The following is a 144,179-nucleotide window of genomic DNA, read 5'->3' as shown; positions in this document are numbered from 1 at the left end:
GCAATATTGAAAGATTATTCCCTGCCTTAATTTTTCTCTACATCCACAACATGCTCCACCCCAAATTGGAGAAATATTGATAACTGTAGTGAGCCTGAATTCCATTGACCTCTTTTTTAAAAAAAAAAAAATTATTTATTTATTTATTTGGTTGTGCTGGGTGTTAGTTGCAGCAGGTGGGCTCCTTAGTTGCAGCTCATCGGCTCCTTAGTTGCAGCACGTGTGCTCTTTAGTTGTGGTTTGCTGGTTCCTCAATTGTGGCATGCAAACTCTTAGTTACAGCATGCATGTGGGATCTAGTTCCCTGACCAGAGGTCGAACCTGGGCCCCCTGCATTGGGAGCATGGAGTCATTTCCACTGTGCCACCAGGGAAGTCCCTATTGACCTCTTAGGTTCAGACTTTTCCTCCACTTCATTCACTAGGACCTGCCTTCTTAAAACAATATTTGTTGTTATTTACTATCACTGTCAATGATATTGGCTTCTCCAGACTACTAGGGAAGCTTGCATTTTCCCAACTTCTCTATTTGTGACAGTTGTAGCACTAGAAGTTCATTTACCAAAGGGTAAGGAGTAGTAGAAAGCCCATGTTGGCCTTAAGGCAAAGCAGAACAGTCACATATTTTTGTGCTATTTTGCCCCGCACAAGGGTATCTGTCATAGGCGCCACTAAAGGCTGAAATATAGCCCAAGCTTGACTTTCCAAAACCTGTGGCCTGCAGGGCAAAGGCCAGAGGGATGCCTTACGTTCATTCACAGGAAGTTACATCATGTGCATTCCTGTATCAAATCTACCATTCTGGATTCCTTTGTCTATTTGCATTTGGTTCAAAACCAATGGTTAAAAGATGTCATTAATTAGTTAATTTTAAATCACACATCAGGCAGTAAAGCTAAGGGAAACTTAATTTTTAGTACCATATCATTATCTGAGATAATTTTTTTTATCTAAAATAATTGTGTCACAGTCTGTAAATATCTTTTCTCATGTTTAATCTTAGATATGCAAATTTGGCTATACTACTTAGTGATAAAAAAGATTATAGGATCTCTATGCTAGTCGTATGCATATGATAAACATATCTATGTTTATGTATACATTCACATGTGTTCTATTTTTAATGTTATACAGTCCTAGAAGGAAGACTGGTCTATTGTTTTATAAATAACTTTTGCCTCTTCTTAGAAAAGTAATAGTATCAGCTTAATGATGCATTGCTCTGTTTGAAACATATTTATGTTTTTGCATAAGAAAGGGCAAAATCTTGCAAATTAATCTGATTAAAAATGATGATAGGGCTTACCTGGTGGCGCAGTGGTTGACAGTCCGCCTGCCGATGCAGGGGACACAGGTTCGTGACCCGGTCCGGGAAGATCCCACATGCCGCGGAGCGGCTGGGCCCGTGAGCCATGGCCGCTGAGCCTGCGCGTCCGGAGCCTGTGCTCCGCAACGGGAGAGGCCACAACAGTGAGAGGCCTGTGTACCGCCAAAAAATAAATAAAAAGATAAATAAAAAATGATGATAACCTAAAACTTATTGTAAAATTTTATTATAATGAAATTCTCATGTTTTTGGATGCTATTTTTACTCATCAAGCGTTTAAAGTATTCAGTTCCCTCTGCAGAATGTTGTTTGGATAAGGGAAAACAGTAAAGTGAGGTTGAATGCCAGCTGTTTAATTAACACCACTCATCTAGCCTACTTCAAATAGCATAATACTCTCATAGAGGAAGGAATTTTCTGTCAGTATTTCATTTAAAATATACAGTAAATACTTCTAAATGATTTAATGACTCTGCATTGCAAATCAGTTAATACATAAAATGAACAGAGAATATGCTTATTTCCTAGTTGGTTTTACAAAAATAGTGTTAGGTCAAGAAAACAAGCTTGGGATATTGTAGGATAAATAAACACAATGTAAACAGGACCATATTCACATATTTGTCTATAAAACTGGTTATTTTGTTTTCTTTCTATATACAAAATCAGAATGTAATGTACTTGTCAATATAAAGCAAACCCATAAATATTTTCCAATTAAACTCTTCTTTACTGCCTTTGTCTGAGTTGTAGCTCCTCAACTTATTAGCCATGGCAGTTTGCAAAATTAATTCTCAGTTTCCTAATGTGTAAAATCTGCGTAATACTAGAGATTTATCTCCCTAGGGTGTTGGAGGGATTAACTGAGATAAGCCATGTAAAATGTTTTGCTTAGAGTTAGATACATTGAAAATGACCAGTAAGTGTTAACTATCATTATCATGATTATTTTTGAAAGCACTAGACATTTCTAATCACCTTATTTTATAAACTCCTATTTCTTGCTAAAAATTGAAAGGTGTAAGACATACCAAAATTATGGTCCAAATTGCCTTCTATCCTTGTTAGTGATAGTGGATACATTTGTAAGAGAGTACACTTATACAATTATTTTTAAAAATCAAATAAATTTTCCTTCTCTACTTGGACTACTCTTTAAGAGATGATTCAAAGCTTCTTGAATGTCTGTATTAACATTATATTTAATTAAGCCTTAAAAATAAGGCAGATTATATTACTTTTCTTCTAGGCTTGCTATACGTTATTTAAGATGTTGATATGTAGTATGGGAATATTTTTGTGGCAAATTTTTCATTTCCACAGATCATTTAGCCACATTAAGCTTTAGGACCAAAACCAAGAAAAGATATTAAGATTCTTAAATATTTTCAATATATTTAAATATCTATTTTGATTTAAATAGGTATAAACACAAACAATACCAAAGATTACAGGCAGATCATTAGACATATACTTCCCTGTTCATCTAATGTCCAAGCAAAAACAGCTGCAAAGGGCAACAATGACATATAATACAAAAGCTTAAACCAAAGAATGGCCTAGAGAAACCAAAATATCTGAATAAATAGTAAACCAGTTAAGTGCACTATTTTGCCCACAAAACCAATAAACTCCATATTTCATTCATTAAAAAAAAATTTAATTAATATGCTTAGTGTTTTTTCTACTATATGTTAGGAGATAAAGGAAGTTAAAAACGCTATTGGTTACTTAGAATGTGTCATGTATTATATTCAGCACTAGACACTAAATCATTGATTTCTCACATCAGTGTTAGATATTACACATGTATCTTATATAATACTCTCAACAAATGTGTGAGTTGCATTTTTAATTCTATAAAGAAAAATCAGAATCCTTCCCTTTAAAAACATACCCAAAGTGGCAAAAGTAGAAAGTATCTAGGAAAAAGCCTAGATAAAAACTCATGACTCTCAGATGCTAAAGCTTGGAGGCTTCCTTTTAATGAAATTCTTCTCCAATTGAAGTTCACTGCTCAGAAAGAGATTAATAATCTCCTTTTTAGATATGACCAAATATTTAAATGCTCTATGACATATACTGAATGTATCTCCTTTTATTTAGTGACTCTATTATTGTGCAGTCATACCATGAGGTTAGTCAAAAGGTGCCAGGGTCTTGGGGAAGTGATGAGGCTTAGTTATGACTGAGACATATGTGTAAAGGGCAAAATGGGAAGAGGAAGATTAGAGGGTGAATTCAGGAATAATTATCAATAATCTCCCTCATTTCTCCTGATCATATCATAATGAATAGGAATGTAATAGTTTGTACTCACTTAACCATCTAATCTTTATAATTTTCATGCAGAAAGTTGTGATTTTTGCATATGTACATAGTTCTAGATACCATTCCCCATGCATAAAATATTGCTTGTCTTTCTAATTCCACTGCAATATTATTTGTGCCCCTTGTGTCTTTATATATAAAAAGGATACATATTTTTCAGGTTTATAATTTAATCATGTTGTAATTATGCTTTAATGGAATTATGTGTGCATCCTGATTATTTTATACATGCATCCAGTCACTACTGTGAGCAGATCAAGGGCAGAGAATGCCTATTATAGTGTTGGTCACATAGTAGGAATGGTAAAAATAGATCTGATGAAAGGAAGAAAAAGTTAAGGGAAAGAAAATGAAGAAAAATGAAATAAAATGTAAACATTTAAGGTTTGATGGTTAAAAGGAATTCTAAATAAAAAATAGCAGTATTTCCAAACAAAAGAATTGCTTTCCTAGACTGTTAATAACTTTCAAAGATATTTATTTTTATGAACTATAGAACATTTAGAATATGTGTAATTATAACAAATAATTGAGGTAGTGTGTGATAAATAATTTCAGAAAGAATACAGAATACACACATTGTCAGTTTTGGCATCTCTAACACTGGAAACTAAAGTATGAAAAGGAAAACCATAAATTGGAATTTTTGTGGAATTCCTTTTTTAAACTACACTACAACATAGTTATGTTAAGGATTTTAATTATAAAGTAATTAAGTTTATAATACCATTATTTGAGAATTTATGATAATTAACAAATGAAAGACACTTCTGCAAAATTGTCTTAAAGCCTCACACCTGCCACCAAATGCAGTTTTAATCCAAATTTGAAAGTGTAATTAATGAAATGACAATGAGGTTTGTAAACTTGATGACAATTTTAATTTCAAACAAAAACACTGAATGTAAGAAACTATCAATGCTTTCTAAAGAGCATTTAATGCTTTCCAAGTATCTTAAAGGCAGCAATATATTTCCATTTTTCTCATGTGTCAGATATCAGAGAAAAAATAATTTAGTCTTCAGTGCTTATCTTCCCACTAAGAAAAATAAGGAAAAATAGTTCAAGTTACATTCATTGTAAGGTTTTCATATGATATTCTAGGAATTTAAACAATGTTATTCAAATATAAGTATGCAGAATCATATATATATGGAATTATTATGTATTTATATCTAAGGAATTTTGATGGGGGACACATTTTGAAAATCATTATAAATGAATATAGTTCAGGGTAAAATGTCATAATTGTACACTATAAAATTAGGTTTTATCAATATTGGCATATTTCTCAAGGACGTATACCTTGGAAATATTGCAGGTTCGTTTCCAGACCACCATGATAAGGCAAATATTGCAATAAAGAGAATCGTGAATTTTTTGGTTTCCTAGTGAATATAAAAGTTATGTTTACATTATACTCTAGTGTATTAAGTGTGCAGTAGCATTATGTCTAAAAATGTGCATAACTTAATTTAAAAACTTTATTGCAAAAAAAAAAAGCTAACCATCATCTGAGCCTTCAGTGAGTAATGGTAGCAACATCAAAGGTCACTGATCACAGATCACCATAACAAATATAATAATAATGAAAAAATTTGAAATATTGCAAGAATTTCCAGAATGTGACACTGAGTCAGGAAGTGAGCAAATGCTGTTAGAAAAATGATGCTGATAGACTTGCTTAACACAGGGTTGCCACTTTTAATTTGTAAAAACACAAACACTTTTAATTTGTAAAAACACACACACTTTTAATTTGTAAAAAAAAACACAATATTTGTGAAGCACAATAAAGTGAAGCACAATAAAATGAAATATGCCTGTAATTATTTTCTAGTTGAAGAGAGGGAACGGGTGATGGGAAGAGAGCCAATATAAAAGATGAGTACAGTTTCAATCCTGAAGGTATACTCTGTCATATCAGATTTAATAATCCTGCAATTTTAGGAGTTCTACTCCCCAGAAACAGGTTTCTACAAAAAGCAAGACACATATCTAATCAAAAATATCAATTGACCTTAGGGTTTATACCTTAGCTAATTTTTATCTATCTATAATTAGAATTACTCTTGTAATATCAATTCATACTACTTACAAAAGTATCTAGGATAGAAATATAGCTTTGCAGATAGCACTTTTCTGAATTGGAGATCTAGTATTTTTTATATTAATTGACATTTTCCAATTGCTCTAATTTGCTAAATTAATGGAATTGTAATATAGTTTTATATAGCTTTCAATTTATTTGAAGTAAACTTTTAATAACATATTCAGAAATTAGAAGCATAAAGTTCAGTTGAATTATTCATTTGTGTAGTTTTAATGTTTTTCCCCTAAAGCCCAACTTTCTCTACACTACCAAACAACACGCAATTTGTTTGTAATTATTTAAAACGAGATGTCCTCTATCTTAGTATATTGCCTACATCCCAATGTTGTCACAGTAGTTTCAGTATAGAGCTTTGATTTCATGTCATATCGACACTTGAGATAGCAAACAGCTATGCTCTACTAGAACAGAGGCATGAACATGAAAGTTAGTCGCATGCACAGCACACAATTAAAGTGAAAAATATATAGCAATAACTGTACTGCACAGAATAGAGAGTGGTATTGTGTTAGTCCACTATTTTATCATTTGAAGTGAGATTTTTACATTTGTTCCCTTAAAATATTTGAAATTCAATCCTACCTTGTATTTCTATAGACTGTAAGAACATGTAAGAAAATGTAGAAAATAATCCATAATAGTTCTTTTCAGATTTCTCAGAATTTCAGAATAAAAATAATATCCATATTTTCTCAATTTATTTCCTGTCATAGATTATGTTTTAATTGAACCCTGGCTAACCATAAATTCCTGCAAATATTTTCTATATGCCATGCACTTCTGTCCTAAGTGCTCTATATAATCCTTGCAACAGCTTGACAAGGTAAGTTTTGTTATTATCCTGAGTTTGAAGATAAGGGAATTCAGATACAGAGAGGTTAGATCACTTGTCAGCAACATACAGCCAATAAATGACAGAAACAAGTTTCAAACTCAGGCAGTCTAGGCCATGTTGTTATACTTCACCACACACTGTTTCTTTAGTTCCCATTTTTCCACATACAAGTATAGAAAGGAGTAAATCCAGATTTTGCGGAGGCCTGAAAATGATACAATTTTGGTGGGTCAACCTTAAGAAAAGGAATACAAAATTGTAAATATTATATTAGTTATGAAAATAAATATATAGTTAAAATGACAAAAGAAATCGCAGCAAATAAAGCTGAAAATGCCAAAAACATCACAAAATTCAGAATAACAATCTGTTTACTAATTAACTGCCTAATAGCCACCTAAGATGTATAACTTCACTATTTTTGATCACCTCTTTACAGGATAAAGATTTCATAATATCTTTAATATATAGATACTAGGAAGGTAATTCAGTATTACCACTAGCATTTTTTTTTAACATCTTTATTGGAGTATAATTGCTTTACAATGGTGTGTTAGTTTCTGCTTTATAACAAAGTGAATCAGTTATACATATACATATATCTCCATATCTCTCCCTTCTTGCATCTCCCTCCCTCCCACCCTCCCTATCCAACCCCTCTAGGTGGTCACAGAGCATCAAGCTGATCTCCCTGTGCTATGCAGCTGCTTCCCACTAGCTATCTATTTTACGTTTGGTAGCGTATATATGTCCATGCCACTTTCTCACTTCATCCGAGCTTACCCTTCGCCCTCCCCATATCCTCAAGTCCCTTCTCTAGTAGGTCTGTGTCTTTATTCCCGTCTTGCCCCTAGGTTCTTCATGACGATTTTTTTTTTTTTTTTAGATTCCATATATATGTGTTAGCATACGGTATTTGTTTTTCTCTTTCTGACTTACTTCACTCTGTAGGACAGACTCTAGGTCCATCCACCTCACTACAAATAACTCAATTTCATTTCTTTTTATGGCTGAGTAATATTCCATTGTATATATGTGCCACATCTTCTTTATTCATCTGTTGATGGACACTTAGGTTGCTTCCATGTCCTGGCTATTGTAAATAGAGCTGCAATGAACATTTTGGTACATGACTCTTTTTGAATTATGGTTTTCTCAGGGTATATGCCCAGTAGTGGGATTGCTGGGTCTTATGGTAGTTTTATTTTTAGTTTTTTAAGGAACCTCCATACTGTCCTTCATAGCGGCTGTATCAATTTACATTCTCACCAACAGTGCAAGAGGGTTCCCTTTTCTCCACACCCTCTCCAGCATTTATTGTTTGTAGATTTTTTGATGATGGCCATTCTGACTGGGGTACCACTAGCATTCTTGATTCAAAAAAATATTGTAGATAGTTTGTATCCATAAACATCCTACTTCACAGATACACACGCTTCGTAGTACTACTGCAGAATTTTACCTTACAGAGCAAAGAAATATGGTAAATTTAATGTTGTGATATTCTTTCCTCACTTTCTTCCATGCAGTTAAAAACAACCAACCAACCCCATTTTACTCTTTATTTTGACAATAAGTGAGCAAATATTGGTGAGTCAGGCCTTGCCTTCTACTGATACTCAATTACAGGTATCAAAGTTTGATTATTTTAGTAATTCTTTGCTGCATTATGCCATGAAATATTAGTCTTATTTATTATAGGAAAGAGAGTAATTAGTGCCTTTAAATTTAATCAGATTAGATTCCAGAAAACCCAGATTTGATTTAGAAAACTCCCGCTTAATATTCTGTTCCTATAGAACCAATTCTAGTACCAAAATCTTTATGAGAGGGTTCAATCAGAGAAACAGAACCAGTAGGATATATCTATACCTATATCAATTTTATATCAATATCTAATCTATATATGTATATATATGTGAATGCATATGTACACATCTGTCTCCTTCTCTCTATTATTTATCATATTATCTACCTATATGGGACATTTATTAGAATGAATTGGTTTACACAGTTGTGAAGATTGGCTCAGCAAGTCTGAAATCTGTACAGAAAGCTGTAAGGACTGGAAGATCAGGACAAGCTGGAACCCCACAGACATGGGATGAATTTATAATTTTCAGGCTGGAATTTCTTCTCACCTTAAGTGAATCTTAAACATTATGGAGTCAAGTATTGGTGATCTTCAAACTATATATTCTAATGAATACCTAGGATAAATTATTGTTAGAAGAATGCCACTTATTAGCACAATTTGCTTCATTGAACTGTGTCAGATTATCTTTACTGAATTATGTGTCTTTTATAATTGAAGTGCTTCTGTCACAGTGCCTAATTCCTTATCATTTACTTGTTTTGTTTTGGCCCTCCATTCCCACTGAGTGGCTATATGTAGAGAAAAACAAAACAAAGCAAAAACAAACAAAAATCTGTAGTGAAATTATGTGAAATCAACTAAAAAATTACTACTACTGGCTTGAATGATCAAATAATATTTTCAGTGGTATATATATTCATGATATACAATATATGGGAGAACCAAACATGGATAAATGTTGATTTATATATATATATATATATTTATTCATATATCGCAATACAAAATTTTGTTTGACTCTTAATGTCCTCCTTCAGAATTCTACTTTAATATACTCCCAATGTAAAAGTATAATTTTTTTTTTTTTTGGCGGTACGTGGGCCTCTCACTGCCGTGGCCTCTCCCGTTGCGGAGTACAGGCTCCAGACGTGCAGGCTCAGCGGCCATGGCTCACAGGCCCAGCCACTCCGCAGCATGTGGGATCTTCCCAGACCGGGGCATGAACCTGTGTCCCCTGCATCGGCAGGCAGACTCTCAACCACTGCGCCACCAGGGAAGCCCTAAAAGTATAATTTTTAACATGTTGAAATATAATTTCTTTACACTGAGCACAGGTTAAAAAAAAATTAACTCTGTGAGGAAATCAACATGATGGCAAAACTAGTCCAAAGGAAGATATGAGAAATTCACGTATTTTCAATAGAAAAAGAATGCTGGAATATGATTGTTAAATGAGAGAAAAAACTTAATTTTCTAAAGGATAATAAAGACATAATTGTTGGGTTATCAGTTCCACTTGACAAAAATCACTGAAACCTCATTCAACAAAAATTATTTGTATCTTGTCAGTTTTCAACAATTTAACATCTAACTTTAAAGAGTGGACCTGAATCAGTAGTAAATAATAAATTACACAATGTTATACTCCCTTGGAGAAAAAGATTACTCTTTGGCAAACTTGTTACACAACGCTCTAATAAAACCATATGTATTTGCCTTATTTTTAAAATGTTTTTTCTTAATATCAGACCATCGACAACCAGTGCCATTATATATATTTTTTCTGCATGGAGAGGACATACCTCCAAGATAATATCTATCTTAGCAGTGTCCATACCATTTTCTCTGCTCACCTTGTTATCAAATTTTAACAATAGATGCTATCAGTTACTGGAGATTTTATACTTGTGTAGCCAAAAGAAAAAAAAAAAAAGAACAGAATAAAAAAACTAGAACAAAATTATATGCTGATACACAGAGACTGAGTGTTATATGTATAGGTATACAATAAAATCTCATGAAAGAATTTATTGGCATAATGCAAGGAGATCCAGGTTCTGGAACACCCAGGATTGCAGATAAAAGAGAAAAGGCTTTATTTATAATCCATATTATTACATGACAGTCATAAGTTCTGTCCAGGTAATGTTTGGGATTGATTATATTAAACAAACAAAGAGAAATAAACTGCAGTGTCCTATTTCTTGATATTAAGCTTTTAATTGTAATTCCTGCTTATCTTTGGGGATGCAGGACTTTTAAAAATGTAAAAAATGTAAATTATGTCTTGACCTTGGTACCTGGCATGTTCCATGTCAGAGAGAGCTAGGCTAAACTAAGTTTTAAAATATCAGTTTGAATTTTTCAAGTGTTATCTCAATATGGTCTCTTGGAAACAAATGACTCTCCAAAACTGTGTCGTTCATATCAGGCACTGTTGCACACACTATTGGAGAATCTATTTGGGGCAGTGTTGTTTATAGAGTTGTCTATGACAATTTTTATAAAAGTGAGTGTGGCTTACCTTTTTCTTTTCTTTTTTTGTTGTTTACTTTTTATATACTCTTACATGATAGTTGCCTCTTCTGCTTATACTTAAGGATACTTTTTTAAAAAGGAAATAGTGTAATCATGAACAATAGTAAATTCTAAGCTATTACTCAAATGGAAAAAATGCTACAGGTAAAATAAAGGTGCATTGATGATTATTGAATTCAGCAGGAAACATCATTCTATTACCAAAATTTCTTTGAGATTTGTGAAACTGGTTTATTTGACCAAAGTATGTTGCCAAAATCTTGGCTCTTTGTGTACGGATGCCGAACAGAAATATGGAGACAAAGTTATGCAGGAGAAAGAGTGGCTTTATTTCTTTGTGAGGCAAAGAGGGAACACAGTTTGCTAGTGCCTTAAGAACTGTGCCTCCTCCCTGGGGGATAGGGAGAGGTTATATAGTCAGGACTTTTGGTCAGAGGTATGTGATAAGGATCAAGGCAGTAACAGTCTTGCATTCTTCTTTCTTCTGCAAAGTTTCAAAAGGGTGGAGTTGCTGACAAGATTAGGGTGTGTGCAGGGTTTCAGGTTGTTGGGTTTCCTAATCTTGATGAGCTTCTCTGGTCCCTTTAATCTTGCCTCAGGTGATTTCATGGCTGCTCCTCCCTTGATTAGCAACTGTTTGAATCTGCCCTTTGTGACTCAGGGAAGGTCATGGAGGCTGGAGTCTTCCCTAAAGAAACAGGCGACAAAAAGGCCTCTGTGCCCAGGAGCCCCACAGGGCCCTGCTTGGCATCAAGTATGCTTGAAGGTTAACAGTTTTTAGCAAAAGATCACGTTTGAGTGGGACTATTTCATATTTGGAAAGTATTTTCAATATTTGAATAATGACTGTGAACTATTAAATTGGAGAACAAGCCAGTGTTTGATTAATACAATTTGAGTGGGCTTGATGCTATACCTATGTACTAATGCAACTATGCAGGGATTTGCCTAATGGTGAAAAGGACTATTTCAGGCAACATAGAGCAGGTTTCCAGCCAAGTTTGCTATTCCCCTTGGGTGTCTCCCTCTCTCTCTTTCTCTCCTTCTCTTTCTCTCTCATTTTCTCTCTCTCTCATTTTCTCTATTTCTCTGTCTCTGACTCTGTTTCTGTCTCTACAAATGATTTTTATAATGAGAGTCAAAGTGTAAACTACATAACTAGCAAAGATCAGACAGCTTTGTCTATAGTTCATGGACAGAGCCTGTCACATTCCTCTTAGCTTTCACAATTGTAAAATGAAATTATTCGTTTCCTTATTTGTAAAGACTTTCCAGTATTCCCATTTTTCTAAAGCTTTAATGAATTGGTGTTTCTCTCACACACTAAAACCTAGGTTAAAACAAAACACCCTCTGTCCCTGTCTGCCTTATCTTTAGTTCTGGGAATTCCAATTGAGATATTAAAGCCTGGTACAATAGGATTACTGGCAATCAGAAGAATAGATGGTTTATAAGGCAGAAAAGCAGATAAATAGTAAATTATTTTCTAAAAAAGTGAAAGATGAAGAATAAGAAAAGAGTAAAATAAAGTAATAAAAAGTTGGAGAGAACAAAAGTGAAGTCATGGTATGAAGTGATTGTAACGTATAAATCATTATTTCAAGATTCTCTTCGTGAGATAAAATATTGAAACACTTTTTTAAATACAAGAAGAGAATAGAGGACTAGGCAAGGAGCCATCTAGAAGTTCCAAAGGCCAAACCCACTCTCAAAGTTAAAATTTTCATAGTTATATGGCTGTTTACCAAAAGGGAGAACAGCACTGTTTCCAGGCACCTCACTGGCAACTGTACCCTAATTAATATTGTTATATTTATATAAAAAAATATGAAACAATTTAATTTTGTCACATACAGCATAGGGTCTATTTAGAACCAGATGTTGCAAGATCCCCTTAATAGAAAAATATAACTACAGGTTAACAGTTTAATATAAAACCTTACTGAAAGAGATAATAAATATACTTATTTAAATATATTTGAGGGAAGTATAACATATATATTGAAGTATAAAAATCATTAGTTTTCAAATAATTATAACAAATTGAACAGATGTGTAACTGTGTCCTATATTAAGAATAAAATATATCTAGCATTCCCAATGTATGTCCCTTCTAATCACTACTCCCAACTTCTTCAAAGGTTATGGATATATGGATATACATTATGCTTGCTAATAATATCCATATAATATTGCCTGTATTTGAATATGAATGGAACCATAGGATATGTATGTTTTTGTATGTCTTTTTGCTCCAATATTCTTATGTGTGTTTTTAATATTATACACTGAAATTACATATAGCAGCAGTTCTTTCATTTTTCTTCCAAATAGTATTCTTTTATGTAAATATACCACAATGGATTTATCCATTTTATTAATGTGCATTTATGTTGTTTCCAGGTTTTGTTAGTACAAATATAACAGCTACATATATTTTAATGCAAGTTTTTTTTTTCACAGAAATGCACATATTTATTGGGATTACTGGGTCAGTTTCTATATATGGATATGATCAGATTTAGTAGCGCCAAACATTTTACAAATTGGTGTACTAATTTATAGACCTTCCAATTTTTCCAAATTCTCATCAATAATTAGTATTGTCTGTATTTTATATGAACTATCTGGTGACTGTGTAATGTCATTTCATGGTGGTTTTAAATTACTTATTTCTTTTTCCTGATAACTAATAAGGTTGAATACTTGGTTAGTGCTTTCAAACCTTGAGCATCCACTTTTGGGGAGAATTCAGAATCTTTTGACAGTTTTTAAAAATTGGTAACCAATCTTAATTTTATTTTTCCAATTTTTTTATTTTAAAATTTTTATTGGAGTATAGTTTTTTTTAATTCTTTAATTTTTAAATTTTTATTGGAGCAAAGTTGATTTACAATGTTATGTTAGTATCAGGTGTACAGCAAAGTGAATCAGTTATACACATATATATACTCAATTTTTTTTTTTTAATTCTTTTCTTATATAGGCCATCACAGAGTATTGAGTAGAGTTCCCTGTGCTACAGAGCAGGTTCTTATTAGTTATCTATTTTAGATATAGTAGTGTGAATATGTCAGTCCCAATCTCCCAATTTATTCCTCCTATCCCATCCCCTGGTAACCATAAGTTTGTTTTATACATCTGTGACTCTACATCTGTTTTGTAAACAAGTTCATTTGTACCCGTTTTTTTCAGATTCTGCATATAAGTGATATCATATGATATTTGTCTTCCTGTGTCTGACATACTTCACTCAGTATAACAATCTCTAGGTTCATCCATGTTACTGGAAATGGCATCATTTTGTTCTTTTTTATGGCTGAGTTATATTCCATTGCATATATGTACCACATCTTCTTTATCCATTCCTCTGTTGATGAACATTTAGGTTGCTTCCATGTCTCAGCTATTGTAAATAGTGCAGCAGTGAATACTGGGGTGCATGTATCTTTTCCATTTATGGTTGTCTCCAGATATATGTCAGGAGTGGGATTGCTGGATCATATGGTAGTTCTATTTTTAGTTTTTTAAGGAACCTCCATACTGTTCTCCACAGTGGCTGTATCAATTTACATTCCCACCAACAGTGCAAGAGAGTTCCATTTACTCCACACCCTCTCCAGCCTGTATTGTTTGTAGATTTTTTGATGATGGCCATTCTGATTGGTGTGAGGTGATACCTCATTGTAGTTTTTATTTGCATTTCTCTAATAATTAGTGATGTTGAGCATCTTTTCATATGCTTTTTGGCCATCTGTATGTCTTCTTTGGAGAAATGTCTATTTACATCTTCCACCCATTTTTTGATTGGGTTGTTTTTGTTATTAATTATTTTTTTTATATTGAGCTGTATGAGCTGTTTGTATATTTTGGAGATTACTCCCTTGTCAGTTGCTTCGTTTGCAAATATTTTCTCCCATTCTGAGGGTTGTCTTTTCATCTTGTTTATGGTTTCCTTTGCTGTTCAGAAGCTTTTAAGTTTAATTAGGTCCCATTTGTTTATTTTTGTTCTTATTTTCATTATTCTAGGAGGTGGATCAAAAAAGATCTTGCTGCCATTTATGTCAAAGAGTGTTCGGACTATGTCTTCCTCTAAGAGTTTTATAGTGTCTGGCCTTACAGTTAGGTCTTTAATTCATTTTGAGTTTATTTTTGTGTATGGTGTTAGGGAGTGTTCTAATTTCATTCTTTTACATGTAGCTGTCTAGTTTTCTCAGCACAATTTATCAAAGAGACTGTCTTTTCTCCATTGTATATTCTTGCCTCCTTTGTCATAGATTAGGTGACCATAGGTGTGGAGATTTATCTCTGGGCTTTCTATCCTGTTCCATTGATCTATATTTCTGTTTTTGTGCCAGTACCATACTGTTTTGATGAGTGTAGCTTTGTAGTCTGAAGTCAAGGAGCCTGATTCCTTCATCTCTGTTTTTCTTTCTCAAGATTCCTTTGGTTATTTGGGGTCTTATGTGTTTCCATACAAATTGTGAAATTTTTTGTACTAGTTCTGTGAAAAATGCCATTGGTAGGCTGATAGAGATTGCACTGAATGTATAGATTGCTTTGGGTAGTATAGCCATTTTGACAATATTGATTCTTCCATTCCAAGAATGTGGTATATCTTTCCATCTCTTTGTGTTATCTTTGATTTCTTTCATCAGTATCTTTTTTTTTCTTTAACTTATTTAGTAAGGTCTCAAACTTTTCTTTTTTATAATATTCATTTATTTAGCCTGCATTGGGTTTATGATGCTGCCTGCAGGCTTTCCCTAGTTGCAGTGAACAGGGACTACTCTTCATTGCAGTGTCCTGGCTTCTCACTGCAGAGGCTTCTCTTATTGCAGAGCATGGGCTCTAGGCGCATGGGCTTCAGTAGTTGTGGCACACTGGCTCAGTAGTTGTGGCTTGTGGGCTCTAGAGCACAGGTTCAGTGGTTGTTGTGCATGGGCTTAGTTGCTCTGCGGCATGTGGGATCTTCCCAGACCAGGGCTTGAAAGCATGTCGCCTGCATTGGCAGGTGGATTTTTAACCATCTTTCATCAGTACCTTATAGTTTTCTAAGTATAGTTTTTTTGCCTCCTTAGGTAGGTTATTCCTACGTATTTTTTTCTTTTTGTTGGCAATGGTAAATGATATTGTTTCCTTAATTTCTCCTCTGATCTATCATTGTTGGTGTATAGGAATGCAAGAGATTTCTTTGTATTAATTTTGTATACTGCAACTTTACCAAATTCATGATGAGCACTAGTAATTTTCTGGTAGCATCTTTAGGGTTTTCTATGTATAGTGTCATGCCATATGTAAACAGTGACAGTTTTACTTCTCCTTTTCCAATTTGAATTCCTTTTATTTCTTTAGAATTTCTTTGTATATATTCAGGATAAGAGTCCACTGTTGAATGTATTATATGGAAAAAGTCCTTTACCACTCTGTCCTTGCCTTTTCACTCTCTTGGGATATGTGTCAATGAATAGACCTTCCCAATTTTGATGTAGTCAGTCCAAGTTATCAATTTCTTATTTGAATTATCTGTTCTTTTAAAAGAAATTATTTTCAAGGTTGGATGATATTCTCTAGTTATCTTACCTATGTTTTATTGTCTTATTTTTCACTTACATCTTCAATTGATTTATGTTTATAGAATAAAAAAAGGATAAGATTGGTATTTTCTTTCTCATGTACCCATATTTATCCATATATGAACCTTTATATCCAGCACCAATTTTTTTTAACACCTTTATTGGAGTATAATTGCTTTAAAATATTGTGTTAGTTTCTGCTGTATAAAAAAGTGAATCAGCTATAGGTAAACATATATCACCATATCCACTCCCTCTTGCATATCTCTCCCACCCTCCCTATCCCACCCCTCTAGGAGGTCACAGGGCATCAAGCTGATCTCCATGTGCTATGTGGCTGCTTTCCACTAGTTATCTATTTTACATTTCGTAGTGTATATATGTCAATGCTACTTTCTCACTTCGTCACAGCTTACCCTTCCCCCTCCCCGGGTCCTCAAGTTTATTCTCTACGTCTGCATCTTTATTCCTGTCCTGCCCCTAGGTTCTTCAGAACCTTTTTTTTTTTTTTTTAGATTCCATATATATGTGTTAGCATATGGTATTTGTTTTTCTCTTTCTGACTTACTTCACTCTGTATGAAAGACTCTAGGTCCATCCACCTCACTACAAATAACTCAATTTCATTTCTTTTTATGGCTGAGTAATATTCCATTGTATATATTTGTCACATCTTCTTTATCCATTCATCTGTTGATGGACACTTAGGTTGCTTCCATGTCCTGGCTATTGTAAATAGAGCTGCAATGAACATTGTGGTACATGACACTTTTTTTTTTTTTTTTTTTTTTTGGTGATACGCTGGCCTCTCACTGGTGTGGCCTTTCCTGTTGCAGAGCACAGCCTCCAAACGCGCAGGCTCAGCGGCCATGGCTCACGGGCCCAGCTGCTCCGCGGTATGTGGGATCTTCCCGGACCGGGGCACGAACCCGTGTCCCCTGCATCGGCATGCGGACTCTCAACCACTGCACCACCAGGGAAGCCCCATGACTCTTTTTTAATTATGGTTTTCTTAGGGTATATGCCCAGTAGTGGGATTGCTGGGTCATATGGTAGTTATATTTTTAGTTTTTTAAGGAACCTCCATACTGTTCTCCATAGTGGTTGTATCAATTTACATTCCCACCAACAGTGCAAGAGGTTCCCCTTTCTCCACATCCTCTCCAGAATTTATTGTTTGTAAATTTTTTGATGATGGCCATTCTGACTGGTGTGAGGTGATACCTCATGTAGTTTTGATTTGCATTTCTCTAATGATTAGTGATGTTGAGCATCCTTTTATGTGTTTGTTGGCCATCTGTATATCTTCTTTGGAGAAAAGTCTATTTAGGTCCTCTGCCCATTTTGGGGTTGGATTGTTTGATTTTCTGATATTGAGCTGCATTAGCTGCTTGTATATTTTGGAGATTAAACCTTGTCATTTGCTTCGTTTGCAAATATTTTCTCTCATTCTGAGGGTTGTCTTTTCATCTTCTTTATGGGTTCCTTTGCTGAGTAAAAGATTTTGAGCTTCATTAGGTCCCATTTATTTATTTTTGTTTTTATTTCCATTTCTGTAGGAGGTGGGTCAAAAAGGATTTGCTGTGATTTATGTCATAGAGTGTTCTGCCTATGTTTTCCTCTAAGAGTTTTACACTGTGTGGCCTTACATTTAGGTCTTTAATCCATTTTGAGTTTATTTTTGTGTATGGTGTTAGGAAGTGTTCTAATTTCTGTTACATGTAGCTGTCCAGTTTTCCTAGCACCACTATTGAAGAGGCTGTCTTTTCTCCATTGAATATGCTTGCCTCCTTTATCAAAAATAAGGTGACCATATGTGCTTGGGTTGATCTCTGGGCTTTGTATCCTGTTCCATTGATCTGTGTTTCTGTTTTTGTGCCAGTACCATACTGTCTTTATTACTATAGCTTTGTAGTATAGTCTGAAGTCAGGGAGCCTGATTCCTTCAGCTCCATTTTTCTTTCTCAAGGTTGCTTTGGCTGGGCTTCCCTGGTGGCGCAGTGGTTAAGAGTCCGCCTGCCAATGCAGGGGACACGGGTTTGTGCCCCGGTCTGGGAAGATCCCACATGCCACTGAGCAGCTGGTCCCGTGAGCCATGGCTACTGAGCCTGTGCATCTGGAGCCTGTGCTCCACAATGGGAGAGACCACAACAGTGAGGGGCCCACATACCACCAAAAAAAAACAAAAAAACAAAAACGATTGCTTTGGCTATTCGGGATCCTTTGTGTTTCCATACAAATTGTGAAGTTGTTTGTTCTAGTTCTGTGAAAAATGCCGTTGGTAGTTTGATAGGGATTGCACTGAATCTGTAGATTGCTTTGGGTAGTATGGTGATTTTCACAAAGTTGATTCTTCCAATCCAAGAACATGGTATATCTCTATATCCGTTTGTATCATCTTTAATTTCTTTCATTAGTGTCTTACAGTTTTCTGCATACAGGTCTTTTGTCTCCTTAGGTAGGTTTATTCCTAGGTATTTTATTCTTTTTGTTGCAATGGTAAATGGGAGTGTTTCCTTAATTGCTCTATCAGATTTTTCATCATTAGTGTATAGGAAGGCAAGAGATTTCTGTGCACTTATTTTATATCCTGCTACGTTAACAAATTCATTGATTAGATCTAGTAGTTTTCTGGTAATGTCTTTAAGATTCTCTGTGTATAGTATCATGTCATCTGTAATCAGTGACAGCTTTACTACTTCTTTTCCTATTTGGATTCCTTTTATTTCCTTTTCTTCTCTAATTGCTATGTCTAAAACTTCAATAACTATGTTGAAAAATAGTGGTGAGAGTAGACAACCTTGTCTTGTTCTTGATCTTGGAGGAAATGGTTTCAGCTTTTCACCATTGAGAACAATGTTGGCTGTGGGTTTGTTATATATGGCCTTTACTATGTTGAGGTAAGGTCCTTCTATGCCTACTTTCTGGAGGGTTTTTATCATAAGTGGTGTTGAATTTTGTCAAAAGGTTTCTCTGCATCTATTGAGATGATCATATGTTTTTTCTCCTTCAGTTTGTTAATATGGTGAATCACATTGATTGATTTGCATATATTGAAGAATCCTTGCATTCCTGGGATAAACCCCACCTCATCATCGTGTATGATCCTTTTAATGTGCTGTTGGATTCTGTGTGGTAGTATTTTGTTGAGGATTTTTCCATCTATGTTCATTAGTGATATTGGCCTGTAGTTTGCTTTTTTTGTGACATCTTTGTCTGGTTTTGGAATCAGGGTGATGGTGGCCTTGTAGAATGAGTTTGGGAGTGTTCCTCCCTCTGCTATCTTTTGGAAGAGTTTGAGAAGGATAGGGGTTAGCTCTTCTCTAAATGATAGAATTCATCTGTGAAGGCATCTGCTCCAGGCCTTTGTTTTATTGGAAGATTTTTAATCACAGTTTCAATCTCAGCGCTTCTGATTGGTCTGTTTATATTTTCTATTTCTTCCTGGTTCAGTCTCAGAAGGTTGTAGTTTGGTAAGAATTTGTCCATTTCTTCCAGGTTGTCAATTGTTTTGTCATATAGTTGCTTGTAGTAATCTCTCATGATCCTTTGTATTTCTGTACTGTCAGTTACTTCTCCTTTTTCATTTCTAATTCTATTGATTTGAGTCTTCTCCCTTTTTTTCTTGATGAGTCATGTTAATGGCTTATCAATTTTGTTTATCTTCTCAAAGAACCAGCTTTTATTTTTATTGATCTTTGCTATTGTTTTCTTCATTTCTTTTTCATTTATTTCTGATCTGATCTTTATGATTTCTTTCCTTCTGTTAACTTTGGTGTGTTTTTTTTTTGTTATTCTTCTTCTAATTGCTTTAGGTCTAAGGTTATGTTGTTTATTTGATATTTTTCTTGTTTCTTGAGGTAGGATTGTATTGGTATCAACTTCCTTCTTAGGTCTGCTTTTGCTGCATCCCACAGGTTTTGGGCCGTCATGTCTTCATTGTCATTTGTTTCTAGATTATTTTTTATTTCCTCTGATTTCTTCAGTGACCTCTTGGTTATTTAGTAGCATATTGTTTAGCTGGTTGGTTTTTACGTTTCTCTTTCATCTGCTTATTTCTCTGTCTTCTCATTTTGCTTAACTTACTGTGTTTGGCGTCTCTTTTTCACAGGCTGCAGGTTCGTAGCTCTTGTTGTTTTTGGTGTCTGTCCCCAGTGGGTAAGGTTGGTTCAGTGGGTTGTGTAGGGTTCCTGTTGGAAGGGGCTTGTGCCTGTGTTCTGGTGGATGAGGGTGGATCTTGTCTTTTTCCTGGGCGTGACCACATCTAATGATGTGTTTTAGGGTGTCTGTGAACTTAGCATGATTCTAGGCAGCCTGTCTGCTAATGGGTAGGTTTGTGTTCCTGTCTTGTTAGTTGTTTGGCATGGGGTGTCCAGCACTGCAGCTTGCTGGAGTGGAGCTGTGTCTTTGCATTGAGATGGAGATCTCTGGGAGAGCTCTTGCTGATTGATATTACACGGGGCCGGGAGGTGTTGGGTGGTCCAATGTCCTGAACTCGGCTCTCCCACCTCTGAGGCCCAGGCCTGACACCTGGCTGGATCACCAAGATCCTGTCAGCCACACAGCTCAGAAGAAAAGAGAGAAAAAAAAGTAAGAAAGAAAAAATAAATAAGTAAAATGAAATAAATTTTTTAAAAATATATTATTAAAATTAAAAAGTAATGGAAAAAAAGAAGAGAGCAGCAAATCTAATAAACAAATCCACCAATGACAACAAGTGCTGAAAACTAAGATAAACATATAAATCAGAAACTAGTCAGTCACATACAGCAAACCCCAAGTCTATTTTTGCTCCCCAAACCCACTGCCTCAATTTTGGGATGATTCATTGTCTATTCCAGTATTCCACAGATGCTGGGTACATCAAGTTTATTGTGGAGATTTAATCCACTGCTTCTGAGGCTGCTGGGAGAAATTTCCCTTTCTCTTCTTTGTTCGCACAGCTCCTGGGGTTCAGATTTTGATTTGGCCCCACTTCTGCATGTAGGTCGCCCTCTGGCATCTGTTCTTCACCCAGACAGGATGGGGTTAATGGAGCGGCTGATTATGGGACTCTGGCTCACTCAGGCTGAGTGGAGGGAGCTGAATGCGGGGCGAGCCTGCAGTGGCAGAGGCCATCATGACACAGCAGTAGCCTGAGGCGCGCCATGTGTTCTCCTGGGGAAGTTGTCCCTGGATCACAGGACCCTGGCTCTGGCGGGCTGCACAGGCTCCTGGGAGGGGAGGTGTGGATAGTGACCTGTGCTTGCACACAGGTTTCTTGGTGGCTGCAGCAGCAGCGTTAGCATTTCATGCCATCTCTGGTGTCCGCACTGATAGCCGCAGCTCACGCTCATCTCTGAAGCTCATTTAGGCAGTGTTCTGAATCTCCTCTCCTCACGCACCCCGAAACAATGGTCTCTTGACTCTTAGGCAGTTCCAGACTTTTTCCCAGAGTCTTTCCTGGCTAGCTGTGGTGCACTAGCCCCCTTCAGGCTGTATTCATGCAACCAACCCCAGTCCTCTCCCTCGGATCTGACCTCCGAAGCCTGAGCCTCAGTTCCCAGCCCCCACCCTCCCCAGCAAGTGAGCAGACAAGCCTCTGAGGCTGGTGAGTGCTGGTTGGCACCGATCCTCTGTGTGGGAATCTCTCTGCTTTACCCTCTGTACCCTGTTGCTGCACTCTCCTCCGTGGCTCCAAAACTTCCCCCTCTGCCCACCCTAGTGTGTGGAAACTTTTCCTCCCTCACAGCTCTCTCCCAGAGGTGCAGATCCCTTCCCTATTCTTTTGTCTCAGTTTTTTCTTTGGCTCTACCCTGGTACGTGGGGAGTTTCTTGCTCTTTGGGAAGTCTTAGGTCTTCTGCCAGCGTTCAGTAGGTGTTCTGTAGGAGCTATTCCACATGTAGATGTATTTTTGATGTATTTGTGGGGAGGAAGGTGATCTCTATGTCTTACTCCTCCACCAACTTGAAGGTCCTTTCAAACTTGCTGTTTTAAATGTATTGGAAAAATAAATAGCACCACCTCTCTTTCACAATTGTTTGGCAAGAACTAGTTGCATGGCTATACATATATAACAACTACAAGGAAGAATTTTAAATATAGTTTAGCCACAGCCTTTGCTACATACATATTATTGGAGAAGAATAGTATGGGCTGTGAAGAATAGCTAAGAGTCTCAGTTACTTCACATAGAATGTGTCCAGTTGTACGTAGGAATTCAATTCTACTTGAATTTTCATCCTGTGATCTTCTTTATACAAATGGATGAAAAATAAAGAAATTGTGTATGAATTACTTGTCACAGTGTGTCTTCTCGTGGAGGCACCTCCAACCAGTGTCTTTTCTATCAAAGATTTTTAAGTTAGTATGTATTTATAGAATTTAGAAGTTAATTATGTTCCCATAAAGATGGAAACATTTTAATCAGACATTTGAGACATCCATGGCCTTTTAATTAACCATATTTTAAGGTACTTTAATAAAACAAAATATGTTAACTGGAAATTTATCAGCAATAGTGATAATTTTATTTCAACAGTTGAGATACATTGTTTCAAATAATAATTGGCTTTATTTTAATACTCATATTTAATTCAAGATAGCTTCAGTGAGTTTGATGGGAGAGGGATAATGGCTGACTAATAAAAATATGAGAAAAAAAATATGGCTTATGATTAGTGACCCCTCATAGGTGGTATAAACTTAATTTTATATTAAAGTCACAACACTTGATTTTGCCAAAACTCCACTGTATGTGCTGACATTTGAACACTTCCCACCCTGAGTTACATTGGTTATATCTTTACCAGAATATCTAATCTTACACCTGTATCATTTCTAGCTGTCATCCAGTGTATACACTCATTTTTGGATATGGGCAAGAAAATAGTCCCAATATTCTCATTTTATTTCAGCTCAATGTCTAGCATCTGCTCAGTTCTTTCCCACAGATCTGTCTTCCCAAAGACCATAATTAGTCTTGGTATGGGCACTCCTTAGCTCAAGCAGTGGGGATTTGGAAGGAATTTACCCATGTGGGCTGCGATGTCTACAGACATTTATGTGAGATCCGTATGAGGCAAAGCAGAGACTCAGTATGGGCCAGGGTTAGGAAATGGTTCTTCCTTCCCTGCTTCCATGAAAAAAGAGGAGTCTAATAAATAAATAAATCTAACAAACTGTTAAATAGAATATGAGGTACAATTATCAAGGTACAAAAATAGAACATATTTTATTTAACAATTTATTTGCTATACTTATAACATTTATATATTTGGCCATATGATATATGAATCTATTTCTGTGGTCTTGTCCAAGTTCCTGCAAACGTTAGGATTAGAACTGCCTTTTACATATTTTTTTCACAATGGAAGAAACTTAATTTCTTTTGTTGAAGGAGCATTTCTTGTATCTGTACTCCTCTGTGAAATTATTTCTCCTAAAGTATTGCCTTTTGTTTCTCACCACCATATTCTTTCCAGTCAGTACCTCAGATAGCTACCATTCCCTCAGATACTTGTCACTGTTGGCGGTAGAAAACAGAGCTCTGATATCAGCCTCCAACCCAACCTTGCCTCATCATCTTCCTTAAGCACAGAGCCCCACCACTAAATTCTTCTTACATAGAATTTCTGGAGCTGCTACTGATGGAGGCAGACCTTTTTTCTCTACATTTTTTGTATTATACTATAGCTTAGTCCAGGTATTGCTCTTAAACTTGTATAATTGTTATCTGCATAGTTATTTTAACCCATTCTCTTTCTTTTTTTTTTTTTCCTGAATCTTCTAAACTGTATTTGGAGCTGACAAAATCTTCCTAGAGACAAGGCCCTGAGCAGAGCCTGTCCCCACCATAAAGTTTGACATCAACTGTACACAACAAAATTAGCAGAGTGATCTTTGGCACTAGAATGGGTAACTCCTTAGCTGTTCATACAATATCCAAACTGCACATCACATGACATTAAATTGCTGGTTAACAGTTGAATTTTACATTTAAATTATCTTAAAAAGTTGGAAGTCCTAGCTAAGATTTTTTAGTATCAATATGCTAACCATATCTAACACTTAGTGCCTGACGTAGAGACTTCTGTAGAAATTTATTGGAAAGAACACAACTGATAGTAAAGAAAAACACTTCCAGTCTTGGAAGTATATAATCAAATGTCTTTGCTGGTTCAACAAGACGACCCTGAAATGCAGAACTCTTACTTCTTTTATTTCTGTAGAGATTTTGCATGGGAGTAGGGCTTTCTTTTGTTTGGACTCCTGGATTTTGGAATACATAATCCATTCTCATTCATGTAAGCTTCTTGAGGGCATAAACTATATCTCACCTATGTACACTGCCCCCCATACACCCATTTCCTTTCAACGCCCCTTTCCCCATACTGCACATACTCTATGAATATCATGCTCTAGTATTCATAAGAAATTTCATCAAACAATGTTGAACAAATAGAGGTATAAATTATTTCCATGGTATGTACTATCCAAAGTATATCATATTTCATGTCATTTTATCTTTTAGATTTATCTTTAAAAATGAGGATTTATTGTTAACTTGATTTAGTAGATATAAAACTACAAGAATAAGTCTTTCTTTGAATAAGTTCAATGGAAGTAAACGAAATCTAAAAGCTCTGCTTTGGATTTTTAGAAATGTTATTTTATAGGTATACCTGCTCTCTTCCTTCTAACACATTACAGAACCCTAAATTAAATTTAACTATGGGTTTTAAAATGTAGTACCTCTTGGATTAGTCAATTATTATAATAGATTGGGCTGAACAAAAATTATCTGTATTGTATGCTCCCAAAATTATCAGTTGCCAAATTATTCCATGGTTAATTAAAATATCATTGGTATGAAGTTTATGAAGCTGTCATGAATATACTGAAGCATTTTTCATAGACTTTTCTTACTGATGAGTCACAAACTTTATTATAGTTACCAGAAATGTGAGTGGCTATGCCTGATCTAAGTGTAGGCTGGATTTTTTGGTAAGCTTGAATGGGAATTTTTGGAATCGTTTTCCTCTACTAAATTCATTAGAAAGAAGATTTAGTCTTTATGGTTTTGTATTTGACAATCAATCCCATAGTAAATCATGTTTATGTTTTAGTTTTAATATGATATATGCTATTTTTATTCAGCATAAAATGCCCCATGCAATCGACAGAAACTGGAAAATATTTTAATGATTAAAAAATATTTACAATTAAGATGTAGACTACTGAGTTAAAAATAACCCTGCGCTGAGATTTGAAAACACAGTTTCTAATTCTTCCTCTATGTTAATGTGCAATTCTTTAATAATGGCACTTACCTCAAGGATTGTTCTGTGTATAAAATGGTATAATGCAAACTAAGTGCATAATTGTGTTATGTGTTCAACAAATGCTAGTTTTCAAAATTATTTTACTGTTAATATTATTTCACTTTTGCAGTTTTCATATTCTTTACCAGTAACATGAGGGTTTGTACTTAATCTCTAACATTATCTGTTGTCTTAAAATTCTATTGTGCTATGAGTTATATAAATGTTGGCTTATTATCAGTGAGACAGTGAGAGATAAGTCTCTGGGTCTTTTTCTTTTTTTTAATAAATGCATCTTTTTTTTAATATATGGGTTTTTTAAAATAAATTTATTTTTGGCTGCGTTGGGTCTTCGTTGCTGTGTGCAGGCTTTCTCTAGTTGCGGCAAGCTGGGGCTACTCTTTGTTGCGGTGCGTGGGCTTCTCATTGTGGTGGCTCCTCTTGTTGTGAAGCACAGGCTCTAGGCGTGCGGGCTTCAGTAGTTGTGGCACATTGGCTCAGTAGCTGTGGCTTGCGGGCTCTACAGTGCAGGCTCAGTAGTTGTGGCACACAGGCTTAGTTGCTCCGTGGCATGTGGGATCTTCCCGGACCAGGGCTCGAACCTGTGTCCCCTGCATTGGCAGGTGGATTCTTAACCACTGAACCACCAGGGAAGTCCTCTGGGTCTTTTTCTGACTAGAAGCAGAAGTCACTTTTCCTTACTGCTAAATATTCTCATGCATAGCAAGGAAAACGTAAGCTATAGTTTTACAAATATCTTACCAGAATAAAATTTAAATTTATGAAATCCCACTGATTAACATTTGATCAGGAAATAACATTTAGTTTAGATGAATGTTTTACTTTGCTGTTCTATAAAACTTTATTACAATTTAAATGTCTGTTCTCATTTGCTTAATATGAAATTGATAATAAATGTGTGGGAGAGTTGAGACTGCTACTTGCTTCACTTCCACCTATTAAGATTAAAAACAAACAAACAAAAAAACAAACAAACCCTCTGAAACATGTATTTATTCACTGGCTACTCTAAGAGTCACTATACCCCAAATGCTGTGAGTGATGTTTGGCAAGACAAATGAAAGAATATTGTAATAGACCTAAAGAAAAGTGATAGGGGTTAGACATGTAATTATAGAGGTTTTCCAACCTAGATGAGAAATGCTTTTCTCTCTAATATGGGAAAATTGACAAAGAAAAAAGGAAATAGATAAAGCAACCTAAGAAAGTTGACACAAATGTGATACCACATCACATAGAAATATTAATAAGGATTCATTAATATAAAACTATAGGCAGTGATGTACTTACTCTATACACTCTTGAAAGATGTCAAGTATAGCAAATCTCCATAAGCATTAACGCAGGAAACTGGCAGTAGAGCAGAAGCAACTATGCTGGGATGGATTCTAGGGTGTTTTCAGTGCATCTGTTTTCCATATGAGAGGAAAAGGATTAAAGTTTCCTTATTCTCCATATGAGAGGAAAGGGATTAAAGAATATGCCAAATGCGGATATATCCAGTTGAGGTCTAGGAGAGGATTAAATAAACAAATTTAGTTCATAGAATCATATAATTTAAGAAGGGACAGTAAAAATCAAATTAGACTTTTCCTTATAAGCTACAGATCAGATGTTATGACTTTTATGAGAAAACAATTATTTAATGACATAAGTACTATAGTAGAAAGTCTGAGAGTCAAGGCTCTAGGGCAAGTAACTTATCCTCTGTGATCCTTATTATAAAATGTACAAAATTGGATGAGAAGTCTTAAAATGTGCCACCCCCCCCCCCAAAATATTGACACTTTGGAGACAGAGATCAACTTGAAATAACATCTCCTGAATCCTCTTCAATATGCTTCATTAATCACCTGTAAAATGAGAATATAATCGAGTTACATTATCTGTTAAATACCTCTAAATAATGTACTTCTGATCTCTTTGATCTATGGGCAAAGGTAACGATTTTTTATTTTCATACATTAATTAGTGGATGTTTATTTTTAGTGGTTGAAGTATATTTAGGACATAAACTACAAACAAACTAAAAGATAAAGGAAAAGTTTAAACTCATACATTCAGGAGAGATGTAACCATATTATTGTTAAAAACCAACAACAACAATGAAATGTTTATGTGGTGAGTCATGGGAGGAACAGCAGAAGGAGGGGATAGTTCAGAATTGTAGAATGTGCAAATGGAGAGTCTGTTTGCTGATGTTCTGAAGTGGAAATGTACCAGGCAAGTACCCTCCTTATTTAGAAGCCTCAGACTGCCTGGCATGGATGTAACTCTCTCATGAGGGATTCCTTATGAATGAATAATGCAATTTGTACCAAATTATCTTACCACAGTATAATGATTAGACTAGGAAATGTGGTTGGATCTCAAAACAGCCACATCTACTCTGACCAACAGCCTGCACAGTGGTCCTGCAATTGAGTTGCCTTGTAGGATAGTTACTAGCTAAGTTAAGGACATGTTTTGGTTACAGAATTTAAATGTGAGTAGAGAAGAAAGGGTTAGTTAATCCATCATGGAGTTAGAATAAGTAGCAGATGGAGAAGGGACCTAATAATGGAGGATTTATTCATTCTTCCTTAAAACCTGTGATGTCTTACAATATAGTCTCACATTATAAGTTTCTCACATCATGAGGTTGGCTATTTATAATCAGAGCACTGAGAATGGAAAAAATGACATCTCTGTGAATATTCAGATGTCAAGGGAAGCCCTGGTTCACCTAGGCTCTCATATAGACTAGCTAAACACAACAAAAAGAGTAAAACTTCTTGTATTCCAAAGGAGGTTAAAGGAAAACTATGAATCGGAAAATGTATGAAATAAAAAGTACAACAGATAGAATTCATCAGGAAATATATTGAAGTGAGTCAAATAATAGGGACAAGAAGGAAGAGGCAGTAAGGAAACTAAAATTAGGAACCCAGGATGGAATATGGAATATTCACGAAAGTAATCTTTTTTTTTTTAACATCTTTATTGTAGTATAATTGCTTTACAATGTTGTGTTAATTTCTGCTGTATAACAAAGTAAATCAGCTATATGTATACATATATCCCCATATCCCCTCCCTGTTGCATCTCCCTCCCACCCTCCCTATCCCACCCCTCTAGGTGGTCACAAAGCACAGAGCTGATCTCCCTGGACTATGCAGCTGTTTCCCAGTAGCTAGCTATTTTACACCACAAAAGTAATCTTAACATATGGTCTTTCTTCTCCCCCTACTGGGGCTTCTGCAAGGCCTGGGCCACCCAGTCTCACTTAATGGTTTTGGACTGAATTGTTTGGGAAGTGAGAGTAAAGGAGAACTTAGACACTACTTGAAAACTTTGTTTTTTCCTTCCTCTGAACTTTTGCTTAACTAGCTTTCTTGCTGAAGACTTTCCTCTGTCTTCTCTTTCACTTATCTGAATCACACACATCCTTTGACACTAAGTGCCAAAGCCAACATCAAAGTGGAGTCTAATTTTCCACTTGAAAATCCTTATATTTGTCTAATTTAATTGAATACAATTTGATGTATATATTAGAAGTTAGAATACTTCTGTAATTGTCCAATCTAAATCTTTTCACCTGTTACAGCTGGTTAAATTCTATTTCCACATATATGATACATTCAATAGTTAACAAAAAATTTCATACTCTTCTATCTCCATGGGCAGACTGTATACACATCCATTCTTGACTTTGGACTTAACCACATGAGTTATTTTAGGCAATGCAATGTTAGTAGGCAAAATGAAAATAGATGCTCAAAATGTGTGTGTGCAGTCAGTATGCCCCCTTTGGTCACTGCCATTACAGAGAAGAGTTTCCTCCAGGTAGCTGTTGCCTGTCCAACATGGGCCTCAGAATTAAAAATCAGAGTAGACTAGACTACAAGCTGCAACCAAAAGTAGGCCAGAGCTAACTTGAAGCTGACCCATAGATACATGAAAAAGAAAATCTAATTGTTAGATGCCACTGAGATTTGATGATTGTTTATTAAGCAATCATTAATAGATAATATTCCTTTTGCTAAGTAGAGAGCCTTGAGATAATCAATTCTATAGAGAAAAATAAGTTAGTGATAAGGCATAGAAATGAAGATGATAAGGTAGAATTAAATGTTTAAATAAGGAAGTCAGAAATGGTTTCATAATAATGATGATATTGCAAGTTGTTGAGGAAATGAGCCATGTACATATCTGTGGGGACAGAATTTCAAGCCAGCAGACTGGTAAGAGCAAAAATCCTGAAACCAGAATGTGCCAACCTTTTTTAAAGAATAGCGCAGAGGTAAGTAGGGCAGGGAGACAGATCTAAAGGCCTTAGAGTCACTGTAAATTACATGGGAAATCACTGGAGGATTTTTTAAAGTATTTGTGGAATGAAATACGAGATTTATCTTTTAAAATAATTACTCTGTCTGCTTTGTTGAGAATTGGCGTGAAGGATGGAAGGCTAAAGCATCAGCACCCTGGCTGGTTAGGAAGCTATTGAAATAATTCAGAAGACAGTTAAAGATAGTTTAAACCAGTATAGCAGTGGTGTTCCAGGTCAGAAATATTCAATTTCTGGACATTTTTGAAGGTACAGCTGAGAATATTTGCTCATTAATTTTGATGTGAACTATAAAAAAATGGGAGGATCAATAATAATTCTAAGCTGGCTGGAAAAACTGTAAAGTGAAGTTGCTATTCACCAAGATAGGGAAGGCAATGTAGGGAGCAGTGACAGAAGACACCTGAAAGCATGGAATGTAGCATGAGTTGAAGTGATATGTTTTTGACTGGATATTGACTGAAGAATTTTACTGATGACCCTGCAAAACAGTGCTAGGATCCACAGTAATAAACAATGGATACTAGATGCTCCATATTTTTAAAACGTTAATTCATAAATAGGGTCAGACACTATCTTCCAGGGCTTACAAAACCAGACCAAACCCTCTCTTCCTCAGTGAACTCCCTTTCTCCTACTCCCTTGCTCCTACTTCATTGCACTCCCCACTAGGGTATATAATGAAAAAAACTAAAGCGAAGGAGAAAAGAAGAAAAATCTGGGTTACCACTGATGAGGAAATTGATGTTAGAAATAAAATGATTTTACTCCCCTGCCTATTTGGGAAAAAAGTAGGATTCTTTCCTCCCCAAGCAGAGTGAGAATTTACAGGTAGAGCTTTACTCTTAGAGACATAGACACTGGAGCTTCCTGCAGGGTAGGAGACTGGTATCTCATTTTCCTACTAGAAGTTTACTGGGCCATTGAATTTCAGAATCTCCCTTATGTTATTATAATAACATAATGAGCTCTTTGCACAACTTGATACATGTTCCTGTATTTGGTGTTCAGTGCTTTTTTTGAGGTGGTGTAACTTGACAGAAGCTTAAGCAGAGGAACAACAAGAATCTATGGCATCTATGCCTGGGAAGAAGACAGTGAGGGGCACTCAGTGGTTCCTTTGGCTCCATATTTGGACATGGAAGTTAGAGATGGACATGGGACTGCCCAAGGGTCTGCTGCACCTGTAAAAGTGTCGTACTACTCAAAGATAGTTTATAATGGACCATTGCTGGAGCCATGTTGAGACAAAGCTTCTCCTTTGCAGAGAGCTAATCACAGAAAGCAGGAAATAGGGTAAAGCTCAACATGGCTCCCAGAAATTTATGAACATTGTCGTCTGAAGCCACTAGGAGGAGACATAAACAAAGCAAGCCAAAATGAAAATGTAGATTCTTTCTTATCAAAGATGAACAGATTATAAATGAAGTTACCTGCCTATTTCATTGTTCTTCTTAGCCTCAATCTCTCAGTCTCAGAATAAGAATCTTCAAAACAGAGAGGAAGACTATCTAAGAATCAGACCATAATAACCTTCTTCTTCCTGTGCAAGGTGCTGGGGTAGGGGAAGAAATGAGTGGCAAATGCCACTCCAACTACTATAAGAAGTTCCACTCCGACTACTGTAAGAAACAACCCTGGGTGTGTCTGAAGGATTACATAGGATTTAATTAGCAATAAGACTGGCTTTTTAAATAACTGTTTTTAACATTTAATATGAGGGAGTGATCAATAACCTATGGGATCTTCCTGAAATATTCTTGTTGATCAGGAAATAGAAACCTAATGATCATAGTTGAAAGTAATGATTAGAGAAAAAGATAATAGCTTTTAACAGGCTCCTTATGTCATACCTCTGTAAACCACATATATAGGTATAAATATAATAGATATAGATATAAATTTCTGCCATCTTGAGTAATAACACTTTTTCCTAATAATTCCTTCTTGTTTTCTTCCTTTTTATAATGTAGATATAAGAATAAACATCAACATTATGTCCCTTAGGCCTTCAAAGGATATGTGTTGATAGCAACTTGAGTGTTCTCCTGAAATATTAATATAAAATGTACATTTAATGATAAATGCCCCCCCCTCTGAATGTATACAAATTCTGGTTGACCCCAGGAAAAAAGTTTTTCCTAGTTAAGAGAAAATATTTATTTCAGATAATCTACCTTAATGGGAAGAAGGAATCAGTGAATCAATACATAACAACGAAGCGTTTACTACAGAGTCTTTAAGAGTATATCAGGTGATTCTCTATGTGTCTAAGATATGTAACTTAAAAAAAAGAAAAGCATGCATAGATTTTAGATAATTTTTAACCGTCAACGCATACCCCATGTGTCAGCTTGATGTCAGCTCTCAATTAGAAACACATAGTCATTTGGTTTCTTTCTTTTAATTTGAAGTATAGTTGATTTACAATGTTGTGTTAGTTTCTGGTGTACAGCAAAATGATTCAGTTATATATATACATATATAATATATATACACATACATAATATATAATATGACATATTAATTTTTAATATGTTGAAGAGACTTCATTTACTTTTTAAAAAAGTACACAGCACATCAGTCTATCTTTTTCTCTTGTTTTTTGTTGCTTGACTTTGAGATATTTTACCCCTAAGTATTGAGAAACAAACTGGGGGTTGTCTTTTTGTTTATGGTTTCCTTTGCTGTGCAAGACAACTCTCAGAATGGGATAAAATATTTGCAAACAAAGCAACGGACAAAGGATTAATCTCCAAAATATACAAACAACTCATGCAGCTCAATAGCAAAAAAACAAACAACCCAATCGAAAAATGGGTGGAAGACCTAAACAGACATTTCACTAAAGAAGACATACAGATGGCTAAGAGACACATGAAGAGATGCTCAACATCACTAATTATTAGAGAAATGCAAATCAAAACTACAATGAGGTATCACCTCACACTGGTCAGAATAGCCGTCATCAAAAAATCTACAAACAATACATGCTGAAGAGGGTGCAGAGAAAAGGGAACCCTCTTGCACTGTTGGTGGGAATGTAAATTGATACAGCCACTGTGGAGAACAGTATGGAGTTTCCTTAAAAAACTAAAAATAGAACTACCATATGACCCAGCAATCCCACTACTGGGCATATACCCTGAGAAAACTATAATTCAAAAAGTCATATTCACCCCATTGTTCGTTGTAGCACTATTTACAATAGCCAGGACATGGAAACAATGTAAATGTCCATCAACAGATGAATGGATAAAGAAGATGTGGTACATATATATAATGGAATATTACTCAGTCATAAAACGAAATGAAATTGGGTCATTTGTAGAGATTTGGATGGACCCTAGAGTCTGTCATAAAGAGTGAAGTAAGTCAGAAAGAGAAAAACAAATATCGTATATTAACCCATGTATGTGGAATCTAGAAAAATGGTACAGAAGAACCTATTTGCAGGACAGGAATAGAAATGCAGACGTAGAGAATGGACATGTGGACAAGGGGGGGAAGAGGAGGGTGGGATGAGTTGGGAGATTAGGTTTGACATAAATTTACTACCATGTGTAAAATAGATAGCTAGTGGGAACCTGCTATATAGCACGGTGTGCTCTGTGATGACCTAGAAGTGTGGGATGGGTGGGGGGAAGGAAGTACAAAAGGGAGGGGATATATGTATTCACATAGCTGATTCATTTCACTGTACAGCAGAAACTAACACAACATTGTAAAGCAATTATACTCCAATAAAAAAATAAAATACAAAAAAAAAATAACTAACTGGGGGGATGTACCTTGATCAACCAGTGTTCAATACAGCTACAGGCAGAGCTTTCAAATTACACTATGCTGCAAAATGACACCGAAGAGCAAAGCATTGGCACTGCAAGAGGTTAGGGAGATCTCCCTCTTGGTAAGCCTGAGACCAACGAGTATGCAACATGCTTAATACCTCTGGAAATATCAGGGGGCCTCTAGATGCCCAGATAACTCTTTTGTGGTTAAAGCCAACTAACTGGATGTTTCAAAATTATGAACAGCAGTTGAGATCGCACTTCAAATAGCACAGAATTGGAAAAGTAACTAAATCATTAACAACTTATTCAAACATAGTTTGTTGGGTGTAGTCAAGTAAGCATTTTTTCCCCCCCAGATCAGTTTCAGTGATTGCATTGTAATAATGGTTTTATTCAAGAACTACAGATGACCCTTCCTAAGGTATAAATTTTCATGCCAGGTTTTCAACTGGTAGCAGTTCTGCTCACAAATTGACTGAGATTATTGCCAAGTCTGGCTAAAAAGAAGCATTATGTAGCAATGATGTTATCAGTTTCTGCTTTCCCTGATTCTGTTCAGAAATAGCTACTTAAACTTGTGCAATATGCCACACTGGCCAAACTGTTCATGAGCCATTTCTAATTATGCTCAAGAGATTTTTGTTGTTTTCCCCTATCCCCTCCACTGGTGGTTTTGAAAATTAGTGAACATTCCTCATTCATCCATTTGCTTGTTCAACTAATGTCAGTTGAGCTTCTATGGGATTAAAAGCACTCAAGCAGTTTATTAGTTATGGTCCAGTTGAAACAAACTACACAGTGATTTGAACAGAGAAAGTTTAATTTAAAGAACTGTTAACGTTAATACGGGATTGGAGTAATAATTAATTGACTAGTAAGAAGTAAAGAGAGATCTAGAGAACGTGGGAACAGCAGATATAAAGAGCATCCGCTACACCAGGGTTTAGAGGATGCCTGAGGAAGAGCTCTCTACCCCAGGCTGAGATCTAGACAGTGATGGTGAAGGCATAACCATGACTCACTGAAAGGCAGAGACGTCACCGTGGTGCCACACCAGTGGAAACTGATGCAAAGTCACACTCTATATTGCTACAGAAACAGCTAAAATGGATATATTTTACCAGAGGTACCGAGAGAGTTGCTGGTGAAAGATGATAGTAGATGCTGCTGGATGCCTTGTGTCAAAGGAGCCAGCAAGCCACTGTCCAAATTGCAGGAGGCTGGCAATGGAAAATCTCCCACACAGTAGGAGTCTTGTACTGGTTTTTCAGTCTATCTCATTCTTGTAAACTTCCTCATATTTTTCTAAAGCATCTTATGCCACACATTATTTTGCAGCATTCCTGTGTTTTGGTATGAGCCCATGAAAGAGATTGTCATGCAAGACACTGGGCAATTATAAATCTTCAAGACAAATTCCTTTTTTCTTCACCAGCTGCAATGCCCAGTAGTGATTAAACAAAGATATGAGTGAAGTTCTTGGGTAGGAACCTTAAGTATGGGATATACAACCGTCTATTTTTATACGGAATGGCTTCAAAGGCTACTTCTGAGGTTCTCAGTATATCATATAGGTACAATATGTGTAAGAATATGCAAAATAGCCACCTGCCTAATTTGTTAATTAATACGATGGCCCAAAGTACTTTGGCTAGAACACTTGCCAAAATAGAATTATGTTCTGTACTCTCTGGTACATTGCATTTGGAATAATGAATCTTACTGTTATTTTTATTTCCTAATACATTGGAGATTTGTGAAATTAAAGCTCTTTATTTTCATATTTTCTTTTATCAAACTATTTTTAAAATTTATTTATTTATTTATTTTTGGCTGCGTTGGGTCTTCATTGCTGTGTGTGGGCTTTCTCTAGTTGCGGCGAGTGGGGGCTACTCTTCGTTGCAGTGTGTGGGCTTCTCATTGCGGTGGCTTCTCTTGTTGCAGAGCATGAGCTCTAGGCATGCGGGCTTCAGTAGTTGTGGCTCGCGGGCTCTAGAGCACAGGCTCAGTAGTTGTGGCTCACAGGTTTAGTTGCTCCGTGGCATGTGGGGTCTTCCCAGACCACTGCTCGAACCCGTGTCCCTTCCAAGAGCAGGCAGATTCTTAACCACTGAGCCACTGGGGAAGCCCCTTAAAGCTCTTTAAAAAACATAACAATTTTCCAATAAAACTTTTAAATAGAATATCCCATCCTTCCATGATGGGAGCTAATACATCATGGGAGCTTTCTTAGTTTTTATATGGTAGAGACTTCTGATTGCAGTGTGATAGTATTCCAGGTTCACTAGAGAAAATTTCCATAACACAGGAACATGACAATAAATGGTTAGTAACTCTATATTAGTTTCCTATTAGTGCTGTAACAAATTGCCACAGATTTGGTGGCTTAAAAAATGTATTATCTTACAGTTCTAGAAGTCAAAAAACTGGTATGGTTTTATGGGACTAAAATCAAGATGTTGGCATAGCTACACTGATGCAACTGTTGTTGAAAAGTGTGTTGTTTAATTTTCACATATTTGTGAATTTTCCAATTTTTCTTTTTTTTCTTTTTTTAACTGATGTCTAGTTTAATTCCATTATGGTCAAAAAAGATACTTGGTATTATTTCAAATTTGCTAAGACTTGTTTTTTAACCTGACATATGATCTATCAGAGAATGTTCCATGTGTACTTGAAGAAGAATGTATTCTGCTGCTGTTGGGTAGAATGTACTGTGTATGTCTGTTAGGTCTATTTGGACTATAGTGTCATTTAAGTCCTCTGTTTCCTTATTGATTTTCTATCTGGACGTGCTGTCCTTGTTGGAAGTAGGGCAATAGTCTCCTACTGTACTATTACTGCTGTGTATTCCTCCCTTCAGAGCTGTGAATATTTGTTTTATATATTTAGATACTCGGATGTGGGTGATGTATATATTTATGCAATGAATTGGCCCTTTTATCATTATATAATGACCTTCTTTGTCTTTTGTGACAATTTTTGACTTAAAGTCTATTTTGTCTCAGTATAGTCACTCTTGCCCACTATCAGATCTATATTTGCAAATATTTTCTCTCTTTCTGTGGGTTTTCTTCTTACTTTCTTTCAGCACTTCTTTTTTTCATGTAGTACAGTTTACCTATTTTGGCTTTTGTTACTTATACCTTTACTTTCATATCTAAAAAATAACTTCCTAACCCAAGATTACATAGATTTACTCAAACATTCTCTTCTAAGAGTTTAATAGTTTTAGCTCATATATTTAGATCTATGGATTCATTTTGAGGTTTTTTAAAAATATGGTGTGAGGTAGGGGTGCAAATTCATCCATTTGAATGTGGATATCTAGCAGTTCAAATAGACGATGCTTCCCCCAACTAAATTGTCTTGACAGCTTTGCTGAGAATCAATTGATCATAAATATTATCCTATTCCATTTATCTTTATATCTATTTTCATGCAAGTGCTATATGGTTTTGATTACCATAGTGTCATAGTAAGTTTTGAAATTCACAGGTGTGAGTCTTCCAACTTTGTTCTTTTTCATGATTGTTTTGGTCATTAGGTTTTTCATGTCCATATAAATTTTAGAATCAGTTCTTAAATTTCTACAAAAAAGTCAGATGAGAGTTTTAATTGAGAGTGTATTGAATCATGTAACCAATTTGGGGAATATTGCCATCTCAATAATGTTAAATTTTCTAATCTATGAACTTGAAATGCCTTCTGTTTATTTATATCTTTATTTTCAACAAATTCTTATAGTTTTAAGTATAAATATTATACTTTTATTAATCACATCCCTACATATGTTTGATATTTATATGAATGGGATTGTTTTTTTAAATGTTTTTATTGTTCACTGCTAGTGTAGCAAATGATTTTTGTATATTGCTCTTAGATCCTTTATCCTTGCTTAATTTATTTGTTAGTTGTAGTAGATTTTCAGTGGATATCCTGGGATATTCTATGTACAAGATCATGTCATCTGTGAATAAGCATAGTTTTACTTCTTTCTTCCCAACCTGAATTTTAAAAATTTTTTCTTGCATAATTTTCCTTGCTAAAAGCTCTGGTACAGCCTTGAATAAAAGTAGTCAGAGTAGATATCCTTGTCTTGCTTTCAGTCTTGGCTGGGAGGAAACAGTCGGTTTTTCACCATTAAATATGATGTTATTTGTAGGATAATTTTTGTTGGTGGTGATGCTCTTTATCAGTTGAGGAAATTCTCTTCTAGTCCTAGTGTATTAAGTGTTTTTATCATGAATTGGTGGTGTAATTTGTATGATGCTCTTTCTGTGAGTAGCAGGTGTTTTCCCCCCTTTATTCTATTGATACGATGAATTACATTAACTGATTTTAGAATGTTAAAAAAATCTTGCCATCTTGAGATAATACCTAATTAGTCCTAATGTATAATCCTTTTTAACATTGCTGGTTTGGGGTTGCTAGTATTTTGTTGAGAAATTTTATGTCTATATTCATAGCAGTTGTTACTATATAGTTTACTTTTCCTGTGATATCTTTGTCTGGGTTTAGTATAAGGGTAATACTGACTTTATAGAATGAGTCTGGAAGTGTTCTTGCCTCCCATATTTTCTGGAAGAGTTAGTGAAAAGTTAGTATTAATTCTTCTTTTAGTGCTTTGTGAAATTCACCAGAGATGTCCTCATATTTCACCAATATGTATGACACTATTTAATTTTTAAGAAACTTATTATCAGTTTATGAGTGGATGTTAAATTTTATTAAATTCTTATTCTACATCTTGATATAATCACTTATTTTTCCTTCTTTATTCTGTAATGTGTATTATTTAACTGAAGAAATTTTTTGAATCTTAATACTATAATCATGGCAAAACTATTCTTTTACACAATATATTATTATTTTATACATGAGTGGACTCAACTTGCTAATATTATATTAAGGACGTTTGTATCTACAGTTATGAGGAAATTGATTTGTATTTTTCTTATTTGTCAGGTTTGGGAGTCAGGGTTATGCTGCTATCATACAACAAACTGTACGCTCCTCATTTTTAGAAAGGTTTTTGTGTGGGATCTGTATAGTTTCTTCCTTAAATGTTTTACAAAACATTCTAGGAAGGAATTTTTATTATGAAAAGGTTTTGATTATGATTTCAGTTTCTTTCATGGATAAGGCACTATTTGAATTTTTAATTTCTTCTTTCTTTTTTTGTCTTTCAAAAATTGTCCATTTCATTTAACAAATTTATTGGTATATATTACACTTCCCTTTTGATTTTTAACTCTTTGTAAGGTAATATCTTTAAGCATCTTTTAAAACAGAAAAATCTAATTACAAATGCTGTAAAGCTGACCTTTAGTCACAATGAGTGAATGCTATTATGAATGAAAGTAACTTTCTACTTGCTCAGGTCAAAGCCCTTTTATTGTTCTTTGTGATGAACATTGCAAGTAGGCATGAAGGTGACCACTAAAAGGATTGAAATTTATCTGTAGATTAATAAATTTTAGCCATTTTTCCCCCCAAAATAAAGAGGCTTTTGGGAGAGGGAACCATATATGCATGTAGATAAAAGAGAATGGAATGTTGCTTTAGACTCAAAAATTAAAATATTTATCACCAGGTGATTTTTCCTTTAGGATATTTCAGGTAGGGGATAATCGTTTTTGTAGCATCCTTTAACAGCAGCAGAAGTAAACAACTTTGCACAATCTGTTTGGGTCCCTAGGAGAGTTGTTGTGTTATTATTAGCACTACCAAGGGAAACAAATTTTATGCTGGTGCATAAGTTGGCAACCTGAATCATCAGCTCCATTTTACAAAGTTACATTACAAGGGACAAGTTATATAATAAAACACTGAGCATGTCTCTGTGAATAATTGGCTTCTTTTACAAAGTTCCAAATGATAAATAAATACATTTAAGCACCATCAGCAATAAATTATGTTTACAAAATTAAACTCTAATAGACATAATAAATTACATGGTTTCCAAAACACTCAATTTTTGTCCTGTCTTATCACCTCATATAAACAGGTTTGACACTTTAGTCAAATGTCTTATTCAGGCTTTTTTCCTCTTTCTTCTTCCTCCTCTTCTTTTTCTTTCTCTCTCTCTTTTTTTTTTTTTTTTTTCTCTTTTTTTCCAGATAGGCCAAATTGACTGACATAGAGTGGGGACTAGTTTACTTAGTTTCCTAATCTCTCCTTACTATCCATTTTCTGAAATGACTAACAACTTCTTTTCTCTTCAAACATCCAATACACTGCCTTCTCCTAGAGTTTCTTTTATATGACCCTCTGTTCTTCCTCAGCCTCCTTTCCTAACTCCTTACCCTACAGAAACTCTCTCTGTATGGTTTAGTGCACAAGAGGTCTGGCTACAGACATTTTCCACTCTAATTATTCTTATTCCTTAGATGATCTAAGTGTATAGATTTAAATCTCATATATGCACAGATATGTCCAAATTAATGTTTTACCCTGAACTCTCTCATGAAATACCTATTATAGCTCTACTTCGAAGTCTCATGGGCATCTCAAACTCACAATGTCAAACTTAAGTATTTATTAATTCCCTTTTCAAATTTGCTCATGGCTCAGTTTTTTCACATCTTTGCCAGAGCACAAACATTAACCCAGTTTATTGGGGGTAGAAGACTTGCAGTTATCCTTCTCTAAATTCTTTCTCCACATCCTAGGACTAACCCATTAGCCAATCCTGAAACTCTGCTTTCAAAGTAGGCAGTGAAACTAATGACCATGTACCACCTCCACCTTCTTTAGGCTGTCCAAATTAATATTGTAGTAATCATTTAACTTGTTATCCTGTTTCTGTTCTTTCAGTTTTTTGAATATTTGATAAAAGATAGTGTTGTGTGTTTATGTGTATGACATAGGAGTTTTGAAAATAAAACTACATTAATAAACCCATCATCAAATTACTATTATATCTATTGTGTAAAACTCACCTTACTTTTCCTTCAGAGGTGATCATTATTGTAGAAACTTTGTTCACTCTCCCACCAAAAAACAATTAGAAAGCTGATGAAATATATGGAACAATGGTTTTTGAACACTGGATAGCAGTCCGTGCAGAACTGTGAACTCTGAGAGAAAGATGACAATTGAGATGAGCTTAGTGACTGCCCTGCTTTTTTTCTCTTATGAACACATTCTGGACTACAATGCAAGGATGAGAATTCCAATATGGTGGTGCTGTTGAGATGAGGAAACAGATCAGAGCTGAAGTTGGCTGAGGGGGCTGGATGTTGTCAAACAATGTTTCCCCAAACAGGAAGCTATACAGGAAAGAGCACCAGAAATCTGCATAGCAATTCCTTTTAGTATTTACAGAATAATAAACAATGGATGCATAGCTCCATGATACATGGCAAAAAATTAACCCTTTAATAAAGCTACTTGAGGGCTTCCCTGGTGGCGCAGCGGTTGAGAGTCCGCCTGCCGATTCAGGGGACACGGGTTCGTGACCCGGTCCAGGAAGATCCCACATGCCGCGGAGCGGCTGGGCCTGTGAGCCATGGCCGCTGAGCCTCCGCGTCCGGAGCCTGTGCTCCGCAACGGGAAAGGGCACAACAGCGAGAGGCCCACGTACCGCAAAAAAAAATAAATAAAAAACAAAAAAAATTAAAGCTACTTGAGTTCTATGCCTGCCCTAGCTTTAATCTAGGGATAGTTTAGCTCTGCTACTAAGGTGTGATCTGTGTGTGTGCTCTCCCTATTGAATGCCTCAGGAGATCAGTAAGAATTTCCACTCCTAACTAACTTTGGCTGTCTAGAGCTTATAATATCTCCATGCCCTGTTTGAGCTCTAGAAATTTTTTACTTTACATCTCCCACATTGATATTTTTGGTTAATGATTTTGTGTCATTATTATATTTTCTTCTAAATATTAAAAAATTATGCCTTCCATATTCACTTCTTATACCCATCTTAAGCTGTATGATAAAATATATAGAGATTAAAATTCATTTTATTTCTTTATGGATAACCAATTTACCCTGCAAATTTATTGAATAGTCCATCCCTTCCTCCCAATCTACAATGGATTCTCTGTCACATCAAATTTACATATATGAAAAGGTCTGGTTTAGACTGCTTAATGTTTAATGCTCTGTGCCAATACCACCTTTCCTTAGTTACCAGAACTTTATAATATCATTATATCCTATAAAGAGTTCCTCTACCAGAAACTTGCTCATTTTGAATGATTATATAATTCTGTTTTGTTTTCTTCCTACTCTTGATCCTTATATACATATGAGTCAACTTGTTAGCTCCATGAAATATCACAATGTGATTTTGATTCATATTATATTGTGTCTATGGATCAGTTTGGGGAGACTGCATATATTTATAATAAATAGGGAATATCACTCAATGCATTTAATTCTTTTTAATGTATTTAGAATTTTAATTTTTCTTTCCTAAACATCTTTCTCACCTATTGTTTGATAACAAAATATGCTTTCTGCTCCTTTTTACCAAAACTGTTTTATAAAATGTATTTCTTATTTCATTGTGTCAGCTTACATTTATCTTTTTCCTTTCTTCTTTCAGTGTGTTCTCTATATGTAGATACATTTGAGATCCAGATAAGCAGCTCTCCCATTTTAGTTAACTAAGAATATTTTTATTTTACTCTCATTTGTAATATTTATTTTATTTTCTGAGTTCAGCATTCTAGGTTGACAGCTAGATATTATTTCACTTCATTTAAATTATATTTTTGTTGTTGAAAATTCTGTTATTTCTATTTGTCCAGTGTTATTAGGTAACCTGCTTTTGTTATTGTTCTTCTGCCTGTTTTTAAGACCTTTTTCTTTCTTCAACATTTGATAATATGCATATGAATTTATATTCATTTATCCTGCTAGAAATTTTTACAAATAATTTATTTGGATTTATATCTTTCATAAGTTCTAATCATTATTTCTTTATTATGTTTTCTTCATTTTTGGTCTTCTCTACATCTAAACTTTAATCGATAGTTGTTATAACATTTAATTAATCCTCCATCTCAATCACTATTACATGTTTTCTATCTGTGTTTCACATATATTTTCCAGGTCACTAATTTTTCATCAGCTGTATAGTCTTTGCCAGGTTTTGCTTTGTTATAGTACTTATTATCTATTTTAATAGTGTACATCAATGTGTTTGTATATATATGTATACATGAACATAGATGCATACTTATACGTGTATATGTATTATATGCTTATATGCATATATGTATGTGTATATATGTATATAAAACATATATAACATGCTCTGACTATATCATTTGGATCAAAGTTACATGAAGATATTATTTGCTGTAAGTTCTGCAGCACATATCACCACTCGATAAGTACTTCTTGATGACTTAATATATATGCACTTCTCTTTTCATATTTTGTTTTAATTAAACAATATATGTATACTCAACTAAATATAGTTTTATATAACCCCAAAATTATAACCCCAAAATTATAACCCCATAGGCTACTGGGTTTTTCTAAATAAAATTATATATAAAATTTACAAATATCATATATCCTGATAGTGCTTAACTATAGAGGTTCTATCCCTAGATCATACAAATGCTCCATTTTGTAGTCAAATGGGTAAATGAATGAATACATGAATGGAACCAGCCATTTGAATTCTATGATGAGGGAGGGGCAATTACCAGAGACTAGGCCATGTTGATTGGAAAAATATCCAAATACAAATGTTTTGGGGAATAAAAACTAAAATAGTATTGTGATTGGATTATAATGTTGGCAGTTATATCAATTAATAAAACTGCATAATTCAGTGTTTTTATTTAATTAAAAATTATAAAACATGATGAAAATATACTGATCTCATGTTGGTTGCAGAGTTATATAGAGGAGTTCTAATATAATGCCTACTCAGGAAAAAGAAATAGGAGAAAGGAAAAAAGGAAAATAGCCATTTTATTAGGGAGGCAGTCCTATTAAATGAATACATGCCCAGGAGTGTTCATGTGAGAGAAGTCAAGTTATTCCTCAATGGTTATTATTTTAAGCTTCTTCCATAGGTTGAACATCTTTAATATTTAAAATGTAGTACTATAAAATTGTTTACATATATATTTTATATATTTGGAATATACATTTATTTGGACATATCACAGAGACGTTTACACAAAAGTAACTACAGTGTGTTTTATTAGTGACCAAAGAATTTTCAAGAGTGATTTTGACTATCCCTTATTAACCAACCTGGAATGTTAACCATTTGTATATCTTATCTTTTTGCTGTAGCAATGTTTCATAGCAAACAGCATGGGAAATAAGTGGCTTAAAGGCAAAACCACTTATTTTATGTCCATGGGTATATGAATCAGCTGCATCTCTGCTTGACTCTGCTAGGCTGTACCGGGTTCAGTAAGATTCACCTCCAAGATGCAGGCTGGCTCTAAATGTGTGTTTAGATCCAAGCTGAAAGGGCATACCCTATCTGGGATATGAAATTCTCACACCTGTGGACAGGGGCACAAGAGAGAACTAACCAATCCATGCAAGCACAGATAAAGCCTCTCTTTGGATATGCTCATGTGTCATACCCTCTAACATTGTTTTGACCAGAGGGAATCACATAGTCAAATGCAACACTCACAGGGTGGGAAAATAAAATACTCCCCTAGAAGTGGGTAAGAAAGATTAATATTTTCTGAATAACAAAATATACCATATTATGTAAGTACAACTCCAGAGTTGGCTAAATTTTCCTTATGAAAAAATACCTACAATGTTCAGTTTGTGTTATACATAAAAAAGAATTAGGAAATATTATATTTCAGAAACATTTGTTTCTGTTTTCCCCAAACTTAGGCTCTTTTGATTTCAGTATTTTTAATAAGATTTTGAACAGCTTTTTATAATTTCTTTGCATTGCTTTAGTTTGTGGCAAAGAATATTAAACAAGTTTGTTAGAGATTTCAACATATACCATGATTTGGTCTACTAATTAGCTTTATAGAAACAGAAGTGATGAAGTCCCATAGAAGTGTTATTTATGGAGACTCTAAATTTCTTCCAAGTGAACTTGTTTACTATTAACTGTCCTTTGCAAAAAAAAAAAAAAAAAAAATTGCTATAGCTATATTTAATGAGAAGCATAAATCACACCTAATGGACCATGATTCAGATTACCACCAATTTATGATGCTAAAATATGGACATAGGAATCTATCTTTCTATGACTAGTTCAATTTGTGTTGAAATATTTATGGATGGGGAGAATAGCTTTAATTTTTTTAAAAAACTGCATCAATGGAACATTGCATGTCTTTGTTTTATTTGGTTTATAAATATTGAAGTCATAAATATTGTTGATTAAAACTAGGAAATGAAACTATAAAGGCAGGCAAGCATGTCAACCTAGAAAACCTGTCTAAACAACAGCAACAACAAAAAAAAACAATTTTGGGGACAAGGAAGACGAGGAGAGAAAAAGAAGTATGTGAATTAATGTTTTATTAATGGTATCAGTCCCCTATTTGCAGAAGCTTGTGACACTGGGTCATTGGGTCGTATACTGAAGGCTAGACCAAGTGGTTCCCAGATTGTTAGATCATTTTGATGCTTGCAGTCTTGAGATCTAAAATGTGAATGTCTTCAGTTTAGCAGAAGAGTACATTTTAAAATTTAAGATGAGAACATAGTTTATGCATTTCAATGTTCTCCTAAATTTAGACTTTTCCTAACACCATAACAATTAGAGGAATGACTAGCTTTTTCAATACTTCACCCAAAGCTAAGGTGTATGATGAGGGGCATTTCCTACTTCATTCTCCTCCTTTATTCCTTACATGGCTGTGATAATTAATCTCCTACTGATAGTTACTTAGTGTTTTTCTAGCCTTTTTTTTCTTATCATATAGGTTGTACATGCCTACCTATTTTACGTATGTATTTCAGCAATGATTGTGAAAGTGTCAATTGAGTACTGAAAGCCAGATTCTTTCCTCTAGTCACTTATATTTAGAGTAACTCGTTTGTAAATAAATAGGCAATATAAAATCTGTGGGGGGCTTCTCAAGGATACCTTATTTTCTGATAAGTGACAGGTGTGAAGAGAGTGTGCATTGCTTCTGTCCCTTTCTCCTTCTTTCTTCCTGGAATAGACTTGGTTTCTGATGAGTCTGACATATTGAAACCATGATGAAACAAGTACAGGGAGAAAAACACAAGATGCTTTAAGGATGTCAGGGAAGAATAAGAGAGTCCCCAAACGGGTTAGATTGTTGAACTTCTTTGCCAACATCAAACACTGTCTATGTCCAATTATATGTGGAAAACAAAAGACTATTTTTAAAGGCATGATTTACCAAGTCTTTTTAAAGGCATGATTTATCAAGTTTTCAGTTCTTTGTGTCAGAAGCACCTGTACACAGTATAGAATATTTATGTAGAATAAATGTTATATAGAATTTCAATTATAAACAATATCAAATTTTCCTTTAAAAATTATTCAAATTTACACTCTACAAACAGCAAATAAGAATGCATGTTATCCTACATCTCTACGATATTGTTACTAGTTTATGTATTCCCTAACATTTATTAAGTGCTTAATAAATGTGCCCAGCATTTGTAAGAACAGGAAAATAATAAGGCTTCTGCCTTCCATGTTTCCAGTTATGTTTTTAGGTCAATTTTATTTGTTTCCTTCATTAATCCTGCAAAGTTCTTTATATTTTGTGTTTGTTCTAAGAAGTTTAGAGAATAGATTCTAGAATCAGTATGCTTGGGACAGGAATCTTGTCACTTCTATAGCTATGTGATGATGGCCCATTTAACTTCCCTGAGACTGTTTCACCTGTAACTTGAGGATAATAACAATACCTATTGTAAGACTTACGAGTTATACTCAGCACCTAGAACAGATACTGTCTAACATCACCAAATATTATAAGATTTCAATTTATTTTATAATTAGTTTATATGTATAAATGTTACAAATTTTGGCATATTAATTTGCATATCATTGTCTTTTAAAATTTTGTAGTGCTTACAATAGCTTAACTGTAATGTTTGTAGATATTTAATCATATTATCTGAAAATGATGTTTTATATTTCTTTCTGATATTTATACTATTATCTTTGTTATCTAATGGAGTTAATTAGAATTTCCAGAACAATATTTATTATAATTATTATGTTAGAAGGCTTTCTATTTGAAATATAAAATTGCTGTTTCCTATATTTTTATCCACCTTGGCATCTATATCTATTTTCTATCTCTCTCATGATTTTGCAGTAATGTTTTTGCATAGTTTTCATACCTTTAACAATTTTTCATTATATCAAATTAATTCCTTATTTAATTTGTAATTAAATTTATTCTTTGAATTATTGATTCAAATCAAATTATTTATTGTATTGAAGAAGTCTTTGAAAAAAGGTGTACCTAGTCCTTCTAAATGCATAGTAATAGTGTGTGGGCCATATTCTTCCCTCTGACCTCTGTTTAATAAGGCCTATGTATTGGTACCAGGTGAGTAGAACAATTCCCTCTATATCATCTATTGCCATTAATAGTACTGCATAACCAAGACTTTTCTCTTGATCCAGTAAGCTAGGCTGAACTTATTCAGATGGTAGTCACAGTGTTCTAAGAAGGCTGAAGCTCTGTTTCAAGGGGCTGGGAAATAGACACCTTTTCATGGGAGGAACTACACATGAAGGTACATGGATACAAAGATTATTTTCTACAAATTATCTATTACACTCTCTCTCACTCCTGAGGAGTCATAGTAAATCTCATTTTGCAATGAGGTTTTTTGTTTTGTTTTTCTTATTTCCTCATATATAACCTAAAGTATTTGAATCACATAATTACCAAATAATTAGATGAAATTGATAATAATTTGGCAGGTTTTCATTTAAACACTACTACTTGTTTGATATGTAAATGTTGGTGTGTGTTTTGCCATGTTTGAAACTCATTACTACATTACTAGTTCTTGGGCAGTTCAACACCTGAATGCCTATGTCACTTTACTTGGATTAATTGTGTAGCAGCTAAATAACTTGCCTCCCTCCTGGTATATGTAAGACTGTAAAGACTGTACCCAGCTGGGTCCCAAAAGGAGGCCAATAAAATTCACATTTAGTTGTTCCATATAATGTAGGAACACTCTTTCTTTTCTAAGCAACTGGATAGTAACCATATATTAGAATTTTTAAGAGAAACAGAACATATATATACATAAAACATACCTTTTTTCTATTGTAAGGAATTATCTCAAGTGGTTATGGAGGCTGAAAAGCTGAGATGTCCCAAGATATGCAGTTGGCAAGGTGAAGACCCAGAAGAACTGATGGTGTAAGTAAGTTCCAGTCTAAGTCCAAAGTACGTGTCAACAGCGGAAGTTCCAATATGAGTCTGAGTCAAAAGGCAGGAGAAGACCAATGTCCCACCTCAAAGACAATTAGGAAGAGAAAGTAAACTCTCCCTTACTCAGCTTTTTATTCTACTCAGGTCTCCAATGATTAGATGAGGCCTGTCCACGTTGGGGAGGGCAATCTGTTGTGCTCTGTCTACTGACTCCAATGTTAATTTATCCAGAAATACCTTCACAGATACATCCAGAATAATTTTTAACCAAATATCTGGATACCCTGTGGCACAGTCAAGTTGACACATAAAATTAACTATCACAAACCATTATTTTTTGATTACACATAGATAGTAGAAATAACTGTTCCTATCTCTGCATTATTAAATCCTTCCTGGGATATCAAGAAACCATATTTTCCAACAATTACTTTTGACTACCCTTGTTCCCTCACCTCTCTCCACTACACTGGGCTGCACTCTCCCTTCCTCTCTACTAGGTGTTTGGAAGATGATTAGCAGCAGTAAAATTGGTTTAGATTTTATTCATATTCCAAGAAATTGAATTTGTGTCTCTTTAAGGCATATGCATTTAAAGAAAAAATAACCTATTTTATCTGCACCTTTGATACTAAAAATAAATATAATCAATCATTCTTAATCACAAAAATACTTTTATCTTTAGTGTACCCACTTACTTAGGAATTTGAACTGAAAAATTTCCTAAAGATTTTCAAGAATTAAGAGTAGATATGAAGAGTAATACCTAGGAACAAACTATAAGTGACTACCCACAAACAGAAATGGCTGATTATAAAAAATCACAGAACAAAAAGTGTTATGAATTATATAGTCCTGAACTAGGTGTGTATGTGTAAGCACATGCAGGAAGGGGAGTTCATACACCAAAACTCCAAAACAAAATTAGAAACATGGAAGAAAAATATATATTTATTAGAAAACAAACAAAAGCCTTTCTTGGTAGTAAGAGGAATCACTTAATTAGAGTCATTAAAAGAAGGAATTCCCTTAATACAGAATTCAAGATCTCTTTTATCATTTTTCTCTCACTTTAAATACCATTGGGATGAAAAAGGAAAAAAAAGCAAATAAAAATATTGGTGTCTAATTTTACTTGAAAACTTGTGTACAGGTCAGGTAGTACCAGTGCATTGTTTTCAATAAAATTGAAGATGACTTAATCTAGTTATCCATGGAGATATTGTTACAACAAATTCTGATGATAAATTACCTTGTGAGTTGTTTTGTTTGTTTTTTGGCATGCAAATCAGAAGAAGATTAAAGTATTCAGTGACTTTGCTATAGAAAAATTATTTCCATGTAATTTTTTTTTTTTTTTTTTTTGGCTGCACAGCTTGTGAGATCTTAGTTCCCTGACCAGGGATTGAACCCGTGCCCCTGCAGTGAATGCACAGAGTCTTAACCACTGGACCACCAGGGAAGTCCCTCCATGTAATTATTTTTATGAAAATGTTTTTCAGTGATTACTCATTGTAGCATTCAGAAATTATCATCCAAATACATAAACTGATGAAAATAATACAAAACATCCATTTCATTAAGTTGGGCATTCCAATAAACATAAACTTTATATATTTGCAAATTATCTAAATGTGTTCTATTTATAATGTGTTGATCAATTGCTTGCTATTTATAAAGATTACTAAAGTATTAGACTTAAGAGCACAATATAAGTACAGAAGATGTTAATGCATATGCATGTTTTTGTTGTAGAGAAATAAGAGGACATAGTCAGACTTTAAGAAATATACATCACACTAAAACAAAACTTGCATTGTAAAAGTAGAAATATCAATCCAAAGAGGAAAGGAAGGTAGTCTTACATTGGTCTAAGTAAATGATTTGCAAACTCCAGTTTAGCCATAATCTTGCTCTTCAAGTAGTATATAATAGAAGACTTGGGGTGGGGGGGGGAAGATTAAGTGTGGCTGTGCTAATTGAAAGGGAATGGGACAAATATCTAATATCCAGGAGAATTCCTGAGACTGTAAATCACGTATTATATTTGATGATATCTATATACCTTTCCAAGTATGACTATTTTATGAAACGTAATTAAAATACTGTCTTTAAATGGTGACATTCACACATTTTGTCTTCAAAGTATTTATAATTCAGTTTTATAAAGTTGTATTTCTGTACTGATTATAATTTCTGTACTGATTAAATTCTATTAAAATTTTATAAGTATTTTCATCTATAAACAGTTTAAATAATGTAGAAGTGTAACATATGAAATAGAGTCACCATCCCATGCTGATCTTCATATTTATTTTCTCCTCAGGAATTCATACTGTTACAGTTTTGCATATATCTTTCTCTATTTTAATATTATAAATGTATAATGTGTATAAATATTTTTAAAGTTTTAAATGTATACTTAACATAAAGGTAAAACAAAACGCCTCTCTTTCAAAATATAGGGTAATGTGAAACAATGTTCTGGGGGGACAAGATGGTGGAGCAGAAGGACCTCGAACTCACCTCCTCCCACGAGAACACCAAAATCACAACTAACTAACTAACTGCTGAACAACCATTGGTTAAAAGACTGAAATCTACCAAAAAAGATATTCTACATCCAAAGACAAAGAAGAAACCACAATGAGACAGTAGGATGGGTGCGCTTGTGAAATTATCAGACTCCATACCCCTGGGTGACCAACCCACAAACAGGAGAATAATTATATCACAGAAGTTCTCCATTGGGAGTGAGAGCTCTGAGCCCTATATCAGGCTCCCTAGCCTGGGGGTCTGGCATCAAGAGGAGGAGCCCCCAGAGCATTTGGCTTTGAAGGCCAGCAGGACTTGATCACAGGAGCTCCACAGGACTGGGGGAAACAGAGACTCCACTCTTGGAGAGTACACACAAGGTCTCCTATGTACCAGGACTCAGGACAAAAGTAGTCACAACAAAGGATGATAGGCCAGACCTACCTGCTTGTCTTGGAGGGTCTCCAGGGCAGGCAGGGCATTGTGTAGCTGTCTGGGGACATAAAAGCTGGTGGTGAACATATACAGGAGTATTCATCTGAAGGCTGACATCTTGCTTGGGTCATTATCACCAAGACCTGGCCCCACCCAATAGCCTGTAGGCTCCAGTGCTAGGATACCTCAGGCCAAACAACAAATGGGCTGAAGACAGCCCCACCCATCATCAGACACGCTACCTAAAAACTTCCTGAACCCACAGTCACCTCTAGACATGCCCCTAGACATGGCCCTGGCTCACCAGAGGGGCCAGGACCCAGCTCTACTCACCAGTGGACAGGCAATGGCCCCTCCCACTAGGAAGCCTGCACAAGATTCTAGAACAGCCTCATCCACCAGGGGGCAGACACCAGAAGCAAAGAAAGCTAAAATCCCACAGCCTGTGGAACTGAGTCAGAACCTACCCTAGGGCCAGCTGGTCCCTGGCCCTTAGGTGATGAGAGGAGAGTATAGTGCTGGAACACATAGGATATCCCTACAGAGGGCCACTTCTCCAAGGTCGAGAAGTATAACTAACCTTTCATGTACATAAAAATACAAATAGAAATTTAGACAAAATGAAACAGCAGAGGAATATGTTCCAGATGAAGGAATAAGATAAAACACCAGAAGAACTAAGTGACGTGGAGATAGGCAGTCTACCCAAGAGTTTAGAGTAATGATTGAAAGATGATCCAAGAACTTGGGAAAATAATGGATGAAAAGAACAAAAAGTTAAAAGAAGTTTTAAATAAAGTGTTAGGAAATATAAAGAACAACAAGAATTGAAAAATTCACTAACTGAAATGAAATTAAGGGGCTTTTGGGACAATGTCAAACACACCAACATTCACATTATAGGGGTCCCAGAAGGAGAAGAGAGAGAGAGAAAGGGTCTGAGAAAATGTTTGAAGAGATAACAGCTGAAAACTTCCCTTAACATGGGAAAGGAAACAGCCACATCCAGGAAGAGCAGAAAATCCCATACAGGATTAACCCAAGGAGAAACATGCCAAGACACATAGTAATCAAATTGAAAAAAAATAAAGATAAAAAGAAAATATTAAAAAACAATGAAGGAAAAGCAACAAATAACAAACATACAAGGCAACCCCCGTAAAGTTATCAGCTGATTTTTTAGCAGAAACTCTACAGGCCAGAGGGAGTGGCATGATATATTTAAAGTGATGAAAAGAAAAAACCTACAGACAAGAATACTCTAACCAGCAAGGTTCTTGTTCAGATTTGAAGGAAAAATCAAAAGCTTTACAGACAAGCAAAAGCTAAAAGAATTTAGCACCACTAAACCAGCTTTACAACAAATGCTAAAGGGACTTCTCTGGGTGGAAAATAAAAAGCTACAAATGAAACAAGAAAATTATGAAATGGGAAAGCTCACTGTTAAAGGTAAACATATAGTAAAGGAAGGGAGGCAGCCACACACAAATGTATCTAAAGCAGTAATCATGAGAGGAGGAGGGTACAAACACAGGATAACTGGAATGCATTTGAAATTAAGAGATCAGCAACTCAAAATAACCATGTATATATATAGACTGCTATATCAAAACATCATGGTAACTGCAAACCAAAAATCTGTAAGAGACATACACACAAAAAAGTAATAGGGATCCAAACACAACAGTAATAAAAGTCAAAAAATCACACAAAAAAAAGAACAAACAATGAAAGGAAGAAAAAAGACCTAAAAAAAACAAATCCAAAACAATTGACAAAGTTGCAGTAAAAAATTACATATCTATAATTACCTTATGTGTAAACAGATTAAATGCTCCAACCAAAAGACCTAGACTGGCTGAATGGATACAGAAACAAGACCTGTATATATGCTGTCTACAAGAGATCCACAACAGGTCTAGAGACACATACAAACTGAACTGAGGGGATGGATAAAAGTTATTCCACGCAAATGAACATCAAAAGAAAGCTTGAGTAGCAATACTTATATCAGACAAAATAGACTATAAATAATGTTAAGAGAGAGAAAGAAGGACATTGCATAATGATCAATGGATCAATCCAAGAAGAATATATAAAAGTTGTAATATATATGTACCCAATATAGGAGCACCTCAATATATAAGGCAAATACTAACAGCCATAAAGGGAGAAATTGACAGTAACACAATAATAGTGGGGGACTTTAGCACCCTACTTACATCAATGGACAGATTATTCAGACAGAAAATCAATAAGTAAACACAGGCCTTAAATGACAATAAGACCAGATGGACATAATTGATATTTATAGAGCAGTCCACCTGAAAGCAGCAGAATACACATTCTTTTCAAGTGCACATGGAACATTCTCCAGGATAGATCACATGCTGGGCCACAAAGCAAGCCTCCATAAATTTAAGAAAATTAAATCATATAAAACATCTTTTCTGACCACAACGTTATGAGATTAGAAATCAACTACAAGAAACAAATGGCAAAAAAACACAAACATATGGAGGCTAAACAATATGCTACTAAACAACCAATGGATCACTGACAAAATCAAAGAGGAAATCAAAAATACCTAGAGACAAATGGAAATGAAAATATGATGATCTAAAACCTATGTGACGCAGAAAAGAAGCTCTAAGAGAGAAGTTTATAATGATATACGATTACCTCAGGAAACCAGAAAAATCTCAAACAAACAACCTAACATTATACCTAAAGAAAGAACAAACAAAGCCAAAAATTAGTAGAAGGAAAGAAATCATAAAGATGAGAGCAGAAATAAATGAAATAGAGACTAAAAAACAATAGAAAAGATTAAAAAACAAAACTAAAAGCTTTCTTCAAAAAGATAAAGTGAATAAAATTGATAAACTTTTAGCCAGGCTTATCAAGAAAAAAAAGGGAGAGGGTCCAAATCAATAACATTAAAAATGAAAAAGGAGAAGTTACAACCAACACCATAGATATACAAAGGATCATAAGAGAGTACAAAAAGCAACTATACACCAGTAAAATGGACAACCTAGAATACACAAATTCTTAGAAAGGTACAGTCTCCCAAGACTGAACCAGGGTGAAATAGAAAAAATGAACAGACTAATTACAAGTACTGAAATTGAATCTGTGATTTAAAAAGTCCCAACAGGGCTTCCCTGGTGGTGCAGTGGTTGAGAGTAACAAACAAAAATTCAGGACCAAATGGCTTAACAGGAGAATTCTATCAAACATTTAGAGAAAAGTTAACACCTATCCTTTTGAAACTATTCCAAAAGTTTGCAGAGGTAGGAACACTCCCAAACTCATTCTATGAGACAGCCATCACCCTGATGCCAAAACTAGAAAAAGATACCACAAAAAAAGAAAATTACAGGCCAATATCACTTATGAACATAGATGTAGAAATCCTCAATAAAACACTAGCAAACCAAATCCAAGAATACATTAAAAGGATCATACACCATGATCAACTGAGATTTACCTCAGGGATGCAAGGATTTTTATATATCCACAAATCAATCAGTGTGATACACCACATTAACAAATTGAAGAATAAAAACGATATAATCATCTCAGTTGATGCAGAAAAATCTTTTGATAAAATTCAACATCCATTCATGATAAAAACTCTCCAGAAAGTGGGCATAGAGGGAACCTACCTCAACACAATAAAGGCCATATATGACAAACCCACAGCTAACATTACACTCAATGGTAGAAAGCTGAAAGCATTTCCCCTAGGATCAGGAACAAGACAAGGATGTCCACTCTTGCCACTTTTATTCAACATAGTATTGGCATTCCTAGCCATGGCAATCAGAGAAGAAACATAAATAAAAGGAATAGAATTGGAAATGGAGAAGTAAAACCGTTACTGTCTGTAGGTGACATGATACTGTACATAGAAAATCCTAAAGATGCTACCAGAAAATGACTAGAGGTCATCAATGAGTCTGGTAAAGTTGCAGGACACAAAATTAGTATACAGAAATCTGTTGGATTTCTATACACTAACAACAAACTATCAGAAAGGGAAATTAAGGAAACATTTCCATTTATCATTGCATCAAAAAGAGTAAAATACCTAGGAATAAACCTACCTAAGGAGGCAAAAGACCTGGACTCAGAAAACTATGAGACACTGATGAAAGAAATTGCTGTTGACACAAACAGGTGGAAAGATATACTAGATTCTTAGATTGGAAGATTCAGTATTGTTAAAATGACCACACTACCCAAGGCAATCTACATATTCATTGCAATTCCTATCAAGTTACTAACAGCATTTTAAACAGAATAAAATTGTTTTAACTTGTATGGAAAAACAAAAGACCCCATGCAGCCAAAATAATCTTGAAAAAGAAAAATGGAGCTGGATGAATCAGGCTATATGGCTTCAAGCTATACTACAAAGCTACAGTAATTAAAACAGTATGGTACTGGCACAAAAACAGAACTATAGATCAATGGAACAGGATAGAAAGGCCAGAAATAAACCCATGCACCTATGGTCAATTAATCTATGACAAAGGAGGCAAGTCTATACAATTGAGAAAAGACAGTCTCTTCAAAAAGTGATGCTAGGAAAACTGCAAATCTACGTGTAAAAGAATGAAATTAGAACATTCTCTAACACCAGACACAAAAATAAACTCAAAATAGATTAAAGACCTAAATATAAAACCAGATACTATAAAAGTCTTAGAGGAAAACATAGGCAGAACACTCTTTGACATAAATAGTAGCAATATTTTTTGTATCTGTCTCATAGAGTAATGGAAATAAAAACAAAAATAAACGTGACCTAATTAAACTTAAAAGCTTTTGCACAGCAAAGGAAATCATAAACAAAATAGAAAGACAACTTACAGAATGGGAGAAAATATTTGCAAATGATGCAACTGATGAGGGATTAAACTCCAAAATATACCAAAAGCTCATGCAGCTCAATGTCAAAAAAACCCAAAAATCCTAATCAAGAAATGGGCAGAAAATCTAAATAGACATTTCTTCAAAGAAGAGATACAGATGGCCAAAAGGCACATTAAGAGGCTCAACACTGCTAATTATTAGAGAAATGCAAATCATTACTAAAGTGAGGTAATTTACATCAAAAATTCTGCAAATAATCAATGTTGGAGAGGGTGTGGAGAAAAGGGAACCCTCCTACACTGTAGGTGAGAATGTAAATTGGTAAAGCCACTATGGAGTTTCTTTAAAAAAATAAAAATAGAGCTACTATATGATCCTGCAATCCCCATCCTGAGCACATACCTGGAGAAAACCATAATTTGAAAAGATACATGCACTCCAATATTTATAGTAGCACTTTTTACAATAGCAAAGACATGGAAACAATCTGTGTCTATCAACAGATGAATGGATAAAGAACATGTGGTATGTGTACACAGTGGAATATTACTCAGCCAGAAAAAGAATGAAATAACGCTATTTGCAGCCACATGGATGGACCTAGAGATGATCATACTAAATGTGGTAAGGTAGACAGAGAAAGATAAATATCATATGATATCACTTATATGTGGAATCTCAAAAAAAGATACAAATGAACTATTTACAAAACAGAAACAGACTCAGACATAGAAAACAAACTTATGGTTAGCAAAGTTGAAAGCTGGGGTGGGGGGGTAAATTAGGAATTTGGAATTAAAATATACACACTGCTATATATACAATAGATGACCAACAAGGACCTACTGTATAGCACAGGGAACTATATTCAATATCTTGTAATAACCCATAATGGAAGAGAATATAAAAAAATAATATATATGCTTATATATATGTATAGCAATCACTTTGCTGTACATCTGAAACTAACACAACATTGTAAAAGACTCTATTTCAATAAAAAAAAGAAATTTAGAAAATAATGTTCTGGGCTTACAAGAGAAACAGAAGACTTAGCGTCAGTAATAAAGAAAGCATTGAATACCAGAATCCTGAGCATGTAAGCTAATGCTGCAGCAACTCTGAGGATGTGAGAGGAGGGAGTTAATCCAAAATTTTTAAAACACATGCAAGGATAGGAGATGAATACATTATCCTCAGAAGGCAAAAAGTTGAAACTGAGACTCTTACACAAATACAGCTGCTGTATAGAAAACTCCATATTTCTATTTCATCTGTACACACTAAGTCTAGTCCAAAGTCCCATAGTTTTCCATTTTTAAGCAAATTTGTAGAGGTCCCAAGAGTAGACAACATTTTTATCATAGTTGGTTAATCATGTTAACTAAGTGGATACATATATCACATATAGTATATTTACTAAATATATATATTTTATATAATGGAATATATATGTTATACATACATAATCCATTATATAAAACCAAAATTTCTGCAAGAAGAAATAAGAAATTTGAATGGTCATATATTTAAATAAAGTAAATCATTATTAAAGTCCTTGTGTCAGAAATCTCAATATCTTCAAAGTCAACTCTTTAAAAGATTAAACAAAAATATCAATCTTATAATTATCTCTTACAGAAGTGAAAAACAAGTATATATTTCCCAAATTGTATTTTGAGACCAGAATTGCAATGGTAGTAAAAGTTCTTTTCATAAAACAAAGAAATTATAGCCCAATCTCCCTCATATATTTAGCAAAATAATTGAATTAGTAAAGAATAGAAAACATTTTTATTTATAGGTGATATGATTATATGTATAGAAAATTCAAGCAAATTTATTGAAAAAAATTAGGATTAGAAAATTTAACATTGTTACTAAAGGAAATATATTGATAAAACAATAATTGTAATTTGAGACTGCCAATAAAAATTAAATAAATGATGTCAATAACCTCAAATATCTATGGATCAGATTAAGATGTCAGAATAAGAAGACATGGAGCTTACCTCCCCACCCCCTCCAACAAACACATCCATAATACATCTATATGTGGAATAATTCTCATGGAAAATTAACTGGAAACTGTCAGAACACCTATATAAAAAAAGCTACATGAAAGATTTCCATGTAACAGAATAGGAAGGAAAAAGGCATAGGGTTGGAATGTCCACCCCTGGGAGGGATCCAAAAGGAAGAGAATGTCCACACAAGCAGACTCTTGTCCTGAGGAGGGAGTGGGTTGAGCCACAGACTGGTCATCCCAGTCCTGGGATCCTATGCAGAGGAGACAAGCCTCCCTGGCTGCTGGGAGAACTTCTGGGATAGATAGAAGGGCTAGAGAAGCTTACATTCTACTCATGATGATTGCACAAGTGCTGGCTTTCAACAAACAGGGCTGAGAGAGCTCTGCACTGGTAGATACCACCTCACTGCACTCCCCAATCCAAGTGGGGAAACACCCTTGCCCCACTCACTCCACACTACAGCTTGGGGCTAGACTGATCTAGGGATGCTGAAGTGGCCCAGGGGCCTGTGATGTGGTCTGGGTGGGGCAGTAGCCATCTCAGCACTTATTCAGGCAGCCCCTTGGGAACCACCATGATCAGCAGGTGGCAGTCCATCTCCCAGCTGAGCAAGTGCACTGGCCTACTCCATACCACAGCTTTGTGCTGGATCTGGAGCAGACAGGTTCTGAGAGAAGAATACCGTAGAGGCAGTCCAGATCTCTGGTGTCAGTGTAGCTGCATCAATTTCTGTAACCACAATGCTCCAATCCACAGCTCCATCCTAGCAAAGGCTCCAGACCAGCTCATTCCATGTCATAACCTTTCCCTAGATCTAGGATGACCACAACAGGGAAAGGGACACAACCTTGTGTTGCATCTAAGCTGAGTTGTGGATGGCTACACAGGTAGCAAGTTGGACCTCTGTGAACAGACAGACCTCACTTGCTACAGGACTCCCCTTCCTTTGGATAGGGCATGCACTCAAAGGTAATGGAGCCTGATTGAATCCAATCCTCAGGGCCTCTACTCCAACAACTGAGGAGCAAACATGGACCCTAACAGGGTGGGAACAGCCACAGAGCAGAGAGGATGTCCCGCCTCACACCCTGAACAGATTTTAGCTCCCCCAACACTAACTACACCTCCTATAAAAGTGATAGGGGCCAGAACACCCTGAGAAAAGACATGGCTGGCATCCCCATCAAAACCAGCCCAAGCACCAAAGACATTGGACAAACACAGTCTACACAGAGATGCTCCCACAAAATAATAAAAAAAAAAAACCTTCAAGACCACCATAGCTAGCTGTTACTCCTGGATTCATAGAACCAGAGAAAGTAAGTAAAATGAAAAGAGGAACGATTCCCAGTTAAAAGAGCAAGAGAAGTAACCTGAAAGAATAAATAGTGAAACATAGATCGCCAGTCAACCAGCCCGAGTTCAAAAAGATGGTAATAAAAATTCTAACTGAATTAAAAAAGATTATTGATATAAACACAGATCACTGTAGCAAGGAACTAACAATTATAAAGAAGACCCAATCAAAAATAGATAATTCAATTTCTGAGATAAAAAGCAATCTAGAAGCAATGACTAACTGACTAAATGACGCAGAAGAACAAATAAGTGATCCAAATGATAGAATAATGGAAAGCACTCAATCAGAACAGCAGACAAAAAGACAAAAAAAAAAAGGCAACAAATAAGATGTATGGAATATTATAAAACATGCAAACCTATTAATAGGGGTTCCAGAATAAGAGAGAGAGAGAGAAGGGGATCAAAAATATATATGAGGCAATTGGAGCTGAAAATTTCCCAGACTTGAAGTAAACAGATATCCAGGTATAGGAAGCACAGAGGGCCCCAAACAAGATGAATTCAAACAGACCCGCACCAAGACATATCATAATTAAAATGGCAAAAGTTAAATAGAGGATTCTAAAGGCAGCAAGAGAAAAATAGAGTCAGTTACAAGGGAACACAAGTAAGACTAACTGGTTTCTCTGCAGAAACTTTGCAGGCCAGAAGGGAGTGGCATAATATATTCAAAGTCCTGAAAAGGAAAAACCTGCAATCTAGGAGACTCTACCCAACAAGAATATCATTTAGAATAGAAGGAGAAATAAAGGATTTCTCAGACAAAAAGCAAACAAACAAAAACAACTAAAAGAATTCAGCAATACTAAACCTACCCTAAAAGAAATATTTAAAGGTCTTCTCTAAATGGAAAAGAATCTACAGTCTACAGGAAATGGAAAAATGGCAATAGGAAAGGCAAGTATAAAAAATGACTGAAGATCACTTAAACCAGTACATAGATTTTAAAAATCAAAAAAATACATATAACTAAAATAAACAGTAAAAGGATAAGCTTGAAGATGTAAAGTACAATAGGATATCACAATCACAAAATGTGGTGGGGGTGGGAGGGACATAGATCTTTTAGAATGTGTTTGAACTTAAATGACTATCACAGTTTAAAGCAAGTAGATATAGTTATGGGTCAACACACATAAACTCCATGGTAACTGCAAATAAAAAAAATACAATAGATATACAAACACCAAAAAGAAAGGAACTCAAGTATACTACAAAAGGAAACCAAACAAAAAGAAAAACAGAAAGAAATTAACAAAGAACTATAAAAACAACTAGAAAACAAGGAATAAAATGGCAATAAGTATATAACTATCAATAATTACCTTAAATGTCAATGGAATGCAAGATGCAGTTATATGCCAACAAATTGGACAACTTAAATAGACAAATTTCTAGAAACATACAACTTGCCAAGACTGAGTCAAGAAGAAACAGACAATATGAGCAGACCATCACTAGAAGTGAAACAGAATCTATAATAAAAATTAAAACCCCTACAAACTAAAGTCTAGAACTGGATGGCTTCACAGGGAAATTCTACCAAATATATAAAGAAATTATATACCTATCCTTCTCAAACTCCTCCAAAATTTGAAGAGGAGGGAATGCTCCCCAATTCATTCTATGAGGCCATCATTACCCTGATACAAAACCCAACAAGGACATAGCAAAAAAAAGAAAATTACAGGGCAATATATCTGATAAATATAGATATAAAAATCCTCAAGAAACTAGTATCAAACCAAATTCAACAATATATAAAAAGGATCATACACCATGATCAAGTGGGATTTATTCCTCTGTCACAAGGATGGTTTAACATACACAAATCAATCAATGTGACACACCACATTAACAAAAGAAAAACCAAAGACCAAATGATCATCACATAAACTGCAGAAAAATCATTTGACAAATTTCAACATCCATTCATGATAAAACTTTCAACCAAGTGGGTACAGAAAGAACTTCTCTCAACATTTATGTTAAATCCATAGGCAACATAATACTCAACACTGAAAAACTGAAAGCCTTCCTGTTAAATTCAGGAGCAAGACAAGGATGCCCACTCTCACCACGTCTATTTAACATAATATTGGAAGTCCTAGACACAGCAATCAGACAAGAAAAAGAAATAAAAGATATCAAATCAGAAGAGAAGAGGTAAAACTGTCACTATCTGCAGATGATATGATACTCTATATAGAGAATCGTAAGGTCTTCACACAAAACTATTAGAATAAATGAATTCAGCAAGGTTGCAGGATATGAGATGAATATACAGAAGTCTGTTGCATTTCTATACACTAATAATGAAATATCAGAAAGAGAAAGTAAATAATCCCATTTAAAATTGCATCAAAAATGAAATAAAATACTTAATAATAAACTTAAAAAAGATAAAAGACTAGTATGCTGAAAACTGTGAATCTGCATTCATAAAATGAAGATTCTGATTCTGTAGTTTGGAGTGGGACATAGAATCTGCATTTCTACCATGCTCCTGAGTGATACCAGTGCTTCAGATCCATGAATCACATTTTGAACAACAATGCTTTAGAGCTCATTTCTTTCACCAGGATGTGACAACTCCATATTGTGAATTTATTTATCCTATTTTTCTGACAGTAGTGTTTTGTGCGAGTTTTGCTCAATTTACCTATGGAACTCATTGATAGTATTATGTTGGAGATTTCTTTTGTCAGTTCCTAAAAAATTAAAAATAAAATTTTTTTCACTATCTCAGGTAATTTTTCTTCCTGTACTCACTTGTACATGGAATGCCCTGTCCATTTGTACTTTTTGCAAGCTAATTGGTCTCAGATAAGAATCACCTGACTCTTCAGCTTGCACTGGGCAAAGGTGAACTTTACAGCTGTCACTGATTTAAACCCAATAAATCCTTGGTGAGAAATAAGACAAGATCAAAATATTTCCCTTAAACTAAATGCCTCATCAGATGAAGAAATAACAATATCCATCCTTCCAGAATTGGGGGATCAAAAGTCAAAAACAGAGGTTTCACATTTTGTATCCTAGAGTAGAATGGTTGAAACGTGTTCAGAAAGATATGTGATTTATCCAACTGGAAGGACAAAAGAAAAGACCACAGAGAATTATCCTTTCAGTAAGTCCTGATAGGAGCTATTACAAATAATTCACATATTTAAGAAAATCTCTATAAAGATAAGGTTTTGAGAAATACACAGGTACCACCGTTGTGATGTAGTTGGAATATTATGCCATTTTCCTAACTTAATATTCCATCTTCCTGACTTAATATCTTGCCTCTAGCTTGATTATTCTGACTCGTGCAATTTCCTGTGACCTAAAGAGCAAAGTGAGGCTTATTTTCTGTTCCCCATCTCCATGTGAATTATCTTAGAGAAAATAAACAGAATGAATATCAACCTTCAAGGAGAGAAACATTTTACTGAAATTGCTATGCCACCTTTTGTGGTTCCTAGAACCTGGAGCTTGGCTCCACAATTTAACACTCACTGAAAACTAAAAAGTAGCTGCAATTTTATTTCAATTAGAGGTCTGTATCTTTTTATCTATTCTGGAAATTCTAGTCAGATTATTATAACATTTGCACTTGGTGGATGGTCTCCAGTTTACTGCCCATTAAGGACTATTATGATAAATTTATTGATTACATCCTGTTAAGCATTTAAATGCTCTGTTGTGCAGAGTAATATATCAGAAAAATTGAGGAAAAAATCATTTTTGACCTATAAATATGTGGAATCATAAGGACAGAGGCATAAGAGGTAATATTAATAAAACAATACTCATATTTTTGACCAGGAAACAAAAACCAATCTCTCTCTCCAACTTCATTTTTCTTTTCAGGAAAATAACACCAGTTATACCTGCCTCATCTCTTATGGTGTGCTGTGATGATAAAATTAGACAATGTATGTAAAGTGGATTTATAAACTGAAAAATTAGATAAACAAGTTTTTTTTTAATTTATTACACAGCATTATATAGTATAAGCCTGAAAAAGCAGGTCCAGAAATTAGTTCTTATACTTCCTATTTCTCTTTTTAATCTATGATGATATCTCAATCTATTCTACACATAAAAACAAAACCAAATACCACCACCACCAACAGAAAAAAATAAAACTAGAACTGATTCTACAGAAACTTAGATCAAGTGAGTAATAATATAGACTAAAAAATTTTTTAATAGTCAAAATGTTGAAAAGAAAAATGCTGTTTCAAACTATTTAAACATGTTCATAGCAGCATTATTTACAATAGCCAAGATATGGAAGCCACCTAAGTGCCCATGAACAGTGAATGGATAAAGATGTCGTATATACATTACAATGGAATTTTATTCAGCCATGAAAATGAACAAAATTCTGCCATTTGTAACAAGGTGCATGGAACTAGAGGGCATTATGCTTAGTGAAATTAGTCAGAGAGAGAAGGACAAATACTCTATGTTATCACTTACAACGTATAAAAATAAGGAGTGAATATGACAAAATACAGACTCACAGATGAAGAACACAAACTAGTGGTTATCAGTGGGGAGAGAGCCGAGTGAAGGGGCAAGATAGGGGTAGAGGATTAAGAGGTACAAATGACTATGTATAAAATAAATAAGCTACAGGATATATTGTACAGCACATGGAATATAGCCAATATTTTATAATAACTTTAAATGGAGTATAATCTATGAAAATTTTGAATCACAGTATTGTATACCTGAAACTAATATTATACAACTATACATCAGTTTTTTGAAACTAATTAAAATCTAATTAATTTTAAAATGTTTCAAACTACTTAAAAGTATTTATTTCATAGACCATTAACTTTATTACCTATGAATTTTTCAAAACTCATGTAGAGAACTACTCCCAGGGGAAAAAAAAAGAACAAATGCCCTCCACTGCACTGTTTCCTAAAGGGTACAACATGCATGAAAGTTACTTAAAATATTGTAATAGGTATCATTTATGCCAAGAAGCTCTTCTCGACTTTGGGAAATTTTCAGATTTCATATCATCAAGTCACTGACTCATATTGAATATCATTTTTCGTGTCCTTAAATTTATTACTTTTAATTCTTGAATTATAGTATTTTCAGTATTGCAATTTGCCAGTAATTTTTAGGGAAAGCAGCATTTTTAATTGCTATTTTTATTTACATGGAGTTACGTTTTATCCTTATGGAAGTGTTTATAATTTTTTTCACTAACACTTTTCAAGTTTTTTCTACAATGTGTACATAAGATAAAACAGCAGGAATATTGTGAATATCATTCTAGAGAGATCATTAAATTTACTGAGTGAAAGTTTCAATATCCTATAAAATATGCTAAAATTTATTAAAAACACATCAAAACCTTGTTTCTTACATTATAGTCTATTACTCTTCATTAGAAATATTTAAGTTGCTTTTAAAAAATGGATCCTTGTTCCCACCTTATCCTCCCCCCCTTGGTCTCCCTGTATTCCCTTAGTCTCTCTGTATCAGATCACTGCATGGCACTCTTGTATCCCTTTTTAACAAGCATTACAGCATAAGGGAGTACTCTTTAAACACTAAAGCTTAAGAAAACTCTAAAAATTCCTTCCCAGATTTCCTTAAAATAACTTAATTCTTCACAAGATAGATTGCTCTGTAGAAAACATAAAGCAAAGTTTAAAATATGGTGAGAGAGATTATTACTCCATGAACTTCAAAGAATGTGCAAAAATAAAAAGGGCAAGTATGATATTTCTTATTTAATTCTCAGGCCCTTCTCCCAGTCTAGTTCTGACTCATGAAGCAGATGAAATGTTTATCTTTACAATTCCTTATAATTCTAATGACAGAATGCATTGTTTTTGGAACATGGTAGATTAAATTGTCAAGCTGGAGAAACTGACTAGTTTTCATAGAATTGACTAGTATAGCCAACAACTGAGAAAAACCAACCTATCAGTATCCTACATTCTGAGTCTAGAGAACAGCAAGCTGTGAGACCAGAGCCCAAAGAAAGGCACAGTTTCAGGAAAACTGTCATTAAGATCCTCTCCCACTTGCCTTTCCCTATTTAAGAGAACTGTTGAGATACAGGGACAAAGGTGGTCTTTTGAGGGAGGACAGATGATGAAAAGAAGTTATTCTCTAGGAGGGGATGTTGACCGATTTTCATTACCACCCTGGCATGTAGCAGTCATTGGAGAATTGCTTGTAAGGCAGGCTTAATTATTTACATCCCAAATAGGATATCTGCTTAGCCATTGGCCTTAACGGCTTTCGCATGTGATACTGAATTAACAAAGGCAGGAGGACTGAGGAGAAATGCTGTGGCCAGGCCAAGATTAGGTAAGGAAAACCCTTAAATGTACGTTTCCCAAGAGGTACAGAAAATGGACTTTACCCTTGCCTATAAGAACAGGCTCATGATTAGAGGTTTGGAGGACAGATTACACATTTACCTGGCAATATTTTGCTGGGACTGCCAGAGTGTGATTCAGAGTTTCAGGCATATTAGGCACATGCCACTAGGCCTCCCTCCTAGGTATCAAATTGAGTAAGTCGACACTTCTAAGTGTCCACTTTGCCACTGTAAGACTAAAGACAATGATCAGTTATGACCAAAAAAAAGAGTGGGAAGATCAGTTATGACCAAAAGAAGAAAGATCAGTTATGACCAAAAAGAAGAGTGGAAAGGACAGCAACTTCATCTCTCCTACCTTTGTATGATTTGTTATGACAGAAAAGATGGCCAGTTGACACACACTCAAATACTCATTCAAAGAAATATATTTTATTGAACATTTTCCCGTTCTTCTTAGCCTTTTTCACCAAGGAAAATAAATTGGTGGGCAAGAGAGGTGACTTTGAAAGAGCTTCACAGGCCCCTGACCTCTCCTCTCAGACCACTGGAGACACACATACAGCCTACATTAGTGAGAGAACAGCTTTGAATCCAATATAAAACATATGCTTTAAACTGAATTACTCTAAATTTTGAAAGCCACAAGAGAATTTAACAACCAAAATCAACTGAAAATTTAAAGGTTTCTACTGAGATATCATTGAGGGAGCCCGAGACTCAGGTGGAATAGTGGGGGTGGGGATAAGTTGCAAGGGCATAGAGGTGGCATTAGATAAAGAAATAAAAATTATTTAATGTATATGCTTCAAAGAGTTGAGTGAAATTAATCAAGCTATTTATCCTGATTTTCACTAATTATCCCTTATTCACCACTTTTGCTTCTTCAAAAGAGGAAATACTAGGCCACAGTCCTCTGAAGAAACAATACACTGAAAGAAGCTAAATGATTTGAATATGTAATATATCCTCTCTTAGCATGATTTTCCTCATGTTTTTGCCATATACCCATGGGGGTGGGGGAAGAAGTGTGACATTGCCCTTGCCCCCAAGGAGCTTACAATGTTGCTAACATTTAAGAGGAATTACAAATACAAAAGTATGCCAATTATAAATGTATTTCCTCTCTGCTCCAAATCCAGCCTTCTTTGCCCTGCTTTGCTGTTCTGGCAATAAACCCGGTAAACATTTCTGCTTTTGCCGGATGGTGTAGTGTTAGGATTTGTCGATAGAATGTGCTAGAGGTACACGGCAGGGCAGAGGGGTTCCTCTTCCTAATGAGTTTCATTTCTGGCCCTGCAGCACACAGTGGCCAATGGTATGCAGAACACGCAAAGGTACTCACCCCTCAGTGAATTTGAGCACTCCCACAGTTTTCAGTGGCATTCGTACAGGCAGCTTCCCAGGAAATTCCACTAGTAACCCAGAGGGTAGCTTCTCATAGTGTTTGGGCAACTCCCCACAAATATCATCAGCACCCCAGCAAGTAGCTTGCTAGAGGTGAGCTTATTTGGCACCCCAGTCAGTCCCCGTTCACAGCACCTCAGTGAAGTTTTCCACTCTCCAGTGTGCCATGCCAACACTATCTTCACTATGGTCTGAACCTCAGCCTTAGTGGGAAGTGAGGAAGCTCTTCCAAATTTGTTTCTGCCTTGGGTCCTCTGCCTCAGCCCTGGAGGTAGTGGCTGATCCCTGTATCTGCTCTCCTTATATCCTTTAGAATTATCTTTAGCCATTAGTAGTTAATCTCTCATTATTAGTTAATAATTCTTTACATTAAACTCCCCCTGTTCACCCTATTTTTCTCACTCAATATAGTAATAATACTGCTTACCTCACAGGACATGTAATACTTGATGCTTGGTATGGAATATTTTGTGAGTAGAGGACTGAGTAAGACACTTCTGACTGATCTTTCTGAGTCTCTTAGTCTATTCTGGCTGCTAGGAAAAAAAAAATGCCTCAACTGGGTGGCTTATGAACAGCAGAAATTTATTGCTCATCGTTCTGGAGGCTGAAAGCCCAAGATCAGGGTGCCAACACAGTTGGATGAGGGCCCTCTTCTTGGTCATAGACTTCTTACTTAAATACTTAGACTATTTTCACGTGGTAGAAGGGACCAGGGAGCTCTATGGGATCTCTTTTATAAGGCACCAATTCCAACCATTCAAGATTCTACCCTCATAACTTAAACACCTCTGAAAGGCCCCCACATACTAATACCATCACTTTTGGGGGTTAAGATTATAACATATAACTTGGAGGACACAAATATCCAACTATAGCACTGAGATTTAAATAGATAGAAAACACACAGCTTGATTGACCATATGTGAAAATGTACCTAAATTAACTTTATGGTAATATTCATCATCTTCTAAAATTTTCATATAAATTCATGTTGAAAAGTGTATTTTGACTCTATATACAATTATTAGACATGATACATCTTTGGAGATTCAGATTACAAAAGGCCCATATTACTATATTATATAGGACCAAAAAGTACAAACATCCAGTTATAAAATAAATCAGGAAGTTGTAATGTACAGCATGGTGATTATAGTTAGTAATATTATACTGAATATATCAAAGTTGTGGAGAGTGGATCATAAAAATTCTCATCACAAGAAAAAGATATATAACTGTATAGTGATGGATGTTAACTGGACTTATGGTGGTGATCATTTTGCAATATATACAAATATCGAATCATTATGTTGTACACCTGAAACCAATGTTACATGTAAATTACACCTCAATTAAAAACAAATGAAAGGCAATAAAAAAAGATCCAGAAATTTAGGATCTTGCATATTTTGAAAGAGATTATTTTCCCCCAAAAGTAAAAAATGGAACTTAAAAGGCTTTGAATGTCCAGGGCTAATCAAATTTTTCAGCTGAGTAAAGTTATTTGGAGCAAATATCAGGGGGTAGCCTCCCAAGCTGCTCTTCTGGATCACCTCAAAATGGTTACACCCTTAAGTTTAGAGAGTGACCTATGTACTAGAACGCTTAGAAATAGTCCAAATAAACTATACCGATTGTTTAATTGGATGGCTGATGATCATCCTGCTTGGTCCAGTAGTAAATTCCCATCTATTAGCACATAAAACTCATCTTCCTCTCCATTTTCTGGTTCTAAATCTTATCGATACTAATTTATTCCTTCAGCTGACTAATTACAGAATTAGTCCATGACAAATCATAACAACTCTCAGGACCTCAGGTGGGCAGTGACTGACGATAAACCCAAAAAGAACACATGTAGTAGGAGTAATCAGACTTAACCTTGATTCACATTCCAACCCTTTGTATTGCCATCTGGCAGGAAAAAAAAAAAAAAAGCCTAGTTTGACTCTATGTACTATCATTAGCGATAATACACCCTGTAGATCCAGATTACAAAAGGTCCATATTACTATATTATATTATCTAGCTCAATAAGGCATTTTCAGTAAAACATCACAGTGTCAAAAAGTTCCAAATGTTTGTCCTAGGACTGTAACTCTACAAAAATTAAAAATGTGTTCTAACCAGGCATGTTAATAGTCTTTTAAAACAATGAACATTACTTCCCAGGGGTACTGCACCAGCCAAAAAGCACTTAAATTCAGTTTATTTTATAGAGCATATTTATAAATTAAATGTATTATTGGTCTAATTTTGAATTTGTGTCTATAATATCCAATGATAAATCAATGAGCCAAGCATCATGTTATATACCACATGCTATACAAAATGAAGAAAACTGTCCACTTCTTTTAAAATTTCATAATCTACAGATATTTTCTAAGTTTCTCCAGTTGATTGGAATAAACCAAATGCTTCCATATTCCCTATTATTTATGAACTATAATGTCTTAACCTGTTTCGCAAATCTTCTGTTGATTACTTTTTATTGAATTAGAATACTTTGACAACCAGAATAAAAACTCTAGCTTTCATATGCCTTAAAATAGTCTGTTGGTGATTTTTTTAAGGTATAAATTAAATTAAATATAAAAAATATAGCAAAAGCATAGTGGGTTAGCTGCCTTAATTCAATTATTTCTCAGAATAAAGGAAATTAAGTTACATGAAAAATATTACTAAAAATATTTCTGGTAACTAACTTCAATCTCTAATTTTTTTTCTTCCATATTTTCAAATATAGACCATTATTCTGAGCTAAGCAAAGACCCATTACAATCACCTTTTATTTCTGTATCATTCTTATTTCAAAGTTTTCATAGGTACCCTACTTTTCTGTCATTCCAACGATTAGGTGATCGATTATTAAAATTACTAAAACCTTGCTATAAGGTATAATGTAAAAATTTGAGATTTTTAACGTGCTTTAAACACAAAAAAATTCATGCAAATGAAAATTATGATGTTAAAATGCTTGGCTTCCATGTTAATCTCATGTTTTAATGGATATAAGAATTTAATGGAGATGGCAGAGCATATACATTTTCAACTGGCAGTAGAGGAAGAATTGCAAAATAGTTACAACTGATTGAAATTGCTTGGTGGAAACATTCACTTATGTGGTCCAAAAATATAATGTCTAATATTATGCTGGGTAGATTTAGGAAACAAATGCACTTAACTGGCACTTATGCAGAATATTTCAGATATTGCTGCAGATGAACCCTTTATGGATGGTAATCTGAGAATAAAATGCAGACAAATATCTTGTCTAGCAGAGTAAGCCCTGTTCTTCATTTCTATATGTTATGCCAACTTTAAAACACATTGTTACTGGCATGCCCATGAAAATAATTGAAATGAACAGAAGCACTTATAAAAATTACTTGGAAGGAAACATTTTATTGCATTTTTACAACTGAGTACTTAAAATGCATATTATGAATAAGGAAATAAAGGCAACATTAATCGATTTTGCCATTTTTCTATGTGCTAAGAGAGTGGGATGGAACAAATTTATTTAGCAATTTCTTAAACAAGTGAATTGATAACTTAAAAAAATACAGATACTTATGTTAAAATAATGAATAACATGATTTGGGGGGGGTCCATTAGTTTTTTGTATCATGTAGTGTTTGCATAGTATGTATTTCAAGGTATCACTTGCACCCACACCCCCACTATAGGAAGGCAAAATATTTTTCTGCCATTATACTTAATGGTACCAACATAGGCTTGTTAGAAATCCTGGTATGTAAATATACTTCAGTTTTCACACACATTATTAGCCTCAAACAAATCCTCTTAAACTTATTTCCTATTCTGGATAATAAAGCTCTCAGTTAACCAGCTGTAGATAGCACTTTTATAATGTAGATATTGGAATCTATACATTTTTTTTTGATGTGACATTTGTAAGTTCTATTTGCTGAAGGTATACCACCCCACATACTGAACCATGTATGTCATTTATGTATTGCTTTATTAATATTTACAAAAAATATTGGGAATTAGGGTATAGTCTCATATTACATCTGAGGAAACTGAGGCTTAGTATTGTTCAATAATTTGTCTTTTTTAATAAGCTCTTCTATTAGATGACGAAATTTTCTAACTCCAAAACTTGTTATAAAAAGACCGTAACAATGTATTGCTATAGTCAAGATCAGCACTAAATAAATTTTGATAGTAAAAAAAGAGAAAAATAAGCCATAAAAGCAAGGTTATCAATGAAAAGCAAGCAAAGAATTTCTGCCTGAAGATATGACATTACACAGAAAATTTTTAGATTAATAGGCCCAAATTAAAACCAAATTGTGCTGTGGAATAACATATGTATATTATTTTATCTTTCTGAATGTCAGGCGGTTCATCTCCAAGGAAAATAAAACTTGACATATAGATCATTCTGTGACTTGAGTGATAGAGGATACATAAAGCATAGTACACTCTAGAAGCATATACTACAAAAATATAATCTTTTAAAATTTCAGTCCTCCTTTGTTTCTTCCTTGGGGGAAGGTGGTTATAAGTAAGCTAGTAGCACAGGTATAAGGACTGTTTTATCTAATGTAAAACTGTAATTGCAGAACTAGGGTGGGGCATGATAAATTGTTAGAACTAAACAATAAAATATGCAAATGACCAATGATATAATGAGAGATTTCAACAAACACCTCTCAGGACATGTGAGGGCAAAAAGACAAATACAGTAAGAATATATTTTTAGAAGACCATTCTTCATGGATCTCTTGCATTTCTGAATATCTTGTGAGCAAAGGTACTATTTTCTGGACTTTTATTCAAGAATATTTGTACAGAAAACATCTTTGAAAGATACAATGTTTCCTTCCCAGAGAAAAGGACATATTTGCTTGGAAGATAAAGATAGTGTTTCCCTCTAGAACTGCAGTCTAACAATCATATTGTTTAGTATTAAAGATTTGGATTCCGTAGGCTCATGTGTCCTCTCTTGTACCACAACTTACTGCATGGCCAGTGCCACCTGTCTTCTTTCCATTGGCCTTTGGGAACTGGGGCTGGGAGAACTGTCTTAGTTTGTTTGGGCTGCTATAATACCATATACTAAGTGGCTTATAAACAACAGAAATGTATCACATTTCTGATGCCTGGAAAGTTCAACATGAAGGCACCAGCAGATTTAGTGGCTGGTGAGGATCCACTTCCTGGTTCATAGATAGCCTTTTTGTCACTCTGTCTTTACATGGTAGAAAAGGGGAGGAAGCTTTCTGGAGTCTTTTTTTTTTTTTTAATAAGAGTACTAGTCCCATTCATGAGGGCTCCATCCTCCTGACCTAGTCACTTCCCCAAAATCCCAGCTCCAGATACCTTCACAGTGGGGATTAAGTTTCAACATATAAATTTTGAGGGGACACAAACATTCAGTATATAGCAAGAAGTGATGCCAAAATAATGATATTGTGGTTATTGCTAATGCTGAGAGTAATAAATTGTCCTTTGACCCTGAAGTCCATCCTGTACTTTTAGTCTACCACAGTATGATGAATAATGGATGACAAATCTGTTCGGTTTCATGTTGGTTAAAATCTCATGCTCTTCACCATATGTTACTCTTTTGATTATGAGGATAGAATAATGAAAGAAACATGACTTTCAGGTGTGCCTGACCTAATCACAAAATCTTTAAATGTGGATCTAGGCCAGAGACATGAGAAATCAGACAATTTATGTACCCTTTCTGGCTTGAAAATGAAGGGGACACCTTGGGGCAAATGATGCTGGTAGAATGTAGGAACTAGGAGTAGGCCCAAGCTGACAATCAGAAAGGAAACAGTGACCTCAGTCCTAAAACTGCAAAAAACTGAATTTTGCTTTGAACTTAACTGCTCTGGAATTTAACTTGGAAGTGGACTTTCTTCCCGAGCCCCTAGATAAGAGATCAACCTGGGCAATTCCTTGGTGTCAGCTCTGTTTTACCCTGAGCAGATATCCCAGTCATGTGGTACTGGACTTTTGACTTACAGAAATGGTGAGATTCCTAAAAACTCAGATGAAGATGGCAAAGTAGAAGGATGTGGAACTCACCTCCCCTTAAAAACACATCAAAATACATCTACATGTGGAACAATTCTCACTGAAAACTAACTGGAGACTGGCAGAAAGACGCCTGTACAACCAACATTGTAAGAAAAATCCACATGAAATTAAGTAGCAAGGGAAGAGAAGCAATCAGTTTGGGACCTGTGCCCCTAGGAGGGGACTCAAAAGAAAAGGGAGATTACAGGGGCAGAGATCCTCCATGGGGAGTGAGTGGAGGGTGCCCCAGCCTTGGGGTCCGACAAAAGGAAGACAAGCCCCCTTGGCTATTTGGAGGGCTGTTGGGACTAAAAGGAGAGCTGTGGAAAGCCTGGACTGCACTTGTGAAGAGCAGGCAAAGGTTTGCTTACTCCCAAAGCAGGGAAGAGAGAGTGGATTGAGAACACGCATTGTTAACTGATTTCCCACATCCATCCCTGTGCATGCATGAGCCAAGCAAGTTCTCCAGCCCTGCTTGCCTCACATTGTAGCTCCACACTGGAATGAGAGCTGCTATGACCACAGAAACACTTTGGTGTGAGACACAGAGGCAGTAAAATGGTATCTAAGCAGAGAAGGGGCAGCCATTGCCAGTGTTTACACAGGTGGTGCATCAGAGGCAGTTCAGATATCTTATGGCAGCCAGAGTACCACAGCCTGCACCCCAGGCCTCCCTGAGTACCATGCCAATGAGGGTGACACTGCTGGAAGGAGTGACAGCACACACTTGAAGGGAACTAAGCCAGCTTGGACCAGAAGTTCAGGGCTTCTGCTCTAGCAACTTGGGACCTACCCCTGCCTCCTATGGAGCAGTAATGGCCACTGAACATAGGAAAAGATCTGGCTCATTCTTGGTTCTGGCCCTAGCCCCTCCGTCTCCAGCCTCACTTCCTACCAGTGATAGCTGCCAGCTCACCCCAAGGAAAGACGTGACTTATGTCCACCTTAAATCCAGATCTCACACCAAAACCACTGGCCACAGACAATATAGGGATGCTCCCACCCAAGGACACCACTTAAAGACCACAACAGGCAAATGTTTCACCTAATTTCATAGAGACAGAGAAAGTTAAGCACAATGAGAAGACAGAATAATTTATCTCAATTGAAAGAACAAGGAAAAAACACCTGAAAGAACAACTAATGAAAGAGAAATAAACAATTTACCAGATAAAGAATTCAAAGAATTAGTAATAAGAATGTTAACTGAATTGGAGAAAAGAACAGATGAATACACTGAGAATTTTAACAAGGACCTAGAAAATATAAAAAGAACCAGTCAAGGGCCTCCCTGGTGGCGCAGTGGTTGGGAGTCCACCTGCCGATGCAGGGGACACGGGTTCATGCCCTGGTCCGGTAGGATCCCACATGCCGCGGAGCGGCTGGGCCCGTGGGCCATGGCCGCTGAGCCTGCGTGTCTGGAGCCTGTGCTCCGCAACGGGAGAGGCCACAGCAGTGAGAGGCCCGCGTACCGCAAAAAAAAAAAAAAAAAAGAACCAGTCAAAACTGAAGAAAACAATAACTGAAAAGAAAAACACATTAGACAGAATAAACAGCAGATTAGGTGATACAGAGGAATGCATAAGTGAGCTGTAAGATAGAATAATGGAAATCACCCAATCAGAACAGCAAAAAGAAAAGCAAATTTAAAAAAAATTAGAACATTTTAAGGAATCTCTGAAATAACAAGAGGCATACCAACATTCACATTATATGGATCCCAAAATGTGAGATAGAAGGGAGTTGAAAATGTATTTAATGTAATTATGACTGAAAACTTCCCAAACCTGAAGAAGGAAACAGACATCCTGGTATAGGAGAAGCAAAAGGTCCCAAACAAGATGAACCCAAAGAGATCCACACCAAGACATATCATACTTAAAACAGCAACAGTTAAAGGGAGAATTCTAAAGGCAGCTAGAGAAAAGCAAAAGTCATATACAAGGGAACCTCCATAAGGTTAAAAGCTGATTTTTCAGCAGAAACATTGCAGGCCAGAAGGGAGTGACACATATTTAAAGTGCTGAAAGTGAAAAACCTTCAACCTAGGATACTGTAACCAACAAAATTATCATTTAGAATCAGAGAGAGAAAGAATTTCTCAGAGAAGCAAAAACTAAGAGTTCATCAATACTAAACCTACCCTGAAAGAAATGCTAAAATGTCTTCTCTAAATGGAAAAGAAAAAGCTATAATAAGAGTAAGCATCTATAGGAAAGGAAAAATCCTACTAGTAAAGGCAAATATATAGTAAAGGCTGAGAATCAACCACTTAAATAAGCTAGTACAAAGATTAAAAGACAAAAATTGTAAAATCAAGCACAACTACAATAATCAGTAAAGGGATAAACATGGATGCAAAATATGACAGCCATCAAAACACAAAATGTGGGAGAGGGGATTGGAAAATGTAGATCTTCTATAAAGTGTTTGAGCTTAAAGGACGACCTGTTTAAAACAAATAGATATAGTTATCAGTCAACATTTATGAACCACATGGTAATACAAATCAAAAACCTACAATAGACACACAAAAACAAGAGAGAAAGGAACATAGCACACACTGAAGAAAAATCAAGCCACAAGCAAAGACACTAAAAGAAGACAAGAACAGGGAAAAACTACAAAAAACAACCAGCAAAGAAGTAATAAAATGGCAATAAGTAAAAACATATTAATAATTACTTTAAATATTAATGGACTAAATGCTCCAATCAAAAGCCATAGGGTGGCCGATTGGATGAAAAAACAAGACTCATCTGTATGCTGTTTACAAGAGACTCACTTCAGAGCTAAAGACACAAAGACTGAAATTGAAGGGATGGAAAAAGATATTTGATGCAAATTGAAATGAAAAGAAAGCAGGGGTAGCAATACTCATATCAGACAAAATAGACTTTAAATCAAATGCTGTAACAAAAGATGAAAAAAGAGCATTATATAATGATAAAGGGATCAATATAAGAGGATGATACCACACTCATTAACATATATCCACTCAATACAGGAGCACCTAAATATATAAAGCAAATATCAACAGACATCAAGGGAGAAATTGACAACAATATAATAACAGTAGGGAACTTTAACACCACACTTACATCAATTGACAGATTATCCAGAAAGAAAATCAATAAGCAACAGTTGTCTTAAATGACAAAATAGAGCAGTTGGACTTAATAGATATCTACAGTACATTCCATCCCCAAACAGTAGAATACACATTCTTTTCAAGGGCACATGGAACATTCTCCAGGATAGATCATATACTAGACCACAAAACAAGTCTCAACAAATTTAAGAGGATAGAAATTATATCAAGCATCTTTTCTGAACACTATGGTATGTAACTAGAAAAGAACTACAGAAAGAAAAATGGGAAAAGAACAAACCCATGGAGACCAAACATCATGCTACTAAAAAAAAAGCAATGGGTCAAGAAGAAATCAAAGAGAAAATCAGAAAATACCTCAAGACAAATGAAAACGAAAGCACAACTTTCCAAAATCAATGGGATGCAGCGAAAGCAGTTCTAGAAGGGAAGTTCATAGCAATACAGGCCTACCTTCAGAGACAAGAAAAATCTTAAATAAGCAACCTAAACTTCCATCTAAGGAATTAGAAAAAGAAGAACAAACAAAGCCCAAAGTCAGCAGAAGGAAAGAAATAATAAAGATCAGACAGGAAATAAAATAAAAACAAAAAATAGAAAAGATAAAACCAATATCTCCTTTTTGAAAACATAAATATTCATAAACCTTTAGCCAGGCTCATCAAGAAGAAGAGATAGAGGGCCCAAATAAACAAAATAAGAAATGAAAGAGGAGAAATAGCAATCAATACCACTGAGATACAAAAATCATAATAGAGTACTGTAAAGAGTTATATGCTAACACATTGGACAACCTAGAAGAAATGGACAAATTTCTAGAAATATATAACCTTCCAAAACTGAATCAGGAAATAATTGGCAATCTTCTCAGACTGATCATTAGTTTAAATTGAATATGTAATTAAAAAAAAACTCCCAGCAAACAAAAGTGCATGACCAGATGGCTTCACAGGGGAATTCTACAAACATATAAAGAGCTAATACTTATCCTTCTTAAACTATTTCAAAAATTTGAAAAGGATGGACTGCACCCAAATTCATTCTACAAGGCTACCATTACCTTGATACCAAAACCAGAACAGCACACTAAAAATTAGAAAATTACATGGCAATACCTCCAATAAATATAGATGTAAAAATCCTCAAAGTATCATCAAATTGAATTCAACAATATGTAAAAAGGATCATACACCATGATCAAGTGGGATTTATTTCAGGGATGCGAGTATGGTTCAGTATTCTCAAATCAATAAATGTGATACACCATATTAACAAAAGAAAAGATAAAATCACATGACAACCTCAAATATACAAAGTTTTTGAAAAAAATTGAAATCTATTTATGACAAAAAATTCTCATCAAAGTTGGTATAGAGTGAATCCATCTCAACATAGTAAAGTCCATTTATGACAAACCCACAGTTAACATCACACTCAAGGGTGAAAAGCTGAAAGTTTTTCCTCTAAAATCAGAATCAAGACAAGGATGCCCATTCTCACCACTTCTATTTAATATAGTATTGGAAGTCCTAGCCACATCAGTCAGAAAAGAAAAAGAAATAAAAGGGATCCAAATTGGAAAAGAAGAAGTGAAACTGTCACTATTTGCAGACATCATGATGCTATATAGAAAGAACCCTAAAGCCTCTCCCAATAAACTATTAGAACTAATGAATGAATTCAGTAAAGTTGCAAGTACAAGATTAATATACAGAAATTTGTTGCTTTTCTATGTACTAACAATGAACTATCAGAAAGAGAAATTAAGGAAAAAAATCCCATTTATAATGGCATCAAAAAGAAAACCTAGGAATAAACTTAACCAAGGAGGTTAAAGACCTATATATTAAAAACTATAAAATATTGATGAAAGAATTTGAAAATGATAAAAAGAAATATAAAGATATCCCTTATACTTGAATTGGAAGAATTAATATTGTTAAAGTATCTATACTTCAAAGCAGTCTACAGATGTAATTCATTCCCTATCAAAATACCCAGGACATTTTTCACAGAACTAGAACAAATAATCTTAAAATATATATGGAATCACAAGAGACCCATAATTGCCAAAGCAATCTTAAGAAAAAAGAACAAAGTTGGAGTTATCATGCTCTCTGACTTCTGACTATACTATTGGGTTGGCCAAAAACTTCGTTTGGGTTTTTCTATAAGATCTTGTGGAAAAACCCAAATGAACATTTTGGCAAACCCAATACAAAGCTACAGTAATCAAAACGGCATGGTACTAGAACAAAAACTGACACATAGGGCAATGGAACAGAATAGAGAGCCCAGATATAAACACACACTCTTATGGTCAATTAATTTACAACAAAGGAGACAAGAATATACCATGGAGAAAAGACAGTCTCTTTAATCAGTGGTGCTGGAAAAACTGGAGAGCTATATGTAAAAAAAATGAGATGAGAAAATTTTCTTACATCATATATAAAAATATCAAAATGTATTAAAGACCTAAATGTAAGACCAGAAACCATAAAACTCCTAGAAGAGAACATAGGCAGAACACCGTTTGATAAAAATTGTAGCAATAATTCTTGGATCTGTCTCCCAAGGCAAAAGAAAAGCAAAAATAAACAAATGGAACCTATTTAAACTTATAAACTTTTGCATAGCAAAGAAAACCATCCACAAAAAGACAAGACAACCTACTGAATGGGAGAAAATATTTGCAAATATATGACAAATAAGGGGCTAATATCCAAAATATATAAACAGCTCATACAACTCAATATAAAAAAAGATTAAAAAATAGGCAGAAGACCTTAATAGACATTTTTCTGAAAAAAGACATACAGATAGGCAGGAGGCACATGGAAAAAATGCTCAGCATCACTAATCAGAGATATGCAAATCAAAACCAAAATGAGCTATCATCTCACATCTGTCAAAATGGCTATCATCAAAAAGTCTACAAATAACAAATGTTGGAGAGGATGTGGATAAAAGGGAAACCTTGTACACTGTGGGTGTTTTGTACTTTTGTGCAGCCACTGTGGAAAACATTATGGAGGGTTCAAAAAACTAAAAATAGAACTACCATATGAGTATATATCCAAAGCAAACAAAAACACTATTTTGAAAAGATACATGTACCCTAGTGTTCATAGCAGCATTACTTACAATAGCCAAGATATGGAAGTGACCTAAGTGCTCATCAACAAATGAATGCATAAAGAAGATGTGGTATTATACACACACATACACACACACAATGGTATGTTACTCAGCCATAAAAAAAAACTGAAATTCTGCCATGCGCAACAACATGGATGGACCTAGAGAGTATAGAGTGAAATAAGTCAGATAAAGACAAATACTCTATGTCATCACTAATTTGTAGAATCTAAAAATTGAGACAAATAAATGTCTAAAACAAAATAGAAAAAGACTCATAAATATAGAAAACAAACTAATGGTTACCAGTGGGGAGGAGGGAGGGGGGAGGGACAAGATAAGGATGTGGGATTAAGAGACACTATTATGTATAAAATAAATAAGCAACAAGGATATATTGTAAAGCGCAGGGAATACAGTCAATATTTTATAACTTTAAATGAATTATAATTTATAAAAATATTGAATCACCATATTCTTCACCTGAAAATATTGAAAATTGCATACACTTCAATTAAAAAAAAGAAACATGATTTTCCAAAAATGAAGAATGAAGGCCTCACAACTGCTTAACAGAAAATGTGGAAAGCTCATGGAATTCAGCAGTCAACCTACTGACCAAACTCTAGGTCACCTAGGCAATAAATCACGTCTGTTTATTGCCCATTTCTGGATACCAGGAAATAAGTTAAATTACTGTTGCCTGAACAGTGCCATGAATGTTGCTGACTCTCCTCCATGTGGGAAAGCTTCCTCACCAATCTATCAACCTCCAGCTTGCTCCTTTATAATAACTAAAATAGCACTAAGATACATCTTGGATAGGAATAAGATTATGACTCCTTTCAGACAACAGTTACAGAAACACAGTACCAGGGAGCAGGTAAAGAAGGAAACTTACAAGCATTGTGGATGTGAATCAAGTAAATGGTTAGAACTGTGGCTGGTCCACTTAGATAAGAGGTAAAGATATGTAATGCTTTCTAAGAAACAATGGCAACAGCTGTATTGTCTTATGACCCTACTTATGCTGCATTTATCATGCCAAATTTTGATCAATTTGGAGATGGCAAGGCAAGGTCTCATCCTAGTTGGCATAAGGGATCTTTTGCCCTCTATGGGAGTTACCCTTGAGACAAACAAACTAGCCCAGAAAAACAGAAGGACTGGCTAGAATTCAAGTTCTTATTGCTCTGGATTGGGTTTGCAATGTTAATAAAGGTGACTTACCAGAGAATGAGAAAATGATATAAAGAAATCTAAATTCCATTGTCCCTTATATTGAAAATGGGTGAAATGCAAATCAAAACTACAATGAGGTATCACCTCACACCAGTTAGAATGGGCATCATTAGAAAATCTACAAACAACAAATGCTGGAGAGGGTGTGGAGAAAACGGAACCTCTTGCACTGTTGGTGGGAATGTAAATTGATACAGCTACTATAGAGAGAGGTTCCTTAAAAAACTAAAAATAGAATTACCATGTGACCCAGCAATCCCACTACTGGGCATATACCCAGAGAAAACCATAACTCAAAAACACACATGTTGGGCTTCCCTGGTGGCAGTGGTTGAGAGTCTGCCTGCTGATGCAGGGGACGCGGGTTCATGCCCCGGTCCGGGAGGATCCCACATGCCGCGGAGCGGCTAGGCCCATGAGCCATGGCTGCTGACCCTGCGCGTCTGGAGCCTGTGCTCCGCAATGGGAGAGGCCGCAACAGTAAGAGGCACACATACCACAAAAAAAAAACAAAAAACACACATATGTACCCCAATGTTCATTGCAGCACTATTTACAATAGCCAGGTCATGGAAGCAATCTAAATGCCCATCGACAGACGAATGGATAAAGAAGATGTGGTACATATATACAATGGAATATTACTGAGCCATAAAAAGGAATGAAACTGGGTCATTTGTAGAGACGTGGATGGATCTAGAGACTGTCATACAGAGTGAAGTAAGTCAGAAAGAGCAAAACAAATATCGTATATTAACGCATATATGTGGAACCTAGAAAAATGGTACAGATGAACCAGTTTGCAGGGCAGAAATAGAGACACAGATGTAGAGAACAAATGTATGGACACCAAGGGGGGAAAGTAGCAGGGGAAGGTGGTGGTGGTGTGATGAATTGGGAGATTGGGATTGACATATAGACACTAATATGTATAAAATGGATAACTAATAAGAACCTGCTGTATAAAAAATAAATAAAATTCAAACATTCAAAAAAAGAAAATGGGTGAAAGTTTGAAAGATATGTTCTTGGAAATGGAGCAGCAGTTGCCCCATATTAAGGAAGGCTCCTTGAAAATCGTTGCCACCCCATGCGTCAAGCAGAAGCGAGCCAAATGGTGCAAATCTCACAGCCCTAGTCCAAAAGCATGGGTCTATGGCTGCTTAGTAAATGGGTTCCCAAAGCTAAACAAATGGTGTTAGTAGTCACAACCATACCATATGATTCAAAACTTTGGGTAGACAAAAAACAACAGAAGTTCATTTAGTTGAAATAGAAGCAGTTGCTACAATATTGGAAACCAAAGGTAAATGCATCTTGTTTAATGGAATGGATTCAATCTCTCCTGTGTCCTCTAATCTTTCCCTCCTTATTAATGAACTTAAATTCTTTAGGGGAAGGTAGGAGAGAAGGGTGGAGAGAGATGTGGTCAAGTTTTCGCTGTCGCCAAGAGGGACCAAAAGTGCTATGAACTCACGCATTTTAGTATGTGGGAAACTCCAGAAAGAGGACGGACTCAAGCATTTATCAATCTGTTGGATTCAGGTGTCTAAGTGATCAACCTATTCAGTTTTGTGGAAGGAAGGGGGAACCCAGATTTAACTGGCAAATTGTAAATGAGGTTCCAATGGGGAAGGGAAGCTAACATGACCTTGTGCATGGTGCCCTTTGTGCCAACTCAATTTATAGTTTTAGCCACTTCTGAATGCATAATGTTATTATTTTGCTTGTTCTCTGAAAATATTAAATTATAGAAAGGATTATTTTGATCAGGAAGAATTCATGTATAGAAGTGCCAGTGGGACACATGGATAGCTCCAAATTTGTTTCCCAGTTCAGTCTCAGGCAGTCCAAGAAAAACAACATAGAATTTCAGTAGGGGAAATGGAAATCACAGCCTTGATTTAGAACTTAAACTCTACAGATGTAGTAAAGTAACATGATATCTCAATATAAAAGCCCCATATGGTCTACAGTTGGTGAAAAGACAAATGGAGGTGGAAGTTTACACAGGATTATCACCAACTAATTTTAATTTTGATCTTGCAGTCCTGGTTTTTCCAGATATCAAGGCGATAACTGAATCCATTGCAAAAGCTGATGATTTTTGATATGCTATCATGGACATTTCCAGCTCCTTCTTTTCTGCCCTCCTGTCACATAAAAACATGATCAATTTACATTTGTATGGCAAGGCCTCCAATATACATTTGCAGAACTCTCTCAGGAGTACTTAAACTTCCTTGCCTTTTGCCTCCAGAACCTAGGACAGGATTTAGTGCAAGTACCTCTACTGTCATATATCAAAAACTTTCACCAAAAAAGGATGCCTTATTGGTTGGCAAGTCAGAAGCATCCATATCAACAGCACTGACGGCACTATCTCACTTCCATCTGCAGAGCTAGCTGGAAATACCAGACAAAATTCAGGGGTCACCACATAAAGTTTACTGGGACTATGTGGGCAGATCACACTGTCAATCCTTTTGGCAGTTAGGGAAGGAAAAATAATTGCTGCCTGTTGAGACCCCCCCACACACACCTAAAAAGGACCTTGAAGGACACCTGAGGCAGTATGTGCTTCACTTGGACATTCTACCTAGTCCCTTATATCAGTGAAACTCCAAATCAGCATTCATTGAATGGGACCCAAACCAACAGGCTGTGCTATAATCTGTTCAGCAAGCTGTGATGTAACAGAGAAGAACAAACCTGACTCCATATCTGATCTATTCCTTTAGATCTAACCTTTGTTGCATGTGCTTAGTTATGCTGGCTCTGTACTTTTGTAAAAAAATGTTGCCTATTGTCTGAAATGTACATGATAGCCCATTCTCAAAGGCTCTGACTCCCAGGCTTGACCTTTAAAGGTATATCATTTTTCATTCATATAGAGAAAAAAGGTATGGAACAGATAATAGCATTTGTCTTGCTGGAGATTTATAGGAACATTGTGACCAGACCCTATGTGGATAGCTGCAAGAACAAAGGATTCCAGCAACAAGAAGTTTGCAACAACCAGCTACACACTCTCCTGTTAGTATAAAAGAAGACTAAATTTAACTCGAGTAAGATGGTTCTTTGGAACACTAGTCCACCATTTTCTTGGTCTGCTGGCTTTCCCTATGAAGTCACTATTCCTTGCCCTAATACCTTGTCTCTTGATTTGTTGGCCTGTCAAGAGGCAAGCAGTATGAGCTTTGACTCGGTAACAGTGACACACTCTATTTTGGGGGACTCATAACTCTGATATAATTCCATACATGCAAAAACATTTAAAATTTAGCCATAGGTTTAGAGATTGATACGTAAGTGGTAAAATTATAAGGAAAATAAGAAAATAATTTATGAAAGTAACTTTTACTGTAGTAAATACATTTTCTATACTTTAATTACTTGAATAAGTTCTATACTAATTAATTGATTTAAGTACTTCAGTGAAAATTTTGTATCCACAGGTGTGGGAAGATCCAGAAACTGCCATATCCTGGTTCTTTTGCAATTTGCTCTTTGGTTACATGCCATTTTCAATCTGCTTGATGGAAAATAACTTGACAAAATATTTTGGAGTCTGGAAAACTTGAGAACAAGCAAAGATTTTGGTATGGCCAAACCTACTGTTACCTTCAGTTTGTTTTATTACAAGCAAATCCACAATGTTGGTTTGCTATTAATAGCTGAGACAATATTGCTCATCACTGTGGAACTATTAAATTTTGAAGGAAATTATATATGCATTAAGACCAATACTTAGTGTTGATATTCTCAACTATATTTTTGATCATGGATCCCCAAATGAGTACTTTAAATGTGCTGGCTGGCAGAAGGAAAAAATCCATGGTGTTTTTTTGACCTACTTCCTACTTAAGATAAATAACTGAAAATCAGCAAGAGAGATACCTGCTGTGTGAATAATACGTGGAGAAGACTTGAAAAGGAACTCCGAAAATGAAGTTATAGTATTTATTTTAAACATATAATTGGAATATTACATGTATCTTTAAAAGACTATTCTCAAATATACTTTCATGATTATTATCCTCAACATAATATCTGCCAAAACTAACCTGAGGCAATGGAATTCAGAAAAATGATGACTGAGCAGAAGGAAAGAACTTGACTCATCACCGAGGAAAGACAAAATATATGGACTAGGTTAAAGATCATTTTCCAATTTCTTAAGCTATATATATTTTACTCAAAAAGGTTGTTTTTTATATGTAAATTGAAAAAAAGATTAGACATGCTCAGAATCTTCACCAAAATATCCATTCTTTTAAATGAATCCTGCTTGTTCAAAAAATGTCTGCCCTAAAGACACAGAAATTATAAATTGCTAAGTTAAGAAGCTAAATGTATATAATGCCATCAATTTCTCAAAACCAAGAACAATGCCTTTCTTTTTAATACAAAGGTTTTGCAAATTTTCAAAACTCTACCAAAATATTAACATCCTATGTTCACAAACCTAACAGCTACTTTGCTATTTGAGAAACAAAAGGGAAATTTATGATAAGGGCCACTGTATGCTACCATTAAAAGTAGTCACTGGTCTCATTTGAAGGAGGAAAAATATTGAGCCAATAGAGAACATGTAATTAGGTAGTCCAGTGTTTTTCAAACATTATGCATATGACTCATCTGGGAACCTTAAGAAAATGGAGATTCTGATTTAGTAGGTCTGGTGTGAAGCCTGATGTTTTGTTTTCAACAAGCTGCCAAGTAATGTCAGTGTTAGTGGTTCACTAACCACACACTTATATCGTTTTTTAGGAATCAAAAAAAGACAAGTGAAAAAAATTGAGTGACTTTCTCAAAATGTAGGCACACTAGGCAAGAGAACACTTTAGGGCCATGGGATACATCAAACCTCTCCAGATGAGGTAATTACTTGGTAAGCCAGACTGGGAAAGCCCCAGACATGAGTTAAGGTTCTCCAAGGGATAATTCTCATCCCAAACTTGGATCCATTTTAAATTTCAAAGCAACGTTTTTGTTTATTATTTTAAAGCTCTGTTGCTGCAGGGATCTGCCATTACTCCAAAGCCACAACTATTTTAGTTTCAGCAGTGGTGGTTCATGTCTGTCACTGGTAGATTTATTCAAAGTTATGTTTTTGAAAAGGAGAGGGATAAAAATGTAAAGAAATAAAGGATTTTAAAATGTAGAGAAGATTAGTTGTTTTAGCAGTTTGCATTTTCTAAAATGGGCTATCGAGTCAATTAACACTTAAACCATGTCTTCCTCAATACTTCCTCAAACACTGGTTGTCAATCCACCTATCAATGAAGTGAATTTTGTTGGGCTGAGATTTGACTTCTGGAAAGCCAGCAGTCTCCATTACTTTATGAAATTTATTTTTTTGAAGAATTCAAACACTGGAATAATGAAAGCTATTTAAAATGGTTTCTCCTTCCATTCATGAATTTTTGCTGTTGAAATACAAAGCTACAAAGCTCAAATTCATGTATTTGTACTATTCATTACTAATATATGCTCTATATAACTGATCTCAAACTTTTTTTTTTGACTTTTAAAAGCTACTTTTATTAAGGTAAAAACAGCAAATTACAAAGAATGAGGCTAGTGTAATTTCCTTAGCTCAAGGTTTTTTACAAAAGTTAATGACCTTGTACTTTAGTTCAAGAATAGTGGATTACAGGCTACTAAAATATTAAGTTTTATAGCTCTTTACTCCCAATTCCAGTGTTATTTGAGTTTGGGCAGATCCTATCTTCCCAAAGCTGCCAGGATGTGGTTGGGCACATATTCCTTCTTAGGCTCTGCTATGTATACATTCACTCCGTTTTGTGGCAGAAGCAAAGAGCAGATGTATCCAGTTTACTTTCATAGAATTAGTCATCAAATTTCATCATTTCTGTGACAGTAAAAATTCACCAATGAATATGTATATTTTAAAGATTTGAAATACGTTTTAACCTCTGAATATACTTGTTTTCCTCATGCTAAGGGCAGCCTTGAGTTATGATTAAAACACTCTGATAGCTATAGTTTAGCAAAACATATTCTCCCTGATCTCACAGAAATGATCTCAAACTTTCAAGTGCATACTTTCTGTTTTGAAGTATAGGAAATCAATTCATCCTTTTTGTTTATTTTTCTTATGACACTTAGTATACAGCTATAGACATTGTGGGTGCTCAATAAACGATTATGAACATATGAGAGTTTATATCTAAACTTTATGACTGATGTATTATAAATCTGAAATTTTGCTGCTTGGTTTTCACATGGTTTTAATGCTTAAGGGAGTAAGAAAAGAAACAGCTGCATCTCTATTATGACACAACCAATTGATGAAATCACTGGCCAGGTGGCTGATGGACCCAGTAGCAATTCTGGAACAAGTGTTAAGGCTCAAATTATGTTGGGCCACTTTTCCAAGCTTGATGTTACCCATTTGGTACAAGCATCTGAGAATGTTATTTTGTCATAAAGTATATCATGTGCTAAAGTCATTCTCTATAGATGGATTTGATGTTAATGTACTTTAGTTGAACAAAAAACTCAATTTGCATGCTCTATCCTTTTTTCATTTTTCATGCTGTTCAGTATCCCTTCCCTCTAACTTTTATGCTCTAATGAACATTTTTATCTCAACTTTATACATACTTTATACATAGTCACCTACCTATGTATTGTATAATAAATATACTATATATACTGCCTTTCTTGCTCTTGTGCTCTCTCTATATACATATGTATGGTAAATAAGATGTTGTAAACAAGTTTGACAAATTTTCTTCTCAGCCTCAGTTTACATCTATTTCATTTCACATATTTACTTTTTGTTATTAATTGAAAAGTTGAAAATGTGAAATTATAGTAAATACCATCTAAAGTGGACCATATAGTCAAAATTAGTTTTCAAATTTCATAATGTGTTTCTTGAGAAACTTTAAAAATCCTGAGAAAAATACAGGAAAGGAAACAAAGCCTGTATTTCTATTGCCTAATGATAGGTTTTGTTAGAACTTTAGGTTTTGTTAGAATTTTATTTCCTTTCTTCCTGTGCCTCCCATCTTAGATGTACAAACTCAGACATCACAAATTTACTTATGTTGTGGGATTCATTTTCTACATAAATTCTTGAATCATGCTATCCTTTTTATCATTATAGTATCGCATGGGAATTGTTTACAAGATTGTCTAATGATATTTTCTCATGTAAAGTAAGAATAAGTTATATAAGTATTATCTATGTTTGAACACTTTATTTACATGTAATTACTGCTTAGCTTACATATTAGCTATTAGATATTTAGAATTTGGAATTTTGTTGACATAAAGAATACTGACAAATTTTTATTTCCAGAAAAGTCATTTCATGCTCACACTAGCATTTAATTAGAGTGACTCTTTCAACTCACCATAATAAATGTTGAATATTAAAGAGTTTTTAAACTATTTCTAAGTGTTTATTCTTCTTAATCATATTTCTTTGTTAATCATATTTCTTAATCATATTTCATTGTTAATCATTTTTACACCATTTTACTTCCTAATAGTTGACTTGTCTACCAAGATTATCATGGAAAATATTACATGTTTTATTAATTTTCTGGAATATTAAAATATTTTGAATTATTATTATTGAATTATTCATGCTTTGCCCACACTATGGTGTTGTTATTGCATGTATATAAAATTTGATGTATATCAATTTTAAATGCTTATTTGCTTAGGTCTAGTGAAATTTATTTTTTTCATTTCTTTTGTTGTTTATATGCTTAGAAAGACACTCCCCAGACAAGATAAGGAAAATATTTACCACTGGTTATTTCCGGTTCTCTGTTTTTACATTTAATGATATACTTTAACCAGAATTTATAGGTGATGAGGATCTGTCATATTGTTTCCATAAATTCCCACAGTTATCTCATTTATTGAATGATCTGTTAATTATGCATTATTCAAATATATTATCTTTCTTTTAAAAATGTTTTATGTATTTTTCCAGTCATGATAGAGTAGCTCAATACAGTAAAAGCTAAAAAAAAAGCTTAAAAAATTATATACAAAGTCTCTTTTGAGACATCCACATAAATTAAAATCATTCTACTATCTTTGAAAGAAGGATAAGCTCAGGAAGTGAGCTCCACATTCAACTCAGCTCACTCCTGCAGGGCACTGTCAGAACCTGAGATCAGGGAAGTAGAGTCCAAATAGAGAACGATAGGACTTGGAGGAGAAAATGCAGAAATCAAACATTGGTGTTGACAAGGCTATTTGAGGGAGTAGGTAATAGAATGGGGGCACAGAAAAGGGGTTCTAAAAATATGCATGGAACTTCCCTTGGTTGCTGGCCAAACTCCTAAGTTCTGCATACTCAAGGTATGACCCAGATGTCTCAGCAGAAAACTGTTGCCTAGAGTTCTCCACAGAGATTTCAGAGACTACACAGAGCCACAAGATATTTGAGTACAGCCCCACTAGAGAGAAAAGTTTGTAATAAATACATAGTCAAGACTTTCAAATTCTTTAGTAATATGCAAAGCTTTCTCTGTCAATTCAGGGCACATATCCCCATAGTGGGTGACCCATATGACCTCCATGCAAATGATGATGAGGAACAGTGACAGAAAAGGTGCAAGAAAAATTCCATCCAGTAAAGAGAAATCTACAGCAATGATGAAATAATGTTAAACAATTATGAGAAGCCCTTGTATTATAGTGGAAGATACTCCTGTTTTTAAAATGAATCTATTTCTGGATGAAACTTTCTTGTCCATGAACTTTCATTGACAGAAAATGATCTTTAGGGCTTATGTCTGGGGGCTATAGAGATGAGCAGATTTCACAGCTCACTTTTTGCTCGGCAAGTTTGAGGGCCTCAAGTGTTGCTTTAGAAATTTTTTTATTGTGATATTCATTTTCTTTTCTTTTTTTTGAAAAAAAAGTTAGTAAGTCAGAATAGGTTATTCTGTATTGAACTCAGAGTGGTACAGACCTGAAAGGGCATTATTTCCACTCTTGAAATAAACTAACATATAAAGCCTAGAAAAATTTCAAATTAAGGATTTTATTGAAGCCAATGGAGAACTGCAGTCATGGGGCAAACAACTGAAAACTGAAGGGAGACAGGCACATACTAGAATTGAATCACTTGCTTACCTGGGCCAAACATTGTAGGACACTGTATAACCCCATGAGAAGACTCAGCTAGACAATTTTAATAAATTGATGAGGACTAAAGTGAAAGTGGGAAACCCCTATGTGGCATGAACATAGGGGGATTTGTACCTTATTCCAGGCTTTTCCATCAAGGAACACTAGTGAGTGCTCACAGTGAAGGTTGAGGAGAATTTTGAGAAATAGTCCCCATGATATTGGCTGAGGGAAGAGAATAGCAGCTATTGATGATATTCCATCCCAAACAGCACCCCCTATACCATTTATAGAATCAAAACTTAAGTCTCCAGAGGGAAAAGGAAGTGGAAATGGTTTCCAGAGGGTATAAGAGATTATCTACAGCAGCTTGGGGCAGAGCCACAAAAACAACCAAAACTTCACCCAAATTTACGTCACCTATCTCCCCTAAATAACAAATCCTTAATATACATAGTCAGGAGCAATGGAATTATAGTCTGAATACACTGTTGGAAATCCACTGCAGCTGTCAGAAGGGAATGGGAAAAAAACAGCTTTAGCCTGTGGAAGAGCAGGAATGTGTACTAGTTCTGGCATTGTATCTGGAGGAAGAGCAACACAGTAGGCTGAATGACCCCCCAAAACTGTTCACATCCTAGTCCCAGAACCTGTGATATGTTGTTAGCTTACATTATATAAGGGACTTTGAGAACGTGATGAAGAGTCTTTCAGTGATGAGATTATCCTGGACTCTCTGGTGGGCCAGATGTAATAACAAGGGTCCTTTTAAGAGGAAAGCAGAAGGATGAGAGTCAGATAAAGCTGACATAATGAGGTAACTAAAGGATAAAAGAGGAAAGCATAAACAAGACAAAAAGACAACCCTCAGAATGGGAGAAAATATTTGCAAATGAAGCAACTGACAAAGGATTAATCTCCAAAATTTACCAGCAGCTCATGCAGCTCAATATCAAAAAAACAAACAACCCAATTGAAAAATAGGCAGAAGACCTAAATAGACATCTCTCCAAAGAAGATATACAGATTGCCAACAGACACATAAAAGGATGCTCAACATCATTAATCATTAGACAAATGCAAATCAAAACTACAATGAGGTATCACCTCACACCAGTCAGAATAGCATCATCAAAAAATCTTCGAACAGGGCTTCCCTGGTGGCGCAGTGGTTGAGAGTCCGCCTGCTGATGCAGCGGACACGGGTTCATGCCCCGGTCCGGGAAGATCCCACATGCTGCAGAGCAGCTGGGCCTATAAGCCGTGGCTGCTGAGCCTGTGCGTCCGGAGCCTGTGCTCCGCAACGGGAGAGGCCACAACAGTGAGAGGCCCGCATACCGCAAAAAAAAAAACAAACTTCAAACAATAAATGCTGGAGAGGGTGTGGAGAAAAGGGAACCCTCTTGCACTGTTGGTGGGAATGTAAATTGATACAGCCACTATGGGAACAGTATGGATGTTCCTTAAAAAACTAAAAATAGAACTACCATATGACCCAGCAATCCCACTACTGGACATATACCCTGAGAAAACCATAATTCAAAAAGAGTCATGTACCACAATGTTCATTGCAGCTCTATTTACAAAAGCCAGGACAGGAAAGCAACCTAAGTGTCCATCAACAGATGAATGGATAAAGAAGATGTGGCACATATACACAAGGAATATTACTCAGCCATAAAAAGAAATGAAATTGAGTTATTTGTAGTGAGTTGGATGGACGTAGAGTCTGTCATAAAGAGTGAAGTAAGTCAGAAAGAGAAAAACAAATACTGTATGCTAACACATATATATGGAATCTAAAGGGAAAAAAAGGGTTATGAAGAACCTAGGGGCAAGACAGGAATAAAGATACAGATGTAGAGAATAGACTTGAGGACACGGGGAGGAGAAAGGGTAAGCTGGGACGAAGTGAGAGAGTGGCATGGACTTATATATACTACTGAAATAGATAGTGGGAAGCAGCCACATAGCACAGGGAGATCAGTTCGGTGCTTTGTGACCACCTAGAGGGGTGGGACAGGGAGGGTGGGAGGGAGACGCAAGAGGGAGGAAATATGGGGATATATGTATATGTATAGTTGGTTCTATACAGAAACTAACACACCATTGTAAAGCAATTATACTTCAATAAAGATCTTAAAATAAATAAATAAAATCATGTGCATTCATTATTTGAATATACAATTTTAAAATGATTTTTAAAAGAAATAAATGTAAACCACATCTGGGGGGGGAAAAAAAGGATAAGATACTGTGTTATAAAGATGGAGGAAGGGTCCACAAGCTAAGGAATGCAGGAAGCCTCTAATGGCAAAGATTCTCCCCTGTAAGCTTCCAAAGTAACACAGCTCTGCTGACACCGCGATTTTTAGCCCACAAGACACATTTTGGAAGTATGATCTGCAAAACTGTACCATCATAAATTTATGTTGTTTTAAGCCATTAAATTTATGGCAATTTGTTACAGTAGCAATAGGAAACAAATACAGAATTATCAACCATTTATTGCCAAAATCAAATTTTGTGAACAATTCCTCTAGTAAATCTGCCATACCATACAACTGCTATTGCTATGCATTTTTAATTGAATTCTTCAACTGCAAAAGTTAGAATGAGATGTGATGAAAAAACCGGAGGTTAGAGCAATGGACATTGAGGATGGAAGAAGCAGCCCTCGGCCAAAGAATTCCCCTAGAAACTGGAAAAGTCAATAAAACAGATTCTCCCCTGAATCCTCCCAAAGGAACACAGCCCTGACAATGCCTTGATTATAGATTTTTGACCTTCAGGATGATACAATAATGATTTTACTTTGTGGTGTTTTAAGCCACTGATTTTGTGGTAGCTTACTATTTTGTGGTAGCTGCTATAGTAGATAGCAGCTATAGTAGATTTCACAAGATCCCTTCTGAAAGTCACACCACCAAGAAAAGGGTTCAGAGTATCTACTTAAGACTGAATCTTTGTCACAATAATCAGAAAACACCCCATTTCCCAGCCCCTACCGCCAGGCAAACAAGCATCAAATGAAAATAATAGGAACAGCCAAAAAAACTGCAAGAGAAAGATTCTTTCTGGAGAGCAGCAAAAATAAATAATTTTTTGAAAAGTCTTACCATGCATAGAGAAAAGTTTAAACTGGGCTCAACATCAGATTAGAATAACAGGAACCTAAAAGCCTAGCCAGAAAAAAAGGTGTACTCATCTCCAAACAGAAAAAAATGTTTATATCAATATTATTGTGCTATATAGCACACCTAGATTTTAACAAAAAGTAATGTGGCACACCAAAAGACAAGAAGGAACACAGTCTAAAGAGACAAAGCAAATATTGAGATAAGAATCAGATATGACACAGATTTTGGAACTATCAAACAGTAAATTTAAAATAATTATGATGAATATGATAAAGGCTATAATTGAAAAGTTATAAAACATAAATATTAGATAAATAATTCCCTCAAAGATAATAAAACGTAGAGGAAAGAAGCAAGCAGAAATGCTAGAAATAAAACTATAGTGACAGAGATTGACTATCTTTGACAGATTCATCAGATTAGACACTGCCAAGGAAAGAATCAATAAGCTTGAAGAAGAACTTGTATAATCAGAACTACCCGACTAAAATGGAAAGAGAAACAAATATTGAATAAAAAACAGAACAGACTATCCAAGAGCTCTGGGACAATACCAAATGGTCTAACATATGTAATTAGAAGCCTAGAATGAGAAAATAGAGGTTGAAGATATTTGAAGAAATAATGTATAAGAATTTTCCAAAACAGTGACAGACACTAAACAGACCTATCAAGCTCAGAGAGCACCAAGCAGAATTCATATGAAAAGCAAAGCAAAATCTTGAAGGCAGATAGAGAAAAAGAGCACACTACCTCTAAAAGAAAAAGGGTGAGAATTATACCAGACTTCCCATCATAAAGCATAAATAAATGGTTTAAGTAAATAACTCACCCATAAATAAAGTGATATCTGCAAGCTGCTGAAAGAAAAATGTTCAAACAGAATTCTTACCTTGCAAGAATGTTTCAAAAGTGAAAGAGAAATCATTAAATTGATAAACCTCTAGCAAAAATAAAAAGAAATAAATCATGAATGTTAGAAATGACAGAGCATCATTTGTACAGAACTACAGACACTGTAGCTATTAAAAGGACATCAAGGTAATAGTATGAACAACTATTTACTCATAAATGCAATAATTTAGAAGAAATGGATCAACTCCTTCAAAACTACAAGCTAGCAAAACTAAATCAAAATGAAATAGATAAACTGAATAGTACTGTAATCATATTAAATAAATTTTTAATTAAAATTTTTTTGTAAAACAAATCTCAGAAAACTTCACTGGAGAAATCTTCCAAATATGTAAAGAAGAATTAATACTAATTTAGCAAATCTCTTCCAGCATATAGAGGATGAAACATTTCTCAAATCAATGTTTGAGGCCAGCATTACCCTGGTAACAAAATCAGAACAAAGCATAACAATTAAAGAAGTTTCTCTATCATAAAATTATATGTAAATGTCTTCAAGAAAATATTAGCAAACTGAATAATCTAGAGTTGTATGGAAATTGTATACCATGACTAAATAGAATTCATTCTAAGTATACAAAGTTGATTTAATATTTGAAAACCAACCAAAATAATCCACCATATCAACAGGCCAAGGAAGAAAAAGCATGTGATCACATCAGTTAATTCAGGAAGAGCATCTGACAAAATCCAACATCAATTTATGATAAAAAAACTATCAGGACATTGTAGAGGATATTTTTTATCAACTTGATAAGATCACCTAGTAAAAAAAAATAAACCTACAACTAACATTGTACTTAATGATGTAAGACCGAAAGCCTGCCTTCTAATTTTGAGAACAAAGAAAGTATATCCATTGTCACCACTCTAAACAGTAGTGATGTTCCAGCCATTAGAACAAAAAGAACACGAGAACATATAGCGTATGTTTTAGCCAGCACAATAAGGCAAGACAAAGAAATTAAAGGCCTGCAGATTGAAAAGAATTTTTTTTTTTTTTTTGCAGGTGACATTATGGTCTACATAGAAAATCTCAATCTCCAAAAGTCTCTGTGAATAGACTTTTTCGTTCAGAAAGTTCACAGGATACAAGGTCAACAACAGGAAAATCAATCGCATTTCTACATAATAGCATGTAGAAACCAAAGTTAAAAATAATAGTACTATTTCCAATAATTCATAAAAATGAAACACTTTTGCATTAATCTAACAAAACTTGTACTGGACTTTTAAGCTGAGTACTTTTTAAAATTACTGATATTCAAAAAATATCTAAACAAGTAAAGGTATACTGAGTCCATGGAGTGAAAGACTTGACATACTAAAGATATCTTGCCAAATATATGTGTAGTTTAACACAATTCTTACAAAAATTCCAGAAAGATTTTCTTTTTTGCATATATAGACAGACATACTAAAACTTGCATGGAATGACAGTGGACTTAGAATAGCTAAAACAATTGACATTAACATCTACTTTATACTCATAGTAATCAAAGCAGTGTGGTATTAGTGGAGAATAGACACACAGATTAATGTAATAGAATGGAAACTCATAAATAGATCCACACCAATATGCCTAATTGATAAATACAAAAGCAATTCAGTGGAGGAAGAATAGCCTATTAAACAAACAATGTGGAACAATCGGACATTTGTAGGGAAAAAAAGGAACTTTGAACTAAATTTCAAACTTTATACAAAAATTAACTAAAATGAATCACTTTTGGAGAACTTCTAGGGAAAAAAACTCAGAAAAATCTAAGCTTTTAGAAAAAAAATAGAAGAAAAACTCAGGACTTAAGGGTTGGTAAATAATTTTTAGACTCAAACCAAGAGCACAACCCACAAAAGAAAACCTTTATAAAAAATGGATGTTATTAAAAACTTTTCTCTGCAAATGACTCAGTCAAGAGCATAAAAAACTAGCTGCAGACTGGGAGAACATATTTGCAAACTATATATCCTACAAAAGCTTTGTGTCTAGAAGACGTAAAGAACTCTCAGGGGGGTTTCCCTGGTGGCACAGTGGTTGAGAGTCCGCCTGCCGATGCTAGGGGATACGGGTTCGTGCCCCGGTCCGGGAAGATCCCACATGCCGCGGAGCGGCTGGGCCCGTGAGCCATGGCCGCTGAGCCTGCGCGTCCGGAGCCTGTGCTCCGCAAAGGGAGAGGCCACAACAGTGAGAGGCCCGTGTACCGCATGAAAATATATTTCACCTAAGAGGACCCATCAATAAGCATGAAAACATGTCTAACATCATTAGCCTTTAGAGAAATGCAAATTAAAACCACAATGAGATACCACTTCTCTGTCAGAATGACTAAAATGCACAATACTGATAATACTATATGCTGACAAGGATGGAGAGAACTAGATTACTCATACATTGCAGGTGGGCATCTAGAATGATACAGCCACACTGAAAAGACTACAACAGTCTTTTTACAAAACTAAACATTTACTTACCATATAACCCAGCAATTGTACTTTGGGGCATTTATTCCAGAGAAATTTAAAAGTTATATTAACATGCACATACAGGCACAAACAAAAAACAAAGAAAAAATTGTTAGCAAACCACGTTCCTTTTACCTGATGCACAGCAAGCCAAACCGCTGAGAAGCTGAGGTGTGCAGCAGAGAGGATTTATTCCCAATGCAACCAAATGAGAAGGGAGAACAAATCTCCGAACCTCCACCTCGAGGGCAAGGACCTTAGGAGGTTTGTGGGATAAAGAATAAAGAAGCAGGGCATTCTGAGGTATGGGGAGCTTGGGGAGGGTGGGGAAAGGTGATTGGAAAAAGGTGCAGTAATCTTCTCAGGTGTAATTAAGCTGCAGGCCTCTGCACATTTAAAAATGGAGGTGATTAGCATGTTCTGAAGGTGGAGTTTTGGGTCTTCTGATGTCAAAAGGTCACTGGGCGGACACTCCTTCAGGCCAAATAGGAGGGTCTCTGGTCCTATCCAGTCTTACTAGACACAGCTGACTCCAACTTCAACTATAACTAGACACAGCTGACTCCAAGTTGCTGAAAAACAACTCCAGCAAACATCTTACTGTTTAAGCTACCTGCTGCTTGGAGGACACACAAGTCTTAAAACTACCTTGATTAGTGAAGGCAGGTGAAATGGATTTGACTAATGATTAGGCACGGTTTCAAATTCACACTCAAATATTCATAGCAGCTTTGTTTCTAATAGTCAGCAACTGGAAACAACCCAAATGCCTTTCAGTGAGTGAATGGTTAAACAAACTGATATATCTATATCATAGAATACTGCTTAACAATGAAAATTAAATTAAACATTTAAAAGGAATGGATTCTTGATACATGCAACAACTTGGATGTATCGTAAGTCCATTATGGTAAGTGAAAACGCCAATCTCTAAAGGTCCCGTATTGTGTAATTCCATTTATAAAAAAGTCTTAAAATGACAAAATTATAAAAAAGGAGAATAGATGAGTGGGTAGATGGGGCTAGAAATAGTGAGGAGCAGGGTGTTTGGGGGAAACTATAAATGAGTAGCCTGAGAGAGATCTTTGTGGTGATAGAATTGTTCTGTATCTTAATTGCAGTGGTAGACTACACAAATATCTACATCTCATAAAATGACATAGAATTATATACTCACATTTTCCCAGTGTTAATTCTTTGGTTTTGATAACTATACTTTTAACAGATGTAACCACTGGTAACATTTGATGAAGGGTACATGAGAACTCTATGTACTATCTTTGCAACTTCCTGTTACCTGGAATTAGTTCAAAATAAAGTTTAAAAATATTTGAAAAATGGGAAAAATATCTGAGCAGAACTTTCACCACAGAATATAAATGGATAGCAAATAAGCACATGAAATATACTCAATATCACTGCTCATTAGGGAAATGCAAATAATACCATGAGATACCAGTTCACACTCACTAAAGGGCTGTAATCAAATAGGGAGACAATATTAAGTTTAGATTGGGATGTAGAGGAACTGAAACACTCACACATTGCTGGTGGGAATGTAAAACGGCACAGCCACTTTTGAAAAGTTTGGTGACTTCTTATAAACTTAAAAATACACTTACCGGGCTTCCCTGGTGGCGCAGTGGTTGAGAGTCCGCCTGCCGATGCGGGAGACACGGGTTTGTGCCCCGGTCTGGGAAGATCCCACATGCCGCGGAGCGTCTGGGCCCGTGAGCCATGGCCGCTGAGCCTGCGCGTCCGAAGCCTGTGCTCCGCAAAGGGAGAGGCCACAACAGTGAGAGGCCCGTGTACCGCATGAAAATATATTTCACCTAAGAGGACCCATCAATAAGCATGAAAACATGTCCAACATCATTAGCCTTTAGAGAAATGCAAATTAAAACCACAATGAGATACCACTTCTCTCTGTCAGAATGACTAAAATGCACAATACTGATAATACTATATGCTGACAAGGATGGAGAGAACTAGATTACTCATACATTGCAGGTGGGCATCTAGAATGATACAGCCACACTGAAAAGACTACAACAGTCTTTTTACAAAACTAAACATTTACTTACCATATAACCCAGCAATTGTACTTTGGGGCATTTATTCCAGAGAAATTTAAAAGTTATATTAACATGCACATACAGGCACAAACAAAAAACAAAGAAAAAATTGTTAGCAAACCACGTTCCTTTTACCTGATGCACAGCAAGCCAAACCGCTGAGAAGCTGAGGTGTGCAGCAGAGAGGATTTATTCCCAATGCAACCAAATGAGAAGGGAGAACAAATCTCCGAACCTCCACCTCGAGGGCAAGGACCTTAGGAGGTTTGTGGGATAAAGAATAAAGAAGCAGGGCATTCTGAGGTATGGGGAGCTTGGGGAGGGTGGGGAAAGGTGATTGGAAAAAGGTGCAGTAATCTTCTCAGGTGTAATTAAGCTGCAGGCCTCTGCACATTTAAAAATGGAGGTGATTAGCATGTTCTGAAGGTGGAGTTTTGGGTCTTCTGATGTCAAAAGGTCACTGGGCAGACACTCCTTCAGGCCAAATAGGAGGGTCTCTGGTCCTATCCAGTCTTACTAGACACAGCTGACTCCAACTTCAACTATAACTAGACACAGCTGACTCCAAGTTGCTGAAAAACAACTCCAGCAAACATCTTACTGTTTAAGCTACCTGCTGCTTGGAGGACACACAAGTCTTAAAACTACCTTGATTAGTGAAGGCAGGTGAAATGGATTTGACTAATGATTAGGCACGGTTTCAAATTCACACTCAAATATTCATAGCAGCTTTGTTTCTAATAGTCAGCAACTGGAAACAACCCAAATGCCTTTCAGTGAGTGAATGGTTAAACAAACTGATATATCTATATCATAGAATACTGCTTAACAATGAAAATTAAATTAAACATTTAAAAGGAATGGATTCTTGATACATGCAACAACTTGGATGTATCGTTAAGTCCATTATGGTAAGTGAAAACGCCAATCTCTAAAGGTCTCGTATTGTGTAATTCCATTTATAAAAAAGTCTTAAAATGACAAAATTATAAAAAAGGAGAATAGATGAGTGGGTAGATGGGGCTAGAAATAGTGAGGAGCAGGGTGTTTGGGGGAAACTATAAATGAGTAGCCTGAGAGAGATCTTTGTGGTGATAGAATTGTTCTGTATCTTAATTGCAGTGGTAGACTACACAAATATCTACATCTCATAAAATGACATAGAATTATACACTCACATTTTCCCAATGTTAATTCTTTGGTTTTGATAACTATACTTTTAACAGATGTAACCACTGGTAACATTTGATGAAGGGTACATGAGAACTCTATGTACTATCTTTGCAACTTCCTGTTACCTGGAATTAGTTCAAAATAAAGTTTAAAAATATTTGAAAAATGGGAAAAATATCTGAGCAGAACTTTCACCACAGAATATAAATGGATAGCAAATAAGCACATGAAATATACTCAATATCACTGCTCATTAGGGAAATGCAAATAATACCATGAGATACCAGTTCACACTCACTAAAGGGCTGTAATCAAATAGGGAGACAATATTAAGTTTAGATTGGGATGTAGAGGAACTGAAACACTCACACATTGCTGGTGGGAATGTAAAACGGCACAGCCACTTTTGAAAAGTTTGGTGACTTCTTATAAACTTAAAAATACACTTACCGGGCTTCCCTGGTGGCGCAGTGGTTGAGAGTCCGCCTGCCTATGCGGGAGACACGGGTTTGTGCCCCGGTCTGGGACGATCCCACATGCCGCGGAGCGTCTGGGCCCGTGAGCCATGGCCGCTGAGCCTGCGCGTCCGGAGCCCGTGCTCCGCAACGGGAGAGGCCACAACAGTGAGAGGCCCGCGTACCGCAAAAAAAAAAAAAAAAAAAAAATACACTTACCACATGACAGCCTTCTTCTAGGTATTTTCCCAAGTGCACTACAATGTTATGTTCACATAAAGCTGCCTGTGAAGCTTTCCAAAAACTGGAAATAAAACAAGTTGTATTTCAACAGGTGAATGAATAAACAAACTCTGGTACATACATAGAGTGAAATATTGCTCAACCATTTAAAAATATTAGCTATAGATCCTTTTAAAACATGGATGACACATGTATTTTGCTAAGTAAAAGAAGTCCGACTCAAAAGACTACGTTTTGCATAATTTCATTTATTTCATTCTGGAAAATGCAAAACTATAAGAAAAGAAAATGGATTAATGCTTGTCAGGATTTGAGGGAGAGCAGAGTGGTTGATGAGATGGGGACAGCACAAGTCTATTGTTTGGGTGGTGGAATTGTTCTGTACAGCATTGTGTTGGTGCATCTGTCTGCATCTGTCAGAAACCATGGAAGTATACATCAAAAAGAGAGATTTTTACTGTATGCACTTAAAAAAAACAACCAACTAGGGTGTCGGGGGATGCAGGGATGGAATAGAGACTGTCAGAAATGAATCTAACTATATTACAAATGTATGCTATAACCTCACTGAAAAGGGTAGGCAGAAAAAGGAGCTGTATAAGTAATTTTGAAGAGCCATATTTTTAATGGATACTCTAAATATAAAGTCAAAATAGAACTGTACATCAAAACTGTACTCTAGTTAAACTTGTTGCTCAGAATGATATCAATTAGCGATTCTGAATCTAGGTGTATACTAGGTTGAACAAATAATTTTAAAATTATATAGATATATAGATATTGGGAGTCAGGTTTCTCATGTCAAAAAAGTTACAATAGGCCAAGGGTAAGGCTAGAATGAACCCTGTGTAACTGAATTAGAGTTGGAGATATCAGAATGAACTCATTTTAAGAGACAGATACATAGATGATAGATAAATAGATGATAGATAGATGGATAGCTAGATAGCTAGATAGACTGAAACTGTACATATATTACATACATATACTTTCTAACACCATTCACTGAAAGGGTCAAAAGTGGTGACAACCAGTAGCAATAACCATACTAAATGCTGACATCTTAGATTTTAAATACTTTTCTCCTGTAAAAGGAAATAGGCCTCCCTTGAGAAATGACTGATTCTAAAGCTAGGACAGCATATATACAAGATAAGCCTGAAGTACCTTGTGATGCTAAAAACAACAACAACAGCAACAAAAGGATGGGACACATGAGAAAGACACAGGAGCTAAGTGAAAGACCTCCCAATGGACAAGCTGGCACAATTTGAGTAAATAAATATCTATAGTATTGTACAATAACTCAAAAAATAATATATACATATGAATCCATACTAGTATAAATACATGATTGGATATGTAAAATAAGTGGGAGGAAGGAACAAATCTTCCTTCTTAAAAAAGTCCAAATCATATCAGTAAGAAAGAATGAAGGAAATGGAAAATCGGTATTAAAACATGAGAGCAATCATTCTTCTTAGGCAAGATCCACTGATGAATGGCAAAATTAATCTGTGAGACTTTGGGGAACAGGATATTTGCATACCTCACATTGCCTCTTCCAAAATATTCATTAATTACCATGATAGCTCTAACATACGCCCACAAATTATTTGATAATCTTCCCTCCAGGAGATAAACCTTAAGTTCTCTTTCCTGGAGAGTAGCCTGGACTAAATCACTTTCTTCTGATAATTAGAGTATGAAAAAGAGGAGTGCCTTTAGAGTAGAGAAACTTGGCAGATGCCACCTTCACTCCAAGGGAAGGTTCATATCACCAGTGATAATTCATGTTGCTATTATGTTCCCACTTGTATGATACCAAGAGAAGGACAGTCACCTGTGTGATACTTTCCCACATAGCCATAACCCCAATCTAATCACGAGAAAATGTCAGACCATCCCACAAGGACGGACAGTCTAAAAATACCTGACCAGTAGTTTTCAAATGTAAAAATAATGGAAGACAAGGAAAAACTGAAGAATTGTTATCCTGATTGGATCTTGGAACAGGAAAAAGGAAATTAGTATAAAGAAAACTAGATAAAGTCAAATAAAATCTATAGTTCAAAGTGTTGTACCAATATTAATTTTTTTTGATAAATGTACCATGGTATATTAGGTGTTGACATTAGGATAAGCTATTTGAAGAATAAAGAGAAGCTGTCCAAACTATCTTTACAATTCTCCTATAAATCTAAATTATTTCAAAGTGAAATATTTTAAAAGTAGAAAAACATCATGTTTTTGTTATTTTTGCCTTCGATTTAATGTATTGTTAATAAAAATTACATTTTTTTTCTGAGACTTAGGGTATCCAGTCAACTTTCGTTCTTTGCTTTCTTTTTTCCTTATTTATTCTTTGCTTTATTGTCATCTTTCTTAATTTAATAGAAAACTTAGAGCCAGGTGAAAATAATAGCCTGTGTGGGAGGTCAACGTACTTAATCAGAGCTTTGCCTCAAGGCCAAGACCCCTTGTTTTCAGAGAACTTCTAATGGATCTTCATTGTTCATAAACTTTTTCATTATATTTCCTGTTGTTTAGATCCAGAAGAAGTTTGTTTCTCTCACTCTGAAAGTCTTACATTTATAGATGTAACTTACTTTCATGTCTGCTTAAAAACTGGGTAATTATTGCCTGAGCTAATCTCTTTCTTATATCTTGCTAAACACAACAAGCAACAGTCAGTATTCAATAATGTACCAACTTTTTGCAATCTTATCTCCTGGAGCTACAGGCTAAGTAGTCACTTGATTTGCTTTTCAAGTTATTGTAGACAGTACATTTACTAAATATGTTGTTACTGATAAACACAATTTCCTTCTCAGTCTCCAAAATAAATTTATCTTCCATCTATAAGCAGATACCATTTTCTTTTGAATTATATGAAATTAAAAATTCATAATTTATTATATTTTGGTTTGTTGTTTTGGTAACGCCCATCTTATATATTGGTATATAACAAGTTGCAACAAAACTGAATGTCTTAAAGCAACTTCACCTTATTATTTCTCACAAACCTGTGGGTTGGCTTGTGCAAATTTCAGGAGTCTCCAAGTCCACCCTCACTTTTGACACCAACTGCAAGTTCAGTGGTCTCCAATATCACTCTTGCTTCTGACATAAATGCAATTGTGGGGTGGGGGGTGGGCAAGACCATCCTCAGTTTCAATGTTTCATTAAAAGGACCCACCAAAATCAGTACAAATGTTATTCTCACGGTTGTGATTTATTATAATGAAAGGATGCAGATTTGAGCCATCCAAGGGAAGAAGCACACAAGGCAGGGTCTAGGAGACTTTCAAGCACAGAACTTCCAGTTGTGCTCTCCACAATGTCTAATTTTCCCAAGAAAAAATGTGTGACAATATAAATGGAGCACTGACAACCAGGGAAGCTTTCCTGACCCTTGGTGTCTGGAGATTTTATTGGGGAGTGTTGTGTAGACATGGCCTTAGTCTCCAGCCCCTCCAGAAGCTGACCTGGTACCCCATGGCCCCCATCATAAATCACATTGTTAAAATAGACTATTTAGCATGATCAAAGTCCCCCTGGAAAGTAAATATTATTATCAGGCAGATTCCAAAGGTCTAGGGGTTACCTCTCAGGAGGCTGGGAAAATACAAAACATTTCTTGGGTAAGCTTAATCCTTTATTGCATGACCAGGCTCAAGTATACAGCTATTTTGCTCTACATGGTGTCAGTTGAGGTTATTTAAGTGCCTAAATTTAGTTGGGAGATGGGCTGGGGCTTATATATTCAAGATGACTTTATTTTTCTCTCTGGAGCCTCATCTGGGATACCTGGAAATTCTGAGAGCCAGCTGGAACTCTACGCAGCAGAGAGGTCAGAATTTTTACATAGTGGCACAGGGTTCTAAGAGGATGAAAATGTGACCTGAAAGTTTTCTTAAAACATAGATAAGCTCAGAAATCTAGGCAAGTCACTTCTGTCACTTTCTATTGGAAAAAGCATATCAAAAACCCAGTCAAGATTCAAAAGATAAGGAAATGGCCTCCACCTTTTGATGAAAGGAGAGGCATATCCAGACAGGGATGAAAGGAATTGTTAGCCATCATATTTGCAGGTAATTTTCCACCAATAGTGTGCTTAAAAGGTACTAATAAATAAATTCAATGTGACTTTCTGCTCTATACAATCTCCTTTATCATACGGTCCAATTATTATGTAATGGGGGAAAAAGCAGAAATTTTTGACTCTTCTCACAAGAGTTTAGGTTATTATCCAGGAAAGAATGTCTCAGATAATTTTCAATTTATGTATTTTTCAAATCAAATGAAATAATTAGCTATTGAAATGGCATTTAGTAGTATCAATACTAACATATCCAAAAGAATTATTGATTGAATTTAGTTTAAAAAAAGTTTTATAGGGCTCAAATTGAGCCAAAAATATTTTGAATGTGATTCAGAAATACAAAACATCCATTAGAAAGACTCAGTTATAGATGGAAATATATGAAAATCCTTGTACTGACATATGTTTCTATCACATACAAAATACTGGAGAGTAATATAAAACTCAATGGTGATTTTTTTTTTAATTAATTTATTTATGGCTGTGTTGGGTCTTCGTTTCTGTGCGAGGGCTTTCTCTAGTTGTGGCAAGCAGGGGCCACTCTTCATCACGGTGCACGGGCCTCTCACTATCGCGGCCTCGCTTGTTGCGGAGCACTGGCTCCAGACGCGCAGGCTCAGCAATTTTGGCTAACTGGCCCAGTTGCTCCGCGGCATGTGGGATCTTCCCAGACCAGGGCTTGAACCCGTGTCCCCTGCATTGGCAGGCAGATTCTCAACCACCGCGCCACCAGTGAAGTCTCCAATGGTGAATCTTTTAGTTAAAATATCAGACAATGTTTTCTTGACTTAGTGTATCCAAAAATTAATCGAAAGCTTCTTATTTAATATTAAAGTTATACACATCATGACTTGAGTAATGGAGAAAATACACCCAAAGAAAATGGGAAAATGCATAATTTTCTTTGCACCTGATGACTCAGTTTCACAAGAAGTGGCATTATTTTAGTGAACAAAATAATTTTTCAAAATCTCTCAGAAAATTCTCTATTGAAAATAATAAATTCATACTCAGATTACTCCTTCAAGAGGCATTTAAAGAACCATGGATATCAATTTATAATTATACTGTGATTGAATTTACAATAAAATACCAACCTGAGTTTTACTAATTCCTATTAGTAATATGATTAGTGGACAGTTAAGTTTTGTCATTTGTATCCACAATTACAAAATCAATAGCAGGTTGAACTGTAAATGGTTGATGCATTTTGGTCTTCCTATTCGTTTATTGGTTTCAGATTCTGTGGATAGGTAAATAAATAACATGACAACCTAACCTTACAACTTAAGGAACTAGAAAAGTAATAACTAAACCCAAAGTTAACAGAGAAAAGGAAATAATAAATATAAGCAAAAATAAACAAAATAGAGATTAGAAAGGAAATAGAAAGAGCAACCAAAACTAAGAGCTGGTTATTCTAAAAGTTAACAAAATTGACAAAACTTTTGCTAGACTAACTAATTAAAAAAAAGAAATGACTCATTAATAAATTTGTCAATGAAAGAGGAGACATTACAAGTGATATTGCAGAAATGCAAAAGATCATGAGACTACTATGAACAATTATATGTCAAAAAATTAGGTGACTTAGAAGAAATGCATAAATTCCTAGAAACATACAACTTATTAAGACTAAATCATGAACCAACAGAAAATATGAACAGACCATTAACAAGCAATGAGATTGAATCAGTAATAGAAAATCTCCTAAGAAAGATAAGCCCAGGACTAGATGCTTCACAGGTAATTATACCAAACATTTAAAGAAGAATGAATACCAATCCTTCTCAAACTCTTCCAAAAAATTGAACAAGAAGGATCACTATCAAACTCATTTTGTAAATCCAGCATTGTTCTGATATTGTTGTCAGATAAGGACACTACTACAAGAAAAGAAAATTACAGGTCAATGTCATTGATGAACATCAATTCAAAAATCCCCAACAAAATACTAGCAAATCAAATTCAAGAGTGCATTAGAAGAATTATACACCACGATCAAGAGGGATTCATCTCTGGACACAAGGATGATTCAACATACCCAAATCAATAAATGTGATACACCATATTAACAAAACAAAGGATAAAAATTACATAATCATTTCAATAGACATAGAATTTGAAAAATTTCAACATCCTTTCATGATAAAAACTCTCAACAAGTTTGGTATAGGATTCTACCTCAGCATAATAAAGGCCATGTATGAGAAGCCCAAAGCTAACATCACACTCAACAGTGAAAAGCTGAAAGCTTTTCCCCTATGAACAGGAAGAAGACAAGGAGCCCCACTGTCATAATTTCTAATCAACATAGTAATGGAAGTCATAGCAATTAGTTAAGAAAGTGAAACAAAAGGCATCCAAATCGGAAAGGAAGAAGTAAATTTGTCTCTGTTTGCAAATATTGTGAATATATATATATATATATATACACACACACAAACATATATATGTATACACAGACACACAGACACACATACACACACACACATATCCCTAAAGATTTCACAAAAAAAATTGTTAGAATAAATGAATTAATTAAATTGCAGGATAGAAAATCACACAAAAATCAGTTGTATTTCTATACACTAACAAGATATTCTCTATAAGGAAAATTAAAAAAGCAATTCCATTTACAATAACATCCAAAACAATAAAATACTTAATAATAATAAATTTAACCAAGGAGATGAAAGACCTGTACTGAAAACTATGACATTGATGAAAGAACCTGAAGGAGACAAAAATAAATGGAAAGATATCTCATGTTCTTGGATAGAATATAAACACACATATCTTTTCCATGACATGTTTTTCTTTTCTTTTTTACTCTTTGGATTGTGTCATACCCTGATCCAATTCTGCATCCTATTTTGATTTATATTCATCAGTTGATTCATTGCTGACCTCTATCAGACCCATGCTTTATTGTAGCTAGGTAGTTGGGTCTCATTCCTTATTGTCCAAAATTCAATGATAATAAAAAATTCCCTCAACTGTATTTCTTTGTGATTTAAATATTTGTGAAATGCTGAAACCATGTTTTCCTGATCATGCAAATGTTTTTTAATAAAATATCTGTGAATGTATTCCATGAATTCTATATGGCATGTCCTCAGAGATGTTTAATAAAATCTTATTTATTGGGAAAAATTATGTATTATTATCTGTCTTCTGAGGCTGAAATGCTGCCCAGAAAATCCCCCCTTATTACTGAGAATTCTTGACATTTTTCATGAGGTGTTTTACCAGTGATAACAGTTGTTTTTAAAATTAGTCTAACGATATATTACCTATTGGAGGGAATACAAAATAATTACATTTTTGATTACTCTTAACACAAAGTATTGCTAATTTAAATAATGTAAGAATTTTAAATCTTGGAGTCACAAATCTCTGTGAGTAGATTCCATTTGCATGTACACACAGATTTTGTGTATATTTCAGTCATTCAATGGTGCTTACCCATCATCCCCAGGAAAGATTCCTAGCCATAGGTTTTTAATTAGGTGAAGTAGTATGAGAAGGAAAACTATAATATGGCACAGAATATTACAAAATCAGGTCAATTCTATCTGTTTATTCAGTCAAATAATAATCAGAAATGTTAACGCATTTAGGAAAATGCCTGTGACATAGTGTTAATCGACTAAAGGGGATTTCTTATTGTTTTGATGAATTCATACCTCTAACTGTGTACACTTATTTTTTTTGTTTCAGTTGTTATAAGATGCATATTTAGTTCAACATGTATTAACAGTGTCACAGTTTTTGATAATTATTAATAACTTTTTATACAATAAGTTATGTTTTACTTTACAGATGCCAAATCATTGTTAATAAAATTCCTTAAACTTTTGCCAATTATATAGCTAAAGTTCCATAGCTAACAGGAATGTAAAATTTACTTTAATGTATTTTTATATCATCAGAATCAACATAAAAATGTGCAAATAAATGGGTGCATTTACATGTTCTTCACCATTATCTTGCTAAAACATTAATTTTCCCTTAGGTTCTTCTATTGTACTGGTTCCTATACCACTGCACATCTTAGAACATCATTCCCCATGGAAATAGATAAATTTAATGTAAAAGCTACCATTTTCTTCCATTAAAAATATGTTTGAAAAAATTCATTATCATTTCTCTATAAAAATATATATATGTCATTTACACTAACTTCCATGAGAGATTTTTATTTGATCCAGAGCATATGTGTATTATTTTACAATATATTGAAAGGTTTTGACTTAATTACAGGATTGAGTCATAAAATGCTATTTGAGGGCTTCCCTGGTCGCGCAGTGGTTGAGAGTCCGCCTGCCGATGCCGGGGACACGGGATCGTGTCCTGGTCTGGGAAGATCCCACATGCCGTGGAGCGGCTGGGCCTGTGAGCCATGGCCGCTGAGCCTGTGCTCTGCAACAGGAGAGGCCACAACAGTGAGAGGCCTGCGTACCGCAAAAAATAAATAAATAAAATAAATTAAAATGTTATTCGAGTTCCAACTCAGATGCTCTGAAATAGGGATAATTATTCTTAATGTAGTATGAGTGGAATTAGGAATACTTGTATGTCACTTATTAAATAAAAGATCATTGTTGGAAAGAACAGACTATCACATTATTTTCTCTTACCATTCCTTAAAAATTGAAATGAGAATATCACTAAATTTTCAAGCCTTCAGGAACACTCACCACCTAGAATTCAGATGTTTAATTCTAAATTCTACATCTGGCTTGTCACTAAGTTCACATATAATATATTCTCCAAACCTTATTTTTCATCTGTAAATTAGTGCTATTTATTAGACATTATCAAAAAATTCTTTCTGTTCTAATAATCTATAATTATATAAATTAAAAAATAAAAAGGAAGCTACTTATTCCCTCTCACCAAGAACATCATACATTACTTTCACTTTCCTTCTGCATTGTCTTAAGATTTACAAGAAAGAGGAACATGCTGGCATGTTTAAGTACTGGAAAAAAAAATTTCTAGCAATTTTGACTATATAAAGAGTAAACAAAGGGTTGTCTCATGATTAACAAAACCTCAGTTTTCTCAATCTTTCTGAGAATTTGAACAGATAATTCTTGGAACAGAGCTGAACTTTGACTTGCCTCCTGCAATACACCTATTAAATCTTTTTTCTTGCCCTCTCACCCCAACAAGTGATCTTGAGCTCTTCTGACCTTAGGACATTTTAATAAAGTCTTAAGCCAAGACCTTTCTGTTGTTTTTGCTATGTCTACACTATAAACGTGAATTACAACTCTGTAAATTTAGCCTTTATCTGTCTCTGAATTTTTCTCCTCTTTTGTTTCTCCACCAGCACTACAGACATACTTGGGCACTTTACAGTTTCTTAAATGGTCAGGGCTCCTTTTTGTGGAAATGTTTTCACTGTAAGGCTATTTGCTCTGAGTAGAATATTTTACTCTGATAAGACTGATGACAGTCTTTATAACAGCTCAAATAAAATTAACTTTGATCTCATTTTGTAATATTTTCCTTCCTCCATCAGCCAATCCATCAGCAAGTTCTGACTCCAAAGTATATACCAAATCTATCCATTTTTCACTTTCTCCAACACCATCTACTAATCAAACTCTCTGGTTTACATAAGAATCTTACTGTTTTGATTTTTGTCTCTGACAAAGAGGATTATACCTCCTATACTAATCAGGTTGCTTGTATTTAAAAAAAAAAAAAAGGCTGGTTATATTATTCTATTGCTTTAAATCATTCCAATGGTTTTCCATTGTATATATAATAATATCCAAACACTTAATATGGCTCATTTGGTCACACATCATCTGGCTCCTCCCTGTCTTGTGGACTTCCTCTACAAATCTTCCTTCACTTCAGATAAAGAATCTGACTGTCCCTAGAAAATAACAGGATCATTCAAACTCAAGACTGTTATACCTCCTCTTCTTATAGCCAGTAACACTCTTCCTCCAGACTGTCACATGGCTGGCTTGTCTTTGTAATTAGGACTGCTGGTCACGTGTCACTTCCTCAGAGAGCTTCCCAGATGATACTATCTAAATACTATCCTCTCCCCACCACCAAGTCATGCTCTATTTTGTTTTATTTTCCCACAATTTTATCATTTATTTATTTGTCTTATCACCAGCATTTCCCCAATTGACCCTTTATTTGACAGGGCTCTTGTCTGTTTTGTGACCCCTGTGTGTCACCATTTTGCAAATGTTCAAATATTTTTTGAGTTCCTGGCAAAGTATAGGTAATCAGTACATAATTTTGAAAAAAAGAATGAATCCCCTGAATATTTATAATATTTCTATATTTACCTTAAGCAAAATACTAAAAAAAGAAATGCTATCACATTCCTTTCATTGATAATAGGCCTAATATAATCAAGGTTTATAGTAAATCATTTCTATCAAACGAAACACTCTTTCCAGAAGCAGTATGATTAAGTTCAATTTCCTTTTTTCTTAATTAGCCACTTAATTCATTAGTCAGAGAGCTTTAAAATGAATAATGCTTTAGAAAGACCAGAGATAATTATAATTTACAGAAATTCAAAATTATTCATCAAAATATAATTAGAATATCAGACCAAATGAAAATAATTGAATCAAGTTAGTGATTCTATTTATGATTTCCACATTTATTATAATAAAATTGATTTTATAAATCAAATACTTAATGTGTATATGACAATAAGCAACATAAAATAGACATGAATATTTAAAAATTAGCTACTTTGGAAATTTATTTAAAAACACCAAATTAAAAAAAAATAAAAACACCTAAAAGCATATTTTTGAAAGCTTTTGTCAAATAAAACACATACTTTTTATGTGAGGGAGACAATGTAATGCATTTCACCAACTGAGATTTAAACTTAAATTATATGCTAGGTAACTTTTTCCATGATTTTTCACCTTTGGGGAAAATAAATATCAAGGTATACTTGCTACTAAAATCCCTCAGTCTTTAAAAACAAAAAAAAACTGTCATCTGCATTTGTGCATAAGGTTCAGTTAGGAATTGCATGCAAAACAAATATTTTCATATGCTATAATTTTTATTTGATTCTATAATAATTTGAGTTGTCTTTCCAACTCTACATGTTGCTACAAAAATATAAAAATCACACAGGCATTGTAAAATTTAAGTATCCTTTGGCTTTTTGACAATGTATTTTCATGAATCCCTTTGGGCAAGAGAGAAAATGAACAATCAGTCCATGTGATATTTATACCAATGTATTATAGTTTTTGGTATTAAAATCACCTCATAGATAATTTTCATATCATTTGGATTTCTAGAATATTACACATTTAAATAGGCAGATTACATTTTGTGATATGAAAAATACATAATATTAAGATGTGACTGCCTCTGTTTACTCTTATTAAATGTGAAGTACATATCTTTCAAAATACATATGCTGTTAGTAGATGGAAGAATTAAATATGAAAATATAAAATACCTTTCAAATTTTTGTTGATGATACTACCCTTTTAAAGGCAAAGTACTTGGAGAAAGTATTAGGACAAATATTAACATACATTATTTTAAAAAGACGTATTTTCAAAAAATTATAACAATTAGAGTATAGGGAAAAGTGGGATTTGTTAATATGTCATCAGCCCTTGAGAAGGAGGGGGGTAAAAAAACACAGATTATAGTTCAAACACTGATCATATTTTGTTTTAAAATGCAGTCTGAATCTAAAGTAACTGTATATAACTCTTTGAGATCAGATCAGAAGAACACTTGATTAGTGAAAACTGTCATTCTTAGTAAGAAGGTAGTTGGAGCCTCATTCCTCCCTATCCTGACTAGGTCAGAGTATAAAAATCTAACAAGAAAATGTAGAAATCCCATTCAATCAGTTAATGAAGGATGTTTCAACTTAATACCCAAACTACACAAAATCAGTACAAGAGAAGAAACATTTAGGCAATTCTCACTTTTATATACTGCAAATTCTTAATTTAATATTAACAAATTGAATCCATCAGTGTGTGAAAAGTAAAAATAGGGCTTCCCTGGTGGCGCAGTGGTTGACAGTCCGCCTGCCAATGCAGGGGACGCGGGTTCATGCCCCGGTCTGGGAGGATCCCACATGCCGCGGAGCGGCTAGGCCCGTGAGCCATGGCCGCTGAGCCTGTGCGTCCGGAGCCTGTGCTCCGCAACGGGAGAGGCCACAACAGTGAGAGACCCGCGTACCGCAAAAAAAAAAAAAAAGTAAAAATAGATCATAATGACATAGAAAGATTTATTTGGGATTTAAAGTTGGTTAATATTAGAAATATCTATTTAAATAATTCACAATTCTAAAAGATGAGAGGAAGAAAACCTTGTGAGGAACTCAATACATTCAGATAAAAGCACCTGATGAGATTCAATACACATTACTGAAAGATATGGTTCTACTTGAAGAGTAGAAAATTTTCCTTTAGGGAAATAGCTGAACAGGTCAGCCCTGCTTGAAAATAGGGAGTAGGCTCTAGGAACACTGTAAATTATTGCAGTTAATGTGTTTTAAGAATGCTCAGTGAAACCTTTTCCCACTCCAAACAGGCACTTGAGGGAAAGATAAGAGAATAGACTTAGGACTCAGAAGGAGCTAATGACAATTTGGTTGCCATCACCTACATCTATTCCAAAAAGACAAATGCCTAGGCCATGAAAGTATCTCGTATGGAACAAAGGGAGTCAGTGGAAAGACAGATGTCATATACTTCTCTAAAAAGAATATCCAATCAATAGGTTTATTTCCCCTTTTTCACATTCTTGTTGAAAATATTGTTTACTATTCTTAATCGTATGGGTGTGTTTAGAAAAATTTTAATAACACACTCTTGTTTATTTTATAATTATCTATGTACATACACTCTTACTAATCTTAGTATTTTCATTTATTACTACATCATAATATTTTTATTTTTATATACACGTTTATATTTTTCTTTTAAAACTAAATACAATTCCATTGTGCAGATATGTTATAATAGATTTAAATATACCTATATTTACAGTCACTTCTGTGGTTTACAATATTGTGTTACTGTCTAGAATATACTTACATATATAAATTTGCAAACTTATTGCACTTTTTTTTTTTTTTTGCGGTACGCGGGCCTCTCACTGTCGTGGCCTCTCCTGTTGTGGAGCACAGGCTCCGGACGTGCAGGCTCAGCAGCCATGGCTCACGGGCCCAGCCGCTCCGCGGCATGTGGCATCTTCCCGGACTGGGACACGAACCCGTGTCCCCTGCATCAGCAGGCGGACTCTCAACCACTGCGCCACCAGGGAAGCCCAACTTATTGCATTTTAACATAATTTATTGGTGATGTAATTCCTGGGTCATTGATACCATGTTTTGTTTAATCTGGTGCCTATTACAACTTTGTATTTCAGAAACTTCATGTTAATTTATTCTCTTTTAACATCTGTACACTATAACTATTAACATAAAATCTAAGTAGCATGTGAATTTTAATCTGTAATCATTGCAAGCTGGGTAAAGGAAAAAAACTCTATTACTCTGCATTTCCTAGATCACTAGTAATACTTGTTTATTGGCATTTTGAAATTATTCTTTGTAAAATAGATGTTAATATACTTCACCTGTTTTTCTACTGAGGTATGTATTTTTCTATTTGTGTACTGTAAAATTAAACAAACTTACTGAGATTTCCTATATAAAATTTATAGTATTGGGAGAGCAATTAAAAAATATACACAAATAAGTTTTAATTGTATATTGACACTATTTAGAGGTACACTTGTATATTAAGGATTACAACTTTTATCATATAATTGAAAATTCTCCATTCATTCATTTGCCTTCAAACTTGTGAAAGTCTATATTCTTTCACATTTTCCAATTCTTCTGTGGTTTGGAGCTTTAATTTTCAATGCTTAACCTATCCTTTTGGAATAAGGTTATGGTAGGTACTCAGGATTGCCTCCTACAGTTGTACAGACTGCACAGGTTTCAACTTCCAAGGAGATGCCAAAAAAACAATTTTAAGAGTGTTCTCCAAGGAAATTCAAAGTGGAGACCATATTTATTGTTCCCAAAATCTTTAGCTAGTGCTCTAAATAATATTTATTGCAAAATGAAGACTTTACTCACTAATTATAAAGACCCTTACCTTATGCAACAATTTTATTCTACCCTTTTGGTTTTTAGACTTTGTGTAAAACTCACTTTCTGTTTTTAGTTATGTGGATGTTTTATTTTCTTGTATTATACAGTATTAATAGTAATGTATACATACAAATTTCTGATCAACTTAATATTCCCATTAAGATTATTAATATATTAGTTCACTTTTATTGTCAAAACCCATAATGTCATTTGATCCTCTATAAATCACAATATATTTTTATTATCCCTCTTCTAATATTTGTTAACTATGGCTATAATCTTAGGATATATTAATATTATTAAATTCTCATTATTATATATAACATCTTAGATTTTGGAAATTATTATCACTTTTTGGATTTAGAAGTATTATTTAGATTTTCCAGTATTTTATGTAATTTCTTGTTCCCTGAGAGTAATATTGTACCAAACAAAACTAATTTTTGAAGTGTTCACTGGGAATACATTTTCTCATTTCTTGAAAATCTGAGCATGTGTTTTTGCTCCTTATACAGATGAATAAGTTTCTTTGATAGGTCACTCTCTTATTATCTTAAAACAATGATGATATGATTAGTATATTTTGATATTTAATGTATCAGAGGAAAAATCTAATGCCAACTATTTTTGGTAAAAAAAAATACACGTCAAAAATGTATGTAATTAGTCAATGATGGTACCATTAAGATATTACAATTAGGCAAAAAGGAATACTGAAATAAATTTCCAAATAGAAGTAAAACTTGTCAATATTCACAGTACAATAATCAGAAGTATCTCATAAAGTTCATTTGGATTCCTATGGACAAAAATCATGTGTATTATCATCCACATGATTCAATTTTTTAACAATGTACCTAGTTTTAAATAGCTCAGGAGATAACCCCAAAGTGTGCTCTAGAGGACATCCAGTAATTGTTTTTGCCCATTTCAATATTGTACCATTTTTCCTAGTACTCCTCACCTGTGATCATAATGATCACAAAGATTATTCTTGATGCAAAAACAAATCACAAAAACCTGCCACCATTATGTCGTTCTGATTATTTATATAAGTGCAAGGAGAATGTCAATTAAGCATACATTTGTTTTTCTAATTTGCTTTGCAAAACTAGAGCCACGTACTATTGAATAACCAACCCCTAACGCCGTAAATGTCACTATTAAACTATTAACTAAAAGATTTCATAAGGAAAGTTGGATTGAACTTTTAAAAGCCTTTAGAATTTGCTAGGAAACTAATCTTAAGACACTCTACCAAGTTTCTCCTTCAATATCTATAAAATTAGGTGACTTCTTCTATTTTCAATATGCCTAAAGTTTATTAAGGTTCCTGGCCTACGAAGACATGTTCTCCCTTACTACCTGTCAAGATAGAACCCTGTAACCCATACACCAGCCAGGCTATATCCTGAAAATGTTGATTTATATCCTTTCCATACTAATAATTCCCCTTATTTTTACTACCATCCTAGTAACCATCATCTCAGGAACAACAATTATAGTAATAAGCGCACACTGATTAATAATTAAAATCAGCTTCAAAATAAATAGACTAGCTATTATGCCTGTCTTAACATATTTAACCCAGGAGCCATAGAAGCATCCACTAAACATTTTTAACACAAAACATTATATCAATATTTCTTATAATAGTGTTATTATTAGTGTAATATATTCCAGTCAATGACAATCACAAAAAATTTTAATCCAACAGTATCCACCATCATAACAATAGCCCTCATTATAAAACTGGGAATATCACCATCTCTGAGGAGGTTCTGTATGTACTAGCTCTACAAATATAGCCAACATTTATTTCTTAAATGTGGTCTCTTCTATCTGATTAAATAAACAACATTCTCAAGGTAAGATCTCAGTTACACAATTGATTTGACTAAATAAACCCTAAATATATCCTAGCAATATGTGGATGAATGCTTACTGAACATCTGCAAATCAGTGCATTTCCATGAAAAGGAAGAAATCTAGTAAATTTCTTAATATTTGGAAGTCAGTAAGAATAAAATATGACTTAAAACACTTTTAGTTTACACAACTGGAGTTTACTAGTTTGTTGTGGGGTACCAAGATTTTAATATGAAAGAGAAATAGATTCAACAAAAAGCACAAAAAATTACTCTAAGAAATAAAATCATCTCTAACAAGACAGATTATATGTAAGATAAAAAAATCTATCATATTGCAGCCAAATTATTCATCAATAAACCAAGGACGCAAACCCATCAAGTATGAGTGAAATTTTCTTGACTTTAACACATTTTATTGTATCTTTTTTACAAACTCAGTTTTTCTAAACAAAGCAAATTAAATTCACTTTCCAAGTTTTATCCATTATTATTTCATGTTCTGAGAAAAACTAATACTTTACGTCAGCAGTTCTCCCTCAGGGGATTTATGAAGTCAAAGCTATTTTCACAATATACCAAGACCTTATTTTTGTTAAAATGCACTATGTTCATCATTGCTATCTTCAGATGAATTGAAAATATGTACTTAATGACTTTTAAGCTTCACATTTTCAACATGGTAAACATTGATGTTATAACCCACATAAACAAAAGCTCCTCAGAGACTTCAGTAAGCCCAAGAGTATAAAGAGGGCTGGAAACCAAAACAGTCTGAGATTCAGTGCTGTAGATCAAGCTGCTTATTCCCCTGTAAAACAAAAGCATCTGCATAACTGTATTCCTGTCACTACTGCTCCGAGTATAGATTCAACTACTCATATTAATTAACTTTAGCCAGTTAACTAACTTCTATTTCACAGAGACAACTGGGGACTAGGAATGAACAATTGAGAACTGTCTGGTATACTCATGCATTTGGCAGACTATCAAAACTATAAGCAAAGGTAAAAAACTCTAGAGTCACACATCCCTTATTCATCTTCTTAAAGTAGCAGGAACAAACAAAATCAGTAATATTACCAAAAGACATAATCTATATATATATATAAAACATAAAAACAAGAAGTAAAAGTATATAAGCTTAAATTTATGCTTTATAATGAATGTTTCAGAATTCTTTCCCCATTAGAAATTATTTAGAAATCTAGTGATTATACATTAATTTAAATCAATTTTTTTTTTTTTTTGGTGGTACGTGGGCCTCTCACTGTTGTGGCCTCTCCTGCTGTGGAGCACAGGCTCCGGACGAGCAGGCTCAGCAGCCATGGCCCATGGGCCCAGCCGCTCTGCAGCATGTAGGATCTTCCCGGACCAGGGCACAAACCCGTGTCCCCTGCATCAGCAGGCGGACTCTCAACCACTGCACCACCAGGGAAGCCCCTAAAATCAATTTTTTATATCAATCCAAGATTTTAAGTTACCTGAATATCCTGGAAATTAACATCAAGCAGGCATACTACAAAATATGTGTACTGCTAAAATAATCTTTAAAATTACTCAGAAATAATGTTAACTTATTTGACTAGTCATCCTGTATAAGCTCAAGAAAGGAAAAACAAAAGTAGAATAAATGTATGCTTGTATAATACTTAATACTGATAAACATATGTGTGCTTATTCATATCTCCAAGCCATCAGACAACATCTATTTTGGAAAGTTTATAATATACTGATACTCTCTAAAGATAGAAAAACATTACAGATTTACCAAATGAGAGGTAAAGGCTTTCTGAATTATAGACACAGAGTACTTATGATTTCATATCTGTAACTTCAGACACAGGTAAAGAGTAAAGAAAAAAACAAAAATTCACATTTTTATATATCAGAAAGTGATTCTCCTTCACTGGGAGCATACATTCTTAATTGATATAAGCTAAAAATATAGACAAATAAATCAACAGAAAAAGACTAACAAACCAGATTTTCTACAAAAAGAGAAGAGACATTTACTATTAATCTACAGAGATCATCAAAAGGTCAGACCACAAAACTAAATACCCAGTCATCTTTGCCACTAGTGGGGAAAAACTTATTGATTGTAAACAAAGGAGGAACAAAATGAAAACACACAATTGGAAGAAAGATAAAATAGAAAAGCTAGTGAAAAAAGTCAGAAACATTACATTCTATTGACACTTGGGTTTCACTTCCAGAATCCAGGCTAAGATTTACCTGGGCTTAAGCTATCTGAGGTGCACTTCTCTGACAACATAATTTTTCTGACTCTCAGATAAATATTGCACATTATGGTACATGGACAACAAAACTACTCAAAAATAAATTTAATAAGAAGGTGAAATAAAAAGAAATAAAAGGAATCCAAATTGGAAAAGAAGTTAAACTATCACTGTTTGCAGATGGCATGATATTATACATAGAAAATCCTAAAGATGCTACCTGAAAACTGCTAGAGCTCATCAATGAATTCGTTAGAGTTACAGGATAAAAACTTAATACACAGAAATCTATTGCATTTCTATACACTAACAACAAAAGATCAGAAATAGAAATTGAAGAACTGATCCCATTTACCGTTTCATCAAAAAGAATAAAATATATAGGAATAAACCTACATAAGGAGACAAAAGACCTGTACTCCGGGAACTATAAGATGCTGATGAAAGAAATCAAAGACGACACAAACAGATGGAGAGATATACCATGTTCTTGGATTGGAAGAAGCACTATTGTCAAAATGACTATACCCAAGGCACTCTACAGATTCAATGTAATCCCTATCAAATTATCAATGGCATTTTTCACAGAACTAGAACAAAAAAAATCTTAAAATTTGTATGCAGATACAAAAGACCCCAAATAGCCAAAGCAAACTTGAGAAAGAAAAACGGAGCTGGAGGAATCAGGCTCCCTGACTTCAGACCTGACTTCCCTGACTACAAAGCTACAGTCATCAAAACAGTATGGTACTGGCACAAAAATAGAAATATAGATCACTGGAACAGAATAGAAAGCCCAGAAATAAACCTAGGCACCTATGGTCAATTAATCTATGACAAAGGAGGCAAGATTATGCAATGGAGAAAAAAGAGTCTTTTCAACAAATGATGCTGGGAACACCAGAGAGCTAAATGTAAAAAAATGAAATTAGAACATTTTTTAACCCCTACAAAAAATAAATGCAAAATGGATTAAAGACTTAAATGTAAGGCCAGACACTATAAAACTCTTAGAGGAAAACATAGGCAGAACACACTCTGACATAAATTGCAGCAATATCTTTTTTGATTCATCTCCCAGAATAACGGAAATAAAAACAAAAATAAACAAATGGGACCTAATAAAACTCAAAAGCTTTTGCACAACAAAGGAAACCGTAAACAAAACAAAACAACAACCCACAAAATGGGAGAAAATATTTGCAAATGATGTGACCAACAAGAGATTAGTCTCCAAAATTTACAAACAGCTCATGCAGCTTAATATCATCAAAACAAACAATGCAATCAAAAAATGGGCAGAAGACCTAAATAGACATTTCTCCAAAGAAGACATCATACAGATGGCCAAGAGGCATATGAAAAGATGTTCAACATCACTAAATATTAGAGAAACGCAAAGCAAAACTACAATGAGATATCACCTCAAACCTGTCAGAATGGCCATCATCAAAAAATCCACAAACAATAAATGATGGAGAGGGTGTGGAGAAAAGGGAGGCATGGGAATGTAAATTGGTGCAGCCACTATGGAGAACAGTATGGAGGTTCCTTAAAAAACTAAAAGTAAATCTACCATAAATATTTTTATTTATATTTAAACCCCACACTATATTTAGGTTGTTGTGGTTATATTTTCATTCACTTTCTATAGAAACCTGAATTCTATAGAATTCACACACAAAATTCTCTACTTGACACATAAATATTTTCTCCTACTGTGTTATAGATTATTGATTTTCACATTTTAAAAATTCTATTCCTTGGAAAACAACATTTAGCAGAATGCTTTCTAATTTCTTACCTTATTTACATTTTTGTCTTCTTCTGTCTTGACATTCTTTATTTCATTGAACCCATTTTCTGTGCCATCATTTTAATATTTTAATAATTCTGATGAAAATTTTTATTATGATAATTTTCTTGCATTCCTTTCTATAGCTCATATGTCTAGCTTTCACTTTGTATGTGTTTCCTCTCTTTATAATATTTTTGGCTTTGTGTAATTGCTTTTTTTAAAGAATATATGCTAAATATTCCAGTTTTATGACACTAGAATCCCATAGTACCTAATTTTAAGAAATATTATCTCTTAAATCTCCAGGATGTTCTTAATTTTCCTTTTTACTACAAAATATTTTACCTAAGTTATTTTCCCCCATTCTTCAATCTGAAACAAACTACATCATTTCTAGACTTATTTTGTTAATAGACAAGTTAGTTAAATTTCTTTGGTTCAGTTCTGTCTCAATTCTACATCTAAAGTTCTACCATGTCATTTCCAGTTTGTGGTTTCTGTCAGAAAATTGTATGCCTCAACATATATGGCATTGCAACTTTTCCCCACTACCTTTGCCTAACTATCTATGTATGAATGTAGTTGATGGGGCATTACAGTTTATCCACATTCTTTTTTCATCACCCACATCACTTAACTAAAAAGTCTGTATCTCTTAAGATGTACAGACCCCTATTTGTATTTTTCTCTTTTTTTTTAACAGAGCATTTTCTGGCATTTAATATAATTAACATAATCTTTAAGTACAGCTCTTACATTCCCAAAATAGCAGTAAAAAAAAATTAGGGTCATCATGCTACCTTTTCTTAGATGGCCTCTTTCATGAATCAAAGCCTTGGAATGCTAGTATCTAAAGTTTGAACATCTCTATCACTGAGAGATTATAATTCTTTTAAGTAATATCTATTTTTTTTAACATTAAGTTACATTTAAGCTTAAACATTTAGTTAAATTTTTCATTAAGTTGAATTTAAGTTCTCAATTTTGTCATTTTTTCATTATTCCATATTCATTTTATGAAGCTAAAATCACATAAGCTATTTTCTTTACTGTTATAAGATAGTGATTGACACATACTAGCCACTCCATAAAAATTGTTACATATTTATCAGGAGACATCTTTTCTATACAAATTAACACCTCTGCTTTCACTCTATTATTTATCACTATAGATTTTATCACTTTAGTATACTTATCTGAGTATAATATGCATTTAGTAGCAATAAACTACATTGTAGGCACAGTTACCTATGGCAGTGATAATTAAACATATTTCAGGGATGCACCCATTTCAAAGATCAATTTGATTTTTTTCTAGTGACAGAAAAGCAAATACTAAAGAAATGATGAAACGTATGAAAGAAAACAATACAATTACACTAATTATATATTTTGAAGTTTGTGAAGCTTGAGTCTGTCTTATGGTTTCACAATGGTACAACTTTACAAAAATTAATTTTGGGGTATATTAATATAGAGATTTACAAATAAAATAAAAATATTATAAGAAGTAATTACTGGATAAATGAGACTAATACAAATATGTAGATAATTCTTCTAAAGTTTATTACAAAGTACTCTAATTGAAGCAGTAAAACTTGTTATTTAAATTATTGCAATAGGAAAATCAACACATTTTAGTCTAACATCTACTGTGTGGCTGTCCCTATTATAAACCTCGAGAATATGCAGAAGATTAAGCTGTAATCATGTCCTTGAAAAGTTCACACTGTAACTGCTGAAAACAAAATGTTTAAAAAGTCAATAGGTTGGTTCCATGTCCTGGCTATTGTAAATAGTGCTGTAGTGAACATTGTGGTACATGTCTCTTTTTGAATTATGGTTTTCTCAGGTTATATGCCCAGTAGTGGGATTGCTGGGTTGTATGGTAGTTCTATTTTTAGTTTTTTAAGGAACCCCCATACTGTTTCCATAGTGGCTGTATCAGTTTACATTCCCACCAACAGTGCAAAAGGGTTCCCTTTTCACCACACCCTTTCTAGCATTTACTGTTTCTATATTTTATGATAATGGCCATTCTGACTGGCATGAGGTAACACCTCATTGTAGTTTTGATTTGCATTTTTCTAATAATTAGTGATGTTGAGCATCTTTTCATGTGCCTCTAGGCAATCTGTATGTCTTCCTTGGTGAAATGTCTATTTAGGTCTTCTGCCCATTTTTTATTTGGATTGTTTGTTTTTCTGATATTGAGCTCCATGAGCTGTTTGTATATTTTGGAGATTAATCCTTTCTCTGTTGTTTTATTTGCAATTATTTACTTCCCATTCTGAGGGTTGTCGTTTTGTCTTGTTTATGGTTTCCTTTGCTGTGCAAAAGCTTTTAAGTTTCATTAAGTCTCATTTGTTTATTTTTGTTTTTATTTACGTTACTCTAGGAGATGGGTTAAAAAAGATATTGCTGTGGTTTATGTCAAAGATTGTTTTTCCTATGTTTTCCTCTAAGAGTTTATAGTGTCTGGTTTTACATTTAGGTCTGTAATCCATTTGGAGTTTATTTTTGTGTATGGTGTTAGGGAGTGTTCTAATTTCATTCTTTTACATGTAGCTGTCCAGTGTTCCCAGTACCACTTATTGAAAAGGCTGTCTTTTCTTCATTGTATGTTCTCGCCTCCTTTGTCATAAGTTAGGTGACCATATGTGCATGGGTTTATCTCTGGGCATTCTATCCTGTATCATTGATCTATGTTTCTGTTTTTGTGCCAGTACCATACTGTCTTGATTTCTGTAGATTTGTGGTATAGTTTGAAGTCAGAGAGCCTGATTCATCCAACTCTATTTTTCTTTCTCAAGATTGCTTTGGCTACTCAGGGTCTTTTATGTTTCCATAGGAGCTGTAAGGTTTTTTATTCTAATTCTGTGAAGAATGCCATTGGTAGTTTGATAGGGATTGCATTGAATCTGTAGATTGCTTTGGGTATTATAGTCATTTTCACAATGTTGATTCTTCCACTCCAAGAACATGGTATATCTCTCCATCTGTTTATGTCATCTTTGATTTCTTTCATCAGTGTTTTATACTTTTCTGAGTACAAGTCTTTCACATCCTTAGGCAGATTTATTCCTAGGTATTTTATTCTTTCTGTTGCAATGGTAAATGGGAGTGTTTCCTTAACTTCTCTTTCAGATTTTTCATCATTAGTGTACAGGAATGCAAGAGATTTCTGTGCATTAATTTTGTATCCTGCTACTTTACCAAATACAATGATTAGCTCTAGTAGTTTTCTGGTGGCATCTTTAGGATTCTCTATGTATAGTATCATGTCATTTGCAAACAGTGACAGTTTTACTTCTTCTTTTCCAATTTGTATTCCTTTTATTTCTTTTTCTACCCTGATTGCTGTGACTAGGACTTCCAAAAGTATGTTGAATAATAGTGGTGAGAGTGGATATCCTTGTTTTGTTCCTGATCTTAGAGGAAATGTTTGCAGTTTTTCACCATTGAGTATGATGCTTGCTGTGGGTTTGTCATATAAGGCCTTTATTATGTTGAGGTAGGTTCCCTCTATGCCCATTTTCTGGAGAGTTTTTATCATAAATCGGTGTTGAATTTTATCAAAAGCTTTTTCTGCATCTATTGAGATGTTCATATAGTTTTTATTCCTTAATTTTTTTTAATTTTTTTTTATTTTTATTTTTATTCCTTAATTTGATAATGTGGTGTATCACATTGATTGATTTGTGTATATTGAAGAATCTTTGCATTCCTGGGATAAATCCCACTTGATCATGGTGTATGATCCTTTTAATGTGTTGTTGGAATCTGTTTGCTAGTATTTTGTTCAGGATTTTTGCATCAATGTTCATCTGTGATACTGTCTATAATTTTCTTTTATTGTGACATCTTTGTCTGGTTTTGGTATCAGGGTGATGGTGGCTTTGTAGAATGAATTTGGGAGTGTTTCTCCCTCTGCCCATTTTTGGAAGAGTTTGAGAAGGATTGGTGTTAGCTCTTCTCTAAATGTTTAATAGAATTCACCTGTGAAGCCATCTGATCCTGGACTTTTGTTTGTTGGAAGGTTTTTAATTACAGTTTCAATTTCATTACTTGTGATAGGTCTGTTTATATTTTCTAATTCTTCCTGGTTCAGGCTTGGAAAATTGTACCTTTCCAAGAATGTGTCCATTTCTTCGTGGTTGTCCATTTTATTGGCATATAGTTTTTTTGTAGTAGCCTCTTATAATCCTTTGTATTTCTGCAGTGTGAGTTGTGATTTCTCCTTTTTCATTTCTAATTTTATTGATTTGCATCCTCTCCCTTTTTTTCTTGGTGAATCTGCCTAAGGGTTTATCAATTTTGTTTATCTTCTCAAAGAACCAGCTTTTAGTTTTATTGATCTTTGCTATTGTTTTCTTCGTTTCTATTTCATTTGCGCTGATCTTTATAAGTTCTTTTTTCTACTGACTTTGCGTTGTCTCTGTTCTTCTTTCTCTAGTTGTTTTAAATGTAGGGTTAAATTGTTTATTTGAGATTTTTCTTGTTTCTTGAGGTGGCATTGAATTGCTATTAACTTCCCTCTTAGAACTGCTTTTGCTGCAACCAATAGGTTTTGGATCATCGTGTTTTCATTGTCATTTGTTTCTATGTAGTTTTAAAATTTTTTCTTTGATTTCTTCAGTAATCTCTTGGTTATTTAGTAGCACAAGTACTATATTTGTTTCAGTAGTTCAAGGGGAGATAAAGATTTTCTTAATTATGACTCAGCACCCAGAAACTCTTAAGGAAAGGAGTAATATATTTTAAAACACAAGATGAAAATATTTGTTTAGAAAATTCACCAGATTAAAAAAGTTGAAAGACAAGCCCTAGACTATGGAAGCTACTTTTGTGTACTATGGTCTACCTCAGAAGCTTTGGTTGGGAGGAACAATTCATAATACCAATATGTTATTCCAATAACTTGTTTTCCTGGTAGGTAAACACTACTTTTGGGCTCCATGTCTACCTGGAGGCACTGAATTTCTTTGTGCCTATGGTATATATGTTTCCTGTGTCCATTACATATCCCCATTTCTTCAAATCTGGTACATGAATTAATCACTTACATAATACCCTAACATGCTTTCCTACTTATTGTTTCTTGGACCTCTGAGGTTGGGGCAGCCCTATAAAGACCTCAATCTCTAAAGCATTCCCTTCTAATCATTGTATTCATTTTGTTTTCTCTCCTTGAGAAATTCAGCCAAATTATGTCCATTAAAGACACGCTTCCTTTTTCTTTACTTTTCTATTTTAGCACTTATAATTTTTTTAAAAATTACTTTTTGTCATTTCTGCAGTGTTTGTAAAAGATAATAAGTAAACGTACATTTCACAAATTTCAAGCTTTTGGAATTTAGTAAAGCAATTATATGCATTCTCATTGTAAAAAAATAGAAATAATTGGAAACTACACACTTATTTTAAATAATGGAATACATGAACAGTGTTTTGAAAATTCAACAATTTAAAAAATACTATAGAGAATCAGGTATCACAAATTGCTCTAAGGCTAGGATGTATTTTCTCCAAAAGGTTTTAATTAGAATAAGTTGATGTGTCTATTATAGGATATAATAGAATATGAAATATATATTTAAAATATAATTTATATAGTATTTCCATTTTTAATTATAGCTATGAAAATAAAGCAAAATCCAAAAATTAGTTATATTTAGAATGCTGACTCTCTTGTAGTAAATATTAAAATTATATGAATATTTGTATTATATACAACATTTCTTCCTGCAGAATGAGTAGCCTAGACTAGGCTAGCCTAGTTCTAGCCTAGATATTTTTATATATTAACTCAAATAAGCTTTTCCTTCTAAATTTTAAAAAAATGTGTTTCTAATACAATAATAACTTTGTGACATTTGTAATTCTTAGAAAAAGAAATCATCATTTAGTGTCTTTATTTAAATGAATTACAATATATATTGGATATCCTTTATATTCATGACATATATATTGTCTACTGTCTACTTATGGCATATATAAGTAATATTATTTCATACACTATATCATGAAAATAATAAATATTATAATACTCTAGATGGACATAAAGCAAATACCAAAAGAACTGGAAGTTCTAGATAGATACATAAGCACTCTGAATAGACCCTATATTGATATGATCTGAAGTCATACTTAGCTAAATTGTAATATTAAGATGTTTTCTGTAGTATTATAAAATGATATCAAAGGGCATAACATTGCAAAACTAAAAATTCTGTGGAACTGCGACCCATATTTTTCTCAATTCCTCTGCTTTTGTTTCTTACAGAAAGGAATTTATGTATTTGAGTTCCCACACCCACAGATATTTTAAAGAAGTAATCACTGATTCATTTTGTAATATTGTATTTTATTAATTCAGAACTGGTACATAGAACTTTTTATATTGTGCATGGGCTTAAAAATTTCATCATTAATCATAATTGTGAAACTTATTACTCTGAGTTATATCACAGCTTAATATATTAAGCTGCTGAATGAAGCTAAGCAATACTTCAGATTAAAGAAAGCATATGAAAATCAGATTAGAACTTTTGTGTCCTATAAAATGCTCAAATAAACTTACAAATCTGAATTATTAATATACAATGTTTGTCCTTTTTGAATGTCCTTTGGGTGCATAAAAGCAATTCATAGAGAAGAATATGGTAGATAATTGGCATTGGGTTGAATTCATAACATCGTTAGGAAAAAATCTGCCATTCTAAACCCTGGAAAATGATTCACAAGCCAGAAAAATCACCAGTACTATATATCACTCAGCATCATAATTCTGTTTTGTCCAAATAAGCTTTACCAAATACCACTCTCAGATATGAGATTGAACATTGTTCATTCAATGCAAATGAGTCATTAAAAATAAGTGTTTATGTTACATAAAATATTTCCTTTTAACTAGAAGTAAAAGGGTTTCTTATTCACTTCAATTACATACTTTGTCACTTGACAAAAATCACTATTATATACTTAAGTGATAAAAAAGAATAAAAAGTGTAGCATATCAACATTGTTTTTAAAAAAGCAATCATTTATTTTATCCATGATTCTACAAAATTGCCAGATTAAATTATTTTATTTTCAGTCCAATTCTTGTTTATCTGATAAATTTAATCAACTGTGAATCTGTGCATCTGTGTGTATATACACAGACATGTATTTATGAATGTAGGTGGTGAGTTCTTCCCAAAGACTGAGTAGCTGGTCATAGTAAACCTTTCTCCCACAAGTTATATTCTAAATCGTTATTTACAAAAACATCCACAGATGGAGATTACAAAACATTTATAGATGGACCTGCCTCAGACTTTGTTAGATAAATGAATGATTGAATTTCAAAGCCAATGTTATTCATTGCAACACTACTTTCTGAAAACTTTGTCATTTGAATCAAAATGTTATACATTCCCCATTGTTCCTGATATTTTATCATTTAATGCTCTCCTCTGCTGGGCCGTGTAATCTCTGAGTCAAACAAAGTTTCTTGTGAAAGAACTGAACAACTGGAATATGCATTTTCCACTCCATTGCTCAAGGTGGTTTTCTTGTGTATTTTGTTCCTACTCCATAACAGAGACATCTTCCAGGGTATTTCTTATATTCTTATACAAAATTTGGTGGGTATAATGGTTTGTTCTTTAATAACATTTTGGTCCCCATGATACTAGGTACCTGATTGGTGGGAGTTTTCTCAATCTATTTCATGTGTAAGGGCTGTTTTTGTCATGAAATATGAAAAGTGAGATTTTATCTTACATGCAAGAAACATCATGGTTGCTGGTAGAAGACATGAGATGCCTGAGTCAGAGATGAAGGATAGTTTATTATCTATAGCATTAGCAATAGAGTTTCAGCCTGTTTTGTTCCAGTTCACTGAGCCCCAATTCTCACATGGTGACATGGCAAAGGCCAGGTGACATTGCATATTAATCATATTGTGGTTCAGATGAGGACTCCTAAGTTTAGTGCACTCCATCTCTCTTAAAAGGTAAGTAAGCATGCTCACCGTTTGCTCTGTAAGGAGACACTATCACTATCTTCCCCTTTGGTACAGAGCGAGTCATTGTGTTTTTCAAAGCTATTTTCCATACAGAAATCCTTGAAAAGATATTCTGAAACAAGGGCAATCGGAACCACACTTCACAAAACATGAAGAAACATGACAAACCTATGGAAAATTGCCTCTCAAAAGTTTTAAGCCACAATCACAATATCTTTTAATCCAAGCTGATTATTATTTTGTCAGTATAAATCTAAAATACCTAGTTTTGTGTCTGTTTGATCTAGGTACATATACTCATAGCTGCACCCAGAGTTACTATCAGTATACTTTGTTTCATTAAATTAATATGTATGTATCTCAATAAACACTGGTGTTAAGCTTATCAATAATTTTTAGCATATTAATAAAAATGTTCAACTATCACAATATAAACTTAGAACATCTCTATCACCTCAAAGAGAAACCTTATGCCTATTTACAATCATTCACTATCCCCACTCCCAGTACTATGCAACCACAAACCTACATTTGCCTCCAGATATTTGCCTTTTCTGGATATTTTATATAAATGGGATCATAAAATGAATTCTTTTGTGTCTGGCTTCTTTTATTTAACATGTTTTTGAGGTTCATCCATGTAGTAGCATGTACCATCAATTTATTTTTTCTTATGGCCAAGTAATATTTCACTGTATGTATAACCACATTTATTACTGATTCACCAACTGATGGACATTTGGACTGTTTCCACTTTTTGATTATTGTGCACAAAAACTTTTCCAAAGTCACTGAACCATTTTACATTCCCAGTCACAATATGTGAGGTTTTAAATTCTTCCACATTCTTGTCAACATCACTCTGTATTATCTTTTGACGATAGCCATTCTAGTGTGTGGGAAGCGATATCTCGTTGTGGTTTTGATTTACATTTGCCTAATCACCAATGATGCTGTGCATCTTTTGATATGCTTATTGTTCAATCCTATATCTTCTTTGCAGATATGCCTACTCTAATCTTTTATCCATTGTTTTAGGTGGGTCATTTGCCTTTTTGTTATTGAGTAGTAAAAATTCTTTATATGTTTCGGACATAAGACCTTTATCAGGTATATTATTTGCCACTATTTTCTTCCAGTCTATTAACAATCTTTTTTACTGAATGGTATGCTTTGAAGTGTAAGAAATTTTAATTTTTAAAACTCATAAGTATTATGTTGTTTTGTTTTTGTTACTTGTGCTATTGGTATCATATGCAAGTAACTGTTGCATAACAAAAGACCCTGCTTTTTTTTCCTTAGAATTTTATAATTAGGTATACTTAAGTAAGTGTCAAATATAGTTATATTTTTTCATATTTCCATGAATCTTCCCATATGACTATCTCTTAGATTAAATATGATTATCAGGCTTTAGTAGGAAAGACATTCCTTTCCATTAAGTCCTTTGTTCTAAGTGGAGTAATTTTATTTCATGACACATCATTAATTGGATGCTAAGTCTGAGAAATTTTTATAGGTTTAGTGATTATGACTATTGGGTGTGACCATTGTATACTTCACTTGATCCTTGATACAACACTGAGTTTAACTGGCAATTATTGCTGAAAGTATTTCTCAAATCTGACTTTTACTTTTTGGGATTAGAAGCAATGGCAATTCCAAACCTGCAAATTGCCAAATTTGTTGGCTTTTTCAGTTTTGCTTTCAAACTAGCCAATTCTTTTCTGATATATTTATTTCTTTTCTTACCTTGTATTACTTTACTAAATATGTCCCCAGAAATCAAGTCATAGTACTAGCATTTTACTTCCAAATTTTTCCCCTAGAGCCACAAGTGCATTACATACTTGATATGCTTCCATGTTTCCACAGACACAGGTTGACCAAATAATATGCCACTATATAAATAGGATCATCATCTTTCCAGCCTACTATAATAATTTAATTACAGAATACACATACACACACACAACTTCAATTTTTGTATGATATTTACCACTGATAATAATTTACGCATTAGACAGGTATATTAAGTTATATTGCAGTAACAATAAACAAAATTCTTAGTGGCTTATAATAACCAAGTTTTTCTCACACACAATACAATCATTGTAAGTAGGCTGGGTGCTCTAAATTACATGCTCTGCTTCAGAACCCAATCTGACAGAATAGATACCATCTGATATGTCTCTGGCCATGCTTTGAAATGTCTGTTGGCTACAAGAAAGGAATAAACACTAAAAGAACAGAAATAGACAAAATAACTTTCAGACTCTTATATGAGGGTGATGATAAAAAAAGCACACTTCATCCCTCCAAATAAAGGAAAAAAGGAAAGAGAAAATTAACAAAGAACAGGCTGCAAATGTAGAAAGCACTTAAATAAATACGACCCAATAAAAGAGCAACTAAGATAAATATAAATAGACTGAATGCTCCAGATAAAGAAGAAATATTTAGAATGCATAAAATAAACAAATAATAAGGTCTTTACAAAAGACGTATGAAATGCAAGAATTTTTTAAAAAGTAAAAGAAAAAGAATGAAAAATATGCCATGCAATAACTAATTAAAAGAAATATGGAGGTTGCTTTCTTAATATAAAATAAAACATTTATAGTAAAACACATTCATAGAGACAAAGAGATAACTTCCAGAAATAAAAGGCTTAATCTAATATATAAATTAGGCCTCATGTAAGCCATCTATAAAATGATGCACAACCAAATAAGGAGCCAGAAAAACCAAGTAAGGAGATCATGAGAAAAGAAAATTGCAAGTCAATATTATTTAAAAATGTAAATCTTAAATAAGGTAGTGACAGCAACATATAACTAGAATAGTATACCATGATCAGACTGAGTTTTGCATTTTGAGGAATGCAAACTAATTTAACATTAGAAAATCAATTAATTAATGCAGAATATTAACAATTAAAATAGAAAAAATTTTTAAAAAATAGAAAAAAATTATATAGTAATATAGAATATGTTTGATAAAAATCATAAACTATTGATTGTTAAAATAATTACTTATTGCTGAAAGTTTAAAAGTTTTCTCTTTGTGTTTGAGAACCATTTCTGTTCAGCATTTTATTTCAGGTACCAGTCACTGAAGTAAAAATATAAAAAACAAAATGTATAAAACTTACAAAGAAAAAAATTATGTCATTTTAAAAATTAGAATTATTAGAAAAATATTATCTAATAACTTATCTAAAATATTACTATTAATAATTATAAAATTAATATATAAGAGATTGTAGTAATATTTCTGAATACAAAATTTTAAAGTATATTTATATATTATATACTAGGAACAAACAAGTAGAAACTGCTCCAATAGGTAACCAAGAATCCATAAATATTGTTCCTTTAAAAAACATTCATGTTGTATTTATGTGTGTATATAGATATATATGAACTTATGTGTATATGTATATATTTGTACATATATGAATATATGTATGTGTATATATATACATACTGTGCCTATAAAAAAATTATAAATTATGACATTATATACCACAAAGTTAATACAGTGTTGATTAAGCTATTGTACAATGCTTTTTTACTAGTTAGAATTTTTTATACTCATTGAAAGAGCTTATTTTTACTTATTTAAACTTAGTCATATATCATTGCCATATATTCATAAAAATAAAATAGTGAATGGAATTTTTAATAAATTCCTAAAATGTCTATAAATTTAAAAATTTACACTTCTGAATAATGTTTTACTCAGAATTGTTGATATCCATGTGTTTGAAAACATTTTTCTTTGTGTTCAAAGAGTTTTAGTGACTCAGGATTTTACTTAAAATTCAAAATGTGATAGTCATTCTAAAAATGTTGAAGTTCTCTCATCTGGCAAAATTTCATTTCTTTTCTTCTTTTGTTGATTGTTTCTAGCATATAAGCAGATTCTCAAAAATTTAACAATGAACTTCAGAGAAAAAGACATTCAATTATTCTGTTCATGCAGAGCATGAATTGGTTCACCAGCTCTGCTGGGGCTTTGACATTCCTCTTGCCCATTGGGAGGGAAAGGTCAATTTTTCAGCCTCTGTTGTATTACTTTGAGAGACAGGCACTTCATCTGCACTTAACTCACTAGTAAAGCATTAACATATCTTTATCTACCTATTGGCCATTCTTAGGTCTCATTATAACAGTTGTTGCTTTGGAAGAAGATAGGGAATTGCCATAATTTCTCCAGTAATGAGTGTTTGCTTGATAGCATCAAATTCATGCTCCACTTCTCTGTTTTTGTGCCTTTCTGTGCACTCAATATTTCCATTTCAATTATCAATCAGAATGTAATCTTTTTAGTAAACATTTTATTTTTGAGTAAATTTAGATTAAAGTTGCAAAAATAGTACAGAGATTTCCACATATCTGTCACCCAGTTTCCCCTATTGTTAACTTACATTACCATCATAACATTTGTCAAAACTAAGAAAACACTGATACATTACATTACTATCAATTAAACTCAGGCCTTTATTTAGATTTCACCAGTTTTTCTGATATCATCTTTCATCTTTGTATTCCAAGATCCAATCATGGTACTACATTTTATTTAGTTGTCATGGCTCCTCTGCATCCTCTGGTCTCTGACACTGCTTTACTCTTTCTTTGGTCTTTATGACCTTGACAGTTCTGAGGCATAATGAACAAGTAACCTGTAGAATATCTTCTAATGAATTTAACTGTTTTTCTCCTGATTACTTTAGTTCCATCCTTTTGAAGACAATTTAAATAGTCAAGCAAACCCAAAATGCTTAGTAACAAAATGCACTAAACTGCACATAGATTAAATGAAAATGTAATTATATGAACACCTGTGACCAAGGTGATGCTGCCCAGCCAGTAACAACTATCTACTCTGGCCACCTTGCTGATGGTACTTATAAGATGCCATTGTTTATGAACCATCTCCTTTCTTCAAATGTTAAAATGTGTTACCAGGTACATCTTGGAATCTATGAAATAGAGGGGCATCTCATCACTTAAGATTTCTTGCAGAACAAGTAAACAGATAGCTGAAGACAGATATCACCTGAGTGCTACACAAATATAGATCCAATAAATCCTTCTCTGAATTGGCAATGAAAAGCATATCTTAGAAAGGATGGAAGTTAGTCATGCCAATATATGTAGTTCTTTCTGGGCATTTTCCATCTTAGCATAAATCATCAATAGATGGTGGAGTTAATTGTGCTAATCAAGAAATAAATTGAAGAGAGTAGGCAAAGCTGGTGGTTCTTCCTAACTGAGATAGAAAGGACCAGCAAATACAGAAGTGCTCCTTTTTCTAGGTCCCTAATAACTACAACTGCATGAAGTTAGAGCTTATTGGTGATGTCACTGAAGAGAGAGGTGGTTTAAACCTAAAATTTTCTGATTGATATAACTTCAAAGTTAATTATCTTAAAGAAAGAGATAATTTGTAAGTCTTAAACAAAAGCAAGGACATGAAAATAATTTTACTAGAAGGCAGAGAAAGAAGGCTGAATCATTTTACTTAGTTCTTTTTCTCTGTAATATATAGCCGTTATTTTATTTTATTATTATTTTTTAAAATAAATTTATTTATTTATTTATTTTTGGCTGTGTTGGGTCTTCGTTGCTGTGTGTGGGCTTTCTCTAGTTGTGGTGAGCAGGGGCTACTCTTGGTTGCGGTGTACGGGCTTATCATTGCAGTGGCTTCTCTTGTTGTGGAACATGGGCTCTAAGCATGTGGGCTTCAGTAGTTGTGGCGCATGTGCTCAGTAGCTGTGGCACGTGGGCTCTAGAGCGCAGGCTCAGTAGTTGTGGTGCACAGGCTTAGTTGCTCTGTGGCATGTGGGATCTTCCTGGACCAGGGCTCGAACCTATGTCCCCTGCACTGGCAGGCAGATTCTTAACCACTGTGCCACCAGGGAAGCCCTAGCCAAGTTATTTTAAATGATAAATAGCAGAGAAAATATATACTAATTAGTATAATGCAAGGCAGTATACAAGAGATGAAGTTGTTTCCACAAGAAAAGAACAGGCTTACATTGGGTTAGCCAGAAAGTTAATTCCGGTTTTTCCATTAAGATGTTATGGAAAAACCCAAACGAATTTTTGGCCAACCCAATACCTGTATGTGGGCACTATTTGTGACCTCTCTGAGTAACAGAACATCATCTAGAACTGTCTTGTTTCTCCTCTCTGAACTGCTTTGAATTATTTGTTTTTGCAGCTGAGATCAATACATAAAGCTGAAAGACATGTTTGGGAGTTTTCTTTTAAATAAAATTCAATAAAATTGTATTTATTATATTCAAAGTTATTTTAATTACTCAAAAAAATTGATATAACTCTAAGTAATAATGAAAATCAAATATTAGTGTTTAGAATAGTTCAGGTAATCCTCTAAGCATTTTAAATATATTAACTATTTTATCCTTACAACATCTTTATGAGGTTGGGGATATTACTATGTCCATTTTACAGATGAGAAAACTGAGAGGTAAGTTTCATAAATGGCAGATGTTTAGTAATGGCAGGACCAGAAGTTGAATATAGACCCTCCTTACCATACATAAACACACTCAACTGCATCCTGAACAAACTGAGGTGTGGTAATGTTTTTATTTTACTTTCCAGTGTTTATTTGAATTTGTAGTATTTTTTTTTACAGGTCACAATTTATAAGCATTTGTGTAATGTTATATACCATTCATATTTATTTTCTAATGAGGAAATTATATCTAATCACATTCTATATTTCAAAGCATCTTTGTCATTTTGACGTGCACCCTAATATTGCAACAAATATGTGAAATTACATGGTCATTATGTCTTTTGGATGGTTCTTATTAACACAGATTCATAGAATAGGAAATATTCTTTTGGATTTCAGTGTCTGGTGTCAGTTCCTTGTTCCCATATATATCCATTCCCTCCCTCTTCCTTCTGCATATATATATATTTTTTGGGGGGGGGGAGTGAAATTCACAAATACATGGCAAAGAAAATTGTTAGAATTTATAAAATTGATATATACATCCAAGCACATAATACATTGTTATTAAACTGGTTGTTTTTTAAATTGTCTTCTAAATCACTTTTAAAAAAGAATAAGAAAAATTACATTTTCTCTAATAATTACCTACATAACTTTTTTTTGATATGTTTTAGAAGATTCAAGTTATTATCTGGTGTCACTTCCTTTCAGCTTGAAGCAGTTTTTTAGTATATTTTAGAAATCAGTCTTTATTTATTTTTTTAATTCAGTCTTTCGTAATCCAGGAATGTCTATATTTGGGTTTCACTTTTAACATGTAGTTTGCTGGGTATACAATTCTTGGCTGACAGTTTGTTATTTTTCTATTTCCTTAAGGTAGAAGATAAAGTTATTATTTTGAGATGTTTCATTTCTTGAAATAGGCCTTACAGCTTAAATTTCTTGTATAGGCCTTACAACTTAAATTTCCTCTAAGCTTGTTTTAGCTGAAGCCATTCAATTTTGCTGTTATGCTTTCATTTTAATTCATTACAAAATATTTCCTAGTTTCCCTTGTGATTTCTTTCTTGATATATTTGTTATTTAGGTGTGTATTTTTCATTGCCATACATTTGTGAATTTCCCAAATTTCCTTCTGTTGTTGATTTGGAATTTAATTCATTGTAGTTGGAGAACATACTTTGTATGAGTTCATTCCTTTTAAATTTATTGAGGCGGGCTTCCCTGGTGGCTCAGTGGTTGAGAGTCCGCCTGCCGATGCAGGGGACATGGGTTCGTGCTCCCACATGCCACGGAGCGGCTAGACCCATGAGCCATGGCCGCTGAGCCTGCGCCTCCGAAGCCTGTGCTCCGCAACGGGAAAGGCCACAACAGTGAGAGGCCTGCATACCACTAAAAAAAAAAAAAAAAAAAAAAGCAAATAATAAGTTTATTGAGGCTTGTTTTACCATCCACCATACATACTATCATGGAGGATTTTTCATGTGCATCTGATAAAAATATGTATTCTGCTGTTTTGGGATAAAGTGTTCTATAGATTCTTTATTATGTCCAGTTAATTTTTAGCTTTCTTCATGTCTTCTATATAATAGCCAATTTTCCTGCCTAAGTTTTCTATACATTATTGATTGGAGTATTGAAGTCTCCAACTATTATTTTTAAGTCATCTATTTCTCTCTTTAATTCTGTTAGTGTTTGATTCTTGTGTATAGGGATTCTAGTTTTGGGTGTATATATGTATAATTGTTACATTTTCATGAAAATTTGATGTCTATTTTTATAAAATGTCCAATATTATTTCTAGCATAATTTTTTCTTTAAGTATTTTTATTTGATTTTACTACAGTCATTCCAGCTCAGTTATGAGTGCTACTTGCATATTTTGTCTATCTTTTAAGTTTCAAGTTATTTTTAACTTTTTGTCCAGTTTGACAATCTTTGCTTTTTGATTAGAGTGTACTTCATATAAGTGTAATAATGAAATATTTACCCCTAGATGACTGGCTAATTTCACTTAGCACTATCCCAGTGCTATCCATATTGCTGCATATGGCAGAATTTTTTTAGATTTTTTTAAAATTTATTTTTTTATTGAAGTATAGTTGATTTATAATGTGTTAATTTCTGCTGTACCTCAAAGTGATTGAGTTATACATATATGTACATTTTTAAAATATTATTTTCCATTATGGTTTATCATAAGATATTGAATAATTATTGATATTGAATATGGTTTATCATAAGATATTAAATAATTCCCTGTCCTGTACAGTAGGACCTTGTTGGTTACCCATTCTATGTCTAATAGCTTGTATCTGCTAACCCCAACTTTCCACTCCATGCCTCCCTCAATCCCCTCTCCCTTGGCAACCACAAGTCTGTTCTCTATGTCCATGTGTCTATTTCTGTTTTGTAGATAAGTTCATTTGTGTCATATTTATTAATAGATTCCACATATAAGTTATATCATATGGTATTTGTCTTTCTCTTTCTGACTTACTTCATTTGGTATAATAATATCTAGTTGCATCCATATTGCTGCAAATGGCATTATTTTGTTCGTTTCTATGGCTGAGTGGCATTCCATTGTATATATGTACCACATCTCCTTTATCCAGAATTTTCTTCTTTTTTTTTTTTTTTTTTTTTTTTGCAGTACGTGGGCTTCTCACTGTTGTGGCCTCTCCTGTTGCGGAGCACAGGCTCTGGATGCACAGGCTCAGCAGCCATGGCTCATGGGCCTAGCCACTCTGCAGCATGTGGGATCTTCCTGGACCGGGGCATGAACCTGTGTCCCCTGCATCGGCAGGTGGACTCTCAACCACTGAGCCACCAGGGAAGCCCTGGAATTTTCTTCTTTTTTAAGGCTGAATAATATTCCACCCTTTGGCTCTTTAACCTTTAGTTTTTCATCTAAACTGGGAATAATGTAGTTTCATCATTGGATCATTATAAATATTAAATAAGATATTCCATATAGAATCTGAGCACCTGGATATATTAAGGGCTCAATAAGTGCCTGCTGCTTATACAAGTAGCAAATCATTATTACTTATATTATTGCAATAAATTCAGTGAACTTAAGTAAGTTACAAACTCCCAGATCCTGAATTTACTTAAGTTATAATATATTTCTGGCCAGCCTCCATGATTCTGGTGAACTGCAAAGGACCTAAAGGTGTAGTTACAGGAATAGAACCCATCCAAGTCTGGAACCAAGCTATTAGAGGAGTGTTACACTAAGAAATTAGCCCTGTGAGTTTGACCTTTGATTGATCCATATGTGCAGTCAGCAATTCCTGATGCATAAGTTTGTTACCAACCAGTGGAACCTGATGGGAAGGAGACAAGAGTGCCCAGAAGAAATAAATGCTTCTGTAAGGTTAATTAAAAGAGGTTATTGAAGGAAATTATGGAATCTGGCATTGACTAAGTTGTGCTACTGACTCAGAGGACTTAGTTGGGATTTGAAGATCAGATATCTTAGTCTCTGATGTGGGGTCTAATATGTGTTCTGCAACATGTAGTTATGTCTGTGTTTTGAATCTTTCAACAGTATTAATGTATTTTTTGTATTTTAATATCTTTTAGAGGTATTTTGTATTTGTTCAATTCTGATAACTACACAGCAATTACTGTCTAAACTGTAAATGTAGAAATAAATAGTCTTTATGAAAAATAATAGTAGTATTTATAATTATTCAGGTGAATAAAAGCAGAAACCAGAAAGAAGAGAATGCCCAGTTTCCTAAGTAGACTGTTTTTCCTCAAACTTATGATTCTGGGCTACATAACAAAAGCTACCTGTTTGCTGTTATTTTCTTCTCCAAAACTACCTTTTATCTTTTAATTATTTTCAATATAGCATATCGTTGGAAGACTAAGAATAGCTGCATCAGTGAACAGGATATAAACTCATAGTGCATGAATGCCTCATTAGTTTTATGCATTTTAACCACAGAACTGACATAATTGAAAAGAATCTTAGTTCTCTTTTAACTTTGGCTTCATTGCATTTCCGTGAATTTTTCTTATAATTTGCAGGATGTTTTAAAGGTAGTTTTAATCAGCAGTATACACTGTCCATTAAAGAGTATCCAGTTAAAAAGATCATTTGTTGCCCAGACACTCTGCAAATTGCTCATAGGTATCTTTAATGTCATGATAATGAGCTGGTGACAGTGTTTGTGCAGGATTTAGAGATGCTGGAATATTCATGGTCAGAAATAAAGTAGAAAGAATAGCTCACTTTCTAAGACTATGTACAGTATTTTAGAAAATATTTTTAATTATACAAATCATGTGGTACTTAAAATTTATAAATAAAAGCAACTTTTAAAGTTTATACTTCTCATATGATCACAAGATCTTGAAGATCACAGACTTCAGGGCTCATAATGTTTCTTCTATAGTGTTAACAAAAGGCCATGAAAAGAGTAAGAGCATAAAATAAGTATTTATTTATTCACCAAATATTTAATATCCATGATACTGTGCTAGAATCTATAGTAACTCAAAGATGACTGCAACAGTTATTAACGTATGGTCTCTCATCTCCCTGTGCATCCCTGTGTATACTCTTTTTGATTACTGGGGCCAAGACTCTGCAAACTGTATTTCTCTTTGGCCAAATGGCTCCCTGTTGGGCTCAAGCAGAAAGGAACTGGATCTTTTCTCTTTTCCTACTGTTCTTACTAGAGTTACCCCAACAATGTTCATTCATACAAACATCAGCATTTTGTTCTAATAGCAACATTAGGTTTCAGATTGTAATTTGTCCAGTAACTTAAAAATCAGCGTTATCTTGTACCCTCAGAGATATTAGTACCTGCTTTATGGAATAAAGTTTCCAGATTCCTGGATCTCAGCTATATGAAATCCTTCCTCCAAATTCCTGAGGATAAGTCCTAGCTGAGAAGTATCCTTCCTCAGAGATCTTGATATCAGTTCCATGTGCCACTTATTTTAAGATACTAAGTTTTCATTTTTCCAAACTTTTTCCTTTATTCCTCCACCCTCAGATTGACTGGTGTTTCCTGCAATTATCATCTGTATGATACCTTACTTTTTATTTCCTTCCTCACTCCCTAGTTAACAGATTTTCTTAAATTTACTTTTTTATTGTGGCAAAAGATACATAAGAGTTACTAATTTAATCATTTTAAATGTACAGTTCAAGTTGCATTAAGTACATACACAGTTGTGCAACCATGCCCACTGTCCATCTCCAAAACTTTTCATCCCAAACTGAAACTCTGTATTCCTAAAAACAATACTTCCCCGTCTTCCTCCTCCTCCAATGCCTAAGACCACCATTTTAGTTTCTGTGCCTATGAATTTGCCTATTCTAAATCCAAAATATGAGTGGAGTCATCCAATATTTGTTCTTTTGTATATGGCTTATTTCATGTAGCATAATGTCTTCAAGGTTCATCCCTGTTGTAACATATATTTTAATAATTCTTTATCTTAAATTCTCTCTGTTAAAATAACTGACATGGTTTCTGTCTCCTGACTTGACCCTGATCAATACAGTGACTCAAATGACTTACACTTTACTAGTGGAGAAGAAAACCTGATAGACTTCAATTCTGGATAAAAATTTAAAAGAATTGTTTTCAACTGACAATTCCATCCATAAAGGTCATTTATGTGAACTATTAGTCACATATTACTTCTGGAGGAAGTTCATTTTATCTGGTCCACACATTTTGATGGAAGCTTTCATTCTCACAGGGAAGGGAATGGGTTTTAACACTTCCATGACATTGTACCTCAAGTTTGACTTATTTAACTTTGTTTAAAAGAAAACATTAATTCTCATATTTTCATGTAAATTCATATTAAGATTCTCTTATTTTACTAGGATAGACAAGAGGTATATAGAGTGAGAAATGTGACATAGATGGGCCAGAAGGAAAGATTCTATTATTTGTAGCTTTGATTCACCTTGTAAACCTTCTTATGTTTTCTTTTATACCCTTTGATGATGTTCTGTATTTCATGATAACTTCCTAAGAGTTATTTACATAATGCTCTTTTTCCTTGAACACACCTGTAGGGAAATTTAGGGGCATAAAAATGCAAAAGGAAATGCTTTTATTGAGTCCCATTACTCAGCCATAGGCAGAAGCTTCAGGGCCCACATATATAGTATAATGTGTAGTAAAACCTTTGTGTAGTTCTATCCCTATTAGGACCACTTATCCCTATTCTACAGCTATAATTTGTGCCTCTGAGTTTTATCCACTATCTGTTAAGCTTATGCTCCTGATCCCAAGGGAGACTCTAAATTATTAGATATAACCAAATCCAAATACAAAACAAGGCTTGGAAGAGTAACCCTAATGGTGCCTTATTGTCCTGAAGTAAAGAGCCTCAACGTCTCAAGAATCTATTATTTACTGAAGGCCTTTCTGTGATTATTAATGAGACTCTGGGATGAAGGACTTACTCAAGATTTAGCGAATTATTTTCTTACCAACTTCATCTAACCTGGGTTTAAACTATTTTCCCTCAGAGATTATGTAGTTTTTATTATTCATAGTCATAATTAAATAATTTGAAAGCCATTATAGTACTATACATAACTCCAGGTAATGTATTTATCAGCCAAATTACAAAGTTTATAATATCAAAGCATTTTGATTACTCCCTTACCCTCCATCCTTCCTCACAATTTCAGACAGATTTTATTGGCTAGAATCTTAAGACATATCTGGGCTTTAAGCCAAAATTTGGTGCTATTGGAAAGCCACTGAAAATTTCAACATTATATTTGAATGAAATATTCATTATTTTATCTACCAGCACAGAATTACTGATTAAATGCATTTATCAACAGAAAGAATAGTTTTAAATAAATCAGGACTGAACCTCTCTCAACTGACTTTAAATTACACATTTATTATACAAAATCATAGTTAAGAGTTAAGTAAATTTTAATAGAAATGTAGCCAGCTTTTTTCTTTTAGTCAAGAATTTGAAAAAGTATTAGCTTAAAAAGATATTTGCTTTTGGGCTTCCCTGGTGGCGCAGTGGTTGAGTCCGCCTGCCGATGCAGGGGACACGGGTTCGTGCCCCGGTCCGGGAAGATCCCACATGCCGCGGAGCGGCTGGGCCCGTGAGCCATGGCCACTGAGCCTGCGCGTCCGGAGCCTGTGCTCCGCAACGGGAGAGGACACAGCAGTGAGAGGCCCACGTACCACCAAAAAAAAAAAAAAAAAGATATTTGCTTTCTAAAATAAGAACTGAGGAATGATGTGTGTTCTATGTATCAATATTATAATCCATTAACGAACTTGAAGGAAAGTGTGTGGAGTACTATAAAATATAATGTCTTAAAATGAAAAGACAACCTACTAAATGGGTAAAACGTTTGCAAATGATATGACCAATAAGGGATTAATATCCAAAATATATAAACATCTCATACAGCTCAATTAAAATAAAAAACAAACCATGATTAGAAAATGAGCAGGAGACCTAAATAGACATTTTCTCAAAGAAGACATACAGATAGCCAGGAGGCACATGAAAAAATACTCAATATCGCTAATTATTAGAGAAATGCAAATCATAACCACAATGAGACATCACCTCACACCTGTAGGGATGGCAATCATCAAAAAGTCTACAAATAACAAATGTTGAGGAGAACAAGGAGGAAAGAGAGCCCTTGTACACTGTTGGTAGGAATGTAAATTGGTGCAGTCACTCTGGAAAACAGTATGGAGGCTCCTCAAAAAAGCTAAAAAAAGAACTACCATATGATCTAGCAATTCCACTTCCAGGTGTATATACAGAAAAAAATGAAAACACTAACTTGAAAAGATACATGCACCTCAATGTTCATAGCAGCATTATTTACAGTAGGCAAGATATGGAAGCAACCCAAGCTTCCATGAACTGATGAATGGATAAAGAAGATGTGAGATACATATACACACACACACACACACACACACACACACACACACACATACAATGGAATGTTACTCAGCCATAAAAAAAGAATTAAATTTTGTCATTTGCAACAATATGGATGGATGTAGAGAGTATTATGCTTAGCAAAATAAGTCAGATAAAGACATGGAATCTAAAAATGAAACGAATGTATACAACAAAAGAGAAACAGATTCACAGATATAGAGAACAAACTAGTGGATACAAGTGGGAAGAAGGGGAGGGGAAGATAGGGGTATGCGATTAAGAGACACAACACATTATGTATATAACAGATAAGCAACAAGTATATATTGTAGCACAGGGAAATATAGCCATTATTTTGTAATAACTTTAAATGGAGTATAATCTATAAAAATATCAAATCACTAAATAAGTAAATAAATAAATAAAAATATTTTAGAATACTCAATTACTATAAATGTCAGCCTCAGTTTTGTAATCTTATATTTTTTGTAATCTTATATTTTTTGTAATCTTTTGTAATCTTATATTTCACTGAAGATCCCACATGCCGCAGAGCGGCTGGGCCTGTGAGCCATGGCCGCTGAGCCTGCGCGTCCGGAGCCTGTGCTCCGCAACAGGAAAGGACACAGCAGTGAGAGGCCCGCGTACCGCAAAAAAAAAAAAAAAAAAAAAAAATCTTTATATGCTTATTATCAATATAATTAATTTTGAAACATTGGGTAGAATTGAAATATTTGAGAGTATACTAGACCAATATTATGGGTATATATTCATTAAAACACTGAAACGAAGTATGAAATATAAACAACCTAAAATAAATGTAATTAACTTCTACTTTAAAAATGAAACAGCATTAAATACTAAAAAAAAAGTTAAATATTTCAGAATCCAACATCTTATTTGTCAGACATTCATGTTATTTAGAGGCTGACTTATATATATACATATATATATATATATATATATAATCACTTTAGGTATGTAGTATGCTCACCCCATATAAATATCCCAAGTTCATAAAACTTGTGTCTTCATCCAACCTGTTCTAGAGTTCCAAGAAGTAATGACATTTAACTCTTATAGAATAAATATATACATGTGAGTTTTGCCTCAGAAAGATGATATTTGTAAGGTTCAAACCCTAACTTTTTGCTAAAAATATTTTTTAATCTATTATTCATGCTACACATCAAACATTTAAACAAGCTTTATTCTAGTTACCTATGAAGGCAACATTAAAATGTTTGGAGGAATGACTTTTCAGAGAGAAAATAGCCAACTGTTTAAATAATGTCTTTTGGGG

General features: G+C 34.4%; 1 long non-coding RNA gene across 2 annotated transcripts; it reads right to left on the bottom strand.

Annotated features, from left to right (window-relative positions):
- Positions 1 to 26,631: 26,631 nt before the first annotated feature.
- Positions 26,632 to 98,723, bottom strand: LOC117201395 (uncharacterized). Of its 2 annotated transcripts, none has more exons than XR_007475453.1 (4): positions 98,533 to 98,723; positions 47,995 to 48,195; positions 40,706 to 40,843; positions 26,632 to 27,493 (listed from the first exon to the last, which is right to left on the bottom strand). It is a non-coding gene; the product is annotated as an uncharacterized LOC117201395 (long non-coding RNA). The 2 variants fall into 2 exon arrangements; XR_004483412.2 differs by lacking the exon at positions 98,533 to 98,723 and adding an exon at positions 96,458 to 96,657.
- Positions 98,724 to 144,179: the final 45,456 nt, after the last annotated feature.

The sequence above is a fragment of the Orcinus orca genome, chromosome 2 (assembly GCF_937001465.1).
Source record: "Orcinus orca chromosome 2, mOrcOrc1.1, whole genome shotgun sequence".
NCBI lineage: Eukaryota > Metazoa > Chordata > Mammalia > Artiodactyla > Delphinidae > Orcinus > Orcinus orca.
The sequence above is the reverse complement of the archived record's forward strand: the minus strand, read 5'-3'. Positions and strand labels throughout refer to the sequence as shown.